Source organism: Denticeps clupeoides, chromosome 4 (assembly GCF_900700375.1).
Source record: "Denticeps clupeoides chromosome 4, fDenClu1.1, whole genome shotgun sequence".
In the NCBI taxonomy this organism is placed as follows: domain Eukaryota; kingdom Metazoa; phylum Chordata; class Actinopteri; order Clupeiformes; family Denticipitidae; genus Denticeps; species Denticeps clupeoides.
Window position 1 is genome coordinate 17,998,232 of NC_041710.1, and position 144,179 is coordinate 18,142,410.

General features: G+C 41.2%; 1 protein-coding gene across 1 annotated transcript; it reads right to left on the reverse strand.

Moving 5' to 3' along the window:
• Positions 1-35,318: 35,318 nt before the first annotated feature.
• On the reverse strand, positions 35,319-102,079 carry cdh7a (cadherin 7a). Its single transcript, XM_028976182.1, has 12 exons — positions 101,703-102,079; positions 95,560-96,018; positions 77,736-78,030; positions 73,048-73,167; positions 65,727-65,894; positions 64,268-64,455; positions 62,901-63,154; positions 62,332-62,468; positions 57,957-58,078; positions 50,081-50,198; positions 48,395-48,646; positions 35,319-39,254 (listed from the first exon to the last, which is right to left on the reverse strand). The coding sequence occupies exons 2-12, from the start codon at positions 95,809-95,811 to the stop codon at positions 38,746-38,748; spliced, it is 2,415 nt and encodes an 804-aa protein (XP_028832015.1). The 5' UTR covers positions 95,812-96,018; positions 101,703-102,079; the 3' UTR covers positions 35,319-38,745.
• Between the last annotated feature and the right edge of the window lie 42,100 nt (positions 102,080-144,179).

The following is a 144,179-nucleotide window of genomic DNA, read 5'->3' on the forward strand; positions in this document are numbered from 1 at the left end:
ATGGAGAGAATGGAGAGAAATGGAGGAGAAAAGGAAGAGAGCTGGGTATGCATTAAACCTGGTTGTATGTTGGTGTCATGATCCGGACCAGCAGGGGTTGACTCCGGATCCGGGGTCCGGACCGGAGTTTCATGTTTGTCCTGTGTAATGTTCCCTGATCGTGTTCACCTGCTGTCTATTTATATAATTGTATAAAACTATCCTGTTCGTGTCTGTTCGCCGTCGGGTCATTGTGCGTGTTGATGTTCCCCTGTCTCATGAAGTTTGTATTAAACCCCTGTCCTGTGATCGTGCGAATGCGTCCTCCTTCACCGCCATGTCCAGCCCACCCGTGACAGTTGGTCAAGTGAGAGAGAGTACCTAAAGGTGTTTAAAACATTCATTAGAACCTAAAGACTCACATATTAAGAAAAAGATAAAGTTAATTATTTGGGTATCAAAAATAACAAAAAATAGGGAAAATTTGCTGAAGTACCTTCTTGTTTGCATTCATTTCTATAAATTCTGGTCACCAAGGGAGTTGCCACAATCAAGGAAAGGTACTAGGAAAGGTACTGTTTGAAAGCTGTTGCCTCCAAGCAGACTAGCATACAGATATATTTTATAATTTAAAAGTGAAGTGATTGTCATTGTGAAACACTGCAGCACAGCACACGGTGACACGACAAATTTGAACCCATCACCCTTAGTGCACAGTGTGCAGCCATGAACGCCCGGGGACCAATGTGTGGGGACGGTACTTTACTCCAAATCCTTACCTACTAGGCCAAACGCTGCCCCAAAAAATTTGTTATCTTTGTTTCTTTTGTTTCTCTTATCTGAAAAAAGTAAGGTTGGATGCATTTAAAGGACCCTCCATGATAAGGCTGATTATGTTAAATCTGGTCATCAGATTGACCCCCTGAAGAACTCCAAACAACTGCAACTTCTTATTACTTAATTAATTCTGTAATCAGAAGGTTGCCGGTTTGAATCCCGATCTGCCAAGGTGCCACTGAGCAAAGTCCTGTCCCCACACACTGCTCCCCAGGCGCTTTTCATGGCTGCCCACTGCTCACCAGGCTGAGGGGTTAAAAGCACCGTTTGCTATGCAGCAGTGTTTCACAATGACTTTCACTTCAATTACACTTTTCACTAGAAAATCCCTCTTTATTGCAAATAAATTTCCTTGCATAACAACTACCTCTGTGCAGACCTTAATGTTCATAGATGATGGCAGACATGACCATCAATTATCAGATTAGCAATTACGGAAGGCCAGTGGTTCCTCAATATAATATGGATTTGCTCTGTGCAGTAATTGTTTTTGGAGTGGAGGTGTCGTTTTTGGAGTGTTTTTTCCCTGTGATGGTGTGAGTCTGCTGCAGTTTTCCATCAGGGCTTGGGTTCTGAGGTAGTGATGGGGTCTGCTGGCTTTCAGCTCTAATTACAGGTGTCACTGCGGAGCCACCACGCTCCAGACAGAAAATAAGAAGAGCAGAGAGACAGAAGAAAGAAGAAAGCAGCCCTCGCAGTCAGGAGGCTTCATCCTGCACGACATCACAACACACAACACGAGGCCCCCTTACAAAGACATTTCATCATACACTTCCACTGTAATTTCTTTCCCCTTCAATTTCAGAATGGACTTCCTGCCTATTAAATGCTGTGTGTCTGGGGAAACAATGCAAAAAAAAAAAAAAAACCCTGATGTCATGAGAAAAGTGTGCACCTGGTGCTGTGGCATGGTAGGGAAAAGTATATTTGTTTGTGGAGTCATGGCTTGACTTTAACAAAATACCCTAATTTTCCTCCAGCCAAAGCTGGCTGCTTTTTTTTGTTTTGATGGATCGGTGTCTTGGTGTGTTGGGACCAAACCTTAAAAATTAATGATGGAAAATGCATCATGTAATTGCTGTAATGTGTCATATTAAGCCCTGACTGCTCTAAATTCACTCTAAATTCACTTTTTTGCCAGGAAGTGCAAACAAAAAATTACTGCATAGGTTCCCTCAAATAAAGACATATTTAGTGTGCTTTTTGTTCATATTAACATAAATACACACCTAATATTGGAGCGGGAGGAGCAGAGAAGTGGACATTACAGGTTACTGGCTTTCTCTGCTGTTTCAAAGGCAAAGGTTTTAACATGAATCATACAGTGCAGTCGTTGTATGTGGCCAGAATGCAGCTCTCTTTAGATAGTTCGTTAAACTTAAGAAATATGTCATCTGTTTTTTGTGCCTTTAATAATGTTTGTTTCTTAACATTTGCATGCTAAGCCCCATCACTTGAATGTAATTGGCTTTGCTTTCAGGAGAAAAAAGCTGAAAAAAAAAGGAGTCATGATAGCAAACTTTCCCATGCAATCAGTCCATTAACCTATTAATAAGATGCTGATATATTTAAATGGGAAAGTGAAACTGTTAAATACCAAAAAGGATCTGATGGGGGGAAAATGATTTCTAAAACCCTCTTGACCTTTCCCTCAGCCCATTAAAAGCGACTGCCAGCACCTGCCTGGTAATTAATGTGCAAATGTGACTGTGTCCACTGCCCACTCAACCCCCCCTTTTGCTCAGCCACCGACTACGCAAGCTCTTTTTCGGCACTCCCTCCCTTTCTCTCAATTAGTCTGTAGCCTCTAATGGAGATTCTCATTACTGAGAGCAAATTGGTTTTAAATTCCAAGTCCATCAAAAGCTAAGTAATCTTGAGTCAGTACAAGAATGCTAAGCTGTAGCCGTGTCGTCCTCAAACTCCTTTTGTCTTTGATAAGCCCCCCCCACCTCCCTCTCGTGCTCTGTATTCTTTTTAAATCCAGATTGACATGCCACGCATGTTAATGTTAACATTTTTGTCCTCATGCTGTAACACATCCTGGTGAAAAAAAGATATGTTAAGCATATTTGTACCGTGAATCATCTATTAATACAAACACTCTTTTAAGCAAAGAAATGGCAGTAGACTCCTATGAGGCTGGTTTTAATCATTTCTCTGAACTGTGGGTGGAAAGAACTGGAACGCTGCTAAGGATTTGGCATTTCTGTCATTCCTTCACAGGCCCACGGACACTGAAAAGCAAGTGCCACCCTTGAAAGTTGGGCTGCTAATCCACACCCTACGAAGGCTGGGCACATTTGCCAGGATGCTCAGCGGACGTTTTTGTGTCTTTTCCGCATCCAGTGTGTCCATTTTGGCACACAGAGATGAACACAGGCTTTCTGATGCCAAGGAAGCCTGGTTCTGCTCAGCGTCAGAAATGCAGAAAACAAAAGAGGTGACAGACTTTCATCGCCAACAGTTCACGGTGCTCCTCGATTAAAGTACAAAATAACACAGAGATGATTAAACTAGATTTTTTTTTTTTTGGTGAATGTTTTTGAACCATAGGGATGTAATTTCTATTTTGGGTGTTTCTTCAGAAGCCTCTGATGTGTATCATAAGAAGAAGAGCATCCAGACTCCTCACTATAAAGTTAAAGTTAAGTCCTTACCCTTAATTATCTGTATCCAAATATAGCACAGATTTCTTGTGGATTAACGGCACTGTCAGTATTCATACGTTTCTGCCTGCTAATCCCAGTGTTAATATAAATGTTAGAAAAACGTGTTAAAGAGACATTTCCTAAAGTTCTTTTCATGGGGTTAGATCACAATCTATAGATTTTTTTCTATTTTATTAGATTGTATTCTGTATTCTGCAATTATTATCAAAAGGCCATAGCATTGTTAATATTTTTAGTTATTGATGGCTTTCCATTGAAGAACCTGTACTATGGGATCTGGTAGCAAGATCTCAGGAGATCTCAACATACTTTAGTGAAACTAAAACCTCGGCTTCCCCTGAGTGTCACAGGGGGCGCAGGCGCACCTGATCGCACAGAAACTGTCACGAGTGGGTTCTGAAGACGCACCTGGCACCAATCTTCTTGACATAGGGGCTCCAGCCATGCACAGGTGATGGGTTCTGCTGGCTTTCAGCTCTAATTGCAGGTGTCACTGCGGAGCCACCACGCTCCAGACAGAAAATAAGAAGAGCAGAGAGAGCCACCGCAGACAGAAGAAAGAGGAAAGCAGCCCTCGCAGTCTGGGAGTTCCGCGGCCAAACGCGCCAGGACTGGGATACGACCCCCAAGAACTGGTTGAACGGAGCTGGTCACACTGGCAGCAGGGAAATGCAGCTATAGTGGAAGCACGCTGGAGGGTACGGGACCGCCTCTCTGCGTGGGGCAGGGAGCGACGCAGGAAGCGTCAGATGGGAAGTGCAGCAGCAGGAACTGCACGTCACCAGAAGGCACCAACCGGGGGTGTCCGGGAGGGACCCAAGAAGCGATGCGAAGACAGGGCCCGCATGTACCTGGAAGGTTTGGCCCTGGCTTTTGTGTGCAGGTTGGAGGGACCGAGGTCGCCATGCAGGAGCCCTGTGTTTGCCACCGTCCACCACACCTCCTCCACTGAGGTTGCCGTGGAGGGGGGTGGGGGGGGCGGGGGGGTTCTGTCACCATTGGGTGCAGCTGGAGATGCACCTGGCACCAATCTGCTTGACAGCAGGGCTCCAGCCATGCACAGGTATGTGTATATAGGGACATGGTTAGAGCCCTGTTATAAGGAACTTCTGAGCAGCCAATCGGGGCTGCGACATTTTGTGTGGACTTGTTTAGTTGTTTTCAGTTCTGGCAAATGCCACATACCCCTGGGCTAGTTTATGCTCTCCCCTTTTTTTACATGTCATAGGAAATAACATTTTCATGTTATAGGAGATATATATGCAACACATGTTAGAGCAATGTGTGAGTCTTTAATTATCACACGGTACTACAGTTGTTTTTGGCAGCCTGCCTTAATTTTAGTCTAGTTCTTGTGTCAAGTAGTCGTTCAAGTTTTCACTAGTCTTAGTTACATTCATACTCATGTTGGTTTAGTCAAGTTTCAGTCAACTAAAAGTCTGAGCATTTTAGTCTTATTTTAGTCAGAATTATTCATTACTATTTTAGTCTAGTTTCCAAACATCGTTTCGTCTTTTTGACCCAGGCATAAGCACACAGGAAACAGGAATACTACCTAATAATAATGCAATTAAATGAAAGTAATAAAGTCTCTTCTCAGATATAGCTTTTATGTTGCAAACATTTAGAATTGTTTTTATGTCAACAATATTACATTATATTTTTTGTTATAGTTATCATCACATGACCAGCAATTACGTCTAGTCTCTCTTCGGTCACGTGCAAAAGGATATATTTTGGCAAATATTTTGTTGATGAAACACTACACGGTACTGACCAGGAGATACATATTGGTAAATGAGGAGATGAGGGAAAAATAGAATCTATTATGTAAGGTGTGGATGTATTGGTGGAGATATGAAGGTGTGTTTAAATGTAAGGAAGGGGTTTAAAAGATGGATCTCTGGCTGGCTCTGGGAACTGGCTTATCCATCAACATCTCTCACAAGATCTGTATTTCAGCAGCTTTCACTCATGTGCACCACTTTTCACAGTTTCTTCTCCTACTCGTGGTGTGGTAGCAACCAGTTTTAGGGACCACCCTGGGGATCTAATTTACAGCACTGATTTTGGCCAAAAGGTGAGATGCCCTTGGAATCTTCATTAAGACACGCACAGTGCATTGATAAATACAAAATGTGGAAATTTGTAAGCAAGCCTGTGTCTTTAAATAATATTAGAGCCTGCAGTTCTTTATGAAGTGTGATCATACACACAAGAGTCTCATTCTCCTAAATGTGTAGCTATGATTTAAATATTAAAAAGTCAAGGTCACTTACTTAATGTTTGCCCTTGGCTGCCCTTAAGTCATGTCACACTCACAGTCATGTCTTATGTATTTCCAGTGCAATATAAAACGCAGTGCATACACATGCAGTGTATTTGTTAAGGTCACATTCATTAGCTGATGAGCGGTAGAAAGATTAAATGTCTGTCTATACCCCCTGTGACGATTCTCCCCAGCGTCAGCTGAGCACGAGTGCAGGCCCCACCCCTTCCTGATTTCCTGCACCTGGTGTGTTCCGGTTCTGGTTTTGCGAACTGTCCATCACTGTGTGTCAGCATTGTGTGAGAATGTGGTGGTGATGTGTGTATTGAAAGTGAAAGTGAAGTGGTTGTCATTGTGAAACACTGCAGCACAGTACACGGTGACTCAATGAAATGTGTCCTCTGCTTTTAACCATCACCCTTGGTGAGCAGTGGGCAGCCATGACAGGTGCCCGGGGAGCAGTGTGTGGGGATGGTGGTTCAGTGCCAGCTTGGTGGGTCGGCATTCGAAACGGCAACCTTCTGATTACGGGGCTGCTTCCTTAACCGCTAGGCCACCACTGCCCCTATTGTGCGTGTGTGTCAGGGTTGTGGTCAGTGGGCTGGCAAGACGAGCAGATCCCGAGCAGTATGACTCTAGTTGTCTGGCAGTAGACTGGAAAGGAACATCAGGCAGACTCTGAGAGGTCCTCGCCCACGGGTCTTGTAAGGATTCGGTGTGACTCCAGTGTCATGTATATGTTGGTGAAGTGGGTTTGCACGAGTTTGCGCTGTTTGAGTGTGTGTGTTTTCCCCCGGTATGAGTGTAACCTTTCCTGTTCCCGTTTCCACTTTCATTTGCCCCAAGTGAGTATCCATGCACAGTGTCTCTGTCTTGTCCTTTCTTGCTAATTGGTTACAACTCAGATTCCCTGTCACAATCTCAGTGTTATCAGATTTTGTGGAAGTATGCCGGCTTGTCAGCCTTCAGGCATTTTTTTCTCATATGAGGTTTGTTTAGGCTCCATGATGTCCCATGATTTGAAAGCTGCAGATCTTTTCAACTTGTCCTTACTGTAACAGGCCTTTAGTTTGGGGAAAACATGAATAATGTGGGAAGGACCACAAATGTACATTTTTCTGATGTAACATTATATATTCATATTGCTATCTTTTGTTTTGGCCTCTATGGTAGTAGTTGTATACATGGTCTACAGTTAGCCTGTGGTCGTTTTCTGAAGTTCTGGTCGTTTTCTGAAGAGATTTGGGATGAGCATCTCTCAATGTGTGTGCTCCAACGACATACGGCTACTGATAAAGTCAAGTAAAAAGCAATCTGAAATTGACACAATCATCAATAATATTTTTTTTCATTTACACTTTTAGATATTCCCTTCCTGAACTATTATTATTGGGAAGATGAAAAACCTTTAATGAATTCTACTGCCTAAGACTTTTGCCAGGTACTGTAAGACAATTACAAGCACTATCTTTTAAAATAGCTGAATCTATAGAAGTCCAGGAAATTAGCTAGCAATTACGTCAGCAAGTTAATCCTTACTGAGGTTAATGAGTCGTTGTTAAAGTCTCTTTTTGATTTTGGACCTGGATGTTTGAGGGTCTTTGATGAAGCTATAAATTTACAGTCATTTATTTTGGGGAGAACATCAGGCCCACCATCTGGGATGTAAAACCAAGCAAAAACTGGCCTGCTGCATGACAGTGATCTTTAAAACTTTTGCAAATCAAAAGGAATTCATTTTCTTCCAGGCTCTATTAGTACGGTGGAGCAGTAATACTCTGAGCGGGGTGCTTGTATGTGTTATTGCCTCTGTAAGCAATAATATAGAAGGGAAGTCCAGCATTCCACACAGATGTGACAGACTGATTAAAAAAATCGCTGTCATACCTGCACCATTGTGCATGACTGCATATTGAATTGAATGCTCTACTTGCTACGGGATGCAATGATTTATTCAGTTTTTCTAAAGTACACCTGCTTAATTTAATGAATAAAGAAAGTAAACAGATTTCCCAGATTTCCTAATTACTACTGCAGTCAGGATGAGAATGCTACAATTTTGTTTAAGGTGATTAAAGAGGAGTGTCCACAGATTGCTCTAGTGCGCATTTGCTAGTTGCTAGAAGGGAGTTCAGCTCTCTGAGAGAATCTTCTAAACTAGTCAGGTAGATTCAAGCCCAAATTTACTCATGATTCAAAGGTTTTTGGGACCAAATCTTATTTGATTGTGGGAGGGTATTAGTAAGAATTAGTGGAATCTTGTTAATAGTGGCTTTTGGCTGGATGTATGATATGGTGGTGTGTACAGAATTTTTACCAACATATAATTTTTGTATAATTTGAACAGCTAAGGAATGAACTGGGGGTCATTAAAACCAAACGGGGGGTCATTCATTTTGTCTATATGTTACAAAAACAGAAAATTCTGTTCATTTTATATGGATGGCACAAATCATTTTTTGCTTTGTTTTGGCTCATCAAGCTGCTGAAGTGTCGAATAAACATAATAAACTGAATGTGCTTCTACCACGTGTCCCTCCCCTGTCCCTTATTGTAACTCTCTTTTAAATAGTATGTATAGGGAGTGCAGAATTATTAGGCAAATGAGTATTTTGTCCACATCATCCTCTTCATGCATGTTGTCTTACTCCAAGCTGTATAGGCTCGAAAGCCTACTACCAATTAAGCATATTAGGTGATGTGCATCTCTGTAATGAGAAGGGGTGTGGTCTAATGATATCAACACCCTATATCAGGTGTGCATAATTATTAGGCAACTTCCTTTCCTTTGGCAAAATGGGTCAAAAGAAGGATTTGACAGGCTCAGAAAAGTAAAATATAGTGAGAGGGATGCAGCACTCTTAAAATTGCAAAGCTTCTGAAGCGTGTTCATCGAACAATCAAGCGTTTCATTCAAAATAGTCAACAGGGTCGCAAGAAGCGTGTGGAAAAACCAAGGCACAAAATAACTGCCCATGAACTGAGAAAAGTCAAGCGTGCAGCTGCCAAGATGCCACTTGCCACCAGTTTGGCCATATTTCAGAGCTGCAACATCACTGGAGTGCCCAAAAGCACAAGGTGTGCAATACTCAGAGACATGGCCAAGGTAAGAAAGGCTGAAAGACGACCACCACTGAACAAGACACACAAGCTGAAACGTCAAGACTGGGCCAAGAAATATCTCAAGACTGATTTTTCTAAGGTTTTATGGACTGATGAAATGAGAGTGAGTCTTGATGGGCCAGATGGATGGGCCCGTGGCTGGATTGGTGAAGGGCAGAGAGCTCCAGTCCGACTCAGACGTCAGCAAGGTGGAGGTGGAGTACTGGTTTGGGCTGGTATCATCAAAGATGAGCTTGAGGGGCCTTTTCGGGTTGAGGATGGAGTCAAGCTCAACTCACAGTCCTACTGCCAGTTTCTGGTACAGGAAGAAGTCTGCATCCTTCAAGAAAAACATGATTTTCATGCAGGACAATGCTCCATCACACGCGTCCAAGTACTCCACAGCGTGGCTGGCAAGAAAGGGTGTAAAAGAAGAAAAACTAATGACATGGCCTCCTTGTTCACCTGATCTGAACCCCATTGAGAACCTGTGGTCCATCATCAAATGTGAGGTTTACAAGGAGGGAAAACAGTACACCTCTCTGAACAGTGTCTGGGAGGCTGTGGTTGCTGCTGCACGCAATGTTGATGGTGAACAGATCAAAACACTGACAGAATCCATGGATGGCAGGCTTTTGAATGTCCTTGCAAAGAAAGGTGGCTATATTGGTCGCTGATTTGTTTTTGAATGTCAGAAATGTATATTTGTGAATGTGGAGATGTTATATTGGTTTCACTGGTAAAAATAAATAATTGAAATGGGTATATATTTGTTTTTTGTTAAGTTGCCTAATAATTATGCACAGTAATAGTGACCTGCACACACAGATATCCCCCTAAAATAGCTAAAAATAAAAACAAACTCAAAACTACTTCCAAAAACATTCAGCTTTGATATTGAGTTTTTTGGGTTCATTGAGAACATGGTTGTTGTTCAATAATAACATTATTCCTCAAAAATACAACTTGCCTAATAATTCTGCACTCCCTGTAGTTAAATAAATGAGATAAATAGTCATTTATTATGGGTACTATTGTGGCACATTGTACTATGTACCACAATACCTGATACCTCCTAGGTTTGGTGTTGGTGAAGTTTTTTTTTTTTTTTTACTGATTCTTGGTTTCCTCCTATCCAAAAGCATGCACAGATGGCGGACTGGTCATTGGGTGTGAGTAAATTGGGCGCCCCACCCAATTTCAGTGCCCACATTGACCCAGGGTGGGCTCTGGCTCTGATGCTTAAGCAGTATAGTAAAATAAGAAATAAATATACAGTTAGTATACAGTTAGGCTGAGGCTATTACCCTATACGTTTACTCATTGTGGCTTCTTCTTTGGTGTTTTCAGTTTGTGTAATGTGCTTTTTCTGCATGCTTTTGAACATATCCTGCACAACTTTCATCCTATTTCATATGACCTGCATAGCTTGGTATTCTTCGTTCTGGGGGCTCATCCATCAGATTTGTGTTGCTGTTCCTTTGTTTTAATGAATCTCGTTCTCTTACTTGCACCTGCGTCCTCTCAGTTCAGTGCAAGGATGACAGTGAAAATCCCTACTTCAGCGTTCTTCATTTGTTAAGAATTATAATGAAATGTTTTGATTAAAACTGTCAGCAGACTGTGGTGCACATCACGATGGATCAATTAGACCATGCAGCGCAAGGGAATAAATTGTGTGTCTTGATGGGTGTTGCAGTGTGAATGCAATGAGAGTGTTTTTTTCTAAAAGTGTACGTTCCTCTGCTAAGAATCAGCAGTGTAGGGATGTCTAAGAGCACTATGCCTTTTATAAGACCTGAGCAGTAAGTGGACCAGTCTAAATGGTTCTTCCTGCTCCTGCTATTAAGAGGCACACAAGCTCCTTGTGTACACAAGCTCCTTGTGTACTGCATTATCACAGTATTTCTTCTCAGTAATATTGCAAATGAGATGAAGAGGGAGATAATTGAATGTGTTATTATTTTAATTAATTTCATTTCAACTGAGGCAGTACCTGTTGTGCTGTTAGGATTCCCACACAGAAGCACACTCCCCTGGGCTTAAAAGCCTCTGATTTCTGACTGGATGTCATAAAAAAAACAGTTTCATTTTAATAGGCTGACTCCAGAGAGGGATTGTGAAACACATAGACACACAGATCATTCTCACAGTCTTCCACTCGGCTCCTGCAAAATTTATTTTAGATCCTTTCTCAGCGTCAACAGATGGGTCTTTTCTCTTCGCAGACTGTCTCTCGTGTTCCATGTTTGTGTTAACATGATGCAGAATACATATGTTTCTTTCTCTGCGTTCCTAAGGGCCAGTGTATATTCTACCAACAGAACACTAAGCTACAATGAAAACCTTTAGAGGTGTGAGGACAAAGAAGACAAAAGAAACAAAATATGAAAAAAGCAATGTGTGTGTGTGTGCATTTGTGTGTGTTTGTGTGTGTGTGTGTGTATATATATATATATATATATAATGGCTTTAGGACGTTATGTGGTTTGGTGCCAGAATGTTCTCTTTGGACAGTGTGGATGGTTGACATCTTGTTTGATTCATCAGAGACAGGAGAATTTAGATTTACATTTAAAGGCTCCTACATATTTCCTCATTTAAATTTTGGTGTTAGTCTATGTACACATATTCTCAGGCAGAATTTCAAATGGTAGTAATGTTGTATCTTGTTGATAATTACTTAAACCGCAGCATGCAGAGTTAATTAATTTAAAGTGAAATTGTGTCCATTGGCGATATTGCGGGCTATTACGAATTCAACCTTACACTTAACTGATCATGTTAAATAATTTAGTATTTAGTGCAATCATTGTTGAGACCAGATTTATTCAACTCAGTCATGCAGATTCCTGCAGGTTTGGCAGATGAGTAGCTTCGGACAGCCGTATGTGTCAGCTGAAGAAGCATGCATTGCTTCCCTGTGCACTGCATCAAAGGCAGCCCAGCCAGGAACCAGTGGACTGTACCAGTTGTCTTGAGTCCTGTCCCTGGAGTCCCACCATGCAAGCTTTTGTCAGCAAGCCTTGTGTGCTTCCAGTCTGCAGCAGGAATCTTTGGCTTCATCCTCTTTAAGCAGAGGGATGTAATGAAAACACAGTCAGAACTACAGCATTGGACTATGTAATCTATTATGAGGATCCTGCTATTGAATCCAACAACCATAGGAACCAACAATGTCATCTTTTCACCAACATCAACAGGAACCAGCTAGTATAAGTAGATAATGTTTCGATTCAATCCAGTAGAATATTCGCATAACACTTCCACCAGCATAGTGCAAATCTTTTGAAGGACTTCAATTTGGTATTTTACCTCAGTGCCTTTTTTGATCGTATACTATTCTTTTTACATGTGACTTTTTGTACAGTCAACATGAGGAACTCTTGTTCCACATCTGACCAGTCCGACCTCTGTGTCTACTAAGGTCAGTCAACAGGCCTCGTAGCGGACAACTCATGTCCATCATTCATGGCAGCTGACCGAGTATAACAGTACAATTTTATGGTTCAGCCTCTTGTCCAAGAGTCTGGATTTTTACTCTGCCAATCTCACTTCCTGGGTAGAAAAATAATAACATCCAAGAGGCCTATTATAAGTCATCATTACCGCTCCTGTTTTGTGTTTCCCTACACCATTGCTGACCTAGATGTTTCATTCTGCTGTTGACAGGGTGCAAACGGTACTGCATGAAATGAGGTGGCATGTGAATATTATTTGCTGCAGTGTAAGTTTTGATTTATTTCATCTTTATCCTTCCCTTTCCAGGTCCCTCCACCCGCAGTGTGGGATTTTGGCTGATTTACATGCTGTTTACACTTCGCATCACATGTTTATGTGCCACTGTGATCCTGCCCTTTAAATTAGTTCACCAGTGCATGTGTTTTAATTTCACAACAGTGTGATCTTCTCACTTTGCTCTGTATTCAGAGAATCCACCTCCATCACCTTGAGAAATATGCTCACATATGGATGCCCAAGAGACAAGGAAGAGGTTGGCTTCCCCTATAAATACACGGCAGCCATCTTGATTCTTTGCCCACTCATTGTTGTGAATTAATTCCTTTGTTGTTGCTCCAATTTTTTCTTATGCGACCCTGCTTTGCCTGACAATTCTTCTGCCTTTGCCCTTGGGACACAGCCGTCAAACCCCAGTATTAATAAACCCCAGTGCCATGGTTATGCTACCAGCCATCTTAAGGTTGCTTGGTTTATTGATCCATGTTAATGAGCACCTGCCCCACGACTCCTCTTCCCTATTCTCCACGCAGCCATCTTCTGGTACACCTACTACTCAGTGACTCGTGCATCTTTGACCTACCCGAGCGCATGGCTTTGCGGCCGGAGTACGCTCCTCCCCAGTCTACCGCTGTTGCTCTCGGTCCTGCTCTCAGCCCTAAGCCACAGTAAAGACTTCTCCATTAAACCCACCATGTGCTTCTCCACTGCCATGCAGTCCTACCGGCCAACGCTTTCTCATATGCCTCCTCACTCAAGACCTTCTCTGTTTCCTGCCTGCCCAAGCTCTTCCTTCCCCAGTACTCCTGCATCCCCAGGTTCTCCTGACATGCCTGTTCATGTGCCTCCTGACCTTCCTCCTGATAAATGTTTAAACTGGACTCAATCATCCAGTAGAATCACAGGGAATATGAGAGAGTCTGGCACATTCATCTCAACAGAAACAGTCCATCTGACTAGATTCTGGGCACAGTTTAGACAGAACATTGTTTCTTTCTGACCAGGAGATGAAGAGCATGTGTAGACAAACAGCACACCTGAAGGGAGAACAGAATTAACATGAAATCTCATTTGGGTTTAATGATTACACATTATGACCAAAAGGGAGACAAATGGATTTTCTCCACTAAACTGATTCAGCTCAGCCGGACAGCACCAAAATCAATGGTTCTCCATGCAGAGTGCCTTACATAAGCGCTAGTGCTGCACCTCCCTGATAAGTGCTTGTTTGTTCTGGTTTCTCAGTCTTATTGCTGGAGCTTTGTTTGCCAGAGGACCACAGCCAGTGAGCGAGTGTCTTGAGGATCCCCTGTGGACCATCACGCACAATGCTTCCAACCCTGACAGCGCAGACAGAGCATTTGAATCTTACTGCCGTCTCTTTGTGGAACTGCGGAGCAGAACATTGACTAATAAACACAATGAACCAAAGCTGCTCACATCCAAAAGAGACAGAGAGTATTTCAACAATTAAAATCCTCCAGTGCTCTGGCAAGCTTGGAATACCAATGTGAATTAAGTTAATTTTGAATTAAGTTCAGGAAGAGGAGAAAATGGGACTTATTGGCCCCTGCTCCTTTTTTTAGAATGAACCAAGGAATATATCTAATTAAATTAAATCATTTACATATCATGGCAGTCATTTCTGCATGACAATAGTGGAAAAGTTGGAGTTACTCAGAGGAAAAGATTACCTGGGTCTGAACGGAAGCGAGACTGAGACAGTATTTTGTGTGAATAATAATTATGATAAAAAATAAAAAAAAACAGAAGAGCTCAGGCCACCAATTCTCTTTGTCAGATGAACTGACTGTTCTGTATTGCTATATAATGAGAATCATTACAAAAGCAGAATACCCCTGTACCAGCGCAGCTAAGAGAAGATTAGTTCCTGCACTGAAATGGATAACCCTCTGAAATATGGAACATGGCGGGGTGCAGAACTGTAGCAAACTAAACGTATCAATAAAAAGCTGTCCAATGCTGGATTCTAGGTCATTTACACTGCTGTTTGACTTTTAAAAAATATTAAAATGTAGAAAAGGCTTTTCAGACAATTGTGTGTGAAAAATCAGAGAGGGCAGCCATTAATGTAATTTCTTTTGCTTTAATATGTATAACCTTGGCCATGGTTCATGTTTTGTCTTTATTCTAATGTGAGACAGATGTTCAATTAGTTACCCCCGCCCTTTTCAGTTAGCAGACTAATGTAATGGTAATTCACACCTTAAGAGCTTGTGTTATTGTGTGGAATAAAGCCCTGAATGTCCCCATGGCACTGAGGAATAATTCCCTCAGTAATCCAGAGGCTCCTTCCCACGTCCCGGCCAGATTGTCTTTCAGTCGTCCTCAAGTGCCACGATGCTGCACTGAGTCAGGGCAAGGGCAGAGATTTTGATATTGAAAGGCGGGGCCTGGACCTTTATGCTTCAGGATGGGGGTGGAACCACGCTGCAGATATGAGGAAAAGGTCAGATGGTAGATCCTACAATGATACTATGAACAAAAAATGATTCACACACAAACAATTAAAGTAAATGTAAATGTTCTAAGCTGCTGACCCAGAGATGAAATTTTTGTCTGCACACAATGCATTTCTTTTGGGCAGTGTTTTTGAGCTATACTACATGAATTAATGAAATATTTTGGCTATGAAGAATATACTGATTGTATATAATATAAGGGGAAATACAGTGTTAAGAGACTGAATGTCATGCCTCAGCTTTGATGCAGTGCAGTATCCTTCTTAATGCTGCTTTGATCTGCTGCATGATCTCTGCATGCATTACAGGCTGCTCAGCTTCATGTATCTGGCTTTGGTCTGCTTCTCTCCCAGGAAATCCTGAAAATGAATGCTTTCTGCTAGCCAAATGTGAATTTGATTATTATAAATATTTAAAAAATAAGGGTGTTATTACCGTGTTGTTACACACTACATCTTAACAATACATGTGCAATGAGATTTATGAGTTCATTGTAAAATCATTTCAGAAGAACAATTTAGTTAACCAAACTTGGCACCAAATAAATTGACATAAAAGCCAACCATACAGAGCCATGTATAATATATGGGGGTGGTAGTGTGGATAACACAGTTACCAATGAATCAGTAGACAACAAAGTACATTTACATTTACAGCATTTATCGGACGCCCTTACCCAGAGCGACTTACAATCAGTAGTTACAGGGACAGTCCCCCCCTGGAGACACTTAACCCCCTGGTTAAGTGTCTTGCTCAGGGACACAATAGTAGTAAGTGGGATTTGAACCTAGGCCTCCTGGTTCATAGGCGAGTGTGTTACCCACTAGGCTACTAATACCCAGTCGATCTGAATATCTCCTTTCAGCACAGATTTAGCATCAAAGTCACAGGTTCAATCCCCACTTACTACTATCCCTGAGCAAGAAGCCTAACCCTGAGTTTCTCCAGGGAGACTGTCCCTGTTACTACTGATTGCAAGACATTCTGGCATCTGATGAATACCATAAATGTATATATATTTAGTTGTCAGCAATACAGGAAAGAAAGTCAATAGTCTGTAAAAAAGGAATGGAAATATGTAAATAAGGGTTGTTGTAAGATGTATTTAATATGCAGAGGGCTGATTACGAGCAAAAGTCTCCGTGATAATACCCATACACCTTGTAGTACTATCAGTAAGTCTTTCTTTAAACAATCTAATAATTACCCAGCAGGACTGGTTGGAAAGCATGCCGGCATAAGGCTGCCTGCTTACTGCGTGAGTGTCACTCCGTGACACTCAGTATTTCCAGCATCATCTGGGGCTACAGCAAGTTTAATTTTCCTCCCCTCTCCCTGTGATATAGGGCTGCCATCTTAGTGTCATTCAGAGCGTGATCTTTATTCCTGATATCCAGCGAAAAACTGCCCCCAGGCACAACAGCTTCCTAGTGCATTGTTGAGTTGTTGCTGCTCTCCCTATGTATGTAATTGCACGATAACTACAGATTTGAGTGTGCGGCTTATACATAAATGAATTTAAATTGCATTGTTAAAGTATCTATGTTGCCGGTCATGCAGTGCACAAAAGGGCTTTGGCATTTGGTGCATGAATACGCTTGTTACTGTCTATATAAGAAAAGAAAGAAAGAAAAAAAACACATTCCTAGCATTTAACTCAAAGACTAAGAAACACACAAATCAGTAAGGGATGCCAGTCGATCTGAATATCTCCTTTCAGCACAGATGGTGGCATCAAATAAATACAATATGTATAATTTAATGTCAGAGACCGAGCACTGTACAAACAGGCTCCTTGAAGTGTCGGACGGCTTAAAGACTTTCTCTGCTCCCCATCCACCAGTGATGTTATTCAAGAGAAAGACCAAAGACTTCTTATCGGGTTTCATGGCGCTTGGTGTGGATGTAAACAGCACGTTGGACTTTGATTAAACCTCAAAAGATGCGGCTCCTTTTACATGCAGCATCTTCCCTCTGTAGACAGTTTCACGCTGTCTGGATGGTACATTGACAATGGCACTTTTCTGGCTTTCAATCATATGTGCTAAAATATCACAGGCAATTATTTATTAATTTTTTTGGTAAACAACTTGAAGAATCCTTTTGGAATGTGTCCTTTTTCCAGTTTTTAAATACACTGTCCAGAGCACACACTGAAAAAGAGCACAAGGCATGTCAATACTCCAAAGACATTGTTATACTTAAAACATAACACTAATGTCTAGACAGAAAATGTAATGTTGGGTTGATGTAAATGAAAAATAAGCCATGTTAGTGTAAAGTAAATACATTTCTGTAAATCAAAAAAATACAGGTTTTCATTGTCACCTGACTTCTAACATAATCAGTGGTCGTGTGTGTCGACGTTCTGCTTTCCATTATCTTATTACACAACATGGACGAACTATTAGTCAAAAAACGCAAATCAAGGAAATTGGTAAGTAATTTTAAACATACGTTTACATATATAAAGACTGTTCTGGGTATGCTGGCGGTGATACTGTGTGCTTTGGCAGCAGCATGTATAACATAACATTTTTACTAAGCTTGTTTTATATTAATTCCTTATGAAGCTCGCATTTGTAAGGTATTCGCTCTGCTTGCTTGTAATGATAACACACAACGTTAGCTTTACATGAAGGTCCAAACACATGTCTTTAGTGATGTGCCTAAACACTTATTTTAACATATCGCATTGACCAGCAGTAAAGAACCGTCGATTTACTTTTATTTGATTCATTTGTAGGATGACAAATAGAGCAGGTTTTGAACAATCCAGTCAAATGACCAAGGTAAGTAATTTGCGCCTTTTAGTTATTGATTTGGGTCAGTTTTGTAATTTATCTTTCTCCTGCGTTACCTCATCATTCTCATTGGCAAGTAACTCAATGTGGAAATGCAAAGATTGTGGTGTCTTCAAAGTCAAGTGTTCTGAGCTTCTCAAGCATTTTTCTCAAGCATCGCTTAATTATAGGGATTTTTGGATGTTGTGTTTATTCAGACTGTCCTTGTTTATTAAATACTTGGAGTTCTCTGAAGAGCCATATGTCAAGGAGGCATCATCAGCAATCCCCTCAAAAAGATGCATTGACAACTTATAAATGAATACAAACCCACATCCTCATTTAAAGACTACTTTCAATCCAATTTGACAGCACCTGAAAAATAGTGAAACTGTTCCTTGAGTTTTTAGTGGGAGCCCATACAACACCAATGTTTATGGATCCTTCTGAACACACAAGGCAAGAAAACATCATTCTCTGAAGAAGACTTAAGCTTGGCATTGTATTCAGTGAATATGACACTGAATTTGACAAAGATGTCTCGCTTGATGGTGATGAACTTGTATATATCTTGCAATTTTCTATTATTTGTTCTGTGTATAATCTTTCTCTTATTTTCTTTTTTCTAGAATCTGTTAGAATGTTATGGGAGAACATCTGCCAAGCTTTTGGTGATTGTCAGTCAAGATGATTCAAGAAAGTTGCTTCTGCCAGATGGGATTCCTAAATCAGTGGATAAGCTTATTGAAAAAGTGATGGAAGCTTTTGGATTAAATTATAGATTCAGACTACAGTTTCAGGACAAAGATTTTGGGGATGTGTTTGTAAATTTGACAGACACTGGAGAACTTGAGAGTCTTGGCACTCTAAATATTATCTCGTTGCCAGATGAAGACTCATTCACTGCTCAAACAATGATGGGACCAAATCTTATGATTATGCTCTGTTGCCTCTGAAGACACTGTTGATACATTCACTCCACCATAATTTTTACCATGGGATTTTAGTATGTAGTATTTTGAAAATGTCTTAGAAGCCCTGATTATACCTTTTGTTGCTTTGGGTGTATATGTATTTTTTGTTTAACTAGTTCAGAAGTCTTTTTTTCAGTTTTCTTTCTTACAGATTGCACATCACAACCTTACCTTTACAATCACAATAAAAAAATAAGGACACTATTAAAGATATGGATCAGGTATTGGTTGCAAGTGAACAAAATTGCTTGTGGCAATCAATTTAGTAGAGATTTGGTCTAATAAAATAATACATATTGAACATTTTGTACAGACTAGACATCAGAAGAGAGTGTCTATAATAGTGTGTCCACTGAAGGATCTGATCATGTACCTTGGTGAACATGCAAGCTGTCTAATCAAAGAATACCATGTAATGTGGACAATGCAAACTGCCAAAATTTTCTCCAACCATGTTTGCCTTAAAGTTATATTTCACTACCAAATCAACCTTTCCCCATGTTTTACTCATCCTCAAGGCATTATATCTTAATATGGTTTTTGAAGAACAATAGAGGCAAAGTTATAATCATATGTATCATTTTACTTTCAACCTGTAGAATGGGAGTGAATTTCAAATAGTGCATCCATTGATCAAAAAACTGCTTGACATGGCTCTGTGGTCTTATCACAGGTGTTCTTAAGCCTTCTTAAAATGTGGGGGAATTTGAGGTATTTGGTATTGACTTATAGTAGTTTAAAGTAGTTCAGTAATTGTGTTATCATTTACGCACCAGACCATGTGACTTTCTTCCACAGAGCACAAAAGAATATATTTTGAAGAATGTATTCAATATCCATTAATAGTGAATGAGGGATGTGATGTTCTGTTACCAACATACAGGTAATACATACAGGTTTGAAATGACAAGAGGTCATGTAAATGATGAATTTTGAATGCTAACTACTCCCTTAAAAGGGGTAGTTAAAAGGGGAAAAAACTTTTTTTCCATTCTGTCTGTATACCATTGGCTAATTTGGTAGGTGTTTGGTTTTACACTGCCCATTTTAAACCAGTTTTGGGCCAGACTTGTTTTAACTTCAGAATAAATCTAAAGGTTTAATTGTGTAGTCATTTTTAAATGATTGTTTAGGGGAAGATTGCATGTTTTTCTCTTCGAAACCATAACTGAGTCTTATTGTGAATCTACTTTGTATCCAGTGTATCTATGTACATGGACACTAAATACTGTTATACAGTATGTTTATATAATAATACTTTATACATTGTAGAAATGTTTTATAACATGTTGATGGTTTTTTACATTGTTAAACAGTGCGTATTTGTATGAGAATACTGTAAAAAATGTTGTAGTATGACAATAAATTAAGTTTGATGCTTGAAGCCATTCACCTTAGATGATAAAATGACATATTCTGAAAGTAAATAATTTTCTTTATTACATTATTATTTTAAACTGTATTTGGTTAGATGTAAAGTAAAAGATTGAAGTTAATACAAAGAGAAAACGTTATGACAAAGTATAATTTGAGATTTCCTTTTTAGATGGAACAAATTGATGCAAAGATTTCACTTTGATCCAATGAAACACTTTATTCAGTGCACAGTGCTACACCCAGTGTTGCCACATTTAGTCAGTACATTTTGTGTGTGTTATTCTTGTAAAATGCAGACAGTGAACCATAAGGACCCCCAAAATGCCTGAGAAAAGTAGAAAGTAAAATATAACATCCCTTCCCATTCCACTTTCTTCGCCAAACTTCCATCCATCCTGGTCAGTCCCTCTCACAGCCTGCCCAAGGCAATGGGAGCGTTAGGCAGCTCCTTCAGTCTCAGACCTGTTCACCCACTGTGTCAGAAGGAACACTTCAGCAGTTCCTTTATCCCCTCTAGCCACAACCCCACTCTACAACACCAGTAAAATTTTGCACTGTACCATGAACTGGTCTGAATGTTTATTCGCCATGTTTGTGTGTTTGTTTTTTCTCTGGAATAAATAGTTCTGTTGTGTAGTCTTACCTTATAATGTTTCTGAGAAAACCAAACCAATAAACTGCCGGTTTAGTCTATTTAGTTTGTGGTTGAATGTAAAGGGATGAATGATAGAAGTTCTTTGTCTATTACAATGAATCAGAGCATAATGGACCAATTATAAGGCTAGACCAGTGTCTTCAAAGTAGTGGAAGAACTGCAGCAGAAAAGAAGCAGAGCTCAAAAGAAGCAGAGCTCAAAAGAAGCAGAGCTCAAAAGGTTTAAGGTAAACAGGCTGTTTTACACATATTGTTAAGGCTGCCCCTGTTTTCTCTGCTTCACCACCGGGCCCTTGCATTCGTGCAAAAGTCTGTTCATGAATCAGTGTTGGTGTGCATGCGCAACATCCCTTGCCCCTTGACATCTCCCGTAAGGAGCAGTACCTGTCTGACCACCTTTCAGGAAAAAAAAAAAAGCATAAAAACGCCAGGGGGTCCAGCCCCCTCCCCCCCAACATGTCGCTCTCGATCAGGGTAGCAGACTGCACTCAGCTCATCTGCATGTTTGCTGGCTCCCTGCGGCAAGCCTTCAACATGGCATGATGTGACTCGGGCGCCAGGAGGGAGAGAGGAAGGTAAACAAGTCAGACAGCGAGGGAGGCGGCTAATGAAAGGTGAAGCATGCTATGTTTCTCTACTGTGTCTGCTACGCGAGAGGTTGCACGGAATAATGTGACACGCCGCAGTTTAAAAAATAAAGGAATCAAGTACGGCCAGCGAACGGATTGCAATTCACATTCAGTTTTGTTCAAATCAAAACAAGTGTCATGTTGGTGAGTTCACTGGTTCTGCAGGTCTCTATATGGGCTCAATGAATAACAGAGAAAATACAAAGCATCAATTTATTCAACATACGTATTGTGCAGTGGTGGCCTAGCGGTAAGGAAGCGAACCCGTAATCAGAAGGTTGCCAGTTTGAATCCCGAGACAGTGCCACAGAGGTGCCAATGAGCAAAGAACCATCCCCACACAATTGGCACACACCATCCCTGGCACCTTTCATGGTTGCCCACTGCTCACCAAGGGGGATGGTTAAATGCAGAGGACACATTTCGTTGTGTCACCGTGTGCTGTGCTTGCTGTGCCTCATACAATCACTTCACTTTTATATTCACTTTTATATCATGTAGATTAGAAGAAATAGAAAACAAAAGATTTTTATGGAGAGACAAAACATACCTGGAAGGCAATTGTCATGGACAAATAGAAATAAATTACTATTAGGGTTCGAGATGGGGTGGTGGTGTGTGTGTGTGTGTGTGTTGGGGGGGTGATCATTTGGCACCATGGCTCCTATTGCCCAGACATTGAGTAAAAAGCCAGCGGACAAACCAGCATCTCACTTCCAAAGTTCCAGCAGCCCTGCTGCCCCACTCATAAACCCCTGTGAGTTCCATCCAGCCTCTCTCCTCGGCAGTATTTGTGATGAAAGCGGTTCTGTGGAAACTCCGACTGGCACCAAGCTGCTGCAGGTTCTCCGCAACTGAACCTCGGTGATGTTTATCGCTTATGAGCACCGACACGAAAGCCCCTGAACACCGCCCCTGACTGTGTATAGCCACAGGCAAATGACAGAGATTTTAAAGTTAAAGTGTTTACACAGAACCTTAGCAGTGGCCCCTCTGATCAGAACACGACGGCCTTTTCTTGCGCTTCAAAGCACTGCGCCAGTGTGTGCACCCCAAATTTCACGCCGCCGCACTCTGGGGCAATTTTATGCGCTGGGACAAATGAGTTCCTCCATCAAGTTCATGGTGTGATTCCAGCCACCATATGGAGTTAGGCTAATGTGGCAGAACCTACTGTATGTGACCAGCGTCTCAATGTGAGAAAACTAACCAGAGAGGGAGGGAAAAAAACCCCGATATGTCAGTGCCCCGCACGCAGATTAACCTGATTAGGCCTATTCTTCTTGCGGTGCTAATCCTGAAGCAGTGGCTCTGAGGAGATTACCACTCAGGGGTGACAAACAGGGACCCGGCTCGGCGTCTGCAAGAGCCCATTCAGAGACAATGGCGCCGTGATTGGCCCCGCTTAGCACTGGGAACAGCGGCGTGCCAGAGTGCGTCAGGCGCTAAACAGCAGTTGGGGAGAGCGGTTGAAAAAAACTATAGGGTGGGGTGGGTGGGGGGTAGGTGACTAGGCTGCGCTGCAGTCAATATTGCTCTCCTTCCACTGGCTAATGAAGGGGTCACTCGGATTTGCTGATCAGGGTGCAATCAGAGTGACTTTGTGCACGCTGAGCTCATTTTGTTCCGCGCTAAATCTGCAGAAGAGGCGATGGGGACAGGTGAAGCGGGAGAGAGACGGCTGCTCAGGTGGGGTTCAGCGCAAGAATGAATAAATCAATAGGAATGAACCAGTCGGCGAGGTAGGTGTTGGCTGCCCCCTCCGCCGATTCGCAGCACATTATCTGTCTTAACAGGTGCGGCGTAAAAAAAAAAAAAAGCACTGAGTGGCACAGTCACTGTGGGCCTACCTGCCAAAAGCAGAAAAAAAAACAAAATGTGCCTTTACAGGCCTTAACGCACTATGAGCTTTTAACAAATTGAGCGATTATACTGCAGTGGGGTCCAGAAAGGTGCATATTAGATCATGGTGCATGTCCTTCAAAACTGGACATGAGCCAGTCAGCTCCCTTAAATAAGTCTGAATACTTATGAACACCAGTGATTTGTGGATTAAATGGCCCATCAGCTCGATTTTAAGTTATAATGCGCTCCTTGACCAGAGGGCAGCTATCAAGCATTAAAAAATAATAAAAAAAACTTTATTTAGCTCCTTGTTATTTTAAGTAACATGCTTTAGGCAAAATGTGACTTTATACCTGTAAATACTGAGATAAGGTGGCAGAAGAGTGACATTGTCCTTCCAGGTTTCTGCTCACAGAAAAGCAAATTCAGAACTTCTACAGTCAGACATTTTGATCTCACTTGATCTCAAACTCAGTATGATTGACAGTTTTTCACAGCACAGAAATGTTTAAAGTTACTCCTCCCATCAAACTGTAGAGGTAAAAAAAAAAAGAGTAATCAGGTCAGCAGCGCCTCTGAAAGACAGGTGCAATACATCAAGCAGGAGCATTACCTGTGTCTGTAGGACCTGATGAAAACGGAGATGGTCTAGGCATCAATAAAATGCTCAGGAAGGATCTCTTGTGCTGACTTTTTCAGCATTTTTTTTACCTTAAATTTATCAACGATTTGGAGAATTTAGGAAATAAGCAGACATCAGTGTCCATGTCCATGTCCATGCCCAGTATGAAAAAGTCTCTGAGCAAGAGTTAAAACATAATTCAGCAATGATAATTTAGCTGGATGAGTGATCTCTTTTGTTCCGTGCACTAAATGCAACTGTTTTCTACAGAAAGTCTATGTCCAGAATCTAAAGTCAAAAATCAGAACCTCAGAATGTTGTTCTCTGTTGTTCGGTGTCTACATGTAATTTACTGCAGGAACTACATGATTTAAACATAGAAGCTGGGGAATTACAGCATATAAAATAGAATAGAATAGAATCCAATTTTTATTAATCGCTTGTGTCAAGGTCTGTTTGACAATTTTTTTTTCACATTTTACAATGGGGTTTTAAACAGTTAAACTATTTATTAGACTATGAGACTTTCTGGAAAGCTGGGTTGCAAAGTAACTTTGTGTGATTAAGGATTTTTAGATTTCTTGATTCGTAATATGTCAGTCAGTACAGAAATTAAATCTGGTGTATGTTGTGAATGTAGCTGACAATGTGTAAATGTCTTGAAAAAGGTCAATGTCTTTATACCACATACCCACAGTTACTATGATGAAGACCTTGCTTTCTGTGTCTTATGTGGAATTTAATTGTATTATGACTAGAAATTTACACAGCATCTCAATGATGTCCTGTGCCAAATTTCTATTTCATGTCCATTCCTAATCATGCTCAGCATCCAGCCCCAAGCGTGATTAAAGCGCCATGCTTTCTGCATTCCTGACGGGAGCCTCGTTCAAGTCAGTTAATCCATCAGCCCATAGTGGCTGAGGCCCAGTGTATCTATCCGGAATCAGAATGAATGATGCCACCGCCAACAGGGATGCAGGTCAGACTCTCTCCAAACTTCATTTACATGAAATGTTTCATCCACTTGGCTTCACAGAGCTGACACACACACACACACACACACACACACACACACATACACACACTGCATACTACCTCAGAGTACCAAGTAGTGTAAATGCTGGCTGCCCTTCAGACCAGAACCCACAAATGCTCAAATCAGCATGCAATAATATCCATACTATCACTAATATTATAAATATCAATAATTGTGGTAACTGGACTGGTTTTGTTTATTGTGTGTGTTTCTGATGCCCTAATTGTGTGCACCAGTTATCATGTGTATAAATGTATCCCCATTGTGTCAGTCATTGTCTTTTGCCATGCTCTCTGCAGATGTGTCTGTGCACTGTCAATTTGTTTTTTTTTGTAAAAAGCCTGTTTGTGTCCTTTCTTCCCTGCTCTGACAGATCCCTGACATTAATAGTTTGGGCACTTCTGTGATGTTTACTGTTTGTCCGTTGTAACACTGATGCCACGAACACTTTTATCTGTGGATGCCAGTCCAGTCGCTCTGATGTTTAAACAATGTCACAGTCCAATATCCTCCACACTTAAAATTTGGCCTGATGTCCAATAGAGGGACCTATGATGTGGTTCATTCAATTGTTCATTGGTTCATTCAATTAATTATTACTCTTATACTTCAGTTGAATTACATGAATAATTTATGGGTATTATGACAGCGACCAGCCAGGGACAATAATAAAAAATGACAGAAAGCATGATGTGTCTGGCATTTCTTTGAAGTTTCTGTTTTCAGGGTATTCGTTGTGTGAAACAAATATGCAACCTTCAGTAAGTGTGAGAAAAAGTAAAACCAGGTCTTCTGAATATAAAACAAAAAAGTTCTAATTAGTTATAGTACATCCACAGCCCCCCACCTAGAATGTATTCTTGGTAATTTATGTAACCTGTGTGTGGTGCCCGTGGCCACCCTTAGTCGAGCCTGGCAGCAGTCACTCAGGGGAAGAACTTTAACAGAAACACTACATGACGTCCACACACCCAGACACAATGCAGCCCCTGCTGCAGGCAGCACACTGTTTACACCTGTGCTTATACAGCTTACTTGCAGATCCAGAGATAGGGGATTCAGTGGAAGATTTTTTTTTTTACCAAAATGGAAATCCACAGTGTTGGCATAGCTGTATTGTGTTCTTCTTGAAGGTATAAATGTATATTTTGTGTACAGTGATGTAAATGAATAGTATATAAACTCTCTCTACACACAAAAGCACTGTATTAAAACCACTTCAACTTGATGTTACCTGGCATTTACATTTACATTTACAGCATTTATCAGACGCCCTTATCCAGAGCGACTTACAATCAGTAGTTACAGAGACAGTCTCCCTGGAGCAACTTAGGGTTAAGTGTCTTGCTCAGGGACACAATGGTAGTAAGTGGGATTCGAACCCGGGCCTTCTGGTTCATAGGCGAGTGTGTTACCCACTAGGCTACTACCACCTGGCAGAAAGAGGCATGGCGCAATAGAGGTTAAAAGGATGAACAGTTTCTAATTTATTAACACCAGTAAATTATTATTGCAGTTACATGTGAATATTGTATGTAAAAAAGGTACCAATGTTACAGAGAAAACCAAAAATAAAAGAAAGGAGAAAGGACAGAGAAAGAGAGAAGAGCCAGGAGAAAAATAGGTAAATAGAAAAGACTCAGGGACTGATGGGAAGATTCCCCTCAGCTCCCGATGGAAAAGAAAATGGAAGTCGCCAGACCACAAGTGAACATTCTTTTATACATTTGACTCCCAGGAAGTTGTCTCAGACCAATCAGAATTTGTTGTTTCTGTCCTGTCACGCACCCGGTGTCTCCCGTCTGGGGCAGAAAAGAGAGCGGGGGATACCAAAACAAATGGCTGGTGCTTCACGCCTTTTGCTCGGGGAATGGCTGCTAAATGTTGTAAAGCCGTTTGACAAAGATATGGAGAACAAAGAGGTGACAGAGGTGACAAAAGTTGCTGAAACATCGTGGCCCTGCAGAATGTTCCATCTTAAAATGATGTATGCTTTGATATTGAAAAATCATTAAAGAGGTAGTTAACACTGCTTTCTAAAATGACAGAAGTTGGTGTGCATACTAATTCTCACCACTGTGCAGGATGCAGTTATTTTATTTATCTGCAGATTTAAATCTAGCCAACTGCAACTGAACACTTCCAAGATGGGCAGTGGTGGCCTAGCGGTTAAGGAAGCGGCCCCATAATCAGAAGGTTACCGGTCCAAATCCCAATCCACCAAGGTGCCACTGAGGTGCCACTGAGCAAAGCACCGTCCCCACACACTGCTCCCCCCGGTGTCTGTCATGGCTGCCCATTGCTCACCAAGGGTGATGGTTAAATGCAGAGGACACATTTCACTGTGTTCACTGTGTGCTGTGCTGCTGTGTATCACAATGAAAATCACTTCACTTGAAAAATCACTTGATTTCAGATGAAGCAAATGCTGATCTCTTCTCCATCTATGGGGTGGGTGTAGTTTCCATTTAGGAGGGCCGAGCAGGACCTTTTCTTGAAGTGGCTGCAACATCTATGAAAAAGTCCAGCTGACTTTCTGCCAGTCAGTGGTCGCCAGAATTCTCTTCTATGCTGTTGTGTGCTGGGGTGGCAGCAGTATGAAGAGGGAAGCTGAATGGCTGGAGAAGCAGGTGAAGAGACACAGCACTGTGCCTGGCATGGAGCTGGACTTTAATATCAATGGTGGAGAGAACTACCCTCTACAAAGTGATGTCCATCATGGATAATTCCCTCCAGGGGAGTGTTTTCAGTGACACACTGTTGTTTCTCATGCTGACTCCTGCTCTACAGACAGGAAATCCTCTGGTCATATGGCTTTAGTAATTTCTCTTAGAGACATGGGGATGTAAGAAACTTTAGGTGTGACACAAACCTTCCATCATCACAACTGCAGGATTAGTCATGTTACCTTTTTGATGCTTATATATTCATATATAGTATCAATGGGTACATTCTAATTTGCTTTCTTTTTCCAAATCTTAGCAATTCTTGCAGTTCTTAGCAATTCTCAGCCATTACTAGGCGATATAATTGAATTTCCAGTTATTATAGGTGCACAATTTTTTTCAGCTGGTAAATTTAAGGGAGCAGTATTTCACAAAAAAGAAAAGAAAAGTAAAACACTACAAGAAACAAGGTACATCCTGACATCTGCAGACTCCTAATAAAAAGACATGGAATCAAAGTACAAGAATGCTTGGTTGATATCCATTTTACCTCTATAGATGGGTTCCTTCTGAGAGAAATACAAAGTCATGTGCATGAATTTCTAGGCAGCTACACATGGAACATTAATTTTCATGAGAGCTCCTCCCACATAAAAAAAACACATCCAAGAGCAAAGCAGATGCATAGTAAGGGTCAAGACCCATCACACCGCCCGAAGCAGGAGCTAAACTCCAAAGCCCACATCAGAAAACTGCAGCAGCTGGAAGAAGTACACCTGTGAACACGCTGCAGGAATGAAACTCAGGACATCTGGAGCTGGAGGGGAATTGCCAAGGAGCCTCACACTGATCGTTCAGGATTTTGTACTACATCTTGCAAAAACACCAGGACTAGGAATACAGGTTTGGTTGGCCAGGTTGGTCTTCATGGCTGCATAAGAATCATTAATACTGCCACTGTCACATAAATGGAATCATGTGACTGGGAGTAACATGGAAACGAAGTAACGTGACTCCTATAAATTGGCAAGATGGCCACTGCCAGCCGCTCAGTCATTGATTGACATGCGTCATCGAGACTCGGCTCCTCTCTACTCGCCACTCAGTAAGAGCGTTCCTGCCCTCATCGCATCCTTTCTTCTGAACTCCTTCCTCTAGTCCTGTCCCGTCCTATATTGTACCCTAACGTGAACGACAACATCCGTGTGGTGTTGCGGCTTATGCCGGTTCGCGTTCGCAGATTAAGTCGGAGGGAAATTACCTGCCTCCTTGCGTCCCACTGCACCGAGGCTCCTCGTCTCCTCCTACACATGCTCACGTTCTGATTCCGGTGACCGTGACAGCCACAATTACTGCACAGATAAATTTATTGTTCAAAATTGAATACATCTGCAAATATCCTAGCAACAATGCAAGAAAGCTTAGTACAGCATAGACAGGAGATACATCAAACCACTAACAAAATTGTCATGATCCGGAGTCCGGACTGGAGTTTCATGTTTGTCCTGTGTAATGTTCCCTGATCGTGTTCACCTGCTATATATTTATATAATTGTATACAACTATCCTGTTCGTGTCTGTTCGCGGTCGGGTCATTGTGCGTGTTCATGTTCCCCTGTCTTGTGTAGTTTGTATTAAACCCCTGTCCTGTGATCGTGCGAATGCGTCCTCCTTCATGCCATGTCCAGCCCACCGTGACAGAATGACCCGACCACGTGGACGCAGCTGATCTACGCCCCGCTGAGATCCAGGGAACCGTGGATGGTCGGGAGGACGTCTGCTCCACAGATCCATGTTCAAGGTTCCATGTATGGACGTCCCCCCACGCCGCCGTCTCGTCCGGATTCCAGCGACGGTAATCGCCAGTGACCTGCCCAAGATCCAGTCCATGTTTTTAAAGTTTCCCCAAGCGTGGCAGACTCTCGGCGGCCTACGAAAGCTACCGTGGGGTCGAGAGGATCTGTCGCGCTGTCCATGTCCCCCCTGGCGATTCCGGAGGCGGGGAGTACCGACGAATCTGTGCGACCGGACCTCGATGGTCTACGAAAGCTACCGTGGGGTCGAGGAGACCGGTCGCGCAGTTCAGGTGCTCCCGGCGTTAACCGAGACGAGGGAGGCGGCGAACTTTCCAGCGGGGCGTGCCGGAGACTGACCAGAGTGACGGTGCCTGCGGACTGCGGACAGGATGCCGGTCCCCCACGGACGAGCCGTGCTTTGGCCCGGGCCAAACGCCGCCGGTGCAGGACTGACGCCACTCGTCCTTATGGACTTCTCCCCCCCTTTTCATGGACCGTTTTGTGGGCACTCCCAGTGGTAGTGCTTTTAAGGGGGGAGTACTGTCATGATCCGGACCGGCAGGGGTTGACTCCGGATCCGGAGTCCGGACTGGAGTTTCATGTTTGTCCTGTGTAATGTTCCCTGATCGTCATTGTGCGTGTTCATGTTCCCTTGTCGCGTGTAGTTTGTATTAAACCCCTGTCCTGTGATCGTGCGAATGCGTCCTCCTTCACCGCCATGTCCAGCCCACCCGTGACAAAAATACATAGTTTGATTAAAATCAGATGGTTGTTTAAACATTGTCAAAACTCACTCACTCCGGCAAAACTCCGGCAGCCACAACCCTCTAAGGACTAAGTGGTTATGGCAAGCAAAAAAAAACAAAAACTTCCTTTTTATGAAATACTTAGATTAAATATGGACACAAGGCAGGGAGTCACCCAGGGTGGGGCCCCAGACCACTGCAGGGTGCACACACACTAACTGCTGTGCCACTATGCAACCTCACATTAACAAAACTATTGTTTTCAAATCAGCATACATTTGTGCCAACGGTTACAGCTAATATTTACAACTGTAACTATGCTGAGCTTTCATTAGCACTTCAGATTTCCAATTTTTTCTTCCAGTTAAAGAAAAGGCAAGAAAGAAGAAATAAAATATCCATGCAGTGCAAGGCACACTATGTAAAATAAACAAAATGTGCACATTTTTGACTAGTTCTAAAATGTTGAATTTTAGTCATCCATTTAATCTTAAAGGTCTTGGCCTGCTGCCCTTCAGAAAGAATGGCTCTATTTAGTCACTTCTGCCAGAAGCCCTGTCACAGTTTTCTAAAACAACGGATTCGGGGGGATGGGTTGTACTGTCCTAAAACTTTCCTTCATTTTTGTTTGGCTCCAGATCACTGAAAGAGCTCATTGGACTGGAGTTGTGGAGCTGTGCCCTCTCGGCCGGCTGTCTTTGAAAACTCACTCTCTCTGAACTGCAATTTGCTGTTGATTTGTGGACACAATGAGAATGGCATGGAGCATCTCTGCCGTCCTGGAAGTCCACAGACCTCGGCCCGCCAGGACTAATCTGCAGATTGAAATCCTGATAGCTCTGTGTGTCTCTGATTGCCTTCGGTATCCCCGGGGGCAGGGAGAATCTCCTGCAGCTGACTCTCTTGATTTGTCATTTTGCCCCCTAGGGTGAAAGGCTCCCAAAATGGCTGAATGACTAAAGTGAGATTAGCTGAACCAAAAATATAACTGTCTGTACTGCCTAAATTCAGAATGAAAATGAACATAAAAATTCACATATTAAATCCATAATAAGATATTACTTTTGTTTACCGTTGTATGTGTGTATGTGTTTGTGTGTGCGTGTTTATGTGTGAACGAAAGCACCACATTCCCTTCAAAGGACATCACAGTCACTCAAGGTCACTTCAAAGCGAAGTGAAGTAGCAGATTCAGCACTATGTTGACCTGCAACTGGCACAGTATTAAACATACATTACTCAATGTGGTAAGAAAAAAACAGGATCAGATCTGTGTGGTGTAAACTGAACCTAGAGGTGTAGGAAGTCAACTACCAACCAATCATATGTTCAACCTCTTGAATGTATATCAAAAGGTTAATTCTGCATTTACTGGAGAAAAGAATGGATGTGCTGTAAGAGTCTCCAACCCTGCCGCACAAATATAGCCAATTCGCAGCCTTAGATTGCGAGAGTGCAGCCCCCAAACTGAGACAAACCCCAGTCTATGGAGTGGACCACATGAGTTTTACTTTGCTTGAACTTTACAAAATCTACTCAATTGCCTGGATTTAATGCCTGTTTATTTCTTTCAGTTCAGTTCTGTGGGATGTGCCTGTATTTCACTTCATCCCAGGAATTCTCTGTTTTGGAAGATATTTGGGTTTCTCTCTTTTTTTATTTAAAACAAATGTCACATGTCCTTTGTCATCCTTGCACCCTGCATGACAACGTACCTGACATTACTGTCATCTGAAGTCATTGGCTGTACATATTATCTGCTATCAATGCTCAACAACTCACAGTATCACACAGAATTACTGTCACGTTTCCCATTGTGAAAGTGGCCTTTCTCCACAATTAAAATTAATATTATTAGAGCACGATGTAGGACCTTTTTTTTTTATTATTATAATGCACCAAAAAGAAGGCCAATTTTGAGGGCTTTCCCATGCATAAAAATTACATAAGACTAGGGCTGCACAATGATGGCCAAAATGCTAATCACAATTAATATTATTAATATTGTAATCATGATTATTAATCATAATTATTCATTATTTTAGGTAAAACATATATACATATTAAAAACATTTTACCCAAGACAAAGGGCTAACAAAAAATTAATAGCAATTGCAGAGTGTAATGATAAAGGGCAAACAAGAAATAAAAAAGCCTATGCAGAAAAAGCACATACTACAAGGAACAGAAACATACTTCAGGCCTACATATTTTTGGCAATTAAAAACATACTGTCAATATTTTCTGGCTTACAATATGACGGATCGGGTTTGCTATGTTTGCTATGTAAATCATTTTTTTTTTTTATATTTAATATGAAAAATTAACATCTATTTACCTGCTTATTTGGGCAAAATAATTATGGACAGGGAAGGTCTATACACAGATGCATTTTCTATAGATTTGTCAAAAACTATAGACAATGAACTGCAAAAGATACAGGTGTCAGAACAGCAGCTGTGCGTTACCTATGGGATGGGGGTTGGACGACAGATGTTTTGGTCTGTATTGTGAATAACGTTTGCAACATACCAGATTCTTTTGTTCACACCCTTGTGGTTGGCTGACTATTGGTTGAGAAATTGCTTGATTTGATATGCAGCAGAGTCCGCTACTGAAATGTTAATATAGCCAATGATCATCTTAATTTAATCGTAGCAGCCAAAATTGTGATAGTGATTAAAATTTGATTAACTGTGCAGCCGTCCCGTGCATGGGTGTGGCAAAATGCCAAACCATATAAAAAATCCAATACATGCAACATGCAATCTAGACCAAACTTCACATGAATCATAAGGGTGTGGTCCTAAATAAGGATATGTGTGAAGTTTCATGAATAGTCAAAACACCACCTAGAGGCAACAGGAAATGCCAAAGATTACATTACACTGCTTTCTTCCTCACCACTGTAATCCACAGTGTATATATATGAATATTTGATCCAGAGAGCCTAAAGGCCTTGTGGATGATGATGTGTGAAAACTGTGCATTTTTGTAGGCTTGACCAAGGAATGGCAGCGAGTTTCAATGATTCGCCATGTAAGAGGAAGTTGCTGTCATTTGCCCATACTACACCCGGGGAAGTGGTGGCGCAGTGGTTAAGGAAGCGGCCCCGTAATCAGAAAGTTGCTGGTTTGAATCCTGATCCACCAAGGCGCCACTGAGCAAAGCACCTCCCCACACACTGCTCCCCGGGTGCCTGTCATTGCTGCCCACTGCTCACACAGGGTGATGGGTTAAATGCAGCGGACAAATTTCACTATGTGCAGTGTGTGCTGTGCTGCTGTGTATCACAAGTGACATTCACTTCACTTTATCTCTCTATCACAATCTGCACCAAACGTCACAGGATTGATAAGGGTCCTGGCCTGACAAAGTGTATGTGCAAAGTTTCCCAGAATACTGAAATGGTAACTACTACTGGTAAAAGGAACTTTGGATACTTTTTTCCACTTAAGGTGATTATACATATCTCTGATTTCATCTGGAGAGCCTTAAATTGTACAAGAAGGATATTTTTGAGCTTTTTAGCTATTGTACAGCTCACCGTCACCACAGCAACTTTCGACGATTTGCCATGGAACAGGAAGTTGCTATCATTTGCACATAAAACAACCAATCTGACCCAAACTTCATACGATTGAGTCCTGGCCTGTCAAAAATAATGCATCAAGTTTCCAGTATAGTCGCAGCGCTGCCTAGTGGAAACAGGAAGTAGCTTACAACATCAACCGATATGCACCAAACTTTACACGATTGATGAGTGTCACAGCCTGAACAAGATAATGAATGAAGTTTTTGGAATAAATGCGTGGAAAAAAAGTGGAAACAGGAAATTAATCAACCATCTGCAGCAAACTTAACACGATTGATATAAACATCGGGTTATGCAATTGCTAAAAGTGACATCCCACACATGCCCTGATGTGCGTGGTGTGCTTCGGGTCCAACCATCACTGCTTGCAGTTTTGATTTAATTTATTGTTGTTATATGCTTTGTCTGAAATCAACTACTCTACAGGGTAGCAGTAGGTTTTTTAAATTATTGTAGTGTTTTAATGTTTCCAACAGCTCTAGGAGAAAAAATAAAGATAATTGGATTTACTTTAAGAAGTCTTGTTAGATTTTATTAAATTGAATATTTCATGTAGAGGAAGAAAATCAATAGAAATGTGGGTTCTGGCCAATGCAGATTTAAGCCTGTTAAGGGGATTTGACAAGGTAGCATCAGTCCTGCTACCAAAATGTCTCTGTCTGATAATGAAATCTGCACTGGCGCAGTCAAGCTTCCCTGCAAGATTTGTAGCAGAACGGATGGACATGCACCACCTTAGCACCCAGACAGTTAAGTCTGACCATTTAATGCTCAATTTTAAATGACCTCATGAATACTATGTCATGATTGAGGGTGTCATAGCATCCCTGAGGGATACTGTATGGTATTACAGTATCCATTTACTGCATTAGTAAGAAGGACCAGCAAGGGCAGACAGGGGATTGGGGGGCTAGGGGCATGTAGTCTGTGTGGCCATGGGAAAATTATATAAGGGACTACAGTCTTCAAATGTGCTGAAATGGCCATGACTGACCCCTTTCACTGTTTGCATAAAATATTTGTGAAATAAATGTTTTTTTTTTTTAGACAAAAAAAAAGCATTGATCTCCTAAAGATTATATATAATTCATTTGTGTGAACATAAATTCATGCCGAACATAAATTCATGCCCAACATAAATTCATGTTAATAAATCTTTTTAATAGCTCTTTGTTATTGAACAAATATGTTAAATTAAAATCGTAATTACGTTGCAAAATATGGGTCATTGACAGGTTCATTAAAATCCTATTTGATTCATTGTAACAGAATATTGTTACTTTATGATAAGCGCTCCAGGATTCTTAAAATATAGTCTATTATTTATAAAAAAACAGTTCAGCTTAAAATCATTCTGCACAAATCCAGCAATTTATTATTTACACTGTGTGTAATTAAATGTATGATGCAAAATGCATTTGAAATAACAGCAAGGTGCCATGAGTTTGTAAGCCTGAAAACCTCAGTCTTAGATAAGAATCGAGAGTGTCATAAAAATATGCCCACACTGAAAATGAAAGAAGATTTCTTTATTTAAAATTTTACATGTGACTTCAAGTCAAGAGCAGTTTACTGAAAGTTCCCTTACAAAAACGTGAGCAGAAGGTATTCCCTATGTACAAAGAGAAGAAGCTGTTGAAGATGGGCCACTGATTGTCAGCAAGACTCAGAAGAGCGCTGGATCCCGTGCCATCGGTCTATTCACATCACCTAATGCAGCAAGAAAAGGCCACTTCGGTCACTGATTCCCCGCCCAGCCCTCGGGCCCCTCATCCAGGCTGCATTTTACCTGACACAGGTACTTTACCTGGTGCACAAGTTGGAAAAGACATATTCGCAATCCAGCAGGGGGAGGAGGACTGGGGTTGGAACCCATAATTTAGAAATAGTCGTCATACTGATACTAGCGATCAGAAAACAAACACAGAACAGTACCAAAAATAAATAATAATAATCATTTTGTTTATTACAGATTACACTCTGCATGAAAAAGATGGCATAAATGTTTGTAGACGTGTCTGTGGCTGTAAGACTGTCTGTTTCTGCCTTAACGTAAATATCTAATGGCATATCTGTCTGATTTAGAGGGGATAGGGAGCATATAGGTGTTCAGAAGACACCCTGTGACAGAGTGTGGGTTTGACAGATTGCCTTGTGGCAGGAGACTCGGCCCGTGGTGACAGAGTTGACTGTGGCCCATCATTCTCCATGACACATTGGCCTTTCGGCGCACACGTGTACCTCTGCCTGTTTGCAGATTTTTATGATAATGAGCCACATTCGTCAGACCATATGGCAAACCATATGCATGTGGAGATACAGATTAAAATAAATACAAAAAAATTAAGACAATCAGCATTTACAATATAGTATTATTATAACATGTATGAATGTAAAACATTCACAAGAATGTACAAAAACATTAGTCAAAATACAATGTTAACGACAAACAACTTTGCTTTTTTACCAATAATGTAAAAACACACACAAAAAAAAAAAAACTTTTATTATGCTCTTGCAATGATATTTGGAACTCTGTCCCTTCTCTTTTCTCCAGTATACGTTTGTGTTATCTGCTTATTGCAGCTAATCCTTGGCAATTGACTTAATTAAAATGGTATTTATTATTACTTGGTGCCAAGTCTAACGAGATTTCGATTGCCCTTTTAGTTTTCATTTAGTGGAGCCCGTTAACAAATAATTACATTTGCTTCATGATAGCAGCCATTTTCATAGACTATCACAGACAATAATCTCAATCTTCATTACGCGCGCTTTGACTAAATTATCATTGAGGCTCATTAGGGGAAAGACAGCGGGGCCGGGCCAAGATGCATGTTTTCTGCAACATCAAGGAAAACAGATGATGGCAGAATGGATTTTTGAATGTGAGCACACAGATGAGATTGGAGACTTGAGAGTTCCATATGTATGTATATAAGATATAATTCATGGTATAAGCACAACATTTTGGACAAAAAAATTATTAAATAGCAATTGTTGGCAGAAGAATGGTTGGCATATTTTCCCAATGCTAAATTATAAAAGCACATTGGGCATGTTTGCTAATGTCATATCCAATAGGTCACCATCAGCGTGAAGGATTTAAAGCAGCAATATTAAGCTTGATGGTGACCATGGTTTCAAGGTCACATTTGTGACTCCCCCATGGCTAAGGGGTGTTACAAGCCTGGAAAACAGATAGAAATGGAGGCTATGGGTGAGATCTGTTAATCATACTTATTGGTCGTTTTTGTGGAGGGAACTAGAAACTGAACAGCACTATATGCACATGCACAGGTATTACAGATCACACCTGTCTCATGACTGCTTTTATTCTCAGTGGAACAAATTGCCTTTGATTTTTAATAAATGATACCAAAAAATGTGTTCTCAATGTTCACTTTCTCCCCCAACTTCACTGTAAAAAATGCCTAAAAATTTGCAACATGCATTGCATTGCTGGACATCCTTGGACAAATCAGACATTTTGGGGTTCAACAATTCCCAAAAAATGACGTAAAATTCTGGTGGGATGTATTATTTAGCACCTGAAAGCTCTCCTCATCAGCACACTGAAAGTGTCAATGGTCATATGTTACCTGACCTTGATTTATCCACATAACAGAATCCTCTGTAAAATCTTTTTCAGGGGCCAATTTAGCCGTGGCCCTATAAGCCTTTGGACATGACCTCTGCCATTTATCAAAAGCCACAGATTGCTTACAAGGTGAATTCAGCAACTGCAAGAGTACACAGCACATCCAGCCCACATAAACCCAAGGTTGTACCATCAACACGGATCAAAGCAGAACCATACAGTACAGATACAATGTTTTAAAGGATTATGTGCCAATTACTGAAAATGATCCTTGTCCTTTGTTCTTTGATCACAGCAGCGCTCTCCTGGACCAGCCATGCTGTTTACCCTGTTGTGGAGAGCATGGTGGCATTTATCCTCAAATAATAAGAAAAGCACTGTTTTTTTATGGCACCACAGCTCTTCCAGAACGTGTGAAAAGACTTTTTTTTTTTTTTAAACAAGAAGTAAACACATTTTCCACAGCGTTCACCCCACATACAGTACTGTAAGGCAGAGGACCACAGAAACTGCAAAAATATGACACTGAATAGTATTTTTGTTGTGCTCCCTTTTCTTTCCCTCTATCTGTCTTTACTACATCCCTCAGGAAATCCATGTCCCCCCACCCACCAAAGAGTATAATTTTCATTATAAAGACCACTAATAAAGCATCCCCAGACAATAATATGTACTGTACAGCAGCCTGTTTACCACAACAATTATTCTTGTAATACTGCAGTAATTTGCTGCCACAGAACAGCCTCCTACAGCAGGCTCTCCCTTAAAGTCTGTCTTGTCAGCTCCAAGCCAGTTTTGCTTAAAGGGATCTTTAAATGGAGACAAAATCATCCAGAAATATCTGTTGTGTTTTTTTTCCCCAAGGGAACTGAAACTTGAGCCTTGGTGCTTTCAACTGTAAAATCCATATTGGTTATCTTTTTTCCTCATAAAGTGTTCATGAATAATTTAACCATCTGTGAAAAACAAAGGAAATATCGATACAGATCATGTGGAACATTATGATATGGCCACTAGGATGGCTGGTGGCACTGTTCTGAATGGACAACAGAGTATTTAAAAATATCTCTGTGATGAAAAGTTGCGATTTTTTCCTCTAATGGAAGGTTGTTCACCTTCAGTGACGTTTCAGTTGTGCATGGCAGTCCATCCCCTTCAGGCTACAAGAGTTGATTAGTTATCAATTTCTATTAAAGAAACCAAACTCCAAATCAGACATTATGTTTCCATTCTTTTTGCTCCATAATGTTTTCCCCTGCTGATGTAGTTCCATCACCTTCTCTGAAGGTTCATTTCCTGGGTCAGGAGGTCAGGACTGGAATAGGACTTGACGGGCAGCTAGGATGCGAATATATTGCTGCTGTCACTCTGACCGTACAAGTCGGCCAGCTTCCGGAAGCGTGGCCCCCAGTCGCTGAGGTAGTCATAGTTGTGCTCCGAGTCTGTGCTCAGAGACTCCAGGGAGCTGAGGGACTCAGCCACCGAGCCACTTCCCTCAAATGCATACGTCTGTAGGGAGTCATAGGGCGGGGCCGAGGGGTCCACGTCTGCCTCTTTTAACCGGTCCCAGATGAATTCCCGGAATATGCCGTTGTTGGTTGCAGCCTTGTAGGGCGGTGGGCGTGGGGTGTACAGCGCGGTCACCTCAGGCGTCACGTCCCGCCGGGCCTTGTTGTCTCGGACAACATTAAGGTTGCGCAGGGCCACCATGTCGAAGGCCTCGGTGTCCTCCTCGCCTCCTCCCTCATCGTCGTAGCGCACAATATTCTCCCGCACGTCCCGGTCCTCATCCAGAATCAGCGGCTCTTTCTTCCGTCGCCGCATCGTCACAATCAGCAGCACCAGTACTGCAAACAGACAGAGAGATACTGATGCAAATGAGTTATTGTGGCAGAAAGGTCATTAGTCGTCATGACAGAAAAAACAAACCTGTAAATCTTCTCACAAAGTTTTATCTAAACATGTCTCTTAGCCAGTCTCAATTAAACTCATTCTTATGAACATTTTTCAATGTACAAATGACTATCTTCAGTATATAAATCAGTATAACCAGACAAAAAGTAGTGAGCTCTATTAATCTTCACTTCACTTTACTTTTAAACTTGCTGCTACCAAAGCACTTTGGCACTACCGAAACATACAAGCCCTCACTGCCAGACTATGCAAACGCTTCTTTCAATGGGCCATCAGGCAACTGAACACTCAGGGACTTTCCTCTTTGGACTGATAAACACACACTTCCTATTTCATGTTTAGAAAATCTGATCTATTATTGCACTGGTCTATTTTACGCAGTATTTGCACCATTTTTCCTTTGCACCTTCATTATTAATTTCACTTATTTAAACTGTCTTATTGTTGTCTACATGTTTTGTTTGCCTCAAAATGTTATTCTTGAACTGTCTATGTCCCATGTCTCTACTTTCTGTAGCCTCGCATGTCGATTTTGCACACGTGCACTTTATGTCAGCATGTGACTTAGTTTAATTGTTTAAATGTTACATGTAGCACCAGGTTCCGGAGGAACGTTGTTTCGTTTCACTATGTACTGTCTAACACCTATGTAGCAGAAATGACAATAAAGCTCACTTGAGCTTGAACTATGTGTGTCAGTTTGGGTGATGGTGAATTTGAAGTCAGGCATTAGCATAATATGATACATAGCACAACACAGATGCCACAGTTTGATCTTGCAAAACAATACATCCAGCTGAAACACTGAAAAACACTTAATCATTCTAATTAATATGGGATATAAATTGCATATCATGAATATGTATATAATATACAGAGGCCACATGATATGTGAAGTTTATATTGATATTTTATGTTCAAAACTAGAAGCATGACTGTTATCACCACTTTTATTATAATGTTTTTTATTGTCTGAATGAATAACGGGCTGGATATCAGTATATTAGTTTTTACTATATTATTCATGTGGCTTCAGAATTAACACTTACATGAAGCTCACAGTAGCAGTGGCTCGAACATAGACAGTCAGCCCTTTGGAGAATTCATAGGCTTGCAGCTCTCTGCGGCGTGGTATTAAAAGGCTCCTGAACCCGCTATAATGTACCGTCCACTGCTTAAAAAACATAAAACGTTCACAGGGCCTGTGGCCGGGCAGTCAGGGAAATATTGGCCTTGCCCTCGTCTGCTTCCTGGGGCATTCTTGATCCGATCCAGGCCCCCAGGGCATGCTTACTGCATGTCTAGATAAAGTCAGGATGTGCAGGAACACAATCGACTGTGTCTTTTAGAGCAACAGTATCCATCATATGTTTATTACTTTCTGCCACCACCTTCCCCTTGTTTTTATCCCCACCTTATTCCCCCCAGCTCCCAGCGAAGGTGTTATTCCCATTGTTTTCCCAATCTCACGTCTCAACTGGGAGACCATGTTTATTATCTGCGTGATTCAATTAAGACAGCGATGTGGTACATTAGTTTTATCAATATGTTCATCGGATTAGGGCTTAATCGCTTTTATGGCATGGCTGACAAATCCTTAACAGGGAACACTTCATCTCAGATGGCAGTGCAGCGGCGAGGAGGCGAAGGGGAGTTACAGTCTGATTAAATCTCTACCTACGATGGTGGTGACAGCAGAGAATTACGCCCACCCACGCTCTCTCTCTCTTTCTCACACACACGCGCGCGCACACACACAAACACTCACACGTCCTTCACCCAATGCCGAGGTGAATGCTTGTGGGCTACCCAATGTTTTTAGACGGAAGTCTTTATATTATTTGTTGTTCGGTGGCATTAAAACACCGGGCAGATCTGCTGGTTGCAGGGGTTTAAGTGTGGCCGAACGCGCTGTAAATATCCCGGTTTAACGGTGACTGGCTGGGCTCCGCCGCGCGTGCAAGCTGCTTACACCCTCTGAGCCAGCACTAAATCCTTTTTATGGCTCCAGCATATGCCTACAGTATCTGAGAAATAAGGCAGAATTATATGCCAGTCAAAAAAATATCACCATGGTCTAAACAAGCACATACCACCACCCTCTAACTGGTAGCAGGTGGCAGCAGGCTGCGGGGGCAATGGCGCGAACAGCACAGAAACAACGTAACTCTATAAATAAAGGGTCATGTGTCAAATGTGTAGCCCATTTATAATACATTATAAAAGCATATTTAAATGTAATTATGAACGCCATGTCTGGCTATAACTGCTATAATGCAATGCCACATAAAGCAGACTTTCATAATTATTTTCATATATTTATCTCATAAAAAAGCAATAATTATTTCCCAAATACTACAAAGTACAGAACATAAAGCATTATAAATACATTTTAGTTAGATAATATCAGAGACATTACATTGTCTGAGACACTGTGAGGATTAAACAAATTAAATACACTTACAGAACAGAAACATCTGTAGACTTTTTATCTAGCACTTGCATTGTCATACAGCAGTTACCAAAATCTGTGATTTAACTTATTAATGCTAATGTAATATTTATAGCATTTATAATGTGTTATGATAGTTATAACAATATGGCAATGATAAAAAGCAATGTTAACAGAGAATGACGGACATATTCTCTCATCTACGGTTACAATGATGAGGTGGAGATGCTGTCTGAGACATAGGAGATTGAGATGGGTTCAGATAAATAAAATGCTAATAAAATGCCACACAATTTACATCATCTTCAGCCATCAGTGATGCCATTTCCAGCTTTTTTTCTGGAAATCCCACTTTATCAGGATAGAAATGTTTCATCATAGGATAATGTTGATCCCTACAATCACTTTGTGTTGATTTTTAGTGACCCTTCACTATAAATGGCCCCACAAATGAGTTTCTCCACCCATTTTAAGGGTTTTGTCACTCACTTAGTCACTCACCCACTCACTGTATTAGGCTTAAGGGTGGAAAAGTATATGAATGTTTGCAGATAAGCAGTAGCTTAGTAACATAGTACAAGCACCCTACAATGTCAATCTGCCAGAGCCCCCATCTCTATAACTTAAAGAATTCACGAACACACACACACATCCATAAATATCCACAATGCAATGGTGTCATCTCATAGAGAAGCCTGGTAGAGAGATAGGAAGAGAGTAGAGGGAGTGGGGTGAAGTGAAAGGGTAAAGTCAAAGAGGAGTGGAGGAGAGATGTAGGTAAGTGTGGTGACAGGAAGCGAGGGGTTTAGAGAAAATAGAGGTGAAAACAGAGAAAGTGTGTATGTATGATAAAGAGAAAAAAGCAGTATAAAATATGGAAACGTCTGCCTTATCCTAGAGGCCCGTGTGTCATTTTTCCTGAGCAAGGCGAGCAGGATGAGGAGACTGGTGGAGATAGAGAAGGCAGACTTTTGGGAGTGACTTTATGACTAACCAATTAGAAATCACTATTTGCCCAGGATTTCTTCTTCCAATTTGCCTCAGCTGGACAAACAGAAAAAGGGACAGAGATGGTTTACACACATTCTACATTCTATAACAAACCAAATCTATGTCATTCAGGGCACAGCGGCTTTTCACAAAATCATGATCCAGAAATATTCCAGGAGAAGCAATTCATATGTCGTCTGCCAAATGTAGTGCCGAGATACATTATAGCCATCAGTAGTTATGAAGATGTCCGGCTTTGTCAATGTTCATGTTTTTTTTTTTGGGTTTGGGGGGCAGCAGCAAGACAATGAGTAATGACGCCCTTTAGCGGGGACATGTACATCAATGGCCACTTCTAATCTCCCTGCCGGCTGGATATGGTGGCGGCAGCAGTTGCGTTATTCCTGTCAGATGCCTTGCTGTGATTATGCGGCTTTTATAGGACCTTAATGCGTACTCTTTCAACCAAAGCGTTACAGACCGCTCCCACTTTAGGGCTTGATTTAACCTTAGTGCAGTTTTGACAGAAGATGGATGTTCGGCGGGAGCAGCAGATCAATTTAACATTATCCCCAATTTGCCATAATTGGATTGAGAAAACAATCCATCATGTGGAATCAATGGAACAACAAGTGGAATACTTTTGTGGGGGGGGCCTTGTTTTTATATATATATATAAAAATAAATAGTCAGTGTCTTTATATTTTGCCGCAACTCGCTTGTTTTATGTCTCACTCTGTCTGTCTTCCTCTTTTTATGGTTCAGCTATCTAATGTTAAACGATGTCCTGTGGCTGTATACGCTAATGAACACCACTGCAGTGAACAGAGAAAACAGGTCGTTTGACCTTTTGACTGAGGTACTTACTGTTCATCGTCAAATATGTGGTGTGTTGAAACTGTATGCAGTATTTAAGCGGCCTGGAAAAAATGATTTCATAATAAAATCGAGGTAATATGGGCATACGTGTGGACGGGGTCAACTGCAAGGTCAGACAAATTACCATGCGGTCTCTGCAGTGTTTATTAGAGCCAGAGAACACACAAACATTGTTCGCTGCATGGCCCTTGAACCTGACCCTGTCCTCTCAGTGCCTCAGGCTGACCAGCTTTACTCCTTACTTTACCTAAAGGGTAATGAGGAGGAGCTACTTGTCGACTCTGACGGAGCACAGACCTTGCTAGGGGGCTGTCATTGCTTGAGATGCTCCCCTGAAATTGTTTAGATTATCTCAGGGACAAGGAAGAAGGAAAACTCAGAGAAAAACATGGAGAAGTGCGTTAAAGAGGAAACAAGCATTTAAAATGTATTGGGGTGAACTGCTAAACTAATTTGGTGGCCTTTTATGTTAAACACGCAATTAACAAAAGCCCTCAAAACATACTGATTTCCACAGCGGAAATCAGTTACGGCGCATTTAGATGGCAACAAAGCAGCCGGGCCTGATTATTTTTGGAGCAGAAAGACATTTCCTTAATAGACTTCGTTCAGATGAACAGCTGTGCTTATCACACAGCACCAAAGTGCTTATCACTTGCCACACAGCACCAAAGTCCGAAGGATGCAGGTGCAATGACATTCTGGATTTATTATAAGCAGAACAGCAAAACAAATGGCAAACCATAGAGGCCACTGGACCCCAAAACAGGTATAAATAAACCTGTTTATAAAATTAAATGAATAAACAATGTCAACGGGTGTAGGTCCTGATGAGTTAAACTAAACAGAATATAAAGAGTAATGGTTCAATTTGGAAGGTCATTTCAACTCAGAAATATTGAAGACATTTTGGTCAATCTTGACCTCAAAATCCAAGATTCCTATCCTACAGACAGTGGCAGCAACATTAAGTTGCTTGAATGCTGAAATGGACACTCTCTAACAAATCAGTTTCTCAATTCTTATTTGCATCAATCATCTTAAGAAAAATGAAATTCCAGTTCTTCAAGAAGGTCTAAAAGTCCCATGCTGTGATAAAAAGCATCCATTAGTGTCCACGTGATGCTGCCTAAGCACAATTAGAAGCACAGAACATTTCAACTCAGATGTAATTTCAACTCTTTTGGATGACTAATGCATAGATATTTATTTGAAATTATTATAATTATAATTATTGCATGCCATATGCAGTTTAAGTCCTTCTCTCTCCTTCTGATCCTTCTCCACACTTTCACCCAGAGTGAGCAGACCAGCGCCCCATGGGCTGAGCTTCTGCTGCCTAAAATAACCACTCTGCTTAGGTGGCACTCGGGTCTAATCCTGCCACGTGACACAGGGAGAATTTTAACGTCACAGAGGGAGCCACTGTCTCACAACAACTGGAATTAATGAGGGAATGAAGGAGAAAGGGAGAGAGAAAGACAGAGGGTAAGGAAGAAACTGTAAACTGTAACAATGAAATTGACTCTCTGACAAATATTTCAAATCAAGGCAAATATGTATCTATCAAGTTTACAAAAATGAAATTCCACTCCTTGAACACCACTGCAGCACAAGCTCAGAGAAGAGAGGGAAAGTGTCCATCGTCCTGACTGTGTCCATTAGAGCCTGTCTCAGGCAGCATGGAGAGCCGATCCTCATCCCTCTCTCTTCCATTCACCCAACAAAGCAATCACAGGCCAATCTGCTGATTGATTGCTGGCTTCTGACAGACAGTTTAGGCACAAAAGCTTCACGGCGATTGAGGCAGGGAAGAGAAAGAGACATGAAGTGGACGGTGTGGGTGAAAGACATTGAGAGAGTGTGATAGGACAGAGGAAAAGATCCTTGACAGGCGGGCACTTCATTTGCTCAGGTTTTTGCGGTTTCCAAACTATCTTCAGAAGGCCAAGATTAAACTAAACCCTGCACCTCTTGGCTGACACTGAAGTCAAATTTAAAGCCAACTAGTAGACACAAAACCATATGCAGGGTACACATGCAGGTTGGATGCTGCCCCACCACCATATGGTCTGCTTCTGCATTAAGAGATCATCTGAAATCAGACCTTCCTTTATCGCATTCTTTGATTTATGGCTCTGGGAACCTAAAGACCTCTCTTGACCAGATGCCCACGATGTCAAAACTCAAATCCTGTTACCTATCTCTTCGAACCGGCAACCTTCTGATTACGGGGCCGCTTTCTTAACCGCTAGACCACCACTGCCCCACTGAAACACTAAGTAGGTCATGTTTGTTATCCACTACTTCAGAATGGTGTATAAAAAATGTTAGTGAATGTGTCTGATAGATAGGATAGGATAGATTTTTGGACAGTATGCCATTGCAAATAACTTTGTGCTAAGGAACATCATTCAGGATAACAAAAGGGACACCGACCCACTCCCTCTTTGTATCCTATCACCTACCATGGGCCGTGGTTTGCACTGACCACCGAAAGCCAAGAACCCGAGCAGAAACGGAGAAATCTAGAAACCAAGACGTGTGCCGATAGCCGCCGCTACGCAATGAACGGACACCGCCGACCTCACAGAAACCCGGCTAAGAGTTGGAACATCCTCACACACACCAAGCCACTGGCATGTGCTAAATAGCAGGGAATTCACAACCAGATTAGTTGCCTCTGTCTCCTCTGTCTGCCTACCCAAGGGTTGGTACCAAAGATGCGCAAAGTTATCTGCAACACCATTCTGCTCGTATAAAGCTTTAACCTGGTATCTAGTTAAATGTGAGCTACCATCTTGCCTTTATGACTTGTACAATGATTAGGTGAGAATGAATGAATGAATGAATTAATTAATTAATTAAGTCAACCATGTTATACGTATTCCTCTATTTAATTCCTCTGTTTAATGTGGTTCCTGTAGCAATAGACTTCAATAAAACCCCTGAAAGACATTTTATTGTGGGTGTATCGAGTCTCCTGTGTTGAAAAGTATGGTCACTGCAGCTTAAAGATTCCACCAGCTCTTTATTAAGATCTTTTATTAGTAATAATAAATAATTCTGGGGATCCCTCCTTTATTCACACATTCATTTTAGCTTGTAAATTATTAGATATATTATTTAATGCATGTGATAGTGTGCCAGTCCCAAGCCCAGGTAAATGGGGAGGGTTATGTCAGGAAGGGCATCCGGCATAAAACTTTTGCCATGTCAGTTGGACGGACCACCAAAACTAACAGGAGCAGATGAAGGAAACAGAAGAAGATTTCAGCCAAGCATTTACTTCTTGAACTCAACAATCATTAAAATGATTTTTAATTCAGGTTTATTTCCTGGGTTTTAATTCTAAACAAAACCACTGAATGAAAAACCTGCATGACTGGCAGCTGTCCACCTCGTCCATTCCACCCATTTCCTTTCAGTTACTCCACCAGAACTGTGAAACCATCGTTCAACACGATGAACAACTCAGTCAAGAAATCAATCTGTCTTTCATCCAAAATGTTTGGTACCTCTGCACTGTCCAGATCAAATTATCAAAACAAAGACCTACTCATCAGCCAATCACAGGGGTACGAGTGGTACACACGGTGCAAAACGCACTCATCCAACAATCAGCAAATGAATCATCCAAACGCAGCAATCACCCACAGCCAGGAGTGGCAGACTGAGCTCGTGTGGTCATGCAGACTCTTCAGCAGAAATTGAGCGACGCTTGATTATGCTGTTTGCATTGTTCTAAAATAATTCTCCATATCTGTGCTCTGCCAACAAGAAAGTGCTTTTCAGCAACAGTGTTTTATAGGTGGCTAAATAACTCAGAGAGCAGTTCCTTTGTCTAAAATATGGTTCATGTCGATACATGGCATGTGTGTGCATGCTCTCTCCATGTTGGCTGGGATTCCTCCAGGTCCTACAGTCCAAAGGCATGTGCACTTAGTGAATTGGTGGCTCTGAAATGTCTGTACATGTGGGTGTGTGAGTGTGTGGTGTGTATATCCGTTACCCTGGCTAACTTACGCAAACATATTCACATTAGATCACCCCTGCATACTAAATTCCTCTTGCCATTCAGCATTACTGGCATTTTGATAACCAGAGAGAAATTCTAGGAGTGGCAGGATTACAATAATGGGTTGTGCTGGTGCCAGGAACAGCTGGATCACAAGTGGAACCATTTTATCTTCCAACTGAAATCTGCAGTTTCTCTCTCTCTCTCTCTCTCTCTCTCTCTCTATATATATATATATATATATGTGTGTGTGTGTGTGTGTGTGTGTGTGTGTGTGTTATATAGTTATTGTCTCAAATAATACAGTTTCGTACAACCATCAGTAAGACTCCTCAGCAGCTCTTCTATGCCCCACCTAACCATTTTTATCCTTCCCCCAACAGAATGCAAATTTTAGTATTCACAACCAACTCTATGGTTTTACATTTTACATATTATTTTAACTTTAGAATTATTATGTTATTATGCTTCTTTTCTTTTTATTTTTTGGTGTAAATGTATTGTTTACGTAATTTTTCCTACCAATCCCAGATATGCCATGTTCAATTGTTCTTATAACAATACATTTAACAAAAAAATATTAATAGGTAACTATATATGATGGTATAGTACTCACACTGTATTGTGAAATAGTTTAACTTGATTGAACCTGTTTTGGGGTAAAAAAGTTGTGTAGTATGATGGCAATGAAGACATGACTGAATGTCTGTGTGTGAGCAGCCCGTCCGACATACCCAGGAGCGTGAGAATGCAGGCCAGAATGGCGATGAGGGCGCCAGTGCTGAGGCCAGCTGACAGCATGAAGGCCTCAGTGCCGCAGGACTGACGGTCCCCATTACTGTCGCACTCACACACACGGATGGACAGAGTGTTGGTGCTGCTCAGCACTGGGCTGCCGCTGTCCCGTATCAGCACAGGCAGGCGGTACATGGACTGTTTCCTTCTCTGGAAGCCCCCGCGTTTCGTCAGGATGGAAGCCGTGTTGTCTGGAAAAACATACAGAAAATCCTTTATTTGAATGGTGGACCCTATATGAAGTAAACTTGTTTTCAAAGATTTCATTAGTTGGGGCTTGAGGATCTCATTAAAAAATAGATTGGTTTCACAAATAAACGTTACTGTTCGTCATCCCATAGTTATGATATGGGGCAGATATGGGGCAGTGGTGGCCTAGCATGTAAAAAAGCAGACGCTCAAAAGGCTGCAGGTTCAAATCCTGAACAGCCAAGGTGCCATTGTGGTACCCCTTGAGCCGTCCCCACACACTGCTCCCCGAATGCCTGTCATGGCTGCCCACTGCTGCCTTGGGGGATGGTTAAATGCAGATACCACATTTCATTGTGTGCACTGGGTGCTGTGCTGTGATGTGTCACAATTCCCAGCTAGTCACTTTCACACCTTATCTATTTACTGCAAAACAGGGAAACTTTTGTCAGTTCCACCAACTCACATCGCTGCCTGCTGCTCTATCCCTCCCACGGGGGCATTCTCATGGTCTAGCAGTAATAATGTAAGAGTTATATGCAAATGTGTAACCTTTCTGCTACGTTTACTGCTTCTGGAACACTTAATTAGAGCGAGTTATTGGGTGACCACAACCCACAAGACCAGGATGTGGTAAACCAAACTGAACCATTAAAAAGCATAATAAAATAAACAGCGACTCTGTAGAGCAGCGGGTTAAACAGATTAGTGAGGCAGGGATTTAGATTTTAAATATACAGGCGACGAAGGTATTTGCCGTCATTCATGTGACCTTTATGCTGCGACGGGCATCATTCTTTGTGCAGTGGCCTTTATTGGCGCACTAATTAGTGACTATGCTCTCTCATGGGAATTTGGCAAAATAAAAACAACTTTCCTACACATCCACCCAGTAACATTTCAATAAGAGCAGTCTGTTTCATACAGCGGAAGATTTTCTTTCCAAACCGTAACCTATGTGTCTACGTTTTGAATATATGTTTAACTTTAGACAAACAAATGATTGCAATTAACTTAAAAGCATCTTCACCAAAATTAAGTTGTTTTCAGAGCCACCAACACTGACACTCTTTACATGTAGTCCGCAAATGTCAATAATCTCTTAAGCATATTAACTAAAATATCATAATTTCTACAGTATCTGATCAGGCATAGCTTCTTACATTAAACAGTAATTTATATTTTTATCTCAGTTATCTCAGTTAAGGGAATGGATATAAATTTAATTAGTGGATTCAATTCAGTGGACTCAAATATGAGAAAAAAATGTTTTTTTGTTCCATAAATATGTGCTACTGTAAAAGTTTTAGACCTGAATAAAATATTTGTCTTTGAAACAAATAGCAGAAAATAGGACATTCTAAACTCGCCTGGAACTTATGCGTCTTATTTGAGTCATCTTAATACCTATTATAGGTATATAGAACCTGATTTACCTTTATTGTCTCTCAAGGTGAAGTTCATGTTCCCAGCAGCCTCTGCGGTGAGGGAGAAGACAAAGCGATGGCCGCTGGGTGGTTCATCTTTATCCACCGCGCTGATGGTCTCAATCACCTGGGACAAGACAGCAGTCAGAAGAAAAGTTCACTATGACACTTTAGCCACCAAATGTCATTAGTTCTCAATTCTCCCCTTCAAAATTGTTTGATTAAACTCGCCCCCTCATTTCCATAAATCAATCTTAATGGCCTTTTTGTCATTAACTTAAGCTGTTAAAAGTCTAAGAGCCCCTTTTCTGGGAAGTTCTGCAAATTCTTAGGGGTTTATTTTGGATGGTCAAAAAATGGAAACCAGAAATTTTGAATAAAACGTTGATAATCTTCATGTTTGGATTGGAATCAGATGTGGTCCTGAGATGATTGCAAAAGTGACATGATGTGTGTGATGACTGTCATGAACAAGTTTTATTAGAAGGAGACAGGACCTTGTGCTCAGTGTTGCCAGATTGGTCAGATTGTATTTGGCATTTGGGAGAAACTGCTTCCCATTTAAGTCTGTTAAGTCTATTTTAGTATGTCTATTTTGGCAAATTCTCTGGCAACACCTCTTGTACTTCTTTGTGCATGGGACATACTGACGAGCGCAGGTTTTAATCATTCTGAAAGAGTAAGTAGACTGCTTGAGAGCTGTCAGTCAAAACCATGGTCACATTTAGAGAAAATATGTATATATATAATACAAAATATAATAAAGATTATTATTGACAGAATTTTTATAAAGCTTTCAGTAGCAGAAACTGGAAGTCTGTCAGTAAGCCATGTGTAATTGACAATACTTATTACCTGTACAAGGATTTAACAGAGGAAAGTGAGTGAAAAATTTTTTTTGCTGAGCTTCCAAAGATGATTATCTGGAATGAGAGATCAGGTGGTGCGCTAAGAAGATTCCCCCAACTCTCGGTTGTGGCCTAATCTTGTGGGCTTTGACTGGGTTAAATACCGTGAGCGTGCTGGACTCAGCACAAACCCAATCTGCCAGAAAAAATCTCCCCAAAACAGCTGCACCAACGGGGCACCGCTAAAGTAAACAGCCTGGTACACAGACTCGCTCACCCCCACCCAGCATGCTTAATGCTTCATTTATTTAGTCAACGGCTCAGGTTTTAATCTGTCACATTTACTGTAAGTGATTTCTTGGCGCAGGATGCTGTAATGGATTTGCGTTTTTATTAAATCGGTAAATATCTCTTAATCATTTGTCAGGCTCCAACTTAAAAGAGGCATTGGCTAAAAGGCTTCCTGTCCATCTGCATTCCGTGCATGATAGCCAGCGTCCAAACTTCCTAGCCTGATGCGGCATACAGCGATTGCATTAATGAAATATTAAATGCCTGCAAAATGATGGGGACTCCTGAGCGCAGGGTGATGAACGTGAAGTGTATGTAATAAGCTTGCTGCAAAAAGATGTACAGGGAGAGTTTCGGTTTCAAGCGCTCAAACACTTTAGAAACCTTCGAGAAGGCTGAGGCAGCAGATAAAAAAAAGAAAAGGAAAGTCCAATTAATAATGAAGAGTCATGTTCCATCACAGATAGTCCCAGTGGTGCCACACCTATGTTCAGATCCCTGGGCCTGTACGCAATCAATTATTCATGTTCATTAATATCTCATTTGCTAGAGTGGATTAATGAATGCGGACACCGCTCTGGCGAATATGCGATCAGAAATGGTGTCCAGGGACAATGGGCACCTGAGCAGACAAATCGCAGAAGCCTTTACATTTGCCAAGTCTTCAACCCTGGTGGTGGGAGCATCTTAGGAGGGCAACCAAGAACTCAGACCTGTCAGACCGAGATGACCGTGCTGGCAGAAACAGTCAGTGGCCAAACGACCACCACCAATAACCCTGCAAAAGTGAGGCTGGCACTGAATTCTAAAGAACTAATGTTCCAGGATACCTTCACCAAGTGTTGAGACAAGATGGTTTCCGGCATGAGTTGCAATGTGAAACAAATCTAAAAGTAAATCCCTAAATGATATGTTATTTTTACCACCTATTAAATTCCTGATCATGTTGTTCCTAAGCAACATCATTACTGTTACCTACCATAAAAGCAATGTGGAAAGCTATTGAAAGAGATAAATACTGTGCAGTATTGTTGTGGAATATGGTCATTCCCTGGAAGTCTCTTCTATATTGCCAAACAAAATGCCACAAGAACTGTATTCTTCTTCATTATCTTATTATTATTATTAGTAATAGTATATTTGTCATTGTCAATATCACAATTAATATAATAATTTGTATTATTACAGACAGACAGACAAATAGATAGATTGATCTAATATTTATCAAACACAATTCCTGTGCTGATATTCAGTGTTTGTAAAGGACTTTAGAGACACAGAAAGCCAAATGAAGGGGGTCAAGGTGGATGTGGTGAACTGAAAACAAGGCACTAGACCTGGTGTTAGTTTGCTAGGGGTTTGGGAGCAACCCTCGTACAACTTGCCATCTGTTTCTGGCGCATGGGCTCTGATGTTCCACCTTCCTGACACAGCACCATTCATTGTTTGCTCCTTGTTCCTGCTGCTTTGAAATGCACAAATATTTGACTGAGAACAGTTCGCAAATCTGAGCACATTCAACACGTAACAGTCTCTCTGGAGAAAAATGCTTTATAAATTGATTCAAATTCAATTGCTTAACACATCACATTCCAGCCGTTTTTTCACTGAGCAGAGTTGTGCTGCCCTCAATATGGGTGGAATGCATGGCATAAAAATAAAAAAAATAGAGAATGGAATATGTTTCTATGTGAAAATGTTAAGAACGTACAGAATAAATTGCCTTCACAATTGTCCCTGAATGGGCGGCTTCAGTGTGACTATTTACAGCATGTATATAAAAAATCTAAGAACTGCCACAGGATTCCAGTGCTGCTTGGTGGCTTCACTCAAGGACAGAAGACTGCTTTTTTTTCGGCACTAAACAAGAAGGGTTGCATGGAACATGTCCACTAATTTCAAGCATTTATGCCTTCTGAATTAATAGCACCATGGCCTCACACTTTTAAGGCATTGTAAATACAAGGCTTATTGTACATTTAATAAACATGTTATTACCTTTAATTTTAACAAGGGAAAAACATGTCTGTATTTTTACTTCGGAACTTGTGATTGAAATTATTTCTTCTTCAGTTATTGTAAGAATCCCGGGGCAGTGGTGGCCTATCGGCTAAGCAAGCGGACCCATAATCAGAAGGTTGCTCGCCTAGTGCCTGTCATGGCTGCCCACTGCTCAACAAGGGTGATGGTTAAAAGCAGAGGACACATTTCATTGTGTCACCGTGTGCTGTGCATCAGAATGACAATCACGTCACTTTCACTTACTGTCACTCAATAGGGTCAGTGGGTCTCACAGCCAGCACCAATCAGCCTGACAACTGGGCTCAGACGCCCTGTTATAAGGAAGGAAAAAGCTGCAGGACTCTTGCGTGGACTCTTACATTACCCAAGTTTGTTGCTTTTGCTCCTGTCAAGTTGACACGCATGCGAGTTTGTTTTAGTTTATCCTTTCATGTTTCTGTCACGGGTGGGCTGGACATGGCGATGAAGGAGGACGCATTTGCACGATTTCACACGACAGGGGTTTAATACAGACTACACACGCGACAAGGGAACATGAATACGCACAATGACCCGACGGCGAACAGACACGAACAGGATAGTTTAATACAATTATATAAATAGACACCAGGTGAACACGATCAGGGAACATTACACGAGACGAACACGAAACTCCGGAGTCAACCCCTGCCGGTCCGGATCATGACAGTTTCCTTTGCTGGCCCTTGTGCCAAGTTTGTGTTTTCTCAATCAATCAATTTTTGTCCAGAATGTCCTTCTCCTGCACTTCCTTTCCCGTTCAGCCCTCAATCAGGAAACAAGAAAGGACTACTTGCTTAGCAGACTCTACCCATGCACTACATGCTACACAGTGGTGAAAAAAACCCATCTGATTCTCTCTCTCACACAGACACATACAGGGACACACACCTACAGGGACACCTGCTGTGTTCAGCTGGCCAAGCAGGCTGGTGGGGCCTAAAATCTCAGCTTCCTCGCCAAAGCAATGAGAAAACATCTGGACAAACGCCATTGGTAAAATCATAAAAAGTCCACAAATGAAAGCAAACAGGAAAAAAAAACTTGCAGAAACATGAAAAAAGTAAATGCCACATCCACCCTAGCCCTGAAGCCAACCCTGTCATGTGCTCAAAAATCTCGTACCTCTGCCGCCAAAGCTGGGATAATTCTCATGGCACAGTGACCTTTTATCAGAATCCATCACTCGAGCGACTCTCAGGGCCCCAACGTTCCTCTGCAACAGGAACAAGAGTGGACTTTTTGTGCGGAGGACGCACTCGCCCGCCGCCAGAGAGGTGGTGGAGGGCTTTTATTATTGAGACTCTGTGGCGGCATCATTTCTCCACTGTTCAAGTGATCCCCTGGTCAAAGGCATTGGAGCGTCACGGGAGTGGCAAGGGGGGTGGTGGGCAGCGGATGATTAGGAAAACACACAGCGATTCTCCTTTTCCGGCAGACAGACGAAAGACACCTAGGGTCTGGCGGGTTTCAGAAAGACTAGAAAGTAATTTGGCTGGTAATACCAACGTGAGCCTTTTGAAACTTTGAACGCTGGGCGCTGGGAGCGGTGAGAGAGCGAGAGGAAAAAAGAAAAGATCCTCACAGTTACACACAAAGCTGGCTCCTGAGGGGGATCTCTGTAATGCTGTTCAAAGGCACTGAGATAGCATCTGTGAAATGAGCCTGCGAGCACCTCCCCGCACTTACCGGGAGAGGGGTAGGGGGAGAAAAGACGGCGGGAAAACAAACAGCAGTCTCCCGACGACTCTGCGACTCACATGAGCCAGGGCCTAATTGCTGTAGCACAAACAATGATGTTCCAACTGGGAGAGCCGTGCTTCGCCTCCGTGCCTCACCCTGCCTCTCCGCCTTGCGCCCCCACCCCGCCCCTCTCCACTCTCAATAGAGCGGCCCGATGGGGTACATGAATGATCTTTAAGTCCGCTTTAATGCTCTTTTAGCGCGCCTTCAATCAGCGATACAATCCACTTGTCCCCCCCACACAAAAAAATTATATTGTAATCCAATTAGAGTGAAGAAGATCTGGAACTGAAGCTTTGCCGAAATGTGTCCTAGAGTGAGTAATTCATTCTGCTGCTGGCTCCTTCAGCTGTTTGCCATCGCAAGGTGTCAATCCTCAATTTTGAGAAATGTGAATATTTGCAGAGCACTCAGTTGGTTAATGACACACAAGGTCCGCATCCGATTACATTATGCTTTATCATAATTTATAAATAATAAACCACAGGGCACTCGTTTCAAACTGCCGCAAAGTGCAGAGGTATGTGGTAACCATGGGGCTTGTTTGCTACTGTAAGAGTGATGGCGTCTGGAATCACTTTGTGTGTTGAGAATGTCAGACTTTGTTCCATAAGCCGTCTTTTTTCTTTAATTCTATGAACTTTTTTTTCCTGAATTACACAGCAGTGGTTTGAACATGATGGCATGCAGCACATCACACAGTCGGCAACAGGTCAGAGGTCAAGCTCAAGCATGTACAATAGAGCATACAGACTGACATTAAAGTTCCACCTGCCTTTAAAAGACACGTTGTCTGGCAGAGATTCCTGGCATGCCTGACAGACGTGGATCCTTACCGCCGCATGAATGGGAACGCAGCTTAGTCAAAGGTCAATGGGCTCGGCAGTGCATCAGCAACTGCGTCTCCTGACAGCGCGAGCGGCTTTAACTGCTCTCATTAATGGGGGGCCAGAGGTTTAACACCTTGTCAGCTTGCATTGTAATTGAAGCCATTCATCAAAGTGTAATGTAATTATTACCATCATTTCCTAGGCAAAACTACTAACGAGTAAATGAACGAACCTCTCTTCCCTAGATTAACTTAAAAAGCCGCATGAGGCAGCAGTGCAGGGATCAGGAAATGTACGTGGCTGGGTGTGTGTGCACGTTTTGATATTTACTCATGGTGATATTGTGTCAGTATGAGTGATGTGCACGGGTATGGCTTTGATGGTGTTGCTACTGTGGCCACTGCAGACAGACCCCGGCTGGTGGCTGACACAATGCCACCATCCTCCAACAAACCAATTTCATGGCACAGTCACCTTGGTCCCATTTGCATTGCTGTGAAGCATTTTCCACACCAACGCGTAATGTTCTGATCCCCTGATTAGACCGGCCTGCTGCTGAAATCTGTGTGAAACCCTTATTTCCCATCAGTTTGTCAAACTGTGTTTTTCACAGCTGGTTGTGCGTCAGCCCAGAGATGTTTTCACGTCTGTTTTTTGTTTTTTTGACCGCAGGCTGCCATTGGCACTCAATTTTGGATATGTTTCAATGTTGTAAAACTGCAGTGCTGGTTCACGGATGTCAAAGACTCAGCTGGGTGATAGGCTTTAAAAGCGGTGGAAATCTTTTTGAAATGTCAAATTAAGACACTGCTGCAACTGAATCTGAAATTATCGCTAATGAGGAGTCACAGTAAAACAAAAACTAAATATCAGCATAATGTTCTCCAAGCATGTGAAATGTGTGGTTTTCTGAACATTTATAAAGCAGTAAAAATGTTCACTTATTATTTCTTCATATCTCAATGAAGAAATAATAGAACTGCATTAAAGAATAACCCAGTATCTTAATTTTATTCCATTCATATAGACATCAATATAACATCATAATAGCAGCATTTCTCAACTGCGATATGTTTTTATAAGGTATAACCCAGAATCTTTCTGCATACGATTCTTGGCTCAAAATATAAGCTTGATCTGTAACTAGTGCACCATTCACAAAACCTGTAAAAAATATATATAATATATGTGTATATATATATATGTGTGTGTGTGTGTGTGTGTGTGTGTGTGTGTGTGTGTGTGTGTGTGTGTGTGTGTGTGTGTATATATATATATATATGGAATTAAGTCTGAATATATGGAATGAAATCTGACGTCATGCAGTAACACTGCTAATAATTCAGCATTGGACTATTGATGAAGAGATTTATTCAATATTTCCACATCAGACGAGCTTCCCACCGCCATTCCTATGTACAACCTCCGTCTTACGGAATACGTAATACGGAAACGGAGGTAAGTAAACGGAGGAATAACAGGGGCAAACTAACTTTAGCATTTTAAATCCGATATACCATGCAATGCTTAGATTCAGGCTGCACACAGAAAGTTTATTCTATTCTATTTTATACTCGTCACTGCCCGTGCGAGTATCTCTGGTGCCGTTTTGATGCCCGACCGTGTAAAAGCTGTACCAGCAGAATTTCACCAGCCACACCATGTTCATAATAAACTTACCTCACCATAGAGCAGAATCAGCGACAGGGGCGATTTTATACAAATTACAGTGCGGTTTAGCGCACAGGCAGCGACGGGCAAAGGTTCTACTAACATTAAAAAGTGCAGATTACATTAATGTATAGAATAAAATAGAATAAACTTTGTGCGTTCATTCCAAATATTCAGACTTTCATTCCATATATTCAGTTCCCTGTCATTATATATATTATTTATTTACAGTATCTCAAAGTATGTGCAGAGTTCATTAGATAGATAGATAGATAGATAGATAGATAGATAGATAGATAGATAGATAAACATAAATCGGAGGATTATGTGTACACATAGCAATTTTTACCATTTACATTAAAAACATCAAAACACAGCAGCTGTACCACTGTTAAATCAACATGGCGGTCACATTCTCAGCACACACACATGAATGTATGACGAAGGATAAGATGACTGTACCTGGCCAGGGATGGCATTCTCACACAGGATAGTTTCGTATTCAATGGCAAAGACAGGCGCGTTGTCGTTGATGTCCATGACTGTGATAATGGCAGACCCTTTGCCGACCTGAGTGGGGTCCACTGACAGAGAATAAAACAAACAATCAAACAAACAATCATCACTGGCCTGAGAATGCATGCAGCAACCAGATCATGGGGGAGGGCAGTGGGGGCAGTGGTGGCCTAGCGGGAAGGAAGCGGACCCGTAATCAGAAGGTTGAGGGTTCGAATCACGAGCCGCCAAGGTCCCACTGAGCAAAGTACTGTCCCCACACACCGCTCCCCGGGCACCTGTCATGGCTGCCCACTGCTCACTGTTAAAAGCAGAGGACTCATTTTGTTGTGTGCTGTTTCACAATGACAATCACTTCACAGAAAAAAAAAATCTGGGGGTAAGAAAAGCAGAAAGCTGCAATAGGATCTCTGCGGTGTTACAAGCCTTCATGCAGACAAGAAAATAGATCTTCCTTCATCGTCACTCATTACAGATCAGTGCTTTACTTGCTTTTCCTCAAAACCTAGTATGTGGTTTTTGTATGCTCTAAGTGACTCTTCATCATAAAAAACAATTAGCCCAGGTGAGAGAGAGAGGTCAACGTCCTCTGCATGTACTGAATCTTTGCCCAGATTAATTCAAACCCCCTTCCCCTGGGGTGAGAAGGTGGCCAGAGTTTGAAGGTTGCACCACCAGTGAAGCTAAAAGGGGATGAAAGTAGGCCAGTGAGCACAACACTCCTGGTGGAACGTCCACAGTGTCCGGCATGTTTATTTTGCAGGCGTGGCACTCAGGACACGTGGTCAATTTTAGAGTCAGGCACTGTGTTGATTGATGCTGCCATGCTTTATTTAGACAATAAGCATAAGAGTGATCTTCACCCCCCTGAGCCTCCTGAGGGCTGTAAGTGAGACCTGAGTGGAGGAGAGAAACCAGGCAATCCTGAACATCTGTAACATCTGTCTAATTCAGTGCTGCAATGCGTGTGCACAGGCAAGCAAAATAAATTGCCCTATAGTTTTTCAGAGAAGCGTGTACCTTCTTCACATGCTACCTACATTGTTGTCCCTTAAAAAATGTGCTAAATGAATCATTAGCCCGTATGTTCCTCTTCTAACAGCTTATTCAAATATTTTAAATCAAAGATCAGCAGAAGGAGGGAGTGTCCAACTACACTCTCACTCATCTGTGGCTAATTCTTTTTGTAAGAATGTAATTGTGAATATATATATGGCACCAGATTCTCACATATATATGTGAGAACCTGGTGCCATACATTGCAACTGCCAACACCAGACACCTGCAAAGGGCAAAAAACACCAAGTCAACCTGAAACAAAGCATCTGTCGGCATGGTTTGTGTGTGTGTGTGTGTGTGTGTGTGTGTGTGTGTGTGTGTGTGTGTGTGTGTGTGTGTTTTAGCAACAGCAGTTTCATTTACACAATTTTTGTCCTCTAAAAGAGTAGGATGCAGCAGTATGTGTACAGCCGGAGCTGCTCTCTCACAGGGTTATGCTCATATTAGGGATTTCAATTGCAGGTTTGAGGTAATATTAACATGAAATATAATTTGCAGTTATTCCTGCATTTGCTTAGGATGGGATCAAAGGTTTCCTCTGATTAAAGTGATTGATATGGTTCCATAAATCAGACATTTGGGCTGTCAGGCTGCATAGCTCAAGTGTTCTAACTGCAACTTCCAACCATGTTTTCCAAAAAAAAAAAACTCCTGTTGCACAGTAGAGATGTAGTGGAGATGGAGATTATCTGATAATCTGCTTGATGATCGTTTAAAGCACAGCAAACTCATTTAATCTCTAATGATGTGCCCTGATCTCACCAGTGCTATTCCAACACATTTTTCGCCTCGTTTATTTTTTTTTGAGTGCCACTCATTCAGATTGAAAATGCTGATGAACGCAAAAGCACAAAGAAGACATGTCTCCATCGCACCGGATTGTTGCTCCAACTGGAAAGCGATTGGCTGCATCTGTTGATGAATATACACAGCTGCTCCAGGACTTTTTAGGTGACGGAGGGAAAGGGGAGAAAGTAACAGAGGAAGAATGAAGGAAGGAAAGACCGCATGAGAATAGAGGGAGAGCTAGTGTGAGGGAGCGGGTGAAATAATTTGTATAGATGCTAGTGTGTGTTTGTGAAAGAAAGAGTATGAAAGACAACATGACAGGATATAGCAATGAGAGGATTGAGATAGTGAAAAAAATCTGAATGGGTTTTATTTGAGAGTGAGAAAGATGTAGAGAGAAAGAAAAGGAGAGAAAAATGGAGGGATCTGATCTGGACAGGAACTGTGCTCTTTAAATGTGCTTGTGCAACACTTCTATACCCTTTATTGAATATGTGCAAAGATATGATATGAGTGAACCCAGACCATGTTCACCCAATCTTTAAATTCACCTTACAATGCCATACTTTAATATCATTTCTTGATGTAGACTATAACTGATATGATTTAGGTACCTGTACATTTGACCAGAAATGTAGCAAACATAGTGAGTAAAGTATTCTGAATGGTTGTTGCTACCACCCTTCTTAACAAAAAATATCTCTCACTTTTCACGTCCTTATCCAGAGACACATATATATAGTACTTGCAGAAACAGATACTCTGGAGGGTTGCTTGGGAACACAATGGAATTAAGTTGAGCCTGAAACTGTGACTTTCTTCCCTTTTTTAATCCTATAGAATCTGGGCTACTTACAACAGTGTGTCTTCTCAAACTGTAATAGGATACCCCCTAGGAATATTGCAAACTGGCATCATGAGAGCAGCCATCCAAATGGCTTTTTACAGCTTGTTTCCCCCATACATTTCTGCATTGCTTGTGATGTGTCAGTAATTTAAAAATGAGGTGGGTGAAATGATTAGGCTTCATCTGTTACCAAAGGAGAGGCATGACAAAAAACTATTCTTCCACAGTCACCAGAAATAGCTTTCAGTCTTAGCCTCAGCCTTTGGTAGACTGGAGTAACGTCAAAAAACAGTGACCAAGCATCTGAAAGACAATGTCACACACAGCAGGTTTACATTTTCCTGGATTAGTTTGTAGATTTAGTCACGTCTGCCATCTTCATGACTCACATAGCACCATTTCAGTTGATATGATCAGAATCCAGGCAAGTAGTTATTCGAAAAAGAAATGCTATTTTACAACAAGGCAGTCGGGTGGCAAAAGTACAGCTTTTGTTCTGAACCACTGAAGAGAACCAGTGCACCACTAGTGGACAGCTAGAAGTGTAGGTTGTTCTGTGCATACTCCACGATGAAACCCCGCAGCGGACACCCCACTTCCCACCTGTGACAATGATCGAAAGTACAAAGCAAGTCCTGGAATGCATTGTGTTCAGACGGATGAATGGCGGAACGGGAGCAAAGCTCTTTAAAGGCGCTGTAGGGTAATTCGCTTTACGTGCCTTAGGAACGGGTCCGCTCTACCTCAAGGTCATTTCCACTGCAAACTCGGTGACCGAAGAGGCCGTTGGTGGGGCTGGGTGAGGTTGGGAGGGGTGAGCCATCGACCAAGATCAGAACACGACTCAATCAAGCTCTGGGGCGCTTGAGCGTGGTCACCTGCGCACGCGGCTGCGAGGAAGCGGCGTGCTGCAGGCACACGTGGCTCTGGGGCTGCCGCTGAAGAAGCGAGCATCCATCTCTGCTCTTTCAGCAGAGCAAGCTGGGGTGTGGGGGTGGAGAGTGGCACAGTTTGCTCAGCTATCGCTGAAATATTGATTACTACAACGTCCCGACCAACTGTTGCCCCAGTCCAATCCCGCCAGCGGCAGAATAATGATATTCACCGGGGAAATTGCTTCCGAGGCTTAAAGTTTTATCTCGTTATTATGCAGGACTTAATTTTAATAGAATTTTGGATGTTATGGCTCAAACACGCTCTGCCTAAACCATCAGTTATGTCTTACGCGGATTAAAAATAAATTGTCCACTTTGACAGGACGTGATGGTTTGTATGCGCTCAACTGATCTGATGGCTCAATTGTGTTAGACGGTGGACAGGCCCTTTACAACACTTTGTACAAACCTGGGTCATGAGTGGTTTCTCCCATTTTGTTTTATTAATGCAGAGAAAATTATTTAAAACTTTTGATTTGATTCAGTACGGTTCAATTAATTTTACTACATTTGAATTTGATTGTTATGGTAGAAAACCCAAATTACACAAATGACACCACTTCTTTTGACTTCTTTTCTTAAGATTTGTGCATAGAAATTCAGCAGCTTCCTGATCTATACATCTGTGACAGCACAACAGGATCTCTTAGGCAGGCCAGTAAGTTAATAAAGTGGACCTGAGTTGACTCACGGCTCTCGATGGCCAGGATAGTGATGTTGTGGATGGCGTTGACCTCTCTGTCGAGAGGTTTCGCGGTGCTAATGACGCCTGTAGTTGCCTCAATGTTGAAAAAGCGTTCCAAGTCAGTGTTGCGGTCAATTGAGTATCTGCAGACAAACATCAACATCAAAGCACTGAGTGAGGCAGAGGTGGTGAGGCAGAGCAGCATAAATCTTACATTCATGATACATTTCACCATTCCTTCACAGTTTTAGAATCTGTAACGTTACGAATAGATTCCTATAATTTACAATTTTATTGTTATTAAAAAAATTACTGAACACATAGAATAAGATGATGACAGAAATGTAAAAATAAAGATTATTTTTTAAATTAAATTATGTTCACTATGTATACTGTTTAAAGAAATGTGTATTGTTAAATTGTATTTAATTAAACAAAAAGTTAAATCAAAACATGGTCAGTTTTCATTTTTGATATTGTGTAATGTTGGTAAAAGGTCACTTATAATTCTGTATGATTACATATATATTTATGTATCATGTGATTTAAAATGGCTAAACGTTATGGTGCCTCACCTGATGGGGCTGTTTGTAGCGTCTGGGTCATTTGCAGACACTGTCCCAATGACGGTGCCCACCTTAGCAGCCTCAGACACCACCATCTTGCTTACAGGAGAGGAAAAGACAGGTGCTTCGTCCACATTCTCCACTATTAACCGCACACTCGCGGTATCACTGAATGACCCCTGGCTCAGGAAACGCGGGTCAATGTTTTTGTTTGAAGCCTCAATTCTCAGTGAGTAACCCGCCTTGGTCTCAAAGTCCAAAGCCTGTCCAGAAAAGTCAAGGTAAAAATCATAATCAGACAAATCAACATTTGAAAGGACAGAATAATGGCCAGAGAGTGGAAAAGCCTTGATGGAGCCCTTGTGAATGGCTGTGCACGCTATGAAATGTCCCAGACTTCCCATTCATCTCTCCTCGGTGCGCTGACGTGACTAACAGTACCCTGAATTGTCAAGGCAAATATTGATTTTAAGACAAAAGGCATGGTTCTGAAAAACTCGTGCTACAGTCAGTTCTCAGAACTCTGTTTATAACTCTCATCTGAAAATGCTATCAAATATAACAAAAGCTACAGAACTCTAAACAAAATGATTTATAATTGACTTCATTATCAGCTGAGTTGCAGCAAAGTTGCCACTTCCCAGGATAACTTTATAACCCTGAAATTTCTACAGACTTTTAGCTGCAATTTGATGCTTTACTGGTTTGTCTGAGTGCATTACCATGCCCACTGGCAGTGGGCTTCATATTTGTATTTTTTATTTCTGTAGTTGATTTTGTCATGTCTTGTCCTGCATTGGGTCCATTGTGTACTGTTCCTTGGTTCCTGCACAACTTCTGTCCCTGTTGTATCTGCTGTTTTGGGGCCACACCCATATTGTTTTTGTTTACTGTGACATTTGCGACTGCATTCTGGATCTATGCCCAGCAGATCAAGCTGATATGCTGATCACCTAGTTTTCACTGATCTGACTTCCCAAATTCAATAGAATATTGAATGTGTGCATCTACCTCACCCCGTCAGTCAATGTCAATATCAGTCTGATGTGTGGAACTGGACCACTATCTACTTTAAACCTGTAAATAATCTGGATGATTATATGCTGCTTCATAAATGAAGCTCTTCCTTGTTTTTACAATATTTTCATGAATTTCTATTTTATTAGGAATTTTCGCACCAGATTGAAGTGCACAGGATTATCCGCAGAACATTTTTTATGGGGTGATGGACTGTTTGACAGGAGCTCCATGGTCACATGAAGCTGTTAAAACCCTTCAAACCTGTCTTTGACCAGCACATTTTTATTATTTTTTTTATTTTGTGAAGAAGTTCTGAAAAAGTATAAGATCCAAACACAGTGGGTGTCAGCGTGTACCTTCTGCAGAGTGATGAGTCCTTCCTGGGTGTCTTTATCCACCAAGACCCTAAACATCCCAAGGCCGTCCCCATCTATAATTCTGTACTCCATCTCAGCATTGGGGCCCACATCAGAGTCAAGCGCTTTTATCCTGGCCACCACCGATGCCACGGGCAGAGATTCGGGCACCGAAAACTGATAGGATTCTGGATAGAAAAAGAAGAAAATACAAAAATTCTAGCTTTGTCACAATCAGACACACACAAACGATGTCACACACACACAGAGTTATTGATGATCCCATTTTCCTATTTTTCTCTGGTTATCTCTCTTATCACCTGGCTATGTGACAGCAGAGGGTCTCATTTATCTGCAGAGGCCTCCTGAGCGCCATAGTTAGATGGAGCAGCGTGGGAAGAGGCTTCAGATGGGTGGCTGTTCGGCCACAACGAAAGAACCTTTCGATCGGCTCCCACTTCCCTTTAAACTTCAGCACTTCAGAAATGGACAGAGTTTGGTCTTTTGTCTGACAGATTGTTATTTTTCAAAAAAAGCTAAAGAGAATAACAAGCGGGAAACTGAAATGAGAGAATAACACACTAGTCCCATTCCAGGTGAGTTTTACTGAGGTTGTGCCAAAATAATGTGGCTACTTCATTGCAGTGCCACAGATCATACATTCATCTGCTGCAAGTGTAAGCAGAAAGCCAAGACCTTTAGTAGGTATGGTTACACAGGTAGAGAACACCTAATGAAGCAGAATTGGTGGTTCCCTGAATCCTCACTATTCAGCACGGCACAGAAATGACAGGAAAGCTCAACAGAACAATGTCGTCCCCATAAAGCTTTACCTTCAATTACTTATTTGGAACATGTTTCTAATGATGCTTTCATTGGTCATTGTTTACTGTCACTAACGCTGCAGAATCAAAGTGGATCATGATTCAGAAGGTAGAAGTCAACTCCACCATGACATGCAACTTTGTTGTGTATAATTAGAAAAAAATATAAGTAAAATGTCCTCAGAGATAATAAACCTTTCACGCTTGTAGGAGAGGTGTTTCGTGTGGCTGGGTGCATTATCATGTCATAATTAAATAATGTTTCAGCAGGTCCATTTCCTCATCTGCTTGTCCAGGTAAACCTGCCTTTTATAGTGTTCCTTGATTGCAGCTAACATGGATATCATTCAAAACAGAAACCATCTATTCCAACTATCAGCCTAGATCACTGCACATAACTGTTCCATCAGCAGTCAGATGGAAGAGTGTGTTAGAGGGGTCAGAGGAACAGGAGTCTATATGCAAGGTGGCAGCATTTGTTAAGATGTTTATTTTACATCATATTTTAACTTTTGTGCATATAAAAGTTTTGGGCCATGTACGTAACAGATTTGAACATGTCAGGTTTGAGTTGAGTGCAGCATCAACACAATCATGTAAAAACGTGTAATATTTGAATTCAGGGAATATCTTACTTCGTGAAAAGCGAGGTGGATTGTCGTTGACATCAGATAGAGTGACAGTGACAGATGTGGTTCCAGAGAGTCCTCCCATCTGCCCCACCATGTCTTTAGCCTGGATGACCAGTAGGTACTGGTCCCGCGCCTCCCGGTCCATGTTAGGAAGGGCAGTCCTGACCACTCCTGCAAGTGATTCATGTGTATAAAAGTTTACCCATCGCAGAATTATATTGTGGTACAGACATATAAATTAATAAATGTCCCATGAAAATAAATCCCTTTAGTCATTTTTCCTAAATTCCGATTTGTCTTCAATGAGCTGAATATTATCCCAATTTCCCAGAACAATTCATAAAGACAAAGGGCACACTATTATGCAGCAAAAATAATTTTTCATCGATTTAATATAAATGGACCATCTCCACCATGCTCACGCTAACACTCAGCCCATTGGGAACAGAAAGCTCTTTCATTAAGGCAAGTTGTAAAACTTTTGCAAAGCAGCAAATTGCCCAAAAAAAGAAAAATCAGTGCTGTTCTACCTGCAGCAAGCATCTCTCCACAGCTTACTACGTTTGACCTCTGTGGCCAGAGAACGCTTGATAAAAGGAGATTTAAAGCTGTCCTCAGTGGAGGCTGTGACCCGCAAATGTAATTTACTGTTTCTCACAGGTTTTAAACACATGGCCCTAAATCTTCCCCAGACTGGCCCAACCTTCACTTTATTGGCCAGAAACGGCAGGTTAGATGTGCTGAACTGCAGGGATGCCAGCTTGAAGATGAAGAAGAATGTAGAGGAGCACACACACACACACACACACACACACACACACACAAAGACACAAGTGAAAGAGTGGTGTGGATGTGCCTTATTTAAGCTCTCTTTACCGCTCTGTGCAGAACAACCCATAACCTGTGAAGGTAATAGCCTTTAAGGTTTCTAAAGAGAGGTGTACAACAATTAAACAAGATTATCTGTGTTAAAGAGAAGGTCTCTGAGCCTCAAGTTCGATCTATCATATTTCAACCCCAGACCTGAATGTGCAATATCTGTGCGGTCCAACGCTGACACCGCAGATGTAATCGCTGTGGTATTTAGCTGGGATTCTCATTTAATTTCCTTCTTTATAGTCTGTGTTAGCTTTAGTGTTATGAGAGCTTTATGGCTTTATTTGCACACACTTGATCAAATGGTACAGTTCTGTACTGTCAGATAGATGTGCCTACAAAAGCTGGATCAATAACCACTGGAATTTATATAAAAAAAGAAAGTTGGCTTAGCATATGGCATCCATTCTCACACGCACACCAGCAAATTCCCATTGGTCATAGGGTAGGATTGTGAGAAACGGAGCTGGAATCCTCTGGTATGTTTTAATCAAGACGTGCTATTTTCACCGATGATGGTGTCCATGGGGAGGCATAAAATGCGGAGCTGGAAGTGGGTTGATCCGGGCTGATTGTGGTGGAGGATTTCATGCCTTGCAATCAGGTGAAGGTGATGTGTCACTGATACTAATGCTAGGGGGATCTCACTCCATCTTCCCAAGTTGTCTAAAGATGAGGCTTTGCGGTACCTGCTTCCAGACTTTCCCACTCATGGATCCGTGTAGCACCACATATTACAAGCTCTGAATGAGAAATCATGCACGATTCACACTCTGATCATTTTTACAGTGTTTACATCATGGTTTAAAAACCAATGTATAGCGCAAGATAAATTATGAAAGTCATTCTTTTGTTCTTGTCATTGTGATGCACAGCATAGCACTGCACACGAACACAATGAAATGAGCCCTCTGCACTTAACCCCTCACCCTAACCCCATGAAAGGCACCTGGGGAGCACTGTGTGGTACCTTGTTCAAGAGAACCTCAGTGGCACCTGGACGGTTCAGGATTTCAACCCACAACCTCACCCACTGAGCCACGACTGCCCACCACTACCACATATGTTTTTGGCATTTTAGCATGAGTACAATAAGACACGCCAGCAGATGCATGGTAAAATGTATTATAAACGAGAAAAAAATTAATTTGCAATAAAATGAGAATAGCTGAATAAATATTACATAAAAAACAGAAATATAATATAAGGTAATATAAGAGGCAATATATTGTATTATGGTGTGGGTAGCAATATGTAAATTGTTTTTAAATCTATGCAATTTGATATATTAAAAACAGCTATTTAAACTAAGGTATACACAGCAATATACTTACCCTTGAGTAATATGGTAATACTTTAAATTGGCATTTTTAAATTGGCATTTGTGTATTTTTATCTGTGCATTTTTTCCTTTATGTACTAAGTATGCATCTATATAAAATTATGCAGTTTTCCAGTAGCTCTGAAACTGTGTCTTTTGTGTTAGCTTGGCTTGCAGTCATTGTCCTAGTATTTGAATATTGTGAAAAAGGTAATTTGTTTTCCATATTTAATTAAAAAAATGAAAAAACCTCCATACATGCTACATTCAGTCAGGGCCAAAAGTTTGGACACACCTGTGGACACACATGTTTATTTATTTTCAATAACATTTACATTGGTAGATTCTCACTGAAGGCATCAAAACTATGAATGAGCACATGTGGAGTTATGTACTTAACAAAAAAGGTGAAATATCTGAAAACATGTTTTATATTCTAGTTTCTTCAAAATAGCCACCCTTTGCATTCTCTCGATGAGCTTCAAGAGGTAGTAACCTGAAATGGTTTTCAAACAGTCTTAAAGGGGTTCCCAGAGGTGTTTAGCACTTGTTGGCCCCTTTGCCTTCACTCTGTGGTCCAGCTCACCCCAAACCATCTGGATTGGGTTCCGGTCTGGTGTCTGTGGAGGCCAGGTCTCCACTTTTTGTTAAGTACATAACTCCACATGTGTTCATTCATAGTGTTGATGCCTTCAGTGAGAATCTACCAATGTAAATGGTCATGAAAATAAAGAAAACACATTTTATGAGAAGGTGTATTCAAACTTTTGGCCTGTACTGTACAGGGAGTGCAGAATTATTGGGCAAGTTGTATTTTTGAGGAATAATTTTATTATTGAACAACAACCATGTTCTCAATGAACCCAAAAAAAACAACTCATTCATATCAAAGCTGAATGTTTTTGGAAGTAGTTTTTAGTTCGTTTTTATTTTTAGCTATTTTAGGGGGATATCTGTGTGTGCAGGTGACTATTACTGTGCATAATTATTAGGCAACTGAACCAAAAAAATATATAAACAAATCAGCAACCAATATAGCCACCTTTCTTTGCAAGGACACTCAAAAGCCTGCCATCCATGGATTCTGTCAGTGTTTTGATCTGTTCACCATCAACATTGCGTGCAGCAGCAACCACAGCCTCCCAGACACTGTTCAGAGAGGTGTACTGTTTTCCCTCCTTTTAAATCTCACATTTGATGATGGACCACAGGTTCTCAATGGGGTTCAGATCAGGTGAACAAGGAGGCCATGTCATTAGTTTTTCTTCTTTCATACCCTTTCTTGCCAGCCACGCTGTGGAGTACTTGGACGCGTGTGATGGAGCATTGTCCTGCATGAAAATCATGTTTTTCTTGAAGGATGCAGACTTCTTCCTGTACCACTGCTTGAAGAAGGTGTCTTCCAGAAACTGGCAGTAGGACTGGGAGTTGAGCTTGACTCCATTCTCAACCCGAAAAAGCCCCACAAGCTCATCTTTGATGATACCAGCCCAAACCAGTACTCCACCTCCACCTTGCTGGCGTCTGAGTCGGACTGGAGCTCTCTGCCCTTTACCAATCCAGCCACGGGCCCATCCATCTGGCCCATCAAGACTCACTCTCATTTCATCAGTCCATAAAATCAGAGATATTTCTTGGCCCAGTCTTGACGTTTCAGCTTGTGTGTCTTGTTCAGTGGTGGTCGTCTTTCAGCCTTTCTTACCTTGGCCATGTCACTGAGTATTGCACACCTTGTGCTTTTGGGCACTCCAGTGATGTTGCAGCTCTGAAATATGGCCAAACTGGTGGCAAGTGGCATCTTGGCAGCTGCACGCTTGACTTTTCTCAGTTCATGGGCAGTTATTTTGTGCTTCTTGCGACCCTGTTGACTATTTTGAATGAAACACTTGATTGTTCGATGATCACGCTTTTAAGAGTGCTGCATCCCTCTGCAAGATATCTCACTATTTTTTACTTTTCTGAGCATGTCAAGTCCTTCTTTTGACGCATTTTGCCAAAGGAAAGGAAGTTGCCTAATAATTATGCACACCTGATATAGGGTGTTGATGTCATTAGACCACACCCTTTCTCATTACAGAGATGCACATCACCTAATATGCTTAATTGGTAGCAGGCTTTCGAGCCTATACAGCTTGGAGTAAGACAACATGCATGAAGAGGATGATGTGGACAAAATACTCATTTGCCTAATAATTCTGCACTCCCTGTATTTGTTTAGTTGACATATTTTGAATGTTAAAAAAATCTGTCTTGTGATGTGACACAAATACATACCCCCAAACCCCCCAAAAACATTCAGTAGCTGTACCCCACTACTATTTAGTTGGTCATGCATAAAATACATTTTAATTCTAAAAGCAAACTCTAAAGATTTGAATTGGTCTGTGGCAGGTCTGTGTTTTGTTCTTTTAGGTGCCTAGATCTCATTTAAGAATCTTTAGATATTTACTTTGGCCATTTTTGGTCCTTAAAAACTGAACATAACTTTTTTTATTTCAACTGTTCTTAAATCATGGTAAATTATTTTAATCACAAAAATGTTTTTATTGTTTTTGGATTATGGAAATGCATTTTTCAATATCCTAAAATATTGTTTGTCCCTAATCACATCCAGGCCTATTAGCTGCTGTAGTGTAGATGTAAATTAGCATCCCAAATGAGTCAAATTTAACCCACTGTAGGTAATTTCAGTGCATAGCATTTAAACATATAATATGTTTTAAATATGTGGACTTCTATTTTTGGATTAATTGACAAATGAGGTTTAATGAATCGTGATGCATTTATAATCATTACCCTTATAACCATAACCAAATTGAATAATTAATAAATAACAAATTTGCTTTTTCACATACTGAGGTGCACTAGAATACATGTGCACTTTTATTCAATGGATAATATCCTACTGTTTGGTCAGTGAGATAATTACACCCAGTAAAGTAAAAATTTAATAATAACAATTTATTTACAGCTTCATAAAACACACAAAAAAAATATTTTTGTACAAGAGTTTAGAAACACTAACCTTTCAGGCCCTCACATATTTTAAGAGTGAAAAGTGCCAACATAAATGAATTGCTTGAGGTTTAATGAATTGCTTGAGGTTTAAGTGATATTGTAATAGTTCTACCACACATTCTTACCACGCCCCTTGATTAATGGGTTCTTCACTAAAAACACCATGTTATGTTCCTTGCCACATCAGGTCTGTATTTTGATATTTAACAATCCACAAACATAAATCAAGCCTTGTTTTTTCACAAATGATAAGAGATTGAAATGAGATGAAAAATTATTTTCTGTCTCAGGTTTGTTGCATAGTTGCCTAGATACCAATACAGTAAGCCATTTGGTAATGTGTGGAAGAAACCTAGAAATGGCTCCTTCCTCTGTTTACTGGTGACATTCATAGAATGAATAAGAATATCCATGATGAACATGTTATCATGGCTCCCAACTAATATGCCTTTACTTATGTTGTGGTCACATTGAGAAACCTTTTCAATGGTGTTAGTACATGCATAGAACATAGATCCATGCATATCTGTAGATTTTTGGACACTTGCCTTCCTTTAATAAGGTGTTTTGTTCAGAAGTCCAATTTAAGGTCCAATTTAATTTGAGCAACAGCCAATACTCAGACACACCGCAGTAAACCTCTAAACCTGACATTTATTAGCCAGTGTCCACATGGCATTAGAAAATGTCATCCCCTGTCTTTATAATGGGAGGTGAGTAAAAAAAAAACATCCAACAATGATATGAACAGTAAAGGGTTTGAGGGGCAGAAAAACTTTAAAGAACTGACATAATTCCCATAATCATACTCACATTTAACTTTAATCAAAAATGACAAGCAGTACATGGAAAACAAGCGCAGAGGAATATTTAATAAAGGCAAATAATTAAGGCCCAAATTTAACAACCCACATATTCTGGGTGAAAAACCCACCCAGAATGTGACCAGCGAACAGCACACATTGTTCCATGTGCTCTTGGCACCAGGAATTGTGTCCTGTCTAGTTTCCTCCACCATTGCCATTATCTTCAGGTAGGCTTGAGTGCATGTCTGATGCATACCGTTTGTGTTCGTTTTGGCCACATTTGGAGCCCAGGATTTCGTGGGCTGAATCACAACAGGCAACACGTATATAGACTCTACATGTGGAGTAAGACAGTCTTCTTTTCCAAGACAAAATAGAGACACCATTGAACACACAAGATTAGCATGTAAAAATGACCACATTAGACCTGTACAGCTCCTTAAGACCTTACCGAATTTTCAAAGATTTACAGATGGGACAGGAACAGCTGGCAGGAAGAGATCTCACACTTTCAGAAGACATTCATTACAAAGCCACTAAAATTAAAATGAAGGTTAATCATCGTTCATCTTAGATCACAGTGGGGAACGAGTGCTCTGTACTCTGGCACATGGAATTAAATAACAAGTTCTCTACCAGTGAACCAAGATGCCAAAAAATTCTATATTTACATGAAAAGGTTATTGAGTTCCAAGGAAAGGCTGTAGATTGATGATTGCTTGAATGCAACAGCAAAAACAGCATATCATTGTCAAATTAATATACTGTAGACATTTGTTTTTTGTAAATTATCCCCAACCATAGACTGGGGCAAATTAAGTCTATTTGCAGAGTTATTAATCTAATGATGAACGTTCTTATTGCAATAAAATAAAGTTTAAAAACGCAGGGCTCATTATGCATTTCCGACCACGAGCAGATGACAAATACTGCCTGCCAGAGGATGTGGTACCACAGCTATGCAATAAACAAGGGTCTGTTTCTTTCCTTTGCACGAACTCGATTATAAATGGTAATGTATGCCTGGGATTTGATCAGGTTCATCTGTACTCTGCTCACCTGTAAGCCTTTTGAAAAGAATCTCAATTAGTGGCAAGAAAAACCACAATAGGTTGAATAAGAACAAGGGATCATCTAAGCAGGACCAAACACGGCCCATTCATTATTTCGGTGTTGTCCTGACAGCTTCAAAGGTCACGAAGCTTGCTAGCAATTACTAAGCAGCATGGCCTATTAGCCAGGCTGAAACTGTGCTCCCATGCACGCTGTCGCAACGCAATGAATCGTGCTCAGAAAGCTGTACCTGTCTTAGGGTCCACGGAGAAATAGGGCTGGCCTTCCAGGATGCTGTATATGACCCTGGCACTGTTCCCGTAGGTAGGGTCATCTGCGTCTGTTGCCACAACCTGGACCACCGATGTACCTGAGTTAAAAAAAAAGAAAAACTGAATAATAGTAGGGCTGTACAGTGCCTGTATGTATCGTGATGGGAAAACACTGCGCACCACAAGAAACCCTAAACTGCAAAAGCCAGAGTGACACCCCAGCAATCACTCGCACACACAGAGCTCATTGTGACTCCTTTATTGCCAGCAGGAAGCAGCTAGCGTGTGAGCTAAGTATGTGTGTTTGTAATGGCGCCCTTGTGGCAGATGGCCCGTGTGCCGCGGTCATCCTGATTGCTCGCATGTGTTTCCACAGTCGTAAAAGCCCCTGCACCCGCCCCAGACCATAGTGTCTGCGCGCACAGCCCTCCATAATTGCAGCCAACTCCAAATCGACTCTGGAGAATACTCTAAAACCCAGGGATCCAACAACGGCCTAATTATTTCTAATGATAACCTTATTGTGCACGTACCATGAGACTGTATGGTTGTATGGTTGTCAGGTGTTCAGTGAAATGGGGCTTTATGTCTAGTTTCTGATTATATCCTTTGTGCAGTAAGTACTGAACATTTCACTTTTTTCTCCCCACCTTAACAAATCTGTTCCACGGTGTCCAATAAAATAATGTGTACAATAATAAAAGCTGGAATGGGAGTTTTGGACATTTTCTATAAAATTGCACAGAAATATTAGCGTTCTGCTGCGTAGTGTGGCACAGAAGAGTTTTCAGTTTTCACACTGAGATCTTATTTAAACGCTAAGACGGCTCATGGAAACTGCCGGGCCTTAAATTGAGGCCAATTTACAGCCGTCTGTAGACCACAGTGTGTAACTGAATGTGGAGATTATCTCCAAACTGGGTTTTGGTCATAAAACTAAATTAGGACATTTTGGGGACCTTCCCAACTTGTGTCATATCTCATAAGTGAACATCTGGTGAAGTGACACAGTACACGATGCGGGGAACATGCCTGACCACAAAGCAAACCAGGAACACTGAAAAGATGAGACCATAAAACAGTAAACTATGGAACTCCAAAATCTTCAAAATTAAATAAATAAATATGACATAGTGAAATAAATAATATTATGAATAAATAAGAAATAATATATAATATCAAAATGAAATTGTGAAATAACTTCAGCAGTGGTGGCCTAGCGGTAAGGAAGGGGCCTCTAAATCAGAAGGTTGCTGGTTCGAATCCCAATCCGCCAAGGTGCCATTGAGGTGCCACTGAGTAAAGCACCGTCCCCACACACTGCTCCCCGGGCACCTGTCATGTCTGCCCACTGCTCACCAAGGGTGATGGTTTAAAGCAGAGGACAAATTTCATTTGTGTCACCGTGTGCTGTGCTGCGCTGCAGTGTTTCACACTAACATTCACTTCACAAAAAGCATTATGCTATATAAATGTACAAAGTATTGTGAAATATTATTTCATAGTAATTATTTTTTCCCAGTAACATACATATTATTACAGAGGTCTTGGAGGAAAGCAGACTGGCATGAACTTCATTCAGTTCTGCTTATTGTAGCAGATCAAATAGAGATGTATTATTTATAGCCAAATGCTGTTTTGAGTCTTTTAGGTGTAAAGCCCTATTTTTTCTGCAAGAATTCTCTTTCTTGTATTTTTCAGGTGGTTCCTATGCACAAAAGCCCCACACATCACAATTCATGAAAAGTTCACAAATAAAGAAAGATTTCGACCCAGGCTCGGCCTGGGGGCCCAATAGTGCCACCTAACACATTATTCCTTATGGTACACACACACTGTAACTTAATGTCAAATTTAATATGTAAACATATTAATTAAGGCAAACTTATGATACATGCACACCCAATAGCTCCGCCCAACAGGAAGTGAGATAATCTGGATTGTGAATATTGTTCATATTTGAAACAAGACTCCTAGACGCTTTCTCCGATTCACTCCAAGTTTGGCTTGAATGTAGAACACAACTTTATGTTCTTGAAATTGCAAATTTAAATGTAATTTTTGAGGAAATAAAATGTTTTAATTAAAATAAAAAACATTGAGTAATTGAGATGAAACCTACACCAGTCTCACACCATAATCATATCCATTTGGACACCTTGGTATAGCGCCACCAACTGGCAAGCAAAAAAAAATACTACTTCATACTTTCTACTGTCATGCTCGTAAATTGTTCATCAGATTAAAATGAAATTTGGTCAGTATGTTATGAACACATTACTTATGATGTGTTTCTAAGGAATTTGTGAAATGTTGAACAGTTTCTTGCTAATGACATTTCAAAATCAGGGTACAAGCTGTGATTGTTGTATCCTGTGGAAATACAATTTAATCTACATATCCCAAACTTGGGATATGTGTTTATTACAATCTGATCATATTTCCAATTCACATCCATCACCTAAAATCCATAAAAAAAAATCTTTTTAATTTTTTTTTTTTACATTATGTGCTTTTTCTCACATCCCAAACTTTCATGCTCAGCTCATTAACACAACATCCACACCAAACACAAAATTACACCAAAACATTTAACATGGAATATTTGACGGTGTTGCTGTGAAGTGTTTTTTACTATGTCAGGCTGCCCTCTCTCTGAGTGAGACAGACAGGGTGCCATGCATGAGTAACAGTTAGTTACCTTTCATGGAAAATATTAAAAAGTGATAAATTTCCTGCAATAACAATAAAAGAGATTGTTGGATTAAAATTAAAATTCAGTTTTAATTTTAATTTTTTAAAATTTGAACAATGAACTTGAGCTTTGCAAGCACATCCTGTGTAGTATAAAACATACAAAACATAACACACTATCTATCTATTCAAGGTAGGCTCAAGGTAGTGCATTAATTAAAACAAAAGAACAACAGAACCATCTGTAAGATGCTGAGAAGGATTTTTTAATGCAACCTTGAATCCCTAAAAAGACATTTTATATTAGCCTAACTTTCTAATGACCCACTGCATTTCAAGATCAGCTCAAATAAAGACATAACACAACATGCATCATACAAGCTTTGTGCGTGTTTGTGTGCCTTTCCTAAGTAGCCCCACATGCATTTTAAGGAACATAGAGATTCATAGAGATCAACTTGAGATTGTAAGATGGGATGTCGCAAGACCATGACATTTCTGCACTTTTGTTGTGCATGGAGATTCAACACCTCCATTTACATGTCTTTGTCGAACAGCATTGCAACATTTGGCGGTCCTCCCCCGATCCAAAGGTGTGAGGCGGCGGTCATCGGGACCGCCTGCTCTCTTTGTTTTCCCCAGACGGGAGGTACCGGGGGCGTGACGTCAGAAACAACATGTTATGATTGGTACCCTTTTTACACACAATATTCACATGTAACTGCAATAATAATTTACTGGTGTTAATAAATTAGAAACTGTTCATCCTTTTAACCTCTATTGTGCCATGCCTCTTTCTGCCAGGTAACATCAAGTTGGAGTGGTTTGAATACAGTGCATCTATGTGAGAGAGAGTTTTTTACTCCATTCTCTCGTGTTTTACAAGATCAACATGATAAACCAATGATACAAATAATTTATCATGTAATTTGTCAATGGATAACACATTTTGAAAAAAATATTTCCCATATAAATGTTATTGGACCAGACCAGACATATAATATTGGACCATAATAATAGTAATATTAATACTATTTACATCTAAAAGTATCTAAAAGTGCATAATAGCCTATTTATGACTGTGGGATTGAACCACTTTGAAGATTAATACCAGCCTGTCTCACGCTCAGATTGGGGTTTTTTGGCAGCATGCAATATGAGCAAGTCTGGGAATCTTAACAATTTTAAATTGGGAGACAGGGACCTCCCCCAAATACACAGACCACAAACCATTATAACATTGCATAGCAATTCAAGGAATGAATGTCTGATAATGTGTACATTAAAAAAAACTACATAACATTTTCCCCAGAGCAACTATACCTTTAATGAGTTACCATTCTTTTCACACTGTAATTAAAACTATGACCAAGCTATTTTTCAGGCAGTAAACTGAAATACTGGAATAGCTGGAAAAATGTAAATTGTCAGTTTGGCAAGGAAATTGAATGGAAATCCACGTGAGATTGCTGCAGCAGTGGGGGAAGGTGGGTGAGAGAGAGATAGGACAGTGTGCCTGAAAAAGGTCTGTGTGCAAGCAAACAAGCCCTCGGTTCTTAATTACCAAGTTAAATTAATAATTTTCCTGTTAATCAAATCCATTCATCACTCCTTGGCCATTAATGATTTTAAATGGATCTATAAAGCAGCCATTGAGCAGAGAGGTCGCATGCTTGCACAGGGGCTAATGGCTGTGTTTAGAGCTGGGTGCAGATACTCGCAGGCAGCACATAAATTGCACCGGTATTGCAGGCCGCGGGCTTCGCCACCAGTGTCCAACCCCCCAACACCTTGCCATTTCGAACTGGCACATTAATCAGGCTGCGGCAGGTGACAGGCCCCTAGTGTCTTCAGATTCAACGTCCTGAGAAACATGATGTGTGATGCTGTAGCTGAATCAGCTGATTAATGGACACCAATTTGTTACATAATGCTAAGTACCACAACAAGTCCACATCGGAGAGACACTCACCAACAGGTGACATCTCAGGAACTCTGGCATTATAGGGGCCGTCCAAGAACTTGGGTTCGTTGTCATTGATGTCCTGGACCTTGATGACAAACTCGGACTCGGGCTCCACAGGCCGGCTGGTGTCGTGGTCCACGGCCTGGGCGCGCAGCGTGTAGTAGGCCTGCTCCTCACGGTCCAGACGCTTGATGGCGTGGATGTCACCCGTGTTCTCGTCGATAGTGAAGATGGAGGACGCGCCCTCACCTGAGAGCACATACTTTACCTTTCCTTCACCTTTATCCACATCAGAGTGCAGCTGGGACAGGCAGAGAGAGGAGAGGTCAGGAGGGTAACAAGATTTCTGTAATTTTCAGACTGTATTGCATTAAATGTAATACTTCCCTGTGAATCTGACATGCTTTTCATATTTCATCACATACATAACCTATCTCAGTCTATGTAATGACATGGTCACCTATGGTTGCAATTCAAAATATTCAAATATTATCATTTGCTGGCTGGAAAGTAAGAGATTATAAAGTATTGAATGTGTCTGCATGGGGTGTTGACATTATTCCACTTTCACCCAGGTATCTGGTTGACCCCCATAATTGCAGTCACCCAATTAATGCTTCTTTGTTGATATCATAACACAATAATGATGTTTTCAGGGTTCGCTGTGTGTACCCTTGTCTAAATATGGCTGTTAAATGACATGGATATTTTTTGAGAACCCATTGTTAACAGGTATCTACAATTTTAGTTTCAAAACAATTATTTTCAACCTGAACCAGCAGCGTAGCAACAACAAACAAATATAAATGTGATATATGTGATATACATCTATTTCTATATTCTTAGATCTGTGTATTTTTCTTGCCACAAGTCATGGCTCAAAGAATCAGGTGACAATGACCTCTTCAACCATCTGTCATAAGGACAAATTTCCACAAAGTTCAATATTAGTGGCACATTATACTGTAATTAAAAGAAGAATAGACATTTGGACAAGATATTTTTTTCTGTTTCTTTAGTGTAGCTTTATTTATTTTGCATAATATTTCACAGAATCAAAAGACTCCTGTTGCAAAAACATTATTTTAATTCTGTTTGTTTACCATTTTATTTCATTCTAATGACCTCTAAGCTTTAAGACTCCATATGAATTCTCACACATTTCTGCATTGCGGAATGTTTACTTAATCAGACTGATTAAATTTCGAAACAACGCCGTCTTTGCTGTGCAAACGATGCATATACAAGTTGCGGAGATGCACTCCAGCCAGGGCTATTAGGAGTTTCCGTGCAATGGCTACACATGAATTACTCGGCGTGGGAGGAGGCTCAAGCGGTCTCCAAAGAGACAGACTACCCCCTGAAGCACAGGAGTCCACAAATTAACACATTTCCCTCTAGTGAATGTCTTTTGTCCTCTATATACTGTACAAACAAAGAACAGAGCATTCACCAGATTGAACCAATGAGCAAAACAATGGAAAAAAAAAACAATGAAACAAAAGAACCATTATTGTTACCTTTAAATGCACAATAATACAAATTTCACAGGTTGTCTGTAAACTATGATTTCAGACAGAGAAGTATTAAAAAAAATTATGCACATTTTGAAATCTAACTTTTCAAGTTACACTATAAATACAATTAAACATGAAGTAAACTATATATAACATGAAAGTACCATTATGAGCATGCAGCATGGTTTAAAACATCAAATGGACAAAAGTGAATTTCTGATATAAATCTGAGGTCCAGCACTGCCTGGAGGTCAGGGTCAGATGCCCTTTGAAGTGGAAGCAGGGCTTGCAGGCATGTGGTAGGACCACCACCGCCTCCTCCTGGGTGGTAGGCCACTCTCTGTGATAAGAAGACTTTTATGTGCAAATGTGTACAGGTGACTTCGCACAAGGATGCCTCAGCCTTGCAAGAGAGCCACGTTTCTTATTGATTGGGAGTGTGCATACACATGCGCGTGTGTGTGTGTGCTTTGAGTTTGTGGCACCATCCACAGCTGTGCAGGCAATGCTTTCTGCCTACAATTGTCACGCATTCAGTTGTTACTTATTTTTTCCCAGTTTACAGAGAGAATGACAGAAAAGATTTGTTGAACTGTCTAACTAATCAATATAAACACAGACAAACCACGTACCCTGATAAGCAGACAAATCACCATCTCACACCACCATAGATAGCCCCTCACTAAAATGTCAATACATTTTCATATATCCAGGAATAAATACATAATTAGGGCTGCAACAACGCATCAATAAAATCAATAAAAATTTTGAATCAATTCATAATCGATTCATTGTGTCGTGTGACGCAGAGACATTTAATTATTAAAAAAAGTTAGTTGAGCTTGGAAAGCAGCGAACATACTCGGCCTCTCTTGCTCACTGATGCCTGCAGAGTTTGGCACCTGATAGACAGGGCGGAGCAAAAATAAAAGTAACGAGCGGAGGTAGAAGAAAGATACAAGGCCATATGGGCCATAATTCGCCTACATTTAAACACATGCTTTTATGCTAAACACACAAGTTTTTATGAAAAAAGCACCACCTTGAAAGGCATTTCTATCGCTGGTTGCCTGACGCCGCCCGGTCTGTACACTCGCTAAAACAGACCACGCGTGATGCCTGGTCAGAACTCCCCTTTCACACTGTGTTTCAGGGTGATGGTTAAAAGCAGATGACACATTTTGTTGTGTGCTGTGCTGTGATTCACAATGACAATCACTTCACATCTTACCTCTGCATCCCTGCCACATCAACACCATCTGAGCGGCTGTTTTCTGCAGCAGGCAACTCAAGAGAAAAGAGAGAGCCTGAGCCAGGAGCATGTGGACATGCTCACATTTTTGCGTTGCAATGAAAAGTGTCTGAACAAAGGGAGTGAGAAAAAGTAAGTGTGTGTGTGTTTGTGTGTGTGTGTCTGTCTTGAAAGGCGCAACATGTTTGTCAGGATTGATGCCACCTGGACACATCACCTGTGCCCAATCCGGACTTTTAAAAGCCTCTGGCTCCGCCCCTCTGCAGCGACGGCATTTTCATGGACTCTGTCATGATCTTGACTTTCTGTTGTGAACTTGTGTTGTGTTTTGAGTTCTGGCAACCGCTACACGTCTGCGGGCAAGTTTGTGTTTTTCCCCTGTTAAGTTTCACTGTTTTTGGCCACTGAGCCGAGTTTATTTGTGTTTTCTTAATAAATCCCTGTCCCAAGTATGTCCCGACTCTGCACTTTCAGATCACAATAAGATTCCATAAGTAGATGCATTTATTAACTGATTATATTTATTAGGGAGAAATATCCAGACCAACATGGTCCTGTGTGCAAAGTAATTGCCCCTTAAATCTAATAACCGGTTATAATTGCAACAACTGCAATTAAGCTTTTGCGATAACTGTCAATGAGATGTTTGCATCACTGTGAAGGAATTTTGGCCCACTCTTGAGCTCACAGACTGAAGGCTTTTTTGGTAGAGCAAAATTCATGGTTCCATCAATCACAACGAGCCCCAAAACAACACACTACCACCATCAACACACTATCACCATCTTTTCCTGAAATGTGAAAGTGAAGTGAAGTGATTGTCACATATGATACACAGCAGTGAAATTTGCCCTCTGCATTTAACCCATCACCCTTGGTGAACAGTGGGCAGCCATGACAGGCGCCCGGGGAGCAGTGTGTGGGGACGGTGCTTTGCTCCTTCTAATAACGGGGCCGCGTCCTTAACCACTTGGCCACCACTGCCCCATAAATGTCAGATTTAATGGGATGCACACCATCCAACTTTTGTTTGCTCATTCCACAGAATATTTGTTTTTGACTTTATTATTATTATTTGTTTTGTTTGGTTTTTGCCTTGGATTCCATTTTTATTTTTCTCTCTTATCAAACTATATGAATGCCATGACCAACCCAGTGTGGAAGGAGTGCCTCTGCTCATTTCTTTGTAAATTGTTCTCTGTGAATGATAGTTTTTTTGTTGTACAAAATGTTAATCTGATCTGGATTTTCCCTGTAGTATGATTCAACACAACATTGTGCCAAATTCAGCACAAAAATTCAAAAATTCCATACGAATGAAAAGATGCTCCTGTAAAAAAGAGTGTTCTGGAAACAGATGGAGCAGAATAAGGAAGAAAACGGATATGTAGTGCAGATTCCTGCCACCATAACTGAACAGATTCCACTGAAGATGAGGAAGCACTTGGCATCAGCAGCAGAGGTGATGCAACTGCAGCACATTATTAACACTAGTGGAGGAAAGAAGGGAATACAATACACACCACATTATACAAAGCACTGTGTTCACAAACGACCTTGTAATAAATCAGCTCAAATGTTTTATTCCAAGATACCAATTAATGAGCACCTGAGCCACACCACGAGTGTCATGAAACCGGAATATTCTGGTTGCATTTACTCAGGAACAGGAGTGAGAAGTGGGGGCAATGGTGGCCTAGCGGTTAAGAAAGCGACCCATCCGACCCGTTCGAATCCCGAGTCGCCAATGTGCCACTGAGCAAAGCACCGTCCCCACACACTGCTTCCGGGCGCCTGTCATGACTGCTCACCAAGGGTGATGGTTAAAAGCAGAGGACACATTTCATTGTGTCACCATGTGCTGTGCTGCAGTGTTTCACAATGACAATCACTTCACTTTCACTGCACTTTAGAGAAGAGACCCCACTATTTCTCACAAAAGGAAGCAACTGATCAATATATCTCAAGAGTTCAGCACCATAGACAGCTCCCTTTCTCGATGTACAATACAGAGTTTAATCTCTGTGTTAGTAAATTATGTTCTCTCTCTGATTTGGTGTATCGCACATGTTGGCTTGAATGTGGAGCTGGAAACAGCCTCATCACCAAAAAGTGCACCTTCTTAAATTATTTCAGATTGTCAGATGCTGTGTGACACCTAGGTGTACGACATATTGACAGGGGCAGAATGGATAAGCAGGCTGTATGAAAGATATCAGTAACTCTTGTTTTTTGTAAATAATTTCACACAACACTACATCCTAGTCACGGATGCAGCCGAATGAGGATGAGGATGGGGGCATAGAGCAGCATCCTGTCACAAGCATTGAGCAGGCTCTAACTGAAGGTGACAAAGAGTATGGCAGCAGAACAGGTGATGCAACCCAATGTTATTAATGGTAGTGAATGAAGAGACTTACATGCCACATGTAATAAATCAGCCGAAATGACTATTGTTTTTCTCGTATTCTTTTATTTATTTGCAGCATGGGAGACCTTTGTGTGAGCATGAAGACAAGAAAACCCTGGATACAGCCATGTGGACACGGAATAGGCTATGGGTTAATGCTATGTCAGGTTGGAATAGATTGAGAACATTGATGTGTGGTTTAACTTGGTCTGCTGAGCACATTTTTCTTAGCACAGGAGAAATCTATCAGTGATTTTATTATGCACCCCTTGAACATAACTTAAAATTAAAGTGGATTCTTCATTTTGTCAGGATTGTTGTAGGTAAGAGACGTGATTGTTTAACACACACTTCCCTTAAAGAAAGCTTCGCAAAAATATTTCTGGTTTACTTTTGCAGTTGCATTTGTTTCGATTAATTACCAATCAAAAGGGTCAGTGGTGGCCTAGCGGTTAAGGAAGAGTGTGGGAGAAGAAATCTTGAAACAGTGATTTTGTTGATGTGGAATATTATAATGGAAACTAAATATTGTGCTTTGGCTCATTCGACCCCTTGCTCATTCAAAGACAGCAAAATCTTTCACCTAACAGATCTAATCCGCTGCCAGGGGTCACTGTGACAAGACAAAGCTATTCACTTTACCTGTCATAATGGCTGTTCGGTGTGTATAAAAAAGTTGGTGTATGCCACAAATGAATGAAGGCATTCAGAGAAAACTGTCTTTTGCAATAGCTGACTTGCAATAGCTAACAGACAGTGTAAATAGGCTGCAAAATACCCCTGCATATCAAAATTTGGTCTATAATTACTAGTTTATTAAGGAAGGGATCATGAACATCAACATTCTTCTCACAATTCCTCAAGCCTCTCAAGCTGATGAGAGGCTCTTAAGAAATTTTCAAAAGGTGAAATAATGCACATAGAAATAATTCCTGTTTTATGTCTGGTAGCTTTTCTAAAAACAATCTATTGTTTCATATATTAAACAACTAATGTGAAGCTTGATTTTGGGGAGCTGAAGAACTGTAGAATAAAATTGAATATGATTCTTTTTTCTATCCACAGTGGTCTGGGAGTTGCCTGGGTAAGTGTGTCACCATGTTTTACTGCTTCCTTTCTACACACCTGCATTCACTGCAGTATCAGATTCTTTTGGAATACATGAATAACAATAACTACTACCTGTGGTAGCTCATCTTGTAAATCACAATACATCACCAAACACAGGCATAAAAATCCAGGATTCATTCCAGGCGTCCTAGTTTGGAGCAAAGAATAAATAAAATAAAGTGTTTCCTGCTATTTATTTAGTTATATTACAATGCATCTTGGATTCCTGGTGAGATTTTCTATCTGCAATCATTATTTTTTCATTCTGCTACATTTAAATGTAGTTCCTTTACACGTTGCTTTCCAAAGCAGCTCAGACTACAACATAAAAAACGAAATATTCAGTATATCACGTCTTGGTGCAATCAAACCTGTCATGTTATACTGCTGTTAGCAACACACTCTAACTGGTTCCAACAGGTCTCCCACGCCAACGCCACAACTCCTACACTTTGTTCAGCTGGTGAGGGAAAAGCAGGGACAGCCAGACTGTGTCCGCTGACTTTGTCCAACAATTACATTACTGATTCTCTTTGGTCTCTGTGAAAGGAATAATGGTAATGCTGCCATTTCAGGAATGGCACGCACATGAGGCAATGGAGGCTCTGCCTCTGTCTGAACTTGATCTGTCCGAACGTCACACTCACAAAAGTCTGATTTTGTAATTTCACTCGCTGCTGCCGGAGGCTTTCTGGCTGAAAAGCTTTGTTTAATGACGCTCTCCCGAGGCTCTCGGACAACAAACTATATTCTTTCACTTCAGTTTAAAGCGGCGGAAGGTTTCGCTCCACACACAGTGTTATTTTTCTTTTTTGTCAGAATTCTTTATTAAATAGCATTCTAAGCAAAGCAAAACAGAAGTAAATAAATTAGAGGTGGGCATAGATTAATTTTCTTAATCTAGATTAATATCACTGTGGTCTTGGAATTAATCTAGATTAATCTAGAGTAAACAAAATTAGATTAATCTACATTCTAGATTAATCTACATCCTAGATTATTCTACATTAATCTACATTAATCTAGATTAAAATGGCTCATTTGAATTCTGCCAAAGGCATTCAGAATATGTGTGCTACCCAAATAATGACTGAAAGTAAGTCTTTGAGAACGGGTTTCTCAAGCCAGGTGGCGCATTAGACCATGGGCTCATCTCCTGTTTCTGCATTGTGAAACTTTTTGATTTCGTTTCTTGAACCACAAATGATGAGCTGACACCTAAGAGATTTTCTGTGCAAATTGTATTCTGTACAAAAAGCAAGGTCGCGTCAGAACATCGCGTCACACATCGCGTCTTTCTGCACCTCTCTCTACAATATACAGTACTAAAAGAACATAAAAAAATATTCACAAAATAACACACATGCAAAATATTCCTAATATGTACATAAATTAAAATGAAAGAAAAACTTTTTGCACACAAACCCCACGCACCTCACAGCTCACGCCATGTGTCCAAGAGACCTGAACCGGGTCTCAAAAACAAAATAAAAGTCTTTAGAAAATAAGAAACTAAAAGACACAAGAAAGAAGAAATACACTTATAAATCTAGTGTAACCATTTAACTCCGGCACAATAGCTTGCGTAGTATAGACCCAGCTCCCAACCCAACTTTGTGAACTTTTGCCGATATTTTTTTTATCGCCCGATAAGAGTCTCACGTTAACGCAGCACGTTTTTATTGCCCGATAACGGCCCACCACTAAAATAAATACATTCGCACACAAATAATAACAGAAGTAAGTAAAATAAAAAAATTCCCTGGAATTCAATAAGTTTTAGCACTGCATAATAAGCTGGTCTCTATGGTGCCGCTCAGTGCTCCTCCACAATACTGCTGCACAGCCTGGATTCTTCAGAAGAACTCACTCTGACTGTTTGAGGAGGCGAACTAAAAAGCTTCCTGGCACGCTGGAGGCCATTAGACATTTTTTTACTCTGTGGCCACATTTTCCCGGACCAGTGTCCCCAAGGAGACTCAGAAGTCTGTATGTTAAAAAGAAAAAATATAACAATAATAATCTGCTCAGCCATTTCCACCATAACTGAACGTGGGGTTGAAAAGGACCATCTTAGAGGAAGGACAAGACAACACTGTTCTGCCCAGAGAGTACTGTCACCCTACTGAGGTGCAGTGAGCGAGAGGGTGGGGGATTGCTTATTGGTGACAGCATGTCTCAATCATGCTCTTCACTCAAGACATTTCACACTGATCTGTTTTCATCTTCATACAGCAGTTCAGGTGCAGTCAAATGTACAGTCCCGCAGGAACTCTGTCCATCACTCCATCCATTACTGTGAGGCATACCTTTATGGCACAACAATGACACTTCTCTGTGTATGGGCATGTGTGTGTTTGTGTGTGTGAATCACAGCCATCCTCAATGAGCCCCCTCATCAGACCCGTGTTTGCGTTCCTACAGATGTAAGATGACAGAATGAAAAACGGGGAAAAAAACAGGAATGAGAGTGAGATGGTAAGAGAGAGAGTGACAAAGAAAAAAGAAAGAAAGAGGAATACAGGGCTGGAGAGGGGAAGATTTGCAGAGAGAGGAAACAGTGGAGGTTGAGGACAAAGAAGGAGTAAATGGTAGGATGCCAAGAAGTAGGGGTTGAGTGACTAAGTGGGAGGACAAAAAAAAACGATGTGAAGAGTGACTAAGAAAGGACATAAAAGGCTGTTTCTGGAGGCAATGCTGTGGGGCAAAAGCTTCTCCCACTTAGCACAGTTAATAAAAAGCAGCGAATTTTGGACCACATTTCTGCCAGCATTACTTGCTCCTGCCTTTGTCCTGCCAGTTTTCTTGTCCGGCGAAGACACCTCAGCTGAAAGGAGCTGTGAAATCTCATTGTCAACAAAAACTGAAGAGAACTGGCGTCTCATGCAGCAGCAGCACCATCAGACCCTACCTGGCAGTGCATCAGACGTTGCAATAAAGGCAGACAAATGGAGAGTGTCATTACAACCCTGTCATCTGTCTCTGGCGAGTGCCAGGGCCCAATTATGTGCAGAGATTACGAACACCGCTGGTTTTACACACAGCTAATTTACTGTTCATCTGTCGGCCTCTTTCTTGCCGGCTTGGGGAGGAATGCCCTCAATGAAGACACCCTTCCCCTCCGAATATTGCCTGATTACGAACTCAGGCCCCATCTGCACCACCAGCACACTTCATCGGCTTGGCCAGCATAAGGAGCTTTGCCTGCGCTAAGTTGTCGGTAAAGTGCGGAATTGAGATGCATGTCATCTCGCGAGTGATCGACTCGCCATAGTGCTGGCGAAGCTTTTTCCGCTGCTCCTGTGCAATTTTAGTATGCAAATTCAATAAATGTGACTAAAAGCCAACCGGCTCAATGCCATACAGATGGTCCCTTTTTTTAATTAGGTACACCTACTCAAGTGAGTCCCAGCTCAACACACCGCTCACAATGGCAAAAAATGTATACATGCTTTCTTTCTTCCTCCATTTCTTTTTTTTTTTTTCCTTTTGCTTGTTCTGCCTTTCATGACCAACGTCCTTATGGATAATCAGGCAAATCATATGCATTCAAAAGACCAACCGCTGTTCTAATTTCTTTGCATACAAAGAATGGCACCCAGGCAAAGGGACAAAAAACCCAAACAATAAATAACATGAGTGTAGCTTATTATTAGAGCGCAGTGGCTGGAGACTGCTCTCGCTGTAAAAATTGAGCAGGAAAGAATTGAAAAGTCCACTCCTTTCACATTGTTATTGCACATCATGAGGCCACATGGTTGAATTACCTCCAAAAGAACATTATGGCCCTTTCACAGGTTTTTTCACACAAAAAAGATCCCAGAGGGCCGGGGTAGGGATACACAGCTGGGGGCATAAAATAAAATATTAGGAATAGCAGCTATTAAAAAGCCTGGAGACGCTTTTTTGTCCTCTGTCAACAGAGGCAGTCCTTGACCGTGCAAGTGACATCACATGTTCAGGTACAGGTGTGATTTGCACAGTTCTATATAAAATTGTGTAACAAGCAATACCTAATTTTCTTTATTATACTTTGTTATGGCTTGTTTGGTTCGGAGATGAGGTCAGCATCTTCTCTTGTTGTTTAAGACCTATCTGCAAGATAGATATTTAAATACAATGCAGCATAACATGGTTAATTCTAGTCAAGTTGATTAAATAATGACTTCCTTTAATACTAAGAAGCCATTCACCAGACTGGATATAGCAATGAATGCCATGCTACAGAGAACAACAGGAAAGATGTTAGACATGCAACCTGCAAAGATCATCGGAAGTACAAACAGATGGCAGAGAGTCTTCAGAGAATACTTTTAAAGATTTTGATTGAATTCCTTCTACAATGTTCTCAGGACAAACTGAACTGATTTCTTAGGCATGTGGATGGGCATTCAGGGCCCTAATATTGTGAGTATTTGTGCTCTGCAGCACATCAAACTGAACATCTAACTGACACAACCACCAACTTCAAGATGACGTTAAACGTCTGCTCTTAGCATTAGCATCTAAACTCAAGGAGATGGCTGCCAGAGCCCATCCCAGGAAACTTGGTGCAAAGTGGGGCTTCACCCAGGACGAGGAGCAAGTCATCACTGGCTTCAGACACACACCATATACTCACACACTCACGCCAATGGATGATTCAGTGTCACCAATTCACTTAATGTTCATTGTGGGGGGTAAGCTGGAGAACCTTGAGGAAACCTGCACCATGCAAAGTAGAGCATGCAAACTCCACTAACACATGGTCTAAGTCTGGATTCGAACTTTGGTGGTCCAAGTTGTCTGGAATAATTAAATTATGCCTTTTGATAGATTAACAATAATTAGACACAATTTGACAGAATAATTGATTACATGAAAAAAACGGTACATAAGTGTTTTTTTTCTGTGTGTTTGTGTGTGCAAAAAGTCAACAAGATTTCATGCATTAAGTCACCAAACTTGCAGAAACCTTTTGTGCCTTGCTGCCGGACAGAAAATCCTTCATTGATATAGTGAAGCGGCCATCTACGTTTGACGCTGCAGTTTCTATAATCAAAACATTAAACAATATGGGGGAGGAAAATGGATGAGTCTGAGTATTATAGACAGGTACTTCACCAGGTTGACAGTTAGGCCTAATGTGTCAGCAGTTCAGATTAACACAGTGATTGGTGAGGACGGAATGAGTAGCTGCACAGCTAATACTATCAACAAAGGAAAGCTACCTGGCTGTTTCATGCAGAGTGGAAAGAAGGTTACAATTGCTGCCTTAGTGTTAATGCTGCAAAGATTTATTACAGCAAAATTCAGGATTCTCATCCTTATATGTAAGAAAACATGGATTGTTTTTTAGTGGAACTTGTTGGTTCAATCATTGATGGTAGAAGTTTGAAATATTCTGTAAGTATCTGTTCAGCTGGACCCAAACTGACCTGGGCGCTCCGCACATGCTCAACATGTGCTTGTCTTTTTATTAAACCCGAACACAGGTTGCGGTTTTGCTGCACTTGAGGACCATACGGCAGCTTTGTTTACCTTTGGACAACACCATAAACTCAAGGAATAAAACTTTATTTGCAAAATATGTGAAGCATGCAGCACATAGGAAATATACAGAGCAGTAGAGCTGTCCAAATCACAGCTTGACATGGACCAGATTTCTGACCGCAAAATTGCTTGTCTATTGTTTTGGCCTGTAATGCAACAGGCTGCAGAACACATACAAGCTTAAATCAACACACAGCAGAAAATAACAATGCACTTATATTGTGGCATACGGACAATAGTTTGTTTAAATTGCCAAAAATAGTGTGATATATATATATAAGTACTTTTAACTGTATGACAGATGCTAAATGATACAATAAAATAATATAAACAGCCAGCTGTTTGCTAAATAAAGGTTCTTCTATAATTTGTTCGGGCTCAGAGACATACTCAGATACAAAAAGTGAGCCCAGAAATAATCAGTTTATGCGCTGTACCTGCTTGTAGCTCAATCTGCTTTGCAAGATATATATCCCTAGATGAAGTGCTTACATAAAGTGTAAAGTGAAGTGATTGTCACATGTGATACACAGCAGCAGCACACAGTGAAATTTGTCCTTGGCATTTAACCCATCACCCTGAGTGACAGGCGCCCGGGGAGCAGTGTGTGGGGACGGTGCTTTGCTCAGTGGCACCTCAGTGGCACCTTGGCAGATCGGGATTCGAACCAGCAACCTTCTGATTACGGGGCCGCTTCCTTAACCGCTAGGCCACCACTGCCCTATGTGACTGGCTATCCAAGATGAAGCACATCTAACCCAGAATGAATGACCTACCCTTCGCTCATTGTGCCAAGGTGAGACAAATAAAGCTTCCGGTTTCAAGTCGCTCAGTTCAGCATCTTTTCTTCGCAGCATCTAGCGACAGATCCAGGACAAGCGTATCACTGCAAGGAGCTCAGGTGCAAAGACCGTCCTGGATTGTCATTTTTCTGACACTTCATCGGATCATCTCATGGAACCGAGGGGGCTGCCAATGTAATTAAGACTCAGATGACGAAAAATAAAAATTCCCCATTCCCAGAGATGCATCTTGCATTTCAACATGGTAGCTTTTTAACTTACTGGATTGATTGCTTATGTTTTTGAAAGCTTTCCTTAGGTGACGGGCTCCTTTCACTCGTTTTATATTTGCAATGAATCAACAGCTGAAGAGTGCTATATAAATGCAAATGCAATTGTATTGCACTGAGCTGTTGCCCCATTCATGGGAAATCTCAGCTTCGTTCTTCAGACACTCTTGAAGGATATTTTCCCTTTCTGTTCCTCCTGTCATAAGATCCAGAGGTGTCAGCTCACATCATTCTCCAGAAAACGGAAAAAAGGGGCCTGCAAGATTCTATCAAAGAGGGCTGCTCACAAGAGCATCAATCCCTTTTCTGTAATTATGAGAAAGGGTTTCTGTTCATATGCTACACACTGAAGGAGCGTATGTGTGTGGACATGTTTTCCTGACTGTGAGAGTAATGCTAGCGCGCGTGTGTGTGTGTGTGTGTGTGTGTGTGTGTACAGTAAGTGTTTGTTTTCATGTCAGATGCTGGCAGCAGAGAAGTCCTGTGATTGCCAACCTAATGACTTTCGTCTGTGCTGATGACAAATGGCTGTGGCCACATCGCACTTGGCCTGGGAGGCAGATGAAACGAGCAAACTCCTTCCTCCCCGCACCGCATTTCATTAAGAAACACATGTTCCAAATCATTATGAAGAGGATTTTTTGGGTGGGGAGTGCTCGCTGATCCCCAAACTTGAAAAGGCGGCCTTCTCCCCTCTCATTTAGTTTAATTTGACGGCTGTGAATCATTGATGTGGCCAGGCGGTACTGTGGCACATGTTTAGCTGACTTGTGTGCTGACAACGTTTTTTCCAGCAGCATGTGGGGGCGGAGTCAGTCACAAGAGAAACAGACGGCCGCTGGCCTGCTCCTCATTAGCAGCACATTTAGGGTGGAGGGCTGGGGGGACACTGAAGTGGTTGGTTTTGGAAGCACAGGAAAGGGAAATGTAAATAGACTACTGGCACGGCCGGAACTTTCTCTCATGCTGAAGCCGGGGTCTACGCCATCAAAAGATCCATTACAATTAAGACCAGAGTCAGAACTCTAGAGCCACGCCTTGGTGATGCATCCACGCAAGGGCTGTTTCTGCTAGCCAGACCTCCCCCCAAATGCTCTCCAGGCAAAGTTATGGGCAACTAGACTGACCCACCCGAGAAATGAGAAATTCTTTTTCCAACTTTTATTGGTAACAGTGTGTTGCACTCAATGCCCCGATGGGGCTCAGCGCAAAAGATAGGTGTGGCTTTCTAAGCATTCGGTAAGACAACAATGTAGTGTTGTAGATGTGTGGACACACAGAGGCTGAAAAGACCAGCTTTACCATCTATTCCCGGTTTGTGTGTAAAACTATTTAATTCTAGATCTACATCTCTCTATAGGGCGCACGGTTTCCAATATTTATCCAATATTTCTATGTGTCACAGCCAGCAGTGGACAAAGTTCAACAAATTTCAACTTTGACCACATCGCGAGCACAAAGCCACTGAGTAGCGCAGCGTGAAACTCCTACCCGGAGCGGCGCTGTACTCAGATCAGGCCGTCACAGTCACTACCGGCACTACTTTTTAGCAAGAATTTTTAGGCTGCCGCCGCAAAATCGCCAGGCCCCAAAATCACCACATTGAGCTCACATGCCTAATCGGCACTCAGATTTGATCAGACAGCATGAAGCACCAATATGAATCCAGACTCCAGACTTCCTGGTAAAATGTATGAGTTTATTGGTGATATACGCTTCCTGCTGAATTCTCAACACGTCTGTAAGAGCTGTAATGAATGTGTACTTTCAGGGAAGACAGCGAGGTCATTAGTAATAATTGTTGATATTACTGAAGCACACCACCTCCCCCAGACATGTACATGCATAATTCATCCTGCTCTTTGTGACATCTGCTTAATTCCAGTGTTTTCCACAGTCACGTCTATCACAGAATTGTGTCGTTTTTTCAAACCCAGCTTGATACCTCCTGGAATTCCATTTATTGCTGTGAAACTGAGACTAATTTAACCATAATGATTCAACTGCAGACTGCATTCTCAGCCCCTGGTGAAACATGTAGCTGGGTGGCAGTGGGTAACACACTTGTCTATGAACCAGATATCCACAAAGTCATAGTTTCAAACCTACTTCCTTCAGTTGTGTCCTGGAGCAATACACTTAACTGCATGATGAACTGTCCCTGTAACCAGTAACTATAGATCACTCAGGATAAGGGTATCAGATAAGTGTAAATGTAGTCTGATATCCATTCACATTTTCCTTATGCCAAGGCAAAGCACAAAAACAGAAAAATCCAAGAAGGTGACTAGTCTCTGATATAAAATATCTCTGAGTTGGGAGCTGTGGTTTTAGTTCACTTTCCCCTGGACCCTGAGGTTCCTACTTTGTTCCTCTATGCTCCCTGCTGTGTCTCTGGTCCTTCTACTGCTCTATCTGTTCCAGAAAGTTCTACTGTGCTCTACAATTAACAATTAGAACAATCAATGAACAAGATCAAATGATTTCTGATTCTCACCCTTTGTTCCTGGGTCAGATACGAATATAAAGCTTTACAGTAAATGATTAATATGATTAATGATTAGGTTTTAGTCAATTTAAGATACGTATCTGTCATCTGATGATATACTTTCATGATATAGATTATTTAAGGTTAGACTTGCTTGAGTTAAGGAGTATGCATTTTCTTTGTCAGAGCTATTTATATACTTTATAAATGAGCTTTCACAGTAATACTTCCACTTCAGTCTATTGTTTAAAAATTTTCCTCAAAACTTCCTCTTAAATCTTTAATCATTTAAAAGTTTTACTGGCAGTAGTCAGAACATTAGCAAATTAATTAAAGAGTTTAAGAAACACGGGAATGTAATGAATCTGCTTTATGACAAATCTGACAGATCAGGGAATGTTATATTAACCCCAAGAAGAGACAGATCTCCTACAGTAGTGCTGCATAATTCATGGTCTTCCTTGTTCTATAATTAACCAAGGATCAGGACCTGGTCACCAATCTGAGAGACCGTCAGATGGCTTATCTGAATCTATTCTCAGATATCACATTACACATAAAGGACAAAGAGCTCAGATGGCCGATCGATGAATAAAGTGTGCCGAGGACATTTCAAAGGGTTAATGGCAGATGTAGACAGATTGTGTGACAGATAAACGACCAACAGTAAGTCAGTTAATAGTGTGTCACAAGGGACTCGTCTTTGAATGCAACACATTCATTGAAACACTTCAAGAGATAATATGCAGTGGTAATATTTTCCTTCTAAATCATTCATTCAACAGCATAATGAGCTGAAATAATGTGGCTCTGTCAGATATAAAAGACTGAGCTCTGTAATCATATGCCAAAATATGAAGCAATGTAGTACTTTTATTTACTATATACTAACATGGCATGTCTTGTACAGTTCACATGACACTTGGCATGTTTACATGATGTTAAAGAAAATCTAATTATTACAAACTAAAATCTAAAAACTAAAAGTTCAACCAGATCCAGACTGGACTTGACGTTGTGTAATAGTATAGCCTCTAATATAGAGTCTGACCTACAGATTATCCCTCCTGTGCTTGTACACTGACTAGTAAACTAGTAGCTTTCTTTCCAGTTGGTTCCACTGTCTTTTCTTCTCACACAGCTCAATACGCAGTGACATTTTTGTTTTCTTTCCATTTAATCACGTCCTGTTTTTTTGACACATGCAACGTTCACATAGTACAATTTCTAGAACATTTGCCAGCTCTCCTGAACACCATCCACCAGCAGGCACCGCTCTTGCACACCTGGCTGAAAGTCAGTTTTCGAAGGCACACATGCGTAATTACAATAAAAGGCCATGATATGCACGGTGGTGGAGGTGCGAGCAAATCTCCACGCAGCGCTGCAGACGGAATAAGCGAGCATGTGACGCCCATACCCATGTTCGTCTCAGCCGTCAGGTGGCATGAGCAAGACAATCTGCTCTCTGATCAATTCCCTGATAAAACTCAATCACTGCGTATCCACTTCCTGCTCTTCTTTTTAGACATTTTTTCTGCTTTTTTTTTTTGCAGCCTTTTTGCAGCCCATCACTTAGTCACTTATAAAAATCAAAAGCGCAGTTTAACACAGACAAACTCTGCACTGGTGATAACACACATAGATGCACCATCAACAATTTGACGAGTTTCTTTGATGTGAAAATAAACAGGAAAACTTAAAAAGCTATTTTGAGGAATTTCCCTTCACATGTCTAGCATTCTTAGACTGAAGGCAATGTCATTCATTCCTTTAAACCATTCAACTTTGTTTGCCATCAAATGCATGCTGAACTCATCAGCCATTTTAAAAATGCGCTTGCTATAATACATTCATTATAAATAAATTGCATATTATGTCCTTTTAAAGATGACCAACTGTTAAAATTACATTAAAATTACATTAAAGAAAACAGGAGCACTGTCAGATTTTCTCACACTGTGATTCTTTTCTTGTATTTCTTTGGGAACACACCCGGTCCCATCAGAGAGCCTCTGAAGAGTCGGTATCTCTGCACACATTCCCCATCACTGGAGACGGATATAAAAGGCTTCAGCACCTCCAGATCCCCTGTGTGCTCAGCAGTCAGGCTGAATGAGCATCTATAGGTCAGCAGGAGTCTGCCTCTAATACACGACAGTTCGAGCTGGGGTTTTCAGAGATGCTTTCGTGTGTTTCTTAAAATAAATATGCCAGGTTAGCGAACAGACAGACGGCAGATACACCCTAACATTAAAGCAGGTGTGGCAGAAGTTTGCCAAATGTCTATCAGCCTGTCCAAACATGAAAGTCACACAATGGTAACAAGGCATGGAATCATTGCTTGAAAGTTCCACAGCAATACATGCGAAGCCATATTTTGGATCGGTTTACAGGTATTTCAAGCTTTACCAAGCAGCTGATGAAATAAAACCAAAGGTGGCCTTACCTTGCCGACATACAGCGGATCATCCCCCGTGTACTCCTCCAGCACAAAGAACTGGTTCCATACCCAGCTACGCCTCTGCCGGTGGTGGGTGCGGGAGCCCAGTCCAGCACCGGCCTTCTGGATCTTGTGAGGGACCCGGCGCAAGGGGACAGAGTTCAAGGTCATCCCACAGCAGCTCAGCTCCCACTGCGACACCAGCACCATGGTCATCAGGCCAACAACACTCCACACTGGAGGCCTGTTTCGCTTCATTTGGATTTTAGAAATAATGTCAAAGATGATGAAAATATAAATCTTTTTCTTTTTAGTTCTAAGGCAAGCAGGCAAGAATCCAGAAATATATGGAAAAATAATAAATGTCAGATAAATGAATGTCCACCACGGTGAACGTGGGATCAAAGGATGAGAGTATCCAGAGCATGAGACGATGTAATTGTCGGCGAGCTGTTGCCCCGGCACCTGGAGTAAAAAAAGAGGGAGAGAGGGAGAGGGGGAGAGGGTCTCATGAGAACTCCTGGGTGAATGTTTTGAAATAGTTCACTGACCTCTGACTTGTACAAATTGAGCCCAGTAATGGTGTGGTTTCTGAGGTTTCAAAGGCAGACATGTCTGAGTGGAACTGAGTGAAATGACTTCACATGCTCCAGAGGAAGACATCAGATGCTCAGGTGTGCAGCTGCAACTGCAGCAAACCTCTCCTCTCATAGAACCCTGAACATATACAGCATAAACTGAGAAACTACATGTATTTTAGTCTAGGTTCCTTACTAACATCATAGAGTTCTTTTTGGGTATTAATACACATCACAGCTGACTATTAATAAGTAAACAGGTATTCAGTGCCATAAAAATATTATAATAATAACTTAAATTTGCAAAGTGACTTTCAAGGAACCTAAATAAATGTCATAGCAAATACATGTAATTAATTATTTGTTTAGTAATTCTAAATATTTCCTGTTAATAATACTATTAACACTCACAAACAAGCAGAATAACACTATTTTGTCTACAGTATTTTTTTTAAGTCAAGGCTATATAGAGTATATTAAAGTAGAGTATAGCCTAGACATCAGAAAAGTCATACAATGTTGCTGGTATAATAACAATATAACTAAATATGTGCCGTGCTGTCACACACTAAAATAAAAAGATAATCATTTAAAAATTATACATTATTAACTGAACTTTCATCCCTTATTAATTATTCTTATTCTCCAAGTGGGGCACGGCAGAATCGCCAATGTATACATTATTTACAAAAGTAACAAATAAAATGAAAAAAACATAAATAATTTCTAGACACTTTAAAGTCTTTGAAGTCTTTCCCATGTCTGTATGTGCAACGGCTCAAAAGAAATACAGCACTGGATTGTCTACCATTTAAAAAAGAATCCAAGTGAAATGTTTGCATTTCTTTCTCATTGTTCATCTAACCCCTTTTATTTAATCAATTTCAGAAAGATCTTCCAGGTTTGGATTTAGAATTATAAGCACTTGTAGTTAAGCATTAGTAAAAAGCCAGTGGAAATAATCCTTTTTTTGCCAGTAGTGAGGCTAGACAAAAGCCTTAAAAAAATGGTTTCTGTTCTGAATGAACCAAAGTGAAAAAAAAAATGTTAATCTTTTTTTTTTAAACCGCTATCTTTTCCATTGATTCCCCCATTAATCCCTCCTTATAAAATCACTGACCCTACATTCAATGTGTACTTGATTTGCTTAGAGCCATTAAAATCTAGCCAGTTGCGCATGAGTGTGACTGCCAGGAAACAAAGGTCTGCAGTCTCTGAGGGCATTACTGATAAAAGGGAGGGGTTGTGGAGATGCTGAAATGAAGTGCATTTTCTGCTCAGGCCTTCAGGCCCCACCATGGGGTTAAACCAGCAAATTAAAGTTTGGCGCAGGTGTCAGTCCCCAAATGCAAAATCTCTCAAGCTATCAAGACAAAAGTGATGAATTGCAAACCATTCACCTCCAACCACAATCAGCCTGACAGCAATAGTCGCGCCATCCCTGCTGAGTAATAGTCTGTGACCAAATATGCAGACAGATACAAGGTGTGTCACATTCAAATTTTCCTTTATTTGTTTATCTGTCCCTGTTTTGTACAATGCCATCAAACTCACAGGAAAAAATGCCCCCAAAGAGAGGCAGAAAGCAGGACGCGATGCTGTGTTCTAATAGTGCCATACAACCGCCTTTCAAAGCAATATAACCTTGGATGCAACGAGAAAAGTTCCACTTGCAAAATCCTCCTAAGGGGTCCCAGGAGGCTTTGAGTGAGTGGAAACCTTTTACGTGTTTGAAACAGCCTTTTAAAGTCAAACACTTACACTCTGGAGGAAAGAAAAAAGAATTTCTTAAAAAAAAAAGAATTTGAGGCAGAGCAAAACTGGTGCTCTCTGGGGAAATCTGTCCTTCCTATGGTTCACAAAGCATTAGTACAGGACACTCGGTCCAACACCTTATTTTGATGTTGCAATGGATTCCCGCATTATCTGTTAAAGATCTCTTCAGGCCATGCTTTCGAAAGTAAAAATAAATGAATAAAAGATATATGGAGCTTAATCTCAGGCTCTGTCATAGGACTATTTGCCCATTTGTGTAGGGCTTTTCATCCACAGGATCCTCAGATTGGAACATTATTTAGGAGACAATATCCAGCCGAGATTACACTGCAATTTGGCTGGCCCGAGTATGATGCGGCAGGACGATACAGTCCCGAATGCTAAAAAGAATAGAATATTGCCGATACAATCGTGACATGATGAATAGTATTTGGACCGAACTGAACAAGCCCAGTTTTCTCATTATCTAAGCATCTGGGAGACGATTCCACAATCAGTCAGGCTAAATCATGGTGAGAAGAAAGTTGGCCGAGCAGCCTTGCTTCGGTGGGTTCCTCTGGGTGAGCTATTGTGCTCCCAACACGGGCTGGTCACACAACTGAACAGAACAACGTTCGCTCGCTCGCAATCTGATGGCGGGAAAGAGTCTTCCGTTTGAGAGCCAGTCCGACTCAGGAGGGAAACGTTTCATCTAAAGCCTCTAATCTCTCTCATAAGCCTCACTTTAGAAGGGAATTACCAGTGCTTAGCTGCTGATTATATCTCCACCCTTTTAAAACACCTTTCGGTGTCAATTCAGCCCATATTTTAAAAAATGTCAGGAAAGTATTAGTGTCAAGATGAAACATATCTGGCCTTCATTGTCTGCATATTATTCTAAAAATTTGCAACTTTCAACTCATACTGTTTCATACTGTAACAGAAACTATTTTAATAATTAGCTATTGCATGGCTGTGGGCATTTAACATTTTTCTTTTTTTATAGGCAGAACCTTTAATTCATGATAATTCCCATTATATTTTATACTGGAAACTGGACTGAAACACAACTTGACTATTTCATTTCTCTACACCCCGTATTTTAGCTAAACATTGATACCAAATGTTTTCACACTCTACATGTTCTGATAACTGACAGTCAATAAAGTCCAATATACCGGAGTGTAATGGACATTGATTCCTAGTTGAATCGTGGTCCGAGAGATTGCTATATGACTGAGTTTGAAAATTCAACTTGAAATCACCATTTTTTACAGCAGTGACAATTTATATGTATAAAAAGAGCTGTTTCATCAACACTGTCTAAGAATCACTGAAATATTAGCAATGAATTACTTATAGTGTCAAATGCCAGTTTTGACACCACTGATTTACAGTACAATGCATCAACGAATATTCACAATGTTGTTTAATTAAGTTTTGCTAAACGGGAAGTTATTATGCTTGAGTGCAAATATTTGCTAAATAAGTGCACATTTTGGTAAGCGCTTAGAAAGTAATAATTTCTATCACTTGCTCATTAGCTGCTGGGCCTGGATCCAAGGCATTAGCATGTTGACATGTCTGGGGAATGAGGGACTGTCAAAGCAAACGTTCAAGATGCCAACACCCTACTTGAGGCATACGAGGATTATTCAATAAAATTCGGGATCTGCACGGGCATCGCGGGACGGTCGTTAATCCGAAGCTCTGGCCTGGCACCCAGTTTGGCCTCACTCGTCTCTGCCTCTCCTCATCCGCCTCTTCCTCCTCTCCTCTTCTCCCTCGTTCCCCCGCCTCTTCCATCATGTTCTTGCCCTGAGTGAATCTGTTCTCTGTCGGGCTTGGCTGCTTACCCAGACTTTGTGTTGAGCGCGCTTCGCCCAAATGGTCTGGGACAGGATGATGAAGTCTCATTAGCCTCTTGTGCCATCTGACGAGTGGCGCCCGGGCGCTAGCCCTCGCAGTCCCCGTTCCCCAACAGCAAGAGAGCAAACCAAAGCAGCCCCCCCCCGGCCCCTGAAAGCGAGCAGTGCGCTCCCTCCTCCACGGCCCCGCTGGGAGAGAGCCATGGCGGCTTCGTCCAGTGAGGGGAGGCTCCTGGCATACGGACGTCAAGCGCGGCGTGGGGACGACTGTTAACATATGGCCTGGTTATTGTGGCTGCCTTAGTCAGTCCGTGCGCTCGAGAGGAGCCGCGGCGGAGCTGCGCGAGCAATTCGACTCGAGGACGCTCACATATACAGAGGGGCAGCAGCCGCAGAAACACCGACACGAAATAAAGAGAATGTGGACGATTCTTCTAGAACACAACCATGGCAACAGTGAACAAAAAACAATCAGTGTAGATTGACTGCACACTTGAATAAAGCGGCCTGTATTTTAATTCTTTTTTTTGTACAGCACAGTGCCATGAATTGGTATTAAACATCTGAATTATTATTAACACTCAACAAAGCACAAAACAAGTCCACAGCATTCAAAGATCTGGCCCAATATTGTGTGGGTCCCACTCGTTCTGCTAAAACGGATTGCACTTTGGGGCATTTGCGGACTTGGTCCACTCCTGGAACTCTTTGTTCTGCAGAAAGGGGCGAGGCGTGTAGACGCCCACATGAATGCAGGACCCAAGGCGTCACAGCAGCACATTGTCCAGAACATTGTCCATCTCCTGATCAAAATATAAGGTCTAATGCTTCCAGGGGTCTTCTAACCCCTTATCACTGTGACCCGCATCAAGGCTTTCTGTGCTGAAACACCCTGTTGTCAGCGCAGCGCTTGTCCACCTTGGACCACTTTTGGAATTTGTGGTCCACCGCGTACCAGGAAGACCTGCTGTTTCTGAGGGACGCTCTGACCCATTTATCTCTCGTCAAGCTCCCTCCGATCCTCATTCCAACGCATCAACTTCAAGAACTCACTGTTCTTTTTCTGCCTGATCCATCCGCCATCGACAGGAGCCGCCGTGACCAGATAACCAGCATCATTCACTTCAGCCGACTGCGTTTAAATGCTGTAAGACCTGCAGTTAAGTTCCATGTGCGACATAAGATAAGACACGTATTTTACTGCATTAAAAGACAGAGTTCATTCATATAGTTTGAAAGGAACCCAATGGACGTCGCTGCTCTACGTTGTGGTGCATTTTAAAGAAAAGATATTTATATTCTACCATTCGCTCCACCTTGTGGACGTGCTGGAGGTTACAGCGCAGGTTACAGAACACATCGCTTCACGTTACTGCGTCCGAGACGTTAATACACCAGAAAATAGTACAGGAAACTACGTAGAGGCGAACCAGCACGATCAACAATTTCTAAACTTTGTAAGGATGCGATATTGCCCTGATCACTGGTCAAGCTCGGACCAGAAACGTGGCTGGTCATTAAAGTTTAAACCGTAGGACGGACAGGATTACGAAGCGGGGATGTTTGCAATTCTTCTTTTTATTCTGCCCACTAATGCAGAAAAGAGGCAAAAAAAAAATATATATATACGTAACTTTAAGGACAAACCATTATTCTAAATATTATAAAAGCGGTCTGTATCGGAGCAGATCGATATTTCTGGATATCATTAAAGCTGCCGCAGAGGAGCCGTTTCTGCTGAATACTAATTCATCATCGGTCGGCGTGAGCTTTATTTCGGAAAAGAAACCGGCTTCCCGACTCGAAACACACGCACTGCGCCTCAAGCCGACTCTCTCTCCCACACACACACACACACACACACACACACACACACCAAAAAAAAGTTTAAACGCGGACGCGACTTAATCCCAAAAGTTGCGGGTGCGCGCGGCCCGGAGCTCCGTACCTTTCCTACCGGTCCGCTCCTCGGCGCGCTCGGGGACTGGAAGCCGGAGGATCAGCCGAGCATCTTTATAAAGCGCTCCGGCGCGCCGGGCTCCTTTTGATGCCCTTCCCTTCTCCTCCTCTTCTCCCCCGGCCGCGGGTGACGCGCGCCGCCGCCGCCGCCGCTCCGCGTAACCGCGCTCGCCCCCTAACCGCGCGCCGCCGCCACAATGAGCCCCATTGAGCGGCCGCAGCTGCAACGGACGCGGGAGGACACTGCGCTCTCTGGCGTCACCGTCGGTCCCCGTCCCCTCTCCAAGACGCGCGCGCGCGTCGTGGCTTTACCACGGGCCACGGCACGTGTGGAGTAGTCCGCGCTCACACGCACACGCACACGCACACGCACACGCACATCCCAATGGGAATAGAAAGAGCGGAGTTAAAGAGTGGATCAGGTGTACACGCTGCGCGCCGTTCTCACACACTCAGTAACCAACATCCACTCTTATCGAATGAACTGTACGAATTGTTTTATCATTCAGTTCCAGTCTAATTTTAACACAATGAAATGCGCCAGTGGCGAGAGCAGCTCTAACGGGTGTGTGTGTGTGTGTGTGTGTTTCAGTGAGGGTCAGGTCCTATCCTACATGGAAAGGACTCGCTTTATTAGAGTAAGCTGCGTACACAGGGTTCAAACAGACCAACACGGCCATTTCAGAACTGAACCAAATGCCTCTTTCTTTCGTTTTATCTTTCACATCCATGCACATGAAGAGGTGAATAGATCCAATTCATATTTTAAGCAAGCATGTGCAATTCATCTATGCATGGTGGTCCTATGGGCTGAATTAAAGCTGGTCAGGGCATCAGGCCATCAGCTTTGCGCTGCTTATTAGACAGAAATGAGATCAGTGTGGAGCAACAGACGGACATTTCGTCAGCAACTTTACCTAAATCTGAAAATTCCTTTGAAATACATGTTCCAGATGAAGACTGCTGGAGAGTTGGTGGGGAATTCCAGAGAGTGGGTGGGGACCCCTTTCAGCATCAGCCTCAGAGTCAGTTAACCTCACATGGATGGATATTGTCATTCGGAGCACGTCACGCACCTCAAAGTGGACTGGAGTAAATCGAGTGCTTTATTGGAATCATCTTAATTAAACCTGACCCCTTATCAATAAATAAGAACAGACTTAAAAGGATTTAAGTTTTTCATATTGTTCTATTTGAAAAAAGTTCACCACTGTTTCAACTCATCTCAGAAAATGTGAGACAGCTTCTCAGAAAACCAAGACCTCAAACTATAATGAAGTAACAAATTCTGTCTGATAAAAAGCTCTTCTGGAATTTAATGACAATGTGGGAATGCATTAATTATTAATTTAATCGTTGTATTTGAAATAAGGCATATGATGGCACTGTATGTTTCAAATCTATGAAAACACATTGAGTCTTGACAAAGTGTCCAAGGTGGCAGTTCAGGCCAAGCCTCCCTTTGTGGCCATGTGATTTCAGGTTCTCTTGAGATTGCTGGTGTAAACTCCCCAAACCTCTGCGAATCAGAGCTTTATGGGACAATGAGGCTGTGTAGTACCCATGACAACCAGCCCCCTACCTCATGTCCATTGATGAAATGTAAAAAAAATCAAAATAAAAACTGTGAGAGCCTCAAGTTGTCTGGGCCTGTAAAAATAATGTCACCACCTCGATTTAATGACATGGGGCATTTGTTTCAAACTGATGATAAGATCAAGAACAGTCATGAACGTCCACAGAATTTACATATATAAACTGATTGGAAAAAAAGAAAAATAAGCGCTCTGCAGTTATCTGTATCTTGAACTGAAAATTTGCTGATGTTAAGGAAAATTCCTTTAAAAGATTACGTAAAGGAGCATAACTGCAATTCGCAAAGCAAAATCGGAAAAAAAATAATGTTTAGGGAAGTTTTTGGTTAAATGTTTAAATAAGAGCCTCTGCTCCTCAATCACACCAAGCTATAGCAGCTTCTAACACCCAAGGTGACACCACGTAATAAGTGTGAAAATATTTAAAAGATGTGTTTATCTGGGCTGGCAAGGTTGTCATGCAGAAAGACAGTCTGCCCAAAGGACGAAAAAAAAACAAGAATTCCCCTTGGACCAAGTTCATTAACTTCATAATTAGGTGAAGAAGCTTCTCTTCGCTTCCTCGGGCCCTAACATGGCTGGGGGGAGGTGGAGGTGTGGGTGCAGTGCGTGTCTAGTTCAGCGGTATGCCGGGGCCCCACATCACACTTGTCAACGTCTCAGAAAGGCAACTTGAGATATAATGTACCCCCAAACCCCGCTCAGTCGTCTTTGAGCCGAAAAGAAATTACTTCAATCTCAGCAGAGAGAGCAGAGAAGGAAGCTGCAGGAAACTGTCAGCACTCTTTTTTTGTGATCTTTTCTTCTGTCTTCTCTCACTCTTCTTTTTAGGGACCCACTGTGTCTTCAATCAATCAAGTTTCCTGGTGATGGGGAGCAGATGTCACCAACACTGGGGCACCAAGTGTCTGCCCCCTGCTATCATTTGGCTCCTATTGATCTGAGGGAAACTGAAAGCAAGAGAAACAGAGAAAGCTTTTTCAGACTTTGCCTTTTGTATTGTGGAGGTTTCATCTCCTGTGGGGCATGTGTGTGTGTGTGAGCAAGTGACCGTACGGTTCAGCAATTGCTGAAAGACATGGGCCCCTGTTTTTTCTCGGTCACACATTTGAGCCCCTCATCATCCAGCTTCTCCCTTTCTTTTCTCACTCTGTCCTCCCCTTTCCCATTCTAATCAGCCCTGAACACCTCAGATGGAGGCAGTGTGACCAGTCGTGGTCGAGCAAATGCTGCCTGTGAGATCCGAGGAAAAAGGCTCTCAAAGGGTCTCACGGGTCCCTTTAGGTCATTGCAACAAAGCACCATGGGATTGGATTTGATACAGTAAACCTGAAGACATGTTCACCGCACCCAGCCTGCAGTCAGGAACGTGTTAAAGCTGTCACTGACACAAAGGGCATCCGAATCCTAAATGACCAGCGATGGCTAATTCAAAAGGGATACGGACATTACTGTTGTGCAACTAATTAGAGCATGAAAATGAAGACGAGGAGGGATTAACGTGGGGTCAAGAAATCCTTTACTTTTTTTTTTTTACTTGAGATCTTTCTTCAAGTATCATCTTGATACACACACACATAAATGTGTGTGTCTGTGTGTATGTGTGTACTATTTAGCTTTCTGCTCCACCTGGACCTCTGCGTGAGTGAGCACATCACCAGGTGCAAAAGGATGGAACACTCTGGCTGTTAAGGTAAATGGTATTTATCAATTGCACAAAAGGGCATATTTAAAACCCACGGCTCAGACGGGAGTGACTGCAAATGTGGGAGTGACAGTAAATAAAATGCTAATAAAATTGACATCTACATTACTTTTCTCAAAAGCTGATTGCTGGGTTAGGTTTCTGATAGTTTAGTGTGCCAGAACAGGCGTCGGTATGCTCTGTTTCACTTTTAAGCTCACTGTCACCTTTTACTAGCCTGTCTCACCATTTCCCTCTCTGCATTCAAACTTTTCCCATTTGATTCAGCCCATACACCCTCCTCGGAGGCTATGTGACCAGCACAGGGTGTGTTTAGCCACCCATAAGAGTGAATTCTGCGATCCTTTTATAATACGGAAGCCAGAGGCCCCTTTAGGCTATTGCAACAAAGTGTTGTGTTGAATTAGCAAAGTTGTCAGAGAAATTGTAAACTGACCCAATGCAAAATGACTGTTCTGGCAAAAAATTAAAGCAATAATAAAGCTGAGCCTAAACCAAACCTAAAAAGCAGCTATTACAGCTCACTGCAAAATTGAGAATGTACTGTGTTGAAATTCCCTTTGATCCCCTGCTCTGCAATGTCTTTGTGGCTGGAACACGGCGCTCTGCTCGTACAGATACTGAACACAATGCAGGGCCAACTGCACATCTCAGTACAGCAGGTGGTTCCTTGCTGCTGCTTGAAAGGAGGGGATTTTAAGGAGATTCCCCGTAGCAAAAAGGGAGTCCGTAGATTTGGTAAAGCTGGGAATATTTCCATATTGTCAAGATCTTTCAGCACTATTGGAAAAACTAAAGATTCGGCTTTTGTTTCTTTTTCAGTTTTATGTTATCATCTGTTTTATGTGTTCACAAAAGCTCACAAATTTGAACTTTTAAATACTCTTGTGTTTAGTGGATTTAGTGAAGTTATCACAAAGTTCTCTTCGGAATCACGCAAGAAAGCTCAAAAAATGGAACCTATAGGTTTCTGAACCTATTTCTCATTCAAATATATTTCAGTAAATGCATAACCAAGCATTCACAGAAATATTGAATCAACTATGATACAGATACAATTATGGTCTTGTAAGTTATTTTTAAAAAGTACTAAATTGCTTTGACTGGATTTCAGAATTATGGTATCTTAATATAAGTACAATTAAATACAGATTTAATCAGTTAGTGGAAATTGAAATATTTTTAAATGTCATTTTGCAGTTTTTTTTTTTTTTGGGGGGGTGGGTGAAATATTTGATTTGTTTTGTCTTTATATGTGGGAGGTGGTATAAACATGCCAATAATGCTGCATTGAATCCGGCGACATAGTTAATATTGGATTGGCGACCATGGAGCGCAAACTTAGCAGGGCACCACTGTCAGGGCTTAACCCAGTGGGAGCTCAAACTTTCGTGATTTAAATCTTAGGAACTCCATCAAGGATGCTGAGCCAGAGCTGAAGGGCTGTGGGTGCAAGTCCCCCCGCAGTGTAAACTGACTTAAGTGCCCTTGAGTGCCGTACTTAGCGTCAACTTGCTCCACAGGGTAAAAAACAGAACAAATGGCTTAGAAACTGAACTGAAGACTTATAACAGGGATAACTGGGACAATATGGAAATGAAATATCAGGAATGGCTAAAACTTTACAAAGAGCACACAGGTCAATACCAGTTGGTAAATGAGCAACTGCTTGTCTGCTGCTTCTAAATATAACTGTATTTGTCCTCAAATGCCTCCACCTCTAACCCATCCAGTCTCTTCTAGTAAATAAAAATCACCCTTAAAAGAGCGAACACAATTAACACTACTTGAAATCCATAGGTAAGTAGGTCTGTTCATCTGATCAGTGTAGGGCTGCTATGACAATTTTTGGAAAATGGCTTCTCAGTCTGCAATGTCTCCCTTAACATTGACCTAGGAAGCTGCAATGACATTAATCCCAAACTGCCAAGGTAAAACCTCACTACTTTAATGCATGTATGGCATCTTTCAACCGTAGTTCAAACATAACTGACCATCACTGTGTCCCTGAATTTACCCAGTGGGACTGTCCCTGTCCCTTTCTGCAACATGATATTTAAACTGCAGATTGTAATTCTGTCTGGAATAAGGTTTGGGTTAGTGAATGTAAATGTAGGCATCTCAGTTGTCAAGTCCCTGCTCACTCTGCTCACTCACTACTTAGACATAGGCCTTTCAAAACTGCTAACACTGTTTCTGTTGAAATTATGTTAGAAGTCTCATATGTGTTGTCATCCTCGCCTGTTTTTTTTATTTCCTGACCTCTCATTTGCTTTTTCTATGGCTGTATTTATGCATTCTTATGGGTCCCTGTATACTAGTATTCCCTTGTCTGAGGGCTTCCAACTCTTTCTACTTCTGTCTGAATGCCTACTTCATTGATCTTTGCTTGAATAAGTAAATACGTAAATAAATGAATAGTTAAAGAGAGACATGGTATAATACATAAAACCATTGCACTATTGTATTTGAGATGCAAAATGCATGGTTAGAAAAAAACATAAAAAAAAATTGTAATATTGTTTGGATAAATTTGAAGATTATGATGCATGGTTATCATGATTGAAGATGCAGTGTAGTAGTGCTGAGTTTCTGTTCTTACTAGATATTAGATGCCTATATGAGATGTTCTTTTTGGTTTCAGAAAGTGTCAGTGTGCAAATCACACTGTAATAAATTGTTAACCTCTAAATTTGCACAGATCCTCTGGAATACAGCTGCGATTTTAAAGTGTCGTTCTCCTATACTCTGACAGAGGCTGCATTTGCCGGCAGCTGTGATTTGTAATTGGATCACAGACACTGTTGGCACTTATTGCTCCCAGTCTTCATAAACATAGTTTTAAAATGCAGACTCGCCACAATGTGCAATGGATTTTCCGCCTGACTTGCCTTCTCTTTACAAAACAGGAAGAACTGACACAAGGTGCATCTGTCAGAAGAAGGAGAAATGAACAAAAACAGCCTTAAACACACTCCACTCTTCAGTCAACAGCTGAGACACCTTGCCTGGATTCATTTTCTCCTGCTGTGAAGATTTGCCCCAGCATAATTCAATTATTTCTCATTCACTCACGCTCCATTAGATCACAATCACTGCCATCTTGCCTCGTTACCGTGGGAAATGAGTTTGGGAGGATTGTGCAGTGACAGTTCCAAGGTCTCACTCTGGAGTCAATGCCAGTACAATAGGTGATGTTCATCCAATTGAGACTCTCTGAAGGCTTCAACAAGCAATCGGCTCTTCACAACGGTGGTCAGTTAGGAGTGTCAACGTAAATCACACATCTAGAAAGAAATAAAATAAAAACACTATAAAAAATGTTCAGTGTATTTCAAGAAATCTCATTCTGATGTAAAGACATGGACTGAATGCAGGAAAAAAATTGCTTTTCCAGATTAGGTTGGTTTTTGTCATAAGTATAATGTAAATGTAAATTGGTGGTTGCTGGCTAATAGCTGTCTTGGATCATGCTGAAACAAATAAATTAATATTTGCCCTGCAAAACCCCCAAATCGTAACATTGCTAGCCAAGCAACTGCCTGCCACTAGAGCCCACTATTTAGACACAGGACTTGGTTTTCTTCGTATTTATGTCAGCAGGTCCACTTGTGTCTCCCTGTTATGTTTGACTGGTAGTGCTTTGGCTTCCTTTGTTCTTGCTGTGTAAGTGAGCCTTTAAATTTGCTCTTTCAGTTATGTTGACAATAAAGACTTGTGCCCACTTGCATCTGCATCCTCCTGTCCCATGCAGTGTGGCACAAACCTACCATTACTATAAACCACACATAAAGTTTCACCATTCAATATATACTGATTGAAAATCAGTATATATTGATCTAAACCATGCCACTAATCAGTTTATTATGGTATGGGCATTATCATGCTTTTCATCACCAGGTACTGTGCACCGTGTGCTGTGCTGCTGTGTATCACAAGTGACAATCACTTCACTTCATCACTTTATCTTATTAAAACTGAAAAAATGAATATAATGAATAAAAGTACAAGAAAATACTTCACTATTCTGAAAAAAAATTCCCTTTTTGAGATTATTCAACTTTCAGATAAACATTGATATTTGCCAAGAAAAGTATTTCAGAGCCTTGTCTCCTAGTATCACATTCGATTCACTCAAAAAAGGTGCAAAAAAAAAAAACATTTATTGTAAAACACACTGGCTAATGCAACAGAATGGTATCAAAGCAGTAAACTGTGAACTTACCACAAATGAAATCATGCCAAGATCCAGGGAAATTCAGGAAAAAAGACAGACAACACAGCATTTCAGAAAAAGACCAAGAGTAAAATATGCTGGTTGTAGTGTGATGGTCTGGGGCTGTTTTGCAGCTTTACAATCTGGAAGACTTGCTGTGATAAATGGAACCGTGAATTCTGCTGTTAACAAATCCTGAAAGAGAATGTCCGGCCGTCTTTTGGTGACCTCAAATGAACTTAGATTCTGCAGCAGGAGAATGTAAGACACTGATGTAAGACACTCACAAACACTTGATTGTTGCTAATTGTTGTTGGGTAGCCCAACCAGTTTTAGGTTTAAGGGGCAATTAATTTGACACAGGGGTTGTAGGGTTTGGATTTTATTTTCTTCTTGAATAATAGTTTACTTGTGTTTCTTTGAGTAATATTTTATATTATTTGATGATCTGAAACATTTAAATGGGACTAACATGGAAAAAAGTAAGAAATCAGAGAGGGGGCAAAAAAGGGTGAGAAGGTCAAACAAGAACATTCCTCATCTAGACCAAGACAACAATGTATCTCAGAAGGAAAATGGAACTGGCCACAGGAAAAACTAAATTATTGAAAAGTATTACCAACATGCAAATGGCATTGCAGCAGAAATGTCTCTGCTGGGAGGTCTGTGTGTCTCGGAGACAAACAAAGCACAAATTAATGAGGAGTTTTACAGTGACCTTCCACATCAAGGGACTACTGAGTCAATGGTTGTCAACCACAGGGCAGAGTGAGGCCCTTTCTCCTGCTGCCTAAGAATTACAACCATCTGTCCAAGTCAATAGACCTCTGGTGAAGTGGACTTTATTATCGATATCAGTTTATTGCTGTGGAGGTCTGCCTGGCATTTGTGATTCAGGTAGGGAGGGAAAGAGTATGTGGGGAAAGACCGTTTTTTTGCATTATTGTGCCTAACGTGGTTTAATGCAGTTTTTACATAATCAAAACCAACAACAGCCAGCTGCTCAGACAGACATGAAACTGGTGGTGATAATTTATGCACATTGTAAAAACTGTCCATCTTTGACTAGCTGCGCTGTTAAAGCATATTACAGCCTCTACATTCAGTGGAATGTTGGTGCGTACCACTACTGGTGCTCACAGGACTGATTTTTAATAGGGGTGCCGAAATGAATTGGACATACTGTGAAGAGCTCAAGGTCGCATAAAACAGTGCCCCCATGTCCATTCCCTTGCTTGAGATCGTAAAAGTTAATAAAAATCTGTGGTGCTTTTGACATCTCGGGAAATGCATCTGCCTGTGAGCTCTTAAAATCCATCATGGCCTTTTTTTGTATGACATAAATGTTTTCTGGCTCATGTTGATGTTTACAGCCAGACTACACATGAATGATATATTTCATTCATGATTCTAATCAGCAAATCGTCAACTTACATGCAGTTAATGTTCTAATTATTATTTACAGTTTATGGCCATTTATAACAGGTATATTATTGTCATGATCCGGTCTGGAAGGGGTTTGTCCTGTGTAATGTTTCCTGATCGTGTTCACCTGTGTCTGATTGTATAAAGCCGCCCTGTTTGTGTCTGTTCACTGTCGGGTCATTGCTACATGTTACTTGTTCATTGTTACTGGATGTCTCCCCTGTCCTGTTCATCAAGTATTAAACTCCCGTTTCATGACGTTGTGCGAATGCATCCTTCTTCATCGTTATGTCCAGCCATAATTTCAGATCACCTGCCTTGCCATGCAAAACGATTATATTATAACAGATAAATTGTATTATTTTTACAGTCTAGACCAGTGGTTCTCAACCGGTGGGGCACGCCCACCTGAGGGGGCACGGACACTCTCGTGGGGGGGTGCGAGTAGGCTACAGGATGGGAGAAAAAAATAAATACATTTTGCAAATTTGTGATTCATCGGATCTATTTTAGCTTCTAAAATAGACCAAAACAGTCATTATTTCATCAAAAATGTAAGTTACTTAATATTATTAACTTGTTTGTTGAACTGTCATGTGAAATCAGTGTCACATTTTTAACGAGCAGCGGGTGCTGCCGTGAGCCCCTCTCCTGTCCAAAAGCACTCACAGGCGGTCAGTCTCTCAGTAGCCTCGCGCATCAGTCAGAGCAGAGAGGACACACACACCCCTCCGCGTCCAGGCTGCAAATGAACCGCGCATGGCCGCCGCCGTTCCCGTAAATGTAAATGTTCACTCACTCTCACACAAAACAAAAATAAATTGAATCACGACATAGATAGATAGATAGCTCTCCATTCACTCTGCTATCTATCTATCTGTGCAAGGTGGTCTTTTTGATTTGGGGGGGATGTTGGGGGCACTGGGGACCTAACTGCAATGAACCAGCTTTGGGGGGACCACCTTGCAAAAGGTTGAGAACCCCTGGTCTAGACTATCACAATCAGATATATGGTCTGTTCTTCATGCCATGTCTTTTTCACACAACATTCAACAGTGTATAACATTGGCATCAAAATTAATATATGTTACTCAGTGTTGTATGTATGTCAGTTTTATGTAAATGTCTCCACTAGTGTTACGTTATCAATATAATGGTATCAAGAATATATGCATCAAGGTTTACAAGGTCTGCAGAAAATCATTGTAGCTGAAAATACTGAAGGCAATTTAGCCGTACAACTGAAAGGGTAGAGCACAATTATCCAGTAACTTATTTTTTAACAGTACAATTTAACTTTACTTAAATTTGTACACCTTTAATTTTGAAATACACATTTTAGCACCTACGCAACACTGAAAGCACATTGCTGTGAGGATTAAGTGCACCCGGAGACGCACCTGGTACCAATCTTCAGGGCTGGTTCTAAGGAACTTTGGAGCAGCCGGTCGGCGGCTGCGACATTTTTGTGGACCCTGCATTTGTTGTGTTGAGTTGTTTTTCAGTTCTAGCAATCACCACAGGCCTGCGGGTTTGTTTTCGTTCTCCCCTTTTGTTTCCCCTGTTTTCGTCCCCTTTGTGTATTTAATAAAATCCCATTCCCAGAATGTCCCGCCTCTGCACTTCCTTCCCCCTTCAGCTCGCGGATGTGACAATTGCATTCAGTTCTCTATAGGGCTCCTCTTGTACTGCCACACAGGCTTCTCTTCAGTTGACCACCACCCCAGTGGTTCAGGAGATAAAAACTGTGAGCTGATTTATGCAGACCCAGAAGGAATTTGTATCAGCTGACACGCAGGTTATTGTGGAAAGCGTGAGAAATGGCACTCTGTCATGTCTGACTGAGACTGAAGAAAGCAGGCAAAGGAGACCCCCCCACGATGACTTTGGTGCATGCACAAACATCACACTGTGCAAGTCTCGCTGCTCACCTGTGGCCTTTACCTCTTTGTGTGTGCTTGATATGTCTTTTACACGGAAAGGTCAGGCACATCATATCTAATAAAAGAGTGTAAGTAGACTCCCCCAAAGCTGCAGAATTTATTCTAGTCCTTGTAGGCAGGCGTTATTGATGCTAAGTGTACATAAACAGTCCTCATGAAATTTTTGTATAATTTTATCACAGTTTTGTGAAAGAAGATTTGGGTCAAAAATAAATCACACTGATTATTGCATTAGTAAAATATGCACATGCACACCCACTCACTCAAACATGTGTTAAAGCTTCAGTACACTTTCAGGCGAAGTTTTACATTTACAACATTTTTGCAGGCACCCCTGTCCACAGCAACGTACAGGAACAGTCTCCCTTGGAGCAGGTTTTAAGTAACTTAGTCAAGGACACATTGGCAGCAAGTTGGGATTGTTTGGTGTATAAGTTACCACAGCAGGTACCTCCCTATGAGTTTTATTGTACCTGTCCCTAGGCCCTAATTTGAAAGGACTTCATATTCATGTCTTCGGCAATTAGATATTCATAATACTTACATATTACATATTTATGAAGCATCATGCTACTGACAACAAATTAAACCCAGCACAAGTACAGTGTTCCCTCAGTTCATTTTCTCAAAAAGCAACATTTCCGTCACTGGCAAAAATGACTTTATGAAATGCAGCAGTTATCACATAATTATTAATTAGCATCTAAAATCACAACTTATTGTTCAAATGTTCAGTAATAAAATCTGAGTAATGAAAATATATACAACAAAACATATAAAACAAAAGTAACATACTGTACATATGCATTAAATGAATCTTCAAGAAAATACATCCTGACAAAATAAATTTGTTTAACAATTTAAGGATTTTCAACTTTGTTTTAAATGAATTGTGTAGCCTTTATACATACAGGGTGTGTGACCACTTTTTTTTTTAAGAACTGAATTAAAGAAAAAGTGGATCAATTAAGAACTGCATTTAAAAAAAGTTAACTAAACATGAAATAGATCTGGATTTTTTTTTATGTCTCTTTGAAATTGACACAATGACGAAAACCAACGCTCAAAATGCTATATTTATAAAGTCTGGCTAAAATTGGAAAAATTCAATTCCACTTATAACCTGACTTGGTACTTTTATCTTCATCCATTTTGTGACTGGTTAGGTATCAAATGTCTCATTGTGGGAATGTCACATCACAAAGAGAATTGTCCCCTGACAGGGCCCCTCAAGGATAGAGGTCCGGATGCTTGCCCTCCCGTCTTTTGCTAGTCTTGTAATAACTAAGAGCGAGTGGTCACAGAAATTGCCACACTGAGGTGTGTGTGGGCAAGGGAGGTGTTATTGGCTGCTTTTGAGTGGCTTTTGACTGCAGGAGATCAATCAGAGGTGGCTAAAAATGTCCATTACCCAGAAGACAGTGCAGGGAGCAGACACCAGAGTGACTGGCGCAGACAGGTGCGACAGTGATGAGGAAGAGGAGGGAGAACATTTCATTGCACCTCACCAGACAAAACAAAGGACCAGGCAGAGAGAGGGGTTCCAGGTGCTACTTGCCAAGGCCAAGTGTCACATCTTTTCTGACAGAAGTGCAATGAGAGAGTAGTCTTCTGCAGAATTACTGATATAATAAATTGACAATATATTTTTTTCAGAACACATTATGAATATTTCACATATGTAACTCATAACACACGGTGACACAATGATACGTGTCTTCTGCATTTAACCTATCACCTTGGTGAGCAGTGGGCAGCCATGACAGGCGCCCGGGGAGCAGTGTGTGGGGACGGTGCTTTGCTCAGTGGCACCTTGGCAGTTCAGGATTCGGGGCCGCTTCCTTAGCCGCTACTAGCGGCAGTGGTGGATAATTACTTTTAACAAGCTGTGCAACTATAAAGCGTCCATTGCCCAAAACAACCTTCCCTTTAATTAAACTCACCCTGGACTCCTGCAAAGTGCTTAAATGACCTGCTGGAAAATTCTGTAAGCTCAACATTACATTTTAATTTCTTTATTCCTTCACCTCTTTCGACCTGAATCCTTTGGGGCAGCAGGAAACGGCCACAGCGCCTCGACCAGCAGTGAGAGTCCCACAGGAACTAGTCATAATGTGCAGCAGGATACCACGTGGAACATGACATATGTAACAGATTAGGTCTCCGCACACACACGCTGCGCCAGGCGGAATACTAATGAGCGCGAGGTGGCTCATATCAGGCTGCTCGGATTCCGCCTGATGACTCTAGCCGTGGCAAACTGCCTCACTCCAGCACGGCTCGGCTAACCACGGCCTTTAAGTGGATTAACTGGTTTACTGCAAGGTTAATAATGAACACTGACGGTCAGGGCCTGAAGGATGCTCAGCGAGCGGATACTGTATAAACATGACTAGAAACAAATACGATACTGGGAAAGTGGTGGGAGCGTTCATAGGAATAAACATTAAAGAAGCCTACGTACAGTGCAAGGGGGACTTACTGCCAGCAATGAAAATGTATTACTTGTCAAATGAGCTTATTTCAGTTTCCATCAGAAGCAATGAACTTGCCAACCTCTTGCATGCTCACAAACAAATGGCTGTTTACCTGAGATATAGTAAACATCAGCTCAGTTTTCCTACCGAATTGGAGTTCCCCAGCACATAATTACTGTAAAAGGATTCTGCCAACACTTCAATTGGTGCAAAAAACCCAGGCCATAATCTCTCCTCGATTGCTTATGATTTGTGACAATTTAACTTTAATTAATTCCCCCCTCTAAAAAAAAAAAAAATGTCCCCACCCCCGGTGTCCCTGCACGGTTGGGTTAGAGTCTGTCACATGACTGATGTAATCGCTTTTTTTGAAAATATTGAAATGTTATATTGCATTTCACAGAATTGCTGCACATCAGAGATGAACAGATTGCCACTGAGGTCTTTGAAACATCTTTTAAAAAGTGATGCAATAGTGTTGTTTTTTTCTTCTTCATGTGACATGGAATAAGTGCTGCTCTTTTTCAGCGCAGGTGCATTAAACTAACAAGGCACTTAAAGTCTGTCAAAAGTTCTCTTAAGCCTGAGAGCGGCATGTGTTGCTCTCACCTCTCTTCCATGTTCCAGAGATGAAAATAGCAGACAGGAAATGCTAATGAGGCTAATTATTTTTTAATGAGCAAAGCCTGCTGTTGATGGTAGCCTGTGTATGTGCTTGTGATTTGCAGCAACATTTTTAAACCACACAGTGAGAACCCTGACACTGACACCATGCCATCACACCGGTGTCTCTCTCTCTCTTCCACACACACGGTCCTGTTATCTACTAAAGGATACAATTAAACCACATCTCCCCAAGGGGAGTGGCCTGGGTACCAGTGAGGTCTTCCAGATTTTGTACCCACCAGTTTCCACCAAATTTCAATGAATGTAATGTTTGAAAAAAGTAGTACTTAAGAAACTTTGTACGATCAGCAAACATTGCACCATATCCCTACATCCCAGAAAAGAGCATGAAGTACCAACAAAACCGGACTCAGATGACCCCCACAAGGAGCCGCTCGCTGTAGCCATTCGATACGAGATAATTACCGATCTATGAAGCAACAGGAAATAAATTAAGGGTGGTGGTGGACATGGAATACATCAATCATGCTCTCAGTGCTCCCCCACAGGCTTAGTGGTTTTGATTTTTCTCTCCTCGCCACAGTCCTGTGGTGGAGGCAGAGGACCGTCAATCTGAAGTCGATTCTCCCACAGCAAGGGTATGGCGGTGGAAACATGCGCAGAAAATACCCAGATGTTGCCTCGTCTCTGGACAAGGGCATCCACAGCAGTTCCCCCATGTCTCTGAATGTCAGCATTAACTGGAGAATCAATTATGGTGAGTTCCAACAGCCCCGGGGGTCTGTGAGCTGAGGACGTGACCCAAGGAGCTCAGCCAAGTGAACTTTTGAATTCCGTTTCCATTCAGGTGCCATTACTACCTGAACAAATGTTATTGGGCCCAAATATACCAACATCGTGCTAACGTTACTACAGATGCAATTGTGCTTGTTTGCAGAACTGTGATCAGTATTACAATAATTAACAATACAACAGTAGAAGGAATGATGGAATCCTAAGAATGGGAATCAGAGATTGTGTTAACCATTGTTAAATTGGTGCCATTAAGTGTAAGTAATGTACTTAATGTGGTAGCTAGATCTTGGAATGGTGAAGAAGTCCTCTCCAATTAGGCACTGTAAAACACTGATAATCTTTATGTTTGAGTAGATGAGCGTGGTCTGAAGGTATCTTTCACACAGATTGCGTTTGACAGGTCTGCTATATTTGCTTTGGCAATGGAAGGAAACAGAGGAGAGAGAGAGGAGATGGAACCTTGGGAATTGACAGGGAGGGGTTAAAAGTTTCCAGAAAAAAAAGTTCATCTTCAGGGTTTCAGGAATTATTACACACAGACAGAAAGGGCTGGTAGGCTAGCTAGTTCCTCCAAGAAATAGATAACTAGCAGCCAGTCCTTTCTTGTTTGCATCTATTTATCTCTAGAGATCCAAAGAGCATACCTGATGTGACATTAGTGAACACACCGGATATCTAATGCTGTCAGGATATGGTTATAAACGTTCACTTCAGATCAAATCAGTGTGTTTGCTCTCTCTCTCCCATTTTTCTCTCTTTTTTTTCTTTGCAGTTAAAGTAATCACGCCCTCTGGCTAAACAGAGTCAGCTGAGCAGCATGCTAAACAATTCATTCATTTTAATATCTTGTGGAAGAGCACTACTCTCATTGCACTGTCAGAACCAATTGACACACAGGTACTTTACTTTAAATGAAACTCTGGTGCTTGAATAACATAATCTATATTTATGTGGTGTGTGCTTTACGTGTTTTTACCTGAAAATCAGATCTTAATGAGTTTGGCATTTCAGTATTGACCAGTGTGTCTGCCTCTAGCACAAAGGATTTGATACATTTTTCTGTTACTTTAAGAAGAATGACAACAGACTAGATGTACACTCTGTACATTTGAAGTATTATTAAAAATGTGCAAATAAATTTCTCTTTTTAATTCATTCTTCAGGTATTTCAGATCTGTTCCGGGCAGACATCATGGTCCAAACATTTGTCAATTAAGTCAATTAATTAACCAAAACAATACAGTGTAGCAAAATAAATTACAAAGAAATGACAAAAAAATCTAAATAATACAAATAAAATAATGATCCATTATCTAATGGTTTTGGTATGATGTCGGTATGAAACAACTTTAAAGCATCTGTCACATCCACGAGCTGATGGGGAAATGAAGTGCAGAGGCAAGACACACTGGAAACAATGATTAATTAACAATAAAGAAAAAGGCACGAGGGCAAAAAGTGGAAAAAGGGGGAGAATTTAACAAACCCACAGGCATGTGGCGAACTGAAAACACTACACATACATTGCACGGTCCACATAAAATGTCGCTGCCCCAAATGGCTGCTCAGAAGTGCCTTAAAACCGCGACGCTGTCATGCAGATTGGTGCCAGGTGAGTCTCCAGCTGCACCTAATCTTGACAACATCTGTCCTCAGCCGAATTCTAGACACTCCAATAGACCTGGTAGCGTGGGTGCCCAAAATTAAAGTAGAATATTCTGCAGTTGCTACACAGAATAAAATTTGACAACAAACTAATATATATATATATATATATATATATATATATATATAGACACACACACACACACACACACACACACACACTTATGGCAAACTGTCCTGGTCCAAATGCATCAAAGCAGGCCCAAACCCTGACCACAAGATCAAGCATTGTAACCTATGTCACACTTCTCATTTAAGCAAGAAAGTACTATTTTGGTGTACTCAAAACATTTACCAAAACATTAATTTGGTTCACTTTAATTACCTTAGGTAATATTAAGGTAGAAATTACTGTATGTTGAAAAATGTATGTATACATTTTTACTATATATATGGATTTTCTGAAACCTAAAGTGATCACCAAATCATAACCAATTGAATTATATAAATTGCAGTCAAACAAAGCTTGTACCTGCTTTTGGGTTCTATGTTCCAAATGAGAGGCATCTGTGTGCAAAGGTAGCCTTGTGCCTGAAACGTGAAAGATAAATTAGTCCCTCATCTATTTTCTCCTCTTGGATCCACTGAGAATAGCCAGGCGTAAAGAGAGTTTTTGCAACAAGGTTGACATGCCCAGCACTTGACCCAGTAAAGCTTCTGACAGGTGTTTCATCTCTCAAATCAACTGCTGAGTTGGAGTAAGTGTGCTGGGGGTGCGGGGACCGCAGGATGGGGAGGGGCTTCTCTCTGGAAAGGACTATGGAGAGCATGAAGTGGCCAATTGCATGAGAGTAGGTGTGTGTGTTTGTGTGTGTGTGTCATAGGTGGGGACATTGATATATGGTCCCCCCCGTAACCCATCACGTACCTACATATAGCCGCAGCGTGGGCCACTTCCCCAGTGTGCATCAGCCACGCATGTTCATTTTTTCTGTCAAAGAGAAAAACAGATTGTGCCAGGGCCTTTTCTCAATCCCGCACTCTCTCCGCTCTGCCCTGCCACTCCCTGTCAAATGTTAGGTTACACCAAACCACCATGACCTACAACTGCGCTCTTGCTCTGCCAAGATGGTGCACATCTTGTTTATTGTTTGATCTGCTTTGCGGGAGAGTTCTAGACTCTCGTGAACATTGCTGCCAGTGGTTCGTTACATTCGAGAGCAAAAGGTCAAAATGTTGAAATACAGAAAACTTGTTTTGCTTCCTCTTTCTTCATTCGGATGTCATCACAATTGCATCTCTGTCTGTGGCATTCAAGGATGAACTTTAAATGTTTCCTCTTAAGCTTATACAAAATTATAAAGTATTACGATCAAGCAGTCATTTCCTATTCAGCCAATCTGCATGTGGATTCACTTTGGGCAAGTTGCTGACACAACATATATTGCAAATATATAAATATCATATCCTGACCATTCAGAGTTCTTTGGTTTGATTATGGGTTTCATGTTCATTGTGAGATTTCCTGATTCCCTGATTGTGTTGCCTGTTATAATGTGTATAAATGTACCCTTGCTGTGTCTGTGTATTGAGTGCCCTGTGCTCAGGGGGACCAAGTAAATCCCCTGTTAGTCGTGTGAATGATTCCTGACAATAAATCACATAAATAATGTGAAATTAAACAATTCTAGTAATTGATCCAATAAAATAACTAATTCGCTATCCTTAACTGCTGAATCAAAGCAGGACAGGGCACCAGCCCACTGTCAACAACGTCAACAACAATGTCTACTAATAATAACAATTGTTTTTGTTTTTAAATGATTTTAAAATAAAGCAGACATTGTGATTGTGATGTTTTCTGTAAGGTGAAACATTTAAATAACAGAGAAGTGACCTGGTTCCCTTTGGAAAAATGCTTGCGTAGTTTTGTTGCAGAACCCTTTAAAACAAAGCCATCTGTTAAGTAACTCCTTTTGGTAATGATAAATTTGGAAATTATGGGGCATGGTCTGGCAGATGTACTGTCGCCTTGGAGGCACTTTCAAGCTTTTTACACAAAACTTCAGAAAAAATCAGGCCAGCACAGGACAACAGTCAGAACAGAGGACCCCAACCCAGTCCTCAGGGATCCCCAGCCAGTCCACGAATTTCTACTATCCCAGTTTCCAACAAGCCAGAACACCTACTTAGATCTATCTGTCTGTCTGTCTCTGTCTGTGTTTGCTTCTTGTCAGTCACTCTGTAAGTGAACCTCACAATTTTGTTTAAAGTACATTTATTTGAACATTTTATAATCGTGTTATTAAATTTTACATTTTTATAAAAGATTACATTTTCTTTGAAATACAAAACAGATACAAATACATGTTAGTCCTGCTCCAAGAAGTCATGTTCAAAAACTGCAGGAGTTCTTTACCCGAATGGTCTCTGCACTGACAATTCTGATAAATTTATTTTTTTTTTTTTATCATTTATTCTAATTTTTAAGAGGTCAGTGACCAAACTCACTGCACCAGTCTGCTTAAAAGCTATTTGACAAAGAAGGAGACAGATGAAATGGCCTAGATATCTATCACTGTGTATAATATTTTCATTTTAGCCGCTGAATTACTCTGGAATGTCTGGTGTACTTCATTCATCTTTATGCTGAAAGGTCCGTCCAGGGTCTAGCACTTTTTCTTCATTAAAAGATTACAACTGTCCCTGGATCTGTTTTTTTTTTGCTGTATCGCCTTCATCCTAGTCAGTGTGTCAAGTCTAGACAATGAAGATCTTTGCATGTGGTTGTGTGCAGCACCTGCGCTTTCTCTACAGTCTTTTCCCCAGGTGAGCGAGTTTAAGTTATTTTGACATCCTGTCTGTTCAGTCCACCTGCTTCACTTTGTTTTCCCGGTTTAGTTTGAACACAGATCTATAAATGAGAGAAAGAGTCTAGAAATGATGGCTGAAGGTCAGCCACTGTCCACGGGTTTCAGGAAGGTAAGCATTGTCTGCGCCGTCACTGCACCGCAGTCTGACAGTTCTGTGTTTCCTGCTGCGGTCGGTGGAGGACGCCCTCAAGACAGTCTTTATAATTGCGCTTGCCTCCATCTTCCTACCGCTTACACGAGCTGGTGTAGTTTTATCCTGTCAGGGGTCTTTTTTATTGCTCCCCAATCCGTCTCCATTACTCCCTCATCTCTCTCTGCATCCTCCACTAATCACAGGCTCTCTCCGCTCCCGCCCCAGAGCTCCCGCTGAGGGTCTGGCTGCAGTAGGCTTGCTGTGCTGGCCGATTCGTGGGTGTCTCCAGAGATTTTCTCACTTTCCCAAGTGCATTTACCAGACCTTCTGGACCACATACATTACGTCTTCTGAAACTACCGCTCTCCATTTCTTCCTGCTGTTTCTGGCATCTATGGGAACAAGTCTTTTGTTTACTGAGCACCTTGTGTCCGCAACAGGCTTCCCATGGGAGGTTTTTTCATAGCACATAGCGAACATCCTTTGTGAAATGCACTTCTGTATGTTCTTGCAAAATGCACAGTTCAGAATGCTTTCTCAACCCTTAGTTAAAACTTAATTATTTATTGTTTATTATTTATTTATTTCACTATTAGGAATGTATTCATTCCTCTGTGACAAACTGTCATGTCATTTTGGGACTTTTGTTAAATACTCTTAACAAATCCATGATCGAAAATTTTGCAGAACTGAAATAATGCCCTCCTGGGACTGCTTGCTCCAAGATTGCTGCAATGTTCTGTTGAAAGCTGACAAAATGTCACATCACCAAGAAATGGAGGACCCAGATGTAGTTGCTTTGAACAAAAAACATTGTATTTTATTTAAACTGGATGAACAAACATATAGTGCAATTGGAAATGGACACAGGAAAAGGAAAGGTTGCACTCACTCAGGGACCACACGTTCAATCAAAAAGCTCGCAATCGCACACACACACAGACACAGACACACACACACACACTTGACCAGCACATACGCACTCCATGGCCACACTGACTCAATTAAGACTCGTGGACCTGTCAGACCATTGACAAGACTCTGGGTCTGCTCTGTGGCCATGCCAGCCAGCCAGCCAGCCCACCCACCACACACACAATACACACTCAACACCACATACTCACACTCACACCACGCTGATGGACAGTTTTGCAATACTGGACCTGGAATGCTGGTGCAGGTACTCCTATAAAGGAGGGAAACCAGGTGCAGGGAATCAGGAAGGGGCAGGGCCTGCACTCAGTGGACCGGGACTGGTAATCATGCCTGGGAGGATCTTTACACGAAAAAGGTCCAAAGGCTCTACAGGACCACATGTGGAAGAAAGAAAAGCCTTCACTGTCTGTTTTTGAGGACTGCAGTTAATGGGTGTTTTAGGTCAAGTTAAACTAGTTAAGTAAAACGTTTTAGTTTGGCTTAATAATCCATTACCACAGAAGATGAATTCAATCTCATGTACTTAAAAAGATATATTTCTTCAGCGACGGAAACTAAAGTAGATTGATTTAGACTTCCTAGGTATTTTAAGTCAAATTTGAGAAACAATATAAGTTATTACTATCTTTATTCTGACCACAACAACAATCATGTTACTACTGAAAGAAGCAGGTGGATGTTAGTATGTACAACAAAACCAGAATACAAGTAAAAGTCAACTGTAGTTTTTATTTTGTGAAAATACATAAATACACTGCTTTTCTTTTGATAATTTTAACAGTATACATTATAAACATCAATAATACTCACAATACATAATAACTAAAGGGTTACCATATATTTTATTCTTTAAAGTCAGAATCCTTGGGGACAGATTTCAAAATCATGTCTGAATAACTAAACATAGTAAATTCACATTTTGGTAAGTGGAGACCTTAAAATAGAAAAAACTATTATTTTACCAGCTTGAAAACAGTGTTCCTTTTTAAATTGACTTATTTCCCCCATAATGGTTGAAAGGTATATGTGTTTCTGAGGTCTACACACTTCTAAGTCGACATTTTAATAAAAATGTTGGTCAATTTCAGATGGACACTTTGATACGTTTTCATTTTGTCCCGTACTACATTCATTCCTGTAACAAATTGCAAAGTCTATAGCAATGTGAAATTTGATGAAATCAACACCACCTTTTTATGACTGATAAATTGGCAGATTTAAAACATTTTAATAAATGGTTCATTTATAAATACAAATGCTTATCTGGTCCAGTATTTCATGAATTTTCTGTGCAGCATTTCCTCCCTTTGAGCCATATAAACTAAGGAGTCTTTCTCTGTATTTGTCAAGGTTAGAATAGAACTGTTATTCCAAATCAATGGCTGTCAACCTTTTGAATTCTTGTTTCACCTTTAAAGTATGATTTAATAATTATTAATAAATATATAGTCTGTAACTAAATACATCTAGATAGTTACATGAAGGATCCAATCAGTTTTCATCTGTTCAAATTCAATGATATTCAGCTAGCAAAATAAAAAGTTTTTAAAGATAAAAATCACTGGAGTTACCTGAATAACATAAAAAGGGACAGGTAGGCTGTGAGAGGAAATAGTGCTGGACTTACTAACAGTGTCCCAATTTTCTCCTTCTTTTTGACCAATTTTCCACATCCACTTTCTAAATGAGGACAAACAAATCAAAAGAAGCTTTCTATGTGACTAAAAGCAATTTTATAATATGGTTTTGAAGTATATAAGAACATTTTGGATAGATTGCTCAATAATACAGAGAAAAAAATTAAAAAGCTGATGCTCTTAAAGCTAGTCATTATATACTGCAATGTAACATTAAAATATAGATGTTTTGCATGTGCCGTGGCTGCGGAGAGCATGCCTTGTCTGATTATTATGCGGCACCTACAAGTTATTCACAACCGGTGTCACCCCAGGGCCTCAACAAAATAATCTCTAAAAGCGCCCCGCATTCCAGTTGACAAAAAAAAAATTCAATTTACTGCATTTGATACCAGGACACTCGTAGTTCCACTCCAAACTTCCATTTATTCCTCATTAGCCTTTTGATGTGTGCCCACAGTAGCTATCAGAAAGTCAGTGCAGGTAAAAGGTGATTCGCACGGACAGGTCCAGCTAATAAGTAAAACAGGCCAGGCTACACATGGCTAATCCATAATTTACTTCAAACATATTAAAATGAAGAATTAAACTATTTAGTGAGGTGTAATCACTTCTAATAAATGTTGTAATTCCTCAAATTTATCAGCAGGTTCTTTGCAAAATGTTGTGAACAATAAATATTGTGCTGCATGTGCTGTTTTTTAAAAAGTGCATTTTAGGTGAAATCTACTTATTATAAATAGCATTGCTAAGCAAACATTACTAAGCTCTATTATCATTTTTTGTTTCAGTGGGTTCAGCAGAGTTGTTTAGATTGAATTTGATTGAATTTGAGTTTCTGTACATTTTCTGTAGAGGGAGGAATTAGCTTATCAGCTTATTAGCTTAAGGAATCATTTATTTGTTTTTTATTTAGAATATCAATGCTAACGCATATAATTTTACTTTAATATGTTTTTGTCATGATCCGTCTAGCAGGGGTTACTCCGAGTTTCATGTCCGTCATGTGCAATGTTCCCTGATCGTGTTCACCTATTTAATTATATGAGTGTATAAAGCTATCCTGTTCATGTCTGTTCGCCGTCGGGTCATTGTCTGGTGATGGTCCTTTTTCTTGTCAGTTATGTATTAAACCCGTCTCGTGACGTTGTGCGTATGCGTCCTCCTTCCTCGCAATGTCCAACCATCGTGACATTTTTTAATATTATTATTATTAGGAAATACCAGAATTAGGACATTTATATTTTAAAACTAATTGAGTTACTCAATACTTGAGTAGTTTTATCACTACATACTTTTGTACTTTTACTTGAGTAATTTTTTGGATGACTACTTTTTGCTTGTCCTTGAGTATTATTATTTTGAAGCAATGTTTCTCATACTTTGAGCTGAACTACTACTGTGAATGCTATGTTCCTTCATTTACTTGTTGTTTATTCCATTAAATGGCCAATACTTTGCTGTTGGTTTGGGTTAATTTTATTTATTGAATATCACTGGATCTCACTTTGATCTACCTGATCACTCTGATCTACAACATCTCAGCAACTAAGTTTAACTCTTCCCTTTGCATAAAGCATAATTTTGCATGTTAGGGGCTGTTTGTCATCATTTTGTTTGCATTTTTAGAGCCCATAGCAGCCTGTGGCTTGAGTTTGACTTTTGAGTGATGCAGTGAATCAGGAGATATCGAGTTGGCAGCAGATTTGTATGCCTCGATTAATAAACACCACATTTGCATAGCTCAGAGCTTCTGATCCACTCAAATGTCAAAGCGATAAATACAATGATTCACACTTCCATTTACATGTGAAAAAAGCACAGCTCTACCCCTTTGATCTGAGGATAAAGCTGATGCGAGGAAGCAAGGAAATAAACAAACAATTGAAAGGAGAAAGTACTGGGCTACAAACAAGCAAGGTAATAGGTCTTGTCGGCTCCCACAAACATAGGGCGCACCTCTGCAGACTGTTAGGGCGCTCCAGGCAAATTAATTTATACTGTTTTATTCATTCATTTTGAGGCAAAGCTGCCGGCAATTTTCACTTCTCTGTCCTTTATGTTAAAATGCATGGATGCCCATCATTCTGTGGAGACCATCCATGGCAGACCTGGGCTGTCTGAAGGGCAAAATATTTGCAGCAACATTTCACCAAGAGGCGCACCCAGTGGAATGTTATTCTTAGGCGAGTGTGGACACCCATGCAACACGCTCTCATTTCTGATATCCAAACATATTTAGACGTCACATTTATGCACTCTATAGAACCCTTAGCCTAGAAGAGAATATCGGGAACATGAAGGTTAGACTACTGCATCATATTTTCTCCTCTAAAAGGCCAATTATAAAGACAACCTCCATGAAAGTCAGTCAATAGGGTACTATAGGCAATAGCCATAGTGTAGTTTGCAGCTGCTTACACCTTCCCTGGGTCCACCGGTTTATTTACTCTGATAGTAAATAACCTGCATGGCAAACTCAACATCACTGAGATATACCTTCTATTGATCTTTCCTTGTAATAACACATTTCAAACATGGGGCACTGAGAGGTCATATTTTTTATTACTCAGGAGTGACTTTCTTCTCTATTGATCTCTGCAAAAACCTTTTCAGCAATGCATTGAAGTAAAATGGGTATTGTGTTTATACCAGAGGAATTACAGGCAACAGTTAGTCTATATATTCATTATGAGGATGAACATCCTCACCACTGGGATGGACTTCTGACCATAGGATTTCATTGTATCTCAATGAAAAATAGCAATTTTGCCTGCAATTTCTGCAATGAAGCATATATACATGCACATTTTCCAGTCCTAAAACTTATATGATTTTTACTCAGCGTATGACCAGATAGATGTATGATTTTTAGTTTGGATTTGAACTGTAATTGTCAGTCTAACAACAACCAAGAAATGCCTACCAGTTACAGATCTAGGTAAACATCAAGTCAATACTTTATTTCAAGTCAATACTTTATTTTATAGCAAGGCTAAACTGAATTTCAAATCGACATTCAAGTCAATGCTTTACTGACAAAAAAAAATCTCTATATTTACCAGTTATACCAGAGGATTTATTCAGAGTTTGCAGACAGAGTAGTAAAGGCCATTGGGGGCGATGGCCTATTTAATGGAGTAAAACTCACTCACCCACTATCCATATCTACTTAATCCCAGTCAAGGGACACTGCCACCAGAGCACATCCAAATATATTGGAATATTGGACACAGGACAGAGACCCAGCCCACTGCAGGTAACAGATGCATCACACTTTTAACTGATGTGTTCTGACAGGAAATAAAGAAACTGCTTGTTTCTAGTCGTGAGCATAGAAGAAAAAGAAAGCTTTGTGTTGTAAATAAGCGAGAAGCATTGTTAGTATTCATCCTGCAATGTAAATGCGTTCCCAGTTGTGTTAGGGAAATGAATAATGAGTATCAGGAAAAATAATATTCACCGGAAGCTCAGGCTATTATTACACAGTAAAGGTAAACCAAACAAAATCCCCTAACCTGAGGACAATGATTGATGAGAGATTACATGGACTAGGAGCACCCAGGGAGGCGCTGGATTGGAAACTGGTACCCTCCCCGGTTCCAGCTCACGGCCCTCAACCGCCTCCCCTCACACATTATCCGCATTAGCGCTGTGAGTGCTTATTTTTCACCTCAGACATGCCACAGCACACATCTCGAGGTGAGACCCTTCTGCCGCCTATAACCCTCCACTCCTTTAATCCAAAACAATTAAAAATAAGAGTCCCGCTGTGATGAGGGGAGCATCTGCGGCGCATGATCGGCATGAACATGTCTGATAATGAGGCCGCAGTCAGGCGCTTACCCCTCTCGAGCTCAGTGGTGGGATTACTCCTCCATGCACTCTACAGTATCATTGCCTGAGTTAAATGTCTTGGGAGCCTCACTAAAGCCGGGCCCCCGTGGCTGCGACGGGGCCAGTAGTTTCTCAGCCTCCTCTGTGCGGCCTGGTGACGCCGTCCCCTCAGTGGCCTGTGACAGATGACAGATCCCGGGGTAATGAAGGTCGGCAGGTGTGCGTATGTGTGAGCCCCCCTACGGCGGAGCGGCTTCATGGGTGCATGTGAAGTGTGAAGCAATAAACTTGATCAATCAGGTGAAATAGCGGCAGCAGCGGAGGCTGCTGAAGTCTCGGTGGAGCCGGGAGCAGCAGCTGGTAGCAGCTCTGACGGCTCAGGCTGTTCTTGCATTTCCAAAAGTAAAAAAAAATGTTTTTCTTTTTATGTTAAATTTAAAAAATGTTATATTTCTAAGTTTTGAGTAGTGTGCTTGAAGTCACTCTTATACACAAATAGCACTGACAAATTTCCTTGATGTGTAAGGAAATAGCAATTGCTTTGCTTTTCATACTTTTTTAGAAATAACCAGTGGAATATAAACACGTAGGTCCTAAAATTAACGTAGGTCCTGACATACTTATATCTTCTGCTACATGTTACAAGGACGTTGGCAGCATTTTTCTACATAGGATGTTATTTGCTAAATTAAACCACTACTTGTCACTAAGTGTCATTGGGGAGTTGGGGACAGTGGGCTCAACAGTGTCCGGCCAACAGCTTATATCAGTACATTTGTTAATGTGATTCATATACAGTACATGATAGCCTATTATGCCAAAGCAGTAAAACAAATGTATGTCATACATCTCGCAGATCATAGATCCATATCCAGATGCTGCTGTACGCTTTCATTACTGTGATTTTCTCAGACAGCATTTCATGTCCCAGAGCAATTGCTGTGCTTTTCCAGCATGCATTTACTTAGCATCTGCCGGTCAAATCACCATATTATGCACCAAATGATTGCACTCCTTTGCTGCTCTGAATTCAGAAGTGGTCATAATGGTTATCATTGCAGTGACGTAATATTCTCAAAACCACCAACACCTTGCCTTGTGCAACCTCATTTACACTCAGGACCCATTCCCGTGTGCACAGCCTTCAAAAGCATGCAACATGGGCAGCATGAAGCTGTAAAAATCAAGGTCACAAAGGTACTAATATGCTGTAGCAATATCTGCAAGTGTCGAATATTCAAAAAGGACGCACAGACCCTGCAAAGTAAAATCTCAATTGTAGCAGGATTTTCAGTGAGCGCACACACACCCCCTAGTCAATTACACAAATGTTTAATTTCTGTGGTTATAATGGTCTTTGATGAATGAAAGAAGCAAAATGAATTGTCTGCTTATTTAAGTTGCACACACTGATTTGGAACATGGCACCAAAAAGAACAATTTGCAGTCAAATTGAAGCTGTGAATAGTGAGGTCGGTATTCAGGAGAGGCAGCGGCATGCTAAATCACAATTATGTTGTTGAAAAAGTGGAAACATAATTCATTTACATTTGCAGCATTTAACAGACACCCTTATCCAGAGCGACTTCAGTCATTACAGGGACAGTCAGATGGGTCCATGTGTTATGTGCCAGTCTAGGGGTATGGCCCATAACAAAACAAACAAAAAGACAAAACCCACAAAGAAAAAAATTAAAGGAGCAATTTAACAACCAATTTATTAACAAAAAAGACAAATAAATAAGGAATAAATACCAAATGATTTCCATGAATATCGGTGAACAAAAAAACACAATGTAAGGGTGGTAGTAGCCTAGTGGGTAACACACTCGCCTATGAACCAGAAGACCCATGTTCAAATCCCACTTATTAGCATTGTGTCCCTGAGCAACACTTACATTAACCCTAAGTTGCTCCAGGGGGACTGTCCCTTGTAACTACTAATTGTAAGTCGCTCAGGGTTTAGTGTCTTGCTCAGGGACACAATGTTAATAAGTGGGTTCACAGGCGAGTGTGTTAGCCACTAGGCTACTACCACCCCTGTTACCTCTTAGGGCAAGCACAGGGAAACCGGAAGTGATGTAATCAGGAGATGCTGGGTAGGCGGGCGGGGTGGATGTCACGGCAAGCGCAGCCCCGAAAAAGCTTTCTGCAGCAGGAACAGGTGGGCTCAATTTGCAATCACCAGGCATCAGAAACACACCAAAAAAACCAGGACGTAACACATGGCATTTTATGCTTTATCTTTAGCGAAGGGTGCAAAAAGGCCAGCAAATGGCCTGAGGTGCCATTGTAAGATGGGACGTCGTGGAGCCATGACATTTCTGTGCTTTTGTTGTGCATGGAGATTCAACACCTCTGTTTTTACATGTCTTTGTTGAACGGCATTGCAACATTTGGCGGCCCTCCCCCAAGCCAAAGGTGTGAGGTGCCGGCCATCGGGACTGCCTGCTCTCTTTGTCTTCCCCAGACGGGAGGCATGTAGATATGGCTGGCACAATAGATTAACTCACAAACCAAACTGTAACCAGTAATAACCAAGATTTGTGACATTTTAGATTACAGGTATTACATTGAACATCATAAACCATGTCCTACGGTGAACAATTTGATAATAACTGATCAGGGATTGGAAATAGCACAGTTAAAATTCATAGTTTACAGTTTAAATTCATGTTCAGTATGATCAACATGTTTAGGATAAGAATTTATATTTATGTGAAACTGTTTTTTTCTCTGAACTCCTCAACAGTACCATAAACTCAAATAATAAAATTTAGTGATAAATGTGTAATTTTCTAATCACAGGGCAACAAGCGAGACTTTTTATTTGTATTTATTTTTCCGGCCATTGTTGTTGATTAGGCTTAGTAAGTCGGTGCAAATCCGCAGAGTTATGAATTCCCTAATAAAGGTGGAAATTCTCTAATCACATGGCAACAAGCGGGACATATTTCTTATTTGTATTTATTTTCCGGCCACTGTTGTTGATTGGACTTAATAAGTCGATGCAAATTCGCAGAGTTATGAATTCCCTGATATAATTTTAAGCTTCTCACTATATTTACATGTCTTTGCATTACAATATCTGATCATTGTTGTCATTTATTTTTCTGGTTTGGTTTTAATGTACAATGGACACTGTTTTTCTACATGTACAATCTGTATGAATTTTTGACTTCAGACTCCAAACAAAGAACCCCACCAAGTCTTCAGACCCAACCAAGTGTGCAAAGCCTTTGATCAAGTTGAATATTCTATGTATGCTGCTGTGTTTGATCTCTGTCAAGGGAGCAGGTTTCCCTACAAGTGTGATCTCAGACGGCTGCAGATCGTAAAGGACATGGAACCACTACCATCGGCTACATTTGAATTCCCAACTGACCAGGGATGAGCAGGATGAACAATCATGAACCAATTGTGATCCCCATGGACCCTGAATACTCGAGTGCCCCAGGGGATCAAGTGGCCATGTGTAAGATGGGACATCGTGGAGCCATGACATTTCTGTGCTTTTGTTGTGCATGGAGATTCAACACCTCCATTTTTACATGTCTTTGACGAACGGCATTGCAACATTTGGCGGCCCTCCATCAAGCCAAAAGTGTGAGGTGCCAGCTGTTGAGACCGCCTGCTTTCTTTGTCTTCCCCATTCGGGAGGCACCGGGGGCGTGATGTCAGAAACAACAGGTTCTGATTGGTCTGTGACAGCTTCCTGTAGGCCAGGTGTATAAAGGATTGTTCATGTGTGACATTTTTTCTTTCTCAGGTGCTTTTTCCATTGGAAGCCTTCCGGTGTTGGAGTCATTTTTCTCCTCCCATTTATCTCCTGAATCAAGTGATGTCTCTGAAGCTTAGTTCAGGCTGTTCTGTCTTTTTCTATCTTTTCCTCCTGTCTTTCATTTTGCTTTTCTCTGTAACATTGGTACCTTTTTTACATACAATATTTACATGTAACTGCAATAATAATCTACTGGTGTTAATAAATTAGAAACTGTTCATCCTTTTAACCTCTCTTGTGCCATGCCTCTTTCTGCCAGGTAACATCAAGTATGAGTGGTTTCAATACAGTGCTTTTGTGTGTAGACAAAAAAAAGCTTTTTTACTCCACTCTCCCCAGCTCTTTACACCATGACAAGAGAGCCTTGTTGGGGGTGGATGTTTTCGGCTTGGACAACACAGAAAAACAAAGGACAATCTGATTGGTCTGTGGCTACCTTTTTGGGAGTCAAATGCTGAGAATGAAAGAGTTTCTATTGAAGGCTGCAGGGCTCTATTTTTCCTCCTTCATCGGGGGCTCTTCTCCCCAAACTTCTGGGCCCTTTAGCCCTTCCCCCTACACCATAATATATCCATGTAACTGCAATAGTAATCTACCTGTGTTAATAAATTAGAAACTGTTTGTTCTTGTAGCTTCTATTGAGCCATGCATCTGTATGTCTGAATCATTACATATGCCAAGACATACTGTATTTAGAAATCTGACAGGCACCCGGGGAGCAGCCTGTGGAGATGGCACCTTGAGGGTTCGGGATTTGAACTGTTCCAAGTCCAGTTCTTTTGCCACCACTGCCCCTATTGTGCTGGTAATTTTTGCCAAAATCTGTAAACCACAGTGAAAATATAGAAGTAATGAGACACAAAGAAAGAGCAATTTAGATCATTATGATTTCTAATATTTGAATACAGCTGGCATTGCTGTAACGTTGTTCTTGCTACATGTTTGTTTCAACAATGCTAGGATGCTGATTTATTTGTTTGCAAAAGGGAAATGGATTTGCGAGTCGGGTCATGAATCTATCTATGCTCTAAAGATTTTGCCCTTGCTGGGCATAAGATGGGAAAAGCTCCATGGGGGCAGGGTTCCTCAAGGCCTATGGTGCAGTTCCAGAGTTCTGCATTTTGCATCCACTGCCTGTTCCCAAAGCTCCTGCTGGGACAGGGTGCAGGCAAGAGGAGAATGTCAGCTCCTCCTGCCCCTTCCTGAGCGGCCTCATGGTCCATCCATTTGGAGCCTCTGTGACTCCTCACCTCCTCGCTGGACTGGAATTTAGTTCTGTTGCCTACCGTGTATGGTCCGTTACCTTAGACATCCCATCTGCACTCCAACACAGAAGCCGGCGGCAAATAAATCTATTCAGAAACCAAGCAGAACAAATGTTTGGGTTGCACACAGTGAATTTATTTAGCCGCAGTAAAACAAACACACTTTTGAAGGCGTATAAAGCTATGAAAATCCCCACAAAAACAAACCCCCTCCAGTCTATGAATATTCATAAATGTTTGTTTACTTTTTACACTGCAATGCAGACTTTTTAACAGCTTTATGTAGCTCTGCAAAGAATGTGCGCAAGAAAGATGTTTTGGCACTGCTGACCTTCTGCATTATTCCCTCTAGTCACTTTTAAAGAAATATAGGAATTCTCAGACAGACAATATATCTGTACGGCACACAAGCAGCTTCACATGACAGAATTCTTTTTTTTTATTCACACTTAAAGCGTTTGTTGTTCTCTTGTCTTTCTTTAGACTGTATTTTCTCAATTTTTTTCTTTCTTCCCTCCTGTCTAATAACAGTTCTGTGCCTGGCTTTGAGTCAAATGGCATCACTGAAAAAAGTTTATGGCTCAAATGTAGTCTTTATTTGACATCTGACTGACCATCTGTCAATCGTTTTTGGGTCAATGTGGTTCACCAGAAGGGCTTTTTGAAGACCATGTTTCTCAACAAAGGATTTTTTTTTAATTATAATTATCATTGCAGGGAACAATTCAGCAATTGCTGTGTTGGTGGGGGCATTCACACACATTTCTATGCCCTAATACATCACCATAGAACAATCTCACAAATGTAAATGCAGGGCATCTGATATCGCTCTGGACTCTTTATACACCGTACTTGTTATTTGTTTCTAAACCTAAATTTGTAATTTGTTTCTAAGCAAAATGTTATTGAGTGGATAACCATATTCTTAATTGATTTTTCATTCTGGTTTATTATTATTATTATGCTCTGTGAAATAATGTCATTGATAGAACTGCAAGAACTGTTCTACAGAAGTGCACTACATATGCTATATTAGCTATGTAATGATGCCTGCAAGTTGAGACGAAGCCCGTATCAGAAAATGTCACCATTTGTGTGATGTGTCTTTATATGTCTGAACTGCTCATTGAGATAGATTGCATTTCATCTCTGCCGTATCAACCTGTTCATCTCCCAGTAACCCAAACCAGGTAGCATGACATATTCTCACAGCAAAATAGGGAAAAGATTCCAATGCTGTCTTTTATCGCTCACTGATCTCAGACACAGTGTGGTTCCTGTCAAGACATCCCTTTCAAATCTGGCGCCTCAAACCCGGCAGCTAGGAATAGATGCATATTCAGGGCACATTCATTCAGCTCTTGCAGTCCTCCCGAGCTTTGCAGGACACAAAAAGGACAACTTTGCACCCTGTCAATGTTTGGGGATGTGACACATGGCAAACACTGCTGAGTGCCTGACAGTTGTCTTTGCACTGCTCCCTTTCTGACAGCTTTAATTGTGTTAATTGCCTTGTATACATAAAACAGATTTAAAAATATCTCTTCGGTTGCCATGTTTTGTGGTGTGGACACACAGATACTCATTGCACAAAGGTGCTTGTCAGGGATGGATAACAAAGGATAACTTTGAAAATTAGTGAAACGGGATGTTAACACTGCACGCTGTCAGAAGCCCAATATTCATGCCTGCTGCCCTCGTTGTGCTGAAAATGAGGCTAGGTATCAGGTGTGGCCCTAAAATGACACGAAGAGTTAGGGCTAGGGTTAGACTCTTTGTAGGTCTTTGTTCTAAATGTGTGGCTTGTTTACTAACGTAAAGTAAAAGGTGTCCTCAGAGTTTATGGTCATTGAGTTTCTCTCTTTTTATGAAAACTTAAAACATGTTTCTGGGTCATGGAAAGTGTTCTGGGTCATAGAATTATATCTTCTTTAAGATCTTCTTTCTTGTCTGATGGTTTACATAAATCTTGAGGACACCTTTTACCTTACGCTAGCAAACAAGTTCCACACTCATGCCATATTCAATAAACGTATTCCATATTCAATAAATAGTGATAGAATATGTCTATAATACAGAAGAAGATTTTTGAACGTACAAATTCTTCCTCCCCATTTGAGCTGTGGCACTGTTGTAGAATTATAATCCATTGAGGAGAAAAAGCTCTTTAAACCTATTTGACTGCTGATTCAATTCATCCCATTGAAGAGTAGTTATCAACCCCCATTCATTTGCTTAGGAGCCTGTTTTTTTGACTGAAAAACTGTAAGACGATGTTGCCAAAATGGATGCTGAGCAATAAGACTTGACTAAAATCAATTTAATGATCCCTGAACAAAGTGCATTTAATGGGTACATTTAATTGTTTGAGGTGCAGAAAAAAACATGGGGCAAAGCCTCAGATGATTTTGATAAGGCCTCTTGTTTATGGATTGGTCTCTGGCAGCAAACCTGCATAGACCCTGCACATTGGACATCATTGCTTGAAATTTGGCCAGGCGAGGAGAGACTGGCAAACAGAAGGTGCATTTTTTCCCCTCCAACCCGTCTAGCTGCTCTGACTGCTCTAGCCAGCTTTGTTTTGTTGCTGCCTGGACACTCATAGTCTGGACACCTGGACATGCTGTAAGGTGTGACACCTCCTGCTGCCTCATAGCTGAGATCTGGACAGCGCTGGTGTGCTCCTGCCTCCAAGCTGAAGGACAGCTCTGATTCTCAGTTGCAAAGTGAGTCTTCGGCTACAATTCACTGCCTCAATTTTTCATGGTACACAATGCAGTCTCTTCAACAATCAGTCAAGAATCCATCATTATTTATGACAGGCAGATTGATATAGATGTTATGCTAAAGATGTACAACACTCAGACATGGGATTTCCCCAAATGGGGAATCAATTAAACTGCAGGCTGGAACTGAGTGGAGTGATCTTTGTTGTATGCCACAAAGTGCTCAGAATAAAGAAGCCGAGCATGCACTACCTTCAATTCCGCTGATGAAATGGTATTGCAGCCTCACTTACTCTCAGCGCATTATATTATACATAACTGGCCCTGCACATATCTGTCATGTATGACATTCCGCACTCAAGTGAAAAAAGCCAACACGAGCTGCGGACAGTAATGTCTCCAGTGTCCTTTAGTCCCGCGGCCCCATGGTGACCTTGAATCAACCAACCCTGTCCCACCCTGGGTCAATGTTTCAGTGAAGTTATTTTGGCTATGCTGTGGTAGTAACCATCCTTTAATGGATAAACATTACCAAGGTTAATGGCATATGGTGCCGAGGTGTTCGCAGCCTGAGCCAGGCTGCATTTTTCTCCCATAAATCTGCAGTGATGCCCCTCTATCCTCCACCTACCATCCTCAGGAGGGGTAATAAGGCTCGTAAAATCCTGCCCTGTCAGTCCAATCCATCTGCTCCTGCCATCACTAAGCCATGGCATTAAAGAGAGGCTGATTTTAATGATTTTATACCTTTAGAGATGAATCACACTATCCAGCTGTGGCTAGAAAAAAGAAAAGCAAGTAATGCGCCAAGGTTGTGCGTGTGTTAGTGTGTTTCTAGGTTAGGCTTTTTTATGCTATATTACACTTGTATTGTATTGTATTTTTTATTTACTATCTATCTTAAAAGTTGAAATAAATATGCTGAAATATCTGGTGTCAAAGATCCATAGACCAGGGCTGCCAACTCTCACGCATCTGGTGTGACACTCACACTTTCAGTATCAATTTAATACATTCATTCTCCTAAATCTCAGGGTAAATCTATCCCATTATTATTATTTTTAAACCTGTTCATTAACGTGTGCTGTAGATTTCTAGACTAGACCAAAGAATATTATTTGTAGAGAACAGGAAACAGGCTCTAACCACAGACAATTGTTATCAGTTTTTCCAAACTAAGCATTTTGAAGTTCAGGTTGGCTTTATGCACCGCCATAATTTTCAGCTAAACCCAAGAATGCACCAATAAAGAAATAATGCGTGGTAAAAGAATTAAATAAAACATTTGAGAACAAAATATTATAATCATATTTATAGGATTATAGGATATTTTTGCTGGTGAAACTGGAATAAAAAGTTTAATACAAATTAGTGTGTATGCATGGAAATCTGTAACAATCATGCAATGGAGCATTTTTACCACAACAGAAATTGAATTGACTAAATCTAGTTACAAATATGTAGTTGTCCTTGCAGAACTATTATTACTGTAACTATTGTGCTCTTGCTGCAATACCTGTGGTGTTGCTCATTTGCTCATTGTTTTGGACAGATTCCAGGTTCCAAGTTGTTTTGGCTGTAGCTTGTGGACACCAGAAGTTAACAGATACTTAATGGGACAGAGATCAAGACTCTAACTGGGCCACCATGGGAGGTTCTCCTTTTTGTCTTTGGGTCTTGGGACCATTGCCCATCTGAAGGATAAACGTTGTCCAGAATTTTATTTCACAGCCTTAACCACTTTCAGTGTTATATTCCCATTTTTCCAGTACACCTTCGGTGGTAATATAATAAGTCTATGCTAATTAAAGGCACCTTAAAAAAAAACTGTCTACAGTCTATAAAGTACAATGTGTGACAGAAACCTAATACTAGTCTGAGTACATAGATGAGACAGGTTATTTACTGAATATTGAAAAATATTCAATGTGACACCTTCCGAGACACCAGACGACCTTTTACTGAGAGACGCAAATGAGAGTGAAATTGAAGGATATTGAAAACTATTCAGTGTGACGTGCAAAACACTGCCTGAGTTAATTGAGCAGTTTGCATTCCATCATGCTTTGGATTGTGAATTGCAAACATCTTGGACAAGACCAATGAACCTTTCTGTGAAATATTATATCATTGTCAGTGCATAAATTGAATTTCTTGAAACATTATCCAGATGGGAAAAAAACTGATAGCTCATTAAAAAGAAAGTCTTTGACATATCGGGTGTGATCACTCTTCCCCTGTACTCCCCTGCAAAGTCATTTTGTAAAACTGTTTGAGCTTCAAATAACTTTTGATCAAGATTTGTCTGGTTTGTCTAATGAATTCAGTTTGAATGAAATCCTTGTGAACTGCCCTGTATCAAAATACCCATACTACCAATGTTGCACAGTTGAGACCAAAATTATTAACCCCCCAGGAATTATGGGACATTTTCCTAAACTTCTTCCGAATGTTTGCAGCATTCAACAGTGATATTGTCATGACGGCGATCTGACGGGGGAAGGAAGCGCAGAGCCGGGACATTCTGGGACAGGGATTTTATTAAGAAAGACAAAGAAACAAGGCATGATGGCCGAAAAGGGACATAAAGGGGATCAATATAAACAAACCCGCAGGCATGTGGTGATTGCCAGAACTCAAAAACAAGGTTGCCAAACACGGCCCACAAGAGTTCATCAAAATGTCGGAGCTCCAGAAGGGCGGAAATCACCGGTTTTTTAAAAGCAGTCCTGATTGGCTACAGCTGTGGACAATCCTGATAGATATTTAGTAGTTTTTATGACATTTTGCAGTATAAAATACATTTTATTTATTAAATATAGTAAAAAAAAAAATAGATCCATGTGAAAGATTGCTTTCAAAACACACCTACAGTGAAAGTGAAGTGATTGTCACACGTGATACACAGCAGCACAGCACACAGTAAAATTTGTCCTCTGCATTTAACCCATCACCCTGAGTGAGCAGTGGGCAGCCATGACAGGCGCCCGGGGAGCAGTGTGTGGGGACGGTGCTTTGCTCAGTGGCACCTCAGTGGTACCTTGGCAGATCGGGATTCCAACCAGCAACCTTCTGATTACGGGGCCGCTTCCTTAACCACTAGGCCACCACTGCCCCTAAAGTAATTTACAGTAATTAAAATCAGATTTTAAACCAGACCTGTGCATTTACTTTACTTTACTTTACTTTACGTTATTTTGCAGACGCTTTTATCCAAAGCGACTTACAGGAGGCCTAACTTGTCAGCAAAGAGCATGCTCGGAGATTGTTAAGTGCTAGACGAAGATTTTTTTATTTTATTTTTTTTTGTGCAGTGTGTACGCATGTGTAAGTGTTAGATTTGTCTGAAATACTTTTTGAATAAGCAGGTTTTCAACTGCTTCTTAAAGGTGGTAGTAGTCTCGGCTAGTCGAATGGAGCAGGTCAAGTTGTTCCACCAGCCAGGGACAACAAAGGAGAACAGAGTTGATTGGAATCTGAGACCCTGTGAAGAGGGAATTTTCAGTCTCATTTCATTTGCAGATCTGAGAGAGCGTGCAGGAGTGTAGCTAGCTAGTAGTGTATTGATATAGGAGGGTGCAGTTCCATTTACAGCCCTGTAGGCAAGCATCAAGGATTTGAACTCAATGCGAGCAGCTACCGGGAGCCAGTGGAGGGAGGTAAGAAGAGGTGTAACATGGGTGTATTTTGGCTGATTGAAGATGAGACGGGCTGCAATATTTTGGATCATCTGGAGTGGTTTTATTTGGCTTCCTAACAAGATTCAAAAAAGACTTCAAGGAACAGATGAGGGCACCATGCCAAAGACAAAGGAAATCAGTCTGGAGCTCAGAAAGAAGATAGTAGAGGCTCGTGCTAAACTGACAAGGTGGCACGGGCAGAAAATATGGCAGGAATGTTTGTCTTTGCTTGGAAGAGGAGCAACATCGAGGCCTCAAACATTGTCCTTGGGGCAACAACATTGGTGCATTTGTCTGCGCATGCAATCCATGGCCCAGATTGTCCTGAGCTGATGCAGGCAAAGGTTGCTCAGGCGGGACGGTACCCTCGGCGGTGTCTGCAAGAAACCATGTGGGTTGGTGGTCCACGGAGGCCTCAAACAGGCAGAGCCTGGTGGCTGTGCAGCAGTGTTGGTTCCGGACGACTTTGGCTTGGAGCAGATGTTGGGGCAGGCAGCGCAGTAACACTGGAGGAACTTCTCCATCTCCTGTTTAAGGTGCTCTGTCTGTCCAGGTTAGGCTGACGGACACCACCAGTTTATTCCAAAAATATCACTAAAACCAGGAGATGAATTTGGGCCTCATGTTGGACAGAAGGTCCTCTGCACCACCTGGCACAGCACATCCTGGATTAAAATGTTGGCTGTTTGATGGGGCTGTTTAATGAAAGTAAAGTGACTGTCATTGTGATGCACAGCACACGGTGACACAACGAAATGTGTCCTCTGCTTTTAACCCATCACCCTTGGTAAGCAGTGGGCAGCCATGACAGGCGCCCAGGGAACAGTTTGTGGGGACAGTGCTTTGCTTAGTGGCTTTGCTCAGTTGAGGGACATGTGAGACTAGGGATGGTGAGAATGGGACAGGGGTAGCAGGAAGCCCTGAGGTCATTGTGTGTACTAGCAACACTGACTACTGCAAAATTCATTTCAATATGAAGTAACAGCATTAAAATAATCAAATGTAATAACAGAAACCATAAGGACAGACTTCAGGCCCCCATCACACAGCTATAAAGTCATATTAATTTTTATTTAATTAACAACACTGCTAAATCAAATATTTATATAGTTATCACATGCGATTTTCATGGTGGTTGGACATGGTGAAAAGAAACAGAATGCACTCGCATGGCTCAAGGTACAGGGGATTTAATCCAAAAGACATGACATAGAGAACATGACACCACAACAACAACAAAGAACAGACACAAACAGGTAAGCTTTAGTATGTATACACACGAAAAAAACAATCAGCAATTAGGGGAACACAGGAGAACATGGAACTCCGGATTCTAGACCTGGAGTATCCTCTTCTGGGCTGGATCCTGACAGCTAATTCTGATAAATCAATTAAATAAAAACATACATAAAATCAATCATTGTTTCATACAGTTTCGAGAATTACCAAAATACGTCTTTTCACAAAGTTTGCTGTATCTGTTTTTATCATGGCAATTTGCATATACTTTTATAAAGAGTGATAAGATGAATTGCAAAATCCCTCTTCGCCCAAAACTTCATCCCAAAATCCCATTTCCACTTAATTTCAGCCCTGCCACAAAATGACCTTGATCCTCTTGTAAACAGGTGAGAGTATTGACAAGGCTGTGGATCATTCTGTCATGCTGACTGAGTTAGAATAGCAGACTGGATGCTTTAAAAGGATGCTTGAAATCACTGTTCTTCCTCTGTTAACCATGGTTATCTGCAAGGAAATGATGACGTGCAGTCATCATTGCGTTGCATAAAAAGGCAAGGATATTGCTGCTGCTAAGATTGCACCTAAATTAACCATTTATGGGTTCATCAAAAACTTCAAGGAGAGACATTCAAGTGTCTTGGAGTGACAAACTCCAATCACTGATTATGAAGGAATGGGTTGCCATAACTCAGGAGTTGGCCAAGAAGTTGATTGACAGCATGCCAGGGCGAATTGCAGAGGTCTTGAATAAAAACTGAAAATATTTATTTTTTGCATAAACTTGTTGTAATTGTCAATAAAAGCCTTTGACGCCTATAAAAAACTAGTAATTATATTTCAATACAGCACAGAAACAACTGACAAAAAGACCTAAAAACACTGAAGCAGTAAACTTTGTGAAAACCAGTATTTGAGTCATTCTCAAAACCTTTCGCCACGACTGTACTACCAATGATAAGCAATGTTCACTGTCAGAGCACACCTGGCCAGTAGAGTGACATTTTGTCCAACATTGTCTCCAGCATAAATTGCCTTCCTTACAGTGCAGAGGATAATACGGTTGAACAAATTTGCTCCAATTAACTTATTATCAAATTTTGCTTATTATCATGTTTTGCACCCCTTTTACAAAACCGTGACATAGTTTTCATAGTGAAAGAAAGATATATATACTTTTTACTTTATTGTTTATTTTTTGTGTTTGTTACCTTGCTAAAAATATATACATATAAACATACCTTAAGCAGACTTTACTAAGATATTAATTCTGTCCTTTGGCTTGTTCCTGGGTTAAGAAATCCTTACACAGGGAGGCTGGCCAGTATCCCTGAGCGAAGACGCATCAACCGCCTCCAAGTACCTATAATCTGGTACGCGTGCGCGCAGGAGACAAGTGGAGGACTGCATTTAGCAATGCATCGGGGTTTCACGAGTACAGGGTGATGCCCCATGCTCATCCTCTGATGAGCATGTACAGCATGTGAGGGTGAAAAGCAGAGAAATGCTCAAGTCAGGAAATTGATGTATCACGTTTTTACCATTTCGTTCCCTCCCTTCTGACCTCCCGTCTGCCGAGGCATTGTTCCATAATTTATTCAGAGTGTACGGCACCCTGGAGGACATTCTCTCTGACCAAGGTCCCCAATTTACCTCTCGGGTGTGGCGGGCACATTTTAGTTAATTAGGGGTCGCAGTGAGCCTGACATCTGGGTATCACCCACAGGCTAACGGGTAGGCGGAGAGAATGGTGCAGGAGCTCAGGAGGTTTTTACGAGCATACTGTCACAACAGTGAGCACGACTGGGTGGAGTACCTCACGTGGGCCGATTACACCCAAAATTTGCTGCGTCACTCCGCCACACCTTTTCAGTGTGTGCTTGGTTGCCGGCCCCCTCTGTGTACCTGGGATGGAGAACAATTTTTGTTTTCAGCTGGCAGAGGAGGTCTGGTAAAGTAAAATACACTGAATTGGGGTCAGCAATTTGCCTATTTAAATTCCAAGTTGTCCATTAGTGGAGGGTGGTGCCCTTCATCAGACATGGAGACCAGGTCTGGCTCTTCATGAGAGACCTTCTCCTCAACCTCCCCATTGGCTCATCGGTCCCTACCTTGTTTTGTCACAGGTAACATTTAAACCAAAACATCCCTCTGATCTACGTATCTATCCTGTGTTTCATGTGTCCCTCCTTAGACCAGTCACTCCGGGTCTACTGCACACAGACGGCACGGCCATATTTGGTGGACTGGGAACACTTGAAGGCACCAGACTTGTGGAGCACTGAAGGACATTATTCAGCGCCAAGCATTGAGGTTCATTTTTCCCCTTTTGTTCTGTGTCCGCAATTAACTGCCCCTTTTTCAATATCCTTGGTGTCCATCGTTCACTCCCTACCTTGATTGTGACAATTTTCATGTTTTGGGTATCTGTCTGCTTTGAGGAAGACTGATAAATGTAATACTGCTCCATTTACTTTATTCACTTCATGGACTCCATTCACTTCAATCACTTCACTTCATTTAAAGATCATTAAATGTCAAGTTGTGCAATGGCAGCAAAATCTACTGGCAGAAAGTGAATGGTGTGCATGTGAATGTGTGTGTGTTTTTGGAGGGTGGTCATGCCGTGAGTAATCGCTCATCTAATAGCAATACAGCCCCCAGTCCAGAAGTGCTCTATACTATCAGTAAATACCCAGTGCTGAGCCAAACAGAAGGTTCATGAGCTTTTTGAAGCACTTCATTACATTCATACCTGCACTGTGTTGTCGAGATCTTTGGCAGTGAATTCTCACTTAATGGCAAACCAAGCACCTGGGTGATAAAGTCAGCAGCAAAGAGCATTCTATATGAATATTAAATTTCACTAAGCTAGGCTAACCTGCATCTTGGGGAGGTCTAGCCATTGAGGTGCCACTGAGCAAGGTACCGTCCCCACACACTGCTCCCCGGGCGCAGAGTACACATTTCATCATGTGCTCAATGACAATCCCATCACTTACACTTTTTCACTTTCATATGCAACATGCAAAATAATTTGGTATAAAAATACATCTTACATTTGGGGACTAGTCAAAAAACACAATACAGGTAGATGTCACAAGTATTTAAAATAATCCAAAACAAAGCATTGTCTTGTATTCAAGCCTATTTATTATTGTAATACTGATTTCAAGTTTTGGCTTTTTTGTGAATGGTTTGCAGTTGATTGAATATACCGTATATTATCTATTACACAGAAAATTGTCAGTGCCTGTAACAGTGTGTTCATTAGATAGATCTAATTGAGTGCCACATTTCTTGCTGGCAACGGTATTTTATGTCAACATGAACCGATAATTAAAATACTATTTCCACAATTTGCTGCATAACCTATCAGCAGCAACCATGCACTTCCCTTTGATGTGCTGCATAATAAGTGATAAAAAGTGCTGATAATTAGAGACTTCCAGTTTTCTTTCAAGTCTGATGAGTGAAAATTAAATTGAGCAAATTGTTAATAGCATTAACTAGACTCAAGGTCAGAGCCGAAAACTGGGTGTAATTACAGTCTTTAAGTCTACCGCAGTGTGTTTAACCTTGCCATGAAAGTCTGTGTGAAATGTCTGTGTGAGGTGTGCCAGGGAGCTACCAAACCTTCATCTCAGGGACAATGAGATGATGGGGTGTCACTTATTGCTGTTTGGGGGTCTCTAAAATAACTTCTTCTTCCAGGTGTAGTCTTTGCACTCTCCCCTGGGACAGGTAGAGCTGCCTGTCAGCCAGAGAGAAAGATAGTATTAATGGTCTGCCTGATGGAGCCTGCAGCACTGCAGAGGTTGAGCACACACACATAACACACCCGAGATACGGGTACACACACTCAATGGTGCTCATTCTCTGTACTAAATCTGCATTCATTGGAAAATGAAGTTCAAGCTGTCTTTCTTTAATGTTCCAAAACTTTACCATAATTGGTCTGACCATCTCCC

Coding starts and splice junctions, on each gene's coding strand:
- cdh7a (XM_028976182.1), bottom strand. CDS start 95,811: ATGAAGCGAAACAGGCCTCCAGTGTGGAGTGTTGTTGGCCTGATGACC. Junction 64,456..65,726: donor TCCACCTCGCTTTTCACGAA/GTAAGATATTCC, acceptor TTTTCTATCCAG/AATCCTATCAGTTTTCGGTG. Junction 63,155..64,267: donor GACTCATCACTCTGCAGAAG/GTACACGCTGAC, acceptor TTTTCTGGACAG/GCTTTGGACTTTGAGACCAA.